Source organism: Lampetra planeri, chromosome 49 (genome assembly GCF_965212315.1).
Source record: "Lampetra planeri chromosome 49, kcLamPlan1.2.h2, whole genome shotgun sequence".
Classification (NCBI taxonomy): Eukaryota; Metazoa; Chordata; class Hyperoartia; order Petromyzontiformes; family Petromyzontidae; genus Lampetra; species Lampetra planeri.
This window is the reverse complement of record NC_136155.1, coordinates 9,260,466-9,370,952: the sequence shown is the minus strand read 5'-3', so window position 1 is coordinate 9,370,952 and position 110,487 is coordinate 9,260,466. Positions and strand designations below refer to the sequence as shown.

The following is a 110,487-nucleotide window of genomic DNA, read 5'->3' as shown; positions in this document are numbered from 1 at the left end:
GATCTACACTCACCAATGACAGTAGTACTGTATCTTGAGACTTGACTCCAGTAATGACGACGACGATGACAATGACGATGACAATGACCTGTGCAGTTCGATGAATGTGATGATGAATGATGATGATGATGGTGTTACTGCACAGGTATAATGAGGCCTTTAAATCAGTTGGAAAAATCCGCGATGCACTGAGGCCGCAAAACTTGAACCGCGAAGTGGCGAGGGATTACTGTATCATGTAGTATATAGTGAAGTGAGGCTGTAACAGTTCGAGACTTCGGTGTCCAAAGCAGATGTTGAGTGACGCTGCTACTGTTGCTGCTGTGTAGGGTTTTACCGTGAGCCTTCAGTGCAAGGCGAGAGTAATGAGGCGAGGTGCAGTGGTGGGGAACCTAGTGGTGATGGCGCGATGACAAAGTACTGAAAGAATGGACTTAAAAATACCTCTGCAACCTAACTCATTCGTAAGTTGAGGATTCCCGGAATTCATATATAAAACATATCTTGCTGCGAGTAACAATGAATGTCACCTTGTAGAAAGGCTCTCGCCATAGGAACATGGAATGTTCACCGTCTTGGCCCACCGACAACGCACGAGAAACATCCCACACTGCTTCGAACAGGAATGTACTTTGTTATTTTGAACTTGAATAAATAACCTCTTTACAGTACAGTAGTCGCACGCACGCAATATCCCCGTTGTATGGTTCAACCGCATGCACTGTGTTTTTGGTGTTGAGATTTCACAAGCGTGAACCGAATGGGTAATGAAAATATGTTTATTTTTTGTTTCCTCGAAGTCATCTCCAAAAATCCATAAATGGCAAAACATGTCACTTAAAAAGCATGCCGTACATAAAAATGGACACCCATTGCCGTATATATTTGAACACATCTGGAGATGGGGGAAAAAAATTCCTGCTCTTCACTTCTCTACGCCCACTAACTCCTGCATGACCCCTTCGCATTTCACACCCCGGGTTGAGCAGGAATATTGCCCAGTTTTGACAGGTTTCTATTTTAATGTTTCCTTTGCAAGTGCTCGGGTCTCGGCGGCGAAGCAATCCATGAATTATTAATCCCGCGCGTGCAGCTGGCAATGCCCTGCCCTTAAAAAGAGGTCGTGGGTGTTCTGACGAGTTACACCACCAACACTTATCGTCCCTTGCTAGGAGGTCCTGATTCTACGACTTGCTCACGATGGGAGATTGTTGTTGTCGAGGAATATTCTTTTTACAAATTGCAAAATACACTATTTAATTAATTTGATGGAGTTTTAAAAACTAAAGTTAATTTGAGTGGGAGGCCAAACAATTCACTTTGTGAAAATCAAATTATTTATTTGTCAGTTTGCTCGATGAAGCCTCTATGATCTTTATAACAATCCAATGAATCTATTTTTAAAAGTAGGCTTTTGCGACCAATATTATCCATAAGAGGTTTTTGGGTTCGTTTGCTTAAATAGACATTTTGTTAAACCTGCCAACACCCGACACAGAAATTAGTAATGTTTGTCACGTAAACAAAACGTGCCAATTCCACGTTTTGTTTTGCCGGTAATTGCAACAACAACCAGCCTCATCAGGCGACAGCCAGAATTCTGGAGAAATCCTCCAAAATTAGACGATTAAATCGTAGCCATGTTTGCTTTAAACGCAATAGAACGTAGTAGTAATAATAACACAGGAACAACATTCAAGTAATATTATTTACGGTTCCTTGATGAAGGTCTCTACATCCCACATTGGTCACGGGAAATAGTTTAACCATACTTCACCGTGCAGGTCAGGCGAGTTGAAGGGGAGGCCCAAGACAGATTCAGGCATCGCTTCCTCACAGATGTCAGCCATGACCAGGCCGCTGGTTTGTATCGTGCGGTGCACTCACCGCTGCCGCACCACCACTCCGGCCACATAGCACTTATAAGTCAATAAAGCTTTCATGTTAACAAATTATCTATGAACAAGACTTGTTAAATTATGTTGAGTAAGTAATATGTTACTACAAACTATGTCTAGGCAGATTAAGCAAACCGTGCGTACAATCGAAAACAAAATTTTTACGTGGTTACACAAATTTAACGCTTTCCCATTTCTTTTTGGCGTACTCCCAGCATCGAAAGGACGGCACCCATCTATGCGAGAGAAAATACTGCCGCATGTACAGCACACTTTGTTGATTTTGAAGGTCACCTCTGAAGGTGGTTTTGTGTGTGTGTGCGCGTGCGCTACGAACAATCGCTGAATGAATTTGAGACACGCGGCGTGAAAGTTTTGAAAAATCCAACGCTCAGCTCACGCAGCTGCCGCAACAAAGCTACGCGTGGTGGCGTCCAGATTGTGCAAGCCCGAGATGCTCGACCAGACGTCGTCGTTGTCACGGCAAGGATTCCAAGGTGCTTCGCGCCGTGCCCGGCGTAATCCGCTCCGCCACACGATGCGGCCGTGTGGCAGAGCGCCATTTGCACGATGGACACCGTCCACTCTGGTAACATTACCACGGGGACAATCCATTCGCAGGTGGGTGCGCACACACGCATGCACTGCATGCGGCGAACAGGGAAAACTCTCCGCATAGAGAAAAATGATTTTAGGGGGGTGACAATAACCGACGATGGAAATGCAAATCTCTCGAGGGGCTTGCGGTGATGGGGGCCAGGGGGTAGATTGTGGGCACGTGGGGGGGGGGGGGGGGTGCCATCCATCTCACGGTCGCCTCTCCCCTTCACGTCTCTGCTCCGTGCCTCTGCCCTGACCCCTGATGGCCTCCTACCCCAATCTCCCATCACACCCCCACCCCCTTTCATTATGTAATGAGCGACTTGCGCGATACGTCGTGGAGAGGGTACTCTTCTTTATTTCATAATCGGGCACAACACAAGCTAACGTTATCTTCTCCCTCTTCCGAGTTCACACTTTGGATATTAAAGTTGTTACAGACTACACACACGGTTGATCAGACGGCGGGGCTCCACCCGTCCACTACTGGCCTCGCCGCTGGCTGACGGCGTGCCGGTAAGGGCGGCGGAACTCCGCAGGAGATCCGCCACGTGGCCGAACAACGGAGAGATGACGGCGAGCAGCGACACAGTCCGGACCCAAGACTCCACACACTAACCCCGAGTCCTCCTCCGCCTCCACTTATATTGCCACAGGCGCGGCTAGGCTCCGCCTCCGGCCACGCCCTCTTGTGGAACTTTCTAGCCAGTTCTCGGAGTTTCTCGGCCAGCCCTGCCCTTCACCTTTGGCCCAGATACCTCTCCCTTGGGGATTGGATAATGTTTATAGTGGTGCCCGGTCGACTCGGCCTTAAATGAGTAACAAGTGCAGCACCGGGGAAACAAAGCCGGCTCCCTGCCACTTGCTGTTCCCCCGGGCTCTACGCCCGCCGTGTCTCACCCTACGCCCACCATGCCTCATTGTGCTGTCCCCATGCTGTGAGTAGACGCAGCATGTGGACGAGAAAATACTACGGACCGACGTGGAGCAGTGCCTTAGACAGATACCCTGTAGAAAGCTGGCATGATCGGTTGAAGTGCATATAACCACTCAAAACATGATGCCGCTTCTGGCTGAGACCAATGGTGCCCAGATCATGATGACGGCGTTTGTGGTGGCTTGCGGTACGCTTCTTAATTTGAGGTGTCACTGGTTCGGGGCAGGCTGACGTTGCCTGCGATTCTGAGCTCGCAGAGAGATCGCCTCTTATTGCTGAAACCGCAGCTTGTGGTGCAGCAACCCGTCCTCCAGACGCGGCGTCCCATCCTGCAGATCCGGCGTCCCGTCCTGCAGATCCGGCGTCCCGTCCTGCAGACGCAGCTTCGGTGTTCTCCCGACGCGGTGCCTCATTCTCCCCATGGAAGCCTGCCGTGCAGGAAGTGCGTAGCAGACAGCAAATGAGACACGTTTAGAGAGATGTCCACCTGTCATTCTGGCATGAGGATTGGCCTCTCTTTACGAGATGGTAATGTTACTAAATAGGAGAAAAACTCATGTGTACACATATACTCTGTGATGCATCCCGACATGCATTTGTCTTCAGAAGTATTTAACCCTTTCCATTTCTGATGTAGTATATGTACGTCATCCCTTCTTTTTTCTTCCAATTCCGTTTCGATGACGTACGTATATGTCGTCGGAATACAACCAGAAGAAAACCCAACAAAATAACTTTATAGGTACCGAGGCTCCCACAAGGCCATGCGGGAGGGCGTGTCGCACAGTTTGGCGCCAGCTATCGTAGAGTCTGGTCGTGTCGCTACGGTTATCTGTGATGAGTACAATGTCCTTAAAAACAACAGTGCTACTACGCCTCTCTAAATAAAATTTATGCTGAGCCGCTTGCGTGTTCTGAGATTCAGCAATAAACGGGAATACCCACCCTGCAACTTGCAAATGTCTGGGAACGGGAAAGGGTTAATTTGAAAAAATGGTAGCGCTCATGCCAGGTGCTTAAGGAGTAGTTACATCCGTAGGCTGCAATGAGACCACGGAGCTCGTGGCTCTGCCAAATGGCACACCTCAATCGGGAAGGCTGAGACACCGAGATGGGTCCTTCAAGCTGTTTTGGGTAATAACCCTCTGACCGATTTGGCTGCTTTCCTATAGGTTAATTCCTTAACAGTAACACAACTTTATGCCGAAGTTTGATTGATATTGGTTTATATTTTATGAGTGATGGTGTCCCTGCCACTAGTGACAGATATAATGCACAAATGCTTTCAACCTTAGTTGGAAAGCATTAAATAAATAAATTCAAAAGTAACTGTAATAGCAATTTAACTTTCTCTAATAAGAAATAATATATTTGTAAAAAATACCGTCATGTAAGAATATTCAGCAAAAAGTAAAGATTTTAATAAGTACAGGCTCCAGACCTTAATTTTTTTCTTTCTTTCTTTCTATACTCAATGCCCAATTTCTGTGTAGCGGCTTCAGATACGGTCACATTTATACACTCTAGGAATCTACATTGCACTGTATGGAATACATTTTATTAATCCTAGAAAACAATCAGCAAAACATTTAAGTACAGACCTCTATTGCAATGAGCCTTATGGTAAGCATGCCAGACTTTTACCTAAACGTCGTCACCATTTTTGTTTCTTAAATATGGAAATAACATTTTATTGGCCAGAATCAACAATATTTAAGTTCAATTACAATAATTGGCTACACCAAGCATGGCTGTGATCAATGCTGTGGTCAGTGAGCATTGTGAGGTCTTTTCATCATATCGCTACTTTTCAGCATCAGACTATTCTAAAGAATATTTGGGAGAGTGGATATGTAAACAGGTAGACAATCTTCGTGTGCTGGGTCTGTAAAACATCAACACATCGACAATGCTTTACATTTTCAAGGAAGCTTACCACATTCGCGGTACTCTTTGCCGATGCATTTCAAACTCTGCAGTGCCCCCGCCCTCCTCCTCCGCGCTGTGTTTCACCAAAGGTTAATCCACAAGAGGTCACGTCACCCCGGCTGCACAGGCTGCCGCACCACAGACACACCGGGGAAACCGTGATCGCAACATAGACTCTTTACCATACTGCATCATTGAACAACACCGTAAGTATCACAGAAACAATGATTTTTCAAAAACAAATTACACGAACAAATTAAAAATTATATCTGGCATTTGTCAAATTACGTCAGAGGGTCATTTTTTTGGCGCTAGCATCCCAATACAAGTTCGACATTTAAGCGTGCCTCGACAACGTTTTTACCCACCCCGATTGGACATCTGTGAAAAAGAGCTTTACACCTCATCGAATTCCTCCAGTAAAAATAAATATTCTGATTCTGATAGACTACCCAGTTAGTTGAGCACGAAACTTTTAAGTACAGTAGAACCCCTCTTAACGATAATTGGTTCCATGAAACCGGTCGTTAGGTGATTTGGTCGTTTAGCAAGTATAGGAAATGCAGTACACCAAGAAATCAAAAGAGATGTTTCCACTTCAAAGCACAGCAGACACTGATTGTAAACAATGGCCCCCAACGCTCATGAATGGACGTCACCGATTGGCTGAGGCCTGGTCAGACCACTTTGAAGCTCGCCGATTGGCCGAAATTGGTGGTCACGTGCTCGTTGTAAGCCCGTCGTTAACAGAGGAATGATCGATAAGCGTACACCTTGGGATCTATGGAGGCCTATCGTTAATCGATTAGTCATTAACAGGGGTGGTCGTTAAGAGGGGTTCTACTGTAAAAAAAAACTCAGTGTGTGTCAACTCAGTCGAATCACTCATTTGTTGCTGTCCTGATCAGACGGCCCTGGGAGAGGAACGGAAACGCCTGGGCTACGGCATGGGCCTCACCCAGTGCACACACACGCGTGTGCGTGAGGGATTATTATTAATTATTGTTTATTAAAGAGATACCTCATAGAAACTTGTCTTTAAATAAGCAATAACAAACTCATTTTAAGGTTCAACACATTTAAGATTTCGATTTAAAGATGGCATGTGACACAAGTCTCCAAGTGCAATGCCGGTGGCCGAGCATGGTTTATAATGTTTTGACCCCTACAACTGGTGACACTTCACTAAGACATAGATTTTCTAAGCCAATTCAATTTATATTAGTTTTTTGCATTTGGTGTTAATTTTATGCCATATTCTTGTCATTAACCCTCCAAGGCCTGACACAGATCATCACATTTAGAGATATGGGTATCCGTCGATTACGAACGTTCCGATTACGAAATTTCAGGCGAACGCTATTTCGATAAACAAAATCGAATTTCCACGTTAACAAAATTTAAAATGGCACACGCCATGAGATCATCAAAGGAGCCACCCATTTAATCCACCCGCGCCAGCGTCACGGTGTCCCTGCAGTGCAACAGTGATGCCTCCACATCGCCTCAACAGTCATTCTAACATGCAGCAAATCTTTTGACGAGTTCCCTGAAAAGGTTTGTTTTAAATTATTATTGAATTTCGATTTAAAGCTTTCGTGACTGCAGGGATTCATTTTCTTGGTTCTTTCGGTAAAGTCACGTAGAAGGGAAATAATAAAATAATAAAAATAAAACATAATAAAATAATTCTCACGACGTTTCGGCCACAACACAAGCAGCCGTCCTCAGGTGAAGAACAGGTCTGTCGAGAAGACAGAACAGGTCTGTCTTCTCGACAGACCTGTTCTTCACCTGAGGACGGCTGCTTGCGTTGTGGCCGAAACGTCGGGAGAATTATTTTATTATGTTTTATTTTTATTATATTATTGAATTGTTTTAATATTGTTCTTAATTATTTTTGGAGCGTGAAAAGTGGTATGTCTTTAGGTTAGGAGTTGAAATGCCTATCCAAAACACATCCCTATTTTTTTTATAAATAGCAAAAGCCATTCAAATATACAAAATTTCGTTTTACGCGTGTTTTTTTAATGCATCGCCTTCATAAATCAAGGGATACCTTTCGATTTAAAGCTTTCGTGACTGCAGGGATTCATCTTCTTGGTTCTTTCGGTAAAGTCACGTAGAAGAGAAATAATAAAATAATAAAACATAATAAAATACAATTCTCACGTTTCGGCCACAATTCTGTCTTTCCGACAGACCTGTTCTTCACCCGAGGACGGCTGCTTGCGTTGTGGCCGAAACGTCGTGAAAATTTTATGTTTTATTTTTCTCTTCTACGTGACTTTACCGAAAGAACCAAGAAGACAAGGGATACCTGTTACTACTTACACACGCCAATGATGATACAAATGTCAACCAGTAAAGCTCACAGGTGGCTTAAGACTTTTCACAACCGAATTTAAAATTTCAACTTCCGAACTGATTATCCAAAGAAGCTCAAAGCAGTTTGAGCAAAATGCTGTACATTGATGTTAAATTCAGTTGTGAAGTCTTAAGTCTATGGCGAGCTTTATTGGTCTCTTATACTAGTCATTCTGTACCGCCCTCCAGACAGTAACATCATACATCTTTTCCTCATGGAACTCTCCAACCTTCTCAACCTCTTCTTCTGTAAGTGGTCGCCGCTTTATAATAGCCGTAGAGTTTAATAATCCCGGCTCTTCGGGAAGCGGAGTTAGATCATCACCTAAGCTCCTCCTACGAATCTACTGTCAATGACGGACCAACACGTGTGTCAAGTACGGATATTGGCAGCACATAAGACCTAACAGTTGAGCCCAAATCTAAATGTCAACTCAATCTACTCGGAACGCCATTTCGCAGCCAACTGTGCACCATCTGTCTACCAGCCATCGAGGACAATCACCGACTACACTTGCAAGTTTGGCCGCTTAAATTTCACCACGCTCTAACAAGCTTCTAAACTCCACCTCCTCCTTGGCGTCACCATCATCCAACACAATCTGCACCAATCAACTGGACCTTAACCCCAGACATGCCCTTGACACTTTAGGGCCCGTAAAATGCTTTACCGGTCATTCTATTCTCATGATAACCAGTAGCGCTCAGCAGCAGCTTTTGCGTAAAAGTGCAGCAAATGCCGACTGGAAACAATCTACTTGTGCTACAGACTCAAAACTGACCACATTACAAAGTCTCATCTGTAAAGCCACCAACAAGCTCATCATACCCTCAGGTGCTTCATACAAACTCTGTAGCTAACCACCTGTGTAAACTCTGGTCCATACTTAATGCCATTCTCCATCACAGTGGTGGCCAACGTGCGATCACCAGGCCAACTCTTCGCTGTTAAATTCGATAGATTTTTAAAGAGACACACTTACCAACATTGCCTACACCACCCAGATAACATTTTCGCTGTTAAATCAACCCCCGGCCATTCTTTCTTTTGCCTCTCACTCAACACATTTCACCTTTCACACCCCGAGAGGTTCTCAACCTCATCCTAAATTTCCCCTGGATTTCTTCCCATCCAGCGCTTCAAGCGTTGCACCGATAAGGTTAAAATGGTTTCTCATCTTGAAAACGCCTTTTTCCAATTCGGTCTTTTCCCTCCATTTAAATTGGGCTGAGTAACTCAACTCATAAAGAAATGCGGCTCTGACCCCTGAAGACCCTGCCAACTACCGCCCTACTCACCAACGTAATAACCATCTTCAAACTTCTTGAGCGAATTGCCTTCGTCCGAATCAAAGATCACGTACATTCACCCCCCAACGTCTACCTCCCCTCCCCCCTTTCAGTCTGCCTACCGCCCAGTCCACTCAAATGAGACTGCACTCATCAAGAGTATTAACATTCTAGCTGTCAACTCTAGTTCCACCGTTGCTCTCTTTAGTCTCGACATACATCTGCCACCTTCAACACTTGAAACAAGATTTTGATCGATTGACTAAAATCTAATTTCGACATCAGCGGCACAGCCCTCAGTGGCTCTGCCATGTCTCTTCGAGAGAAGCTGCTACGTCACGGTGGGCAAGTCCTCAACCCGTCGTTGCATCCACTGTAGGGGTCTCTCAGGGATCTGTCCTGGGTCCCTTACTGTTTAGTCTACATCTCCCAAATCAGTTACCTCATCAACGGTCACGGTATATAAAATATCACGTCTACGCTAATGAAACTAAATTATACTCCACTCAGGGCCCACTCAATTCACCTATTAAATCCCCCCCAAAGCCATAGCCCTTAATCGAGGCACCAGGCAGCAGTTCATCATGGTGTCGCTCCCCCAATGTCGACATATCACCGGCTAAACCAAGTCTCTCAAACATGCTGCGTATCACCTTGGACTCCACACGCTCACTGAACAACGTCCTCAACACAGTAAAGAGTTATGCAATCACCATCTCAGGGGCTTCCGGGCACATCCGCCTCATGTCGTCTACAGCCACACCACCAAACACTGCCTCGTAGAAGTCGGCACTCATCTTGACAATTGCAACGCCACCCTTACTCGGACATCAGATTGACAAAAAAATCTCGACAAACTTTAGCGTCTACGAAACAACCTATCACTGGCTGTCCTTGGGATTGGGTGGTACCCAAGCAGCTTCCTTGGCTTTAATTAAAAAAATCTTGCGCTGGCTCCCCATCAACTCGAGGGTACAGTACAACATTTCTATGCTGTGCCGCCGAACTCCACATCAAGGTCTTCCGCCATAGCTCTCTCTACCCCTTCTCACTCCAGACCACAACAAAACACAGCGTACTATGGGGCACATCGAATACTCAACTCATCTCCCACTGCACATTCAGGCTTTCACCTGATCAGACTCCCACCTTTTCAGGATCACCCCATCCACAGGCTCTCACCTGTTTTGGCCCTCACCTGTTCAGGTCTTCACCCGTTCAGGTCCTCACCCGGTTCAGCCTCTCACCCGGTTCAGGCTGGCATACGAGAGATTTAGCTCTGGCTCCATGGCTCTGACTTCGATTGTACGACGCTTCAGATTCGTGAAATGTACGCGTGCTATAAATTGTGTTTATTATTATCAAGAGGCACACAGGCGCAGGATTAAAATTTGGGAAATGGAATTTTCATGAAAGCAGCGAACACCCATGCGCTTGAAGAACGAAGTATTCAATCAGTGGCTATTACGATGACATACGAATCAGAAGCACAGAGCAAACGCTTAAAGGTGCACAAAGAATGGAGAGATGCATTCTTGGGATTGCAGAGCGAGAAAGGAGAACACATGGAACAGGAATCAAACACAGACCCAAGAAATAATTTGCGACTCCAGATTAGTAAGTGGGCTTTGGCAGGACACAATGAGAAGGGATGATGGTCGATGGACAGGACTCGTCATGGAAATTCCCGAAAGGATGAACACTCCAGAGATGGAGTGATGAGATCGGTTCACATGCAAGCAGATGGACTGTGGACGTCATGGAAGTATTACAAACGGCAATGGGGTGTGGAGATCTTCACAAACAAAAAAATACTCGAAAGGAATCGCACTATACCCAGGAGTCTTCCATATACAGGGACTCTATTTATGAACTTTCAGAGGTACAAACAAACTTCCGTATGTCCAGTTGCCTGTTCAGACCGAGAGTCGTAAGTTAAACCGCCGCGCAATAGATGGCGATGGTTGCTCATTATCAAGCACCGGCTTGTTTTGAGTCTCAGGACCCAAAGACTGAAAGGTTTACTAAGGTGTCGGCAGCTGTTCACGATGCTATTGCCTATTACAAGTTGATTTATGAAGAGAAGAGAGCAACTGTGCAGACATCTCTTGGTAAGTTTTTCAAAAGTAGAGAGGAAACACGAGCACCAAAGGGTATTAGCATATACATCTGCAGAACATTAAGAACCAGAAGCATCATAATCTACAGGAGATTGTACAACTTTTAAAGCCATTCCCTGTCTTTCGTGTACATGCTGTACAACATGTTTGGAATTGACAGAAGTAAAGTTGGACCTACAAACAAATTGACTTACGAACAGACCTCTGGAACCTAACTCATTCGTAAGGAGTCCCTGTACACCAAATATAATAGCCCTAAAAACCTACACTTCAAAAGAGCAAGGCCCTGTCATGGTGAAGAGACTTGAGTGCCTTGAATACACAAGTATCTATATTTTATTGGGGCAACCACAGTAGTCAGGTACTCAGCGAGATCAATTGTGTTCCATTCACTAACCTTTTGATACCGGTCCCCTTTTACTCTTTCTGGAAAGCTGGAGTTCAAAAGAACTCACAAACACCTCATTGTGAAAGACTCAACGCAAAGGATCGCTGGTTTTGATCTTCCGCGAAGCTCATTGGTCTACCTCAAAACGCATCCGCATAAACCATCACAGATGTGGATATCTGATGCATAAATGGAATATTAAAAACTCATGTGCGACTGTGTTCATCCAGAACAGACCATAACGTATAATGATGCAATGCCCGATCCACAAATACGAAGGAGACATCCAGCGATGATACACTCAGCTGCTTCTGACGCGGTTGTCTGGCTTGGCAACCTGAATGTGAAATTGAAGTTGTTGCTCTGCATTAGCTATACGCAAGATGACTTTTCCGTACACATACTGTGTTGGCTTTCCAGTTGTCCCTCCAACAATAATTTTCTATATTTCCGCAAACATATACGTTGAACGTCGTTCATATTCCTATTCTGTTCAACTTTGCAGCTTTCACTGTTAAGCTTATTCATGCATTTCCTGCAATTAACTTCGATTGGTTACTATAGCAACAAAAAATAATTTGTTTGTTACCATGACTGTCGACAATGAGATGGTTAATATCTTCTCCCGTAAGATTTGTACAACTTTATTTCTCCACTGTCATTTAAGAAAAATATATTCTAAAGCACCACTGACTGGAGCCTTGGTATGAGCACATCTCCTAACATGGCTCCTCTTCTGCTGCTTTATTACATTACTCTCGTCATGCAATGTTGATGTAACGTTTCATCTTTTCTAGTGGTTTGATCATTTCTGTAAAATGTTTTTATCGAGGCCTGATTTTTGAGAGCTCGGATGACCATGTGTTTCCAAAGAATTGAATGTCTCTTCATAGTATTCAATAAACAGGCACGACACTGGGTGCATCAGTCAATTTACCACTGTAAAACAAATGTTTGAACTTAAAATGGAAAAAGATATGCCATTAGTTAGGTACCATTAAACAGGGCAGCACACTTCAAGATTTTTTCCCAATCGCGTCGCATCCGACAAGACATTTGGGAATGGGGGAGATTAAGTCGTGGAGTGTTTTTTGGAGTAAATCTCCATACACAGTGCAACAAAATATTCTGGGCAAGTTAAAGTGTCATCATGTGCCAAGCAGGGAGTCAATTACCCGAGGTCAAACCCCATCTTGTGAAACTGCAAGTGTTGCGGGCGAGTCTCAGGGAGGGCTCACCACTGAACACTGTTAAATTACAGAAAAGCTAAAAGAAACAATTTTATTTTATTTTACCAGATAAGGCCCACTGAGCTGTATAGGTCTTATTCTTTGGGGCTTTCAGTAAAGTATAGTTCTTTTTCAGAAGCGACCTGGCCACAAATGATAGTTTAACAAAGTCGCTTCTCGTATAGAAATGAATTGCAGCCAAATACTCGAAATACATGTTTATAAATGTGGAGGGAAAAACCGGAGGACCCGGAGAAATATCCACACAACCACGGGGAGAACATGCAAACTACAAACATAGAGGCATCAGGGTCGGAATCGAAACCACGCCCTCCTCCATACTAGGCAAGATAGTAAACATCTCGCCACAAACATATAATACGTTTTGTTGTAGTCTATAGAAAGGCATTTGAGTGGAAACTCATTCCGTTATTCAGCTCTCATAAACCAAAGCACGAATAACAAATTAATGAAAATTAAACGTATTTTCAAACAATGATTTTCACTCAGGGTGTTTCTGCTGCATTGGTGAATGTCATGCGATAATTTTTTAGTTTTACCTTTTAACAGCTGCTGCATGTTGAGGAGACAAGCGTGGTGGCGGGTGGCGACACCATGGGTACGTGGGGGGCACCACGGGTACGTGGCGGGTATGTGGGGGGCACCGCGGGTACGTAGGGCGGCACAGCAGGCAAGTGGCCGTGAAGCTCGGCACTCCAAGTTTCGAGAGCTTCACGGTCTGTACGTATGACGGTGAACTTCATTCACACCGTACGGAGCCAACCGTGCTAGTCAGAGGTGCGTCATTTCAGTCTCGGTATCTCATTGTATATTTCATATTCCTTTATAAGCAAAGATGTTACACGTTCAAGAATTGTGTCTAGCTCAGCATTTTATTTCTAATCTAATCTTATTTATTTAGAGTGCCTTCACTCAAGGCGCCTGAAGTAGCTTACTAAACGGTGACAGGATATAATTATTTAGATGACAGGGGCACGTGCTACAAGTATTTAGAGATGAGTGACGGCAATAAGAGGGTAGTTAGGGATCTACACACTTAAAATGTATAACTTACGTGGACACAGAAGTGCAAGAATTACATTTTAATATGGAGCAACAGCTGTTTCTCACTAGAAACTAGTTTTAAAATCTGAAATAAACGTTTTTATATAGATCTATCAAAACCATCTACAGTACAATCAGTAGTTAGACAATGTCAACATTACCATTCCTATCAATAGTAGTCATTTAAAAGTATTACATTACAAAAAGGAGTACACTGTATATCCCTTAAGAATGTAATTCCCATTCAAATAATTTTGTAGTGATTTTTACGTTTACATAATTGTGGTAAACTGTATTTACAGTTAACTATAAAATACCTAACCGAACAGCTCTTGTCGGTTTGGATTTAGATTATTTTATTAACGACTAGCGGGAAGCATTGTCCAGGGGAAAAATATATTTATACACAAATACTAAGCTATTGTGAAAGACCGGTATTCCGTTTGTCCATTTGTCCGTCAACAAAATTATAACAGGCTTGCAGAAGTCTTGAATCAAAAGGTAGAAGAAAATGGGGGGTAAATAGTGTATCTAAATAGTTTCCGAAAATTGAACACCCCCCCCTCAAAAAGTCCCCCCTCCTCGTAAACATATTTACCTACACTCCCAACATACAAGAGTAGTATCTAGTGACTATAGTAGTATCTATGGACTCTGCAGGTGTATCTACTGACTGCAGTGGTTTCTACTGACTGTAGTATTATCTACCGACTCTAAAGTAGTATCTACCGACTCTATAGTACTAAGTACTGACTCTATAGTAGTAACTACTAACTATACAGTGAGGGGAAAAAGTATTTGATCCCCTGCTGATTTTGTACGTTTGCCCACTGACAAAGAAATGATCAGTCTATAATTTACATGGTAGGTTTATTTTAACAGTGAGAGACAGAATAATAACAAAATCCAGAAAAACGCATGTCAAAAATGTTATGAATTGATTTGAATTTTAATGAGGGAAATAAGTATTTGACCCCCTCTCAATCAGAACGATTTCTGGCTCCCACACTCTTAAAGGGAGTGCTCATATTCTCAGCTTGTTACCTGTATAAAAGACATCTGTTCACAGAAGCAATCAATCAGATTCCAAACTCTGCACCATGGCCAAGACCAAAGAGCTCTCCAAGGATGTCAGGGACAAGATTGTAGACCTACACAAGGCTGGAATGGGTTACAAGACCATTGCCAAGCAGCTTGGTGAGAAGGTGACAACAGTTGGTGCGATTATTCGCAAATGGAAGAAACACAAAAGAACTGTCAATCTCCCTCGGCCTGGGGCTCCATGCAAGATCTCACCTCGTGGAGTTGCAATGATCATAAGGGTGAGGAATCAGCCCAGAACTACACGGGAGGATCTTGTCAATGATCTCAAGGCCAGCTGGGACCATAGTCACCAAGAAAACAGTTGGTAACACACTACGCCGTGAAGGACTGAAATCCTGCAGCGCCCGCAAGGTCCCCCTGCTCAAGAAAGCACATATACATGCCCGTCTGAAGTTTGCCAATGAACATCTGAATGATTCAGAGGACAACTGGGTGAAAGTGTTGTGGTCAGATGAGACCAAAATGGAGCTCTTTGGCATCAACTCAACTCGCCGTGTTTGGAGGAGGAGGAATGCTGCCTATGACCCCAAGAACACCATCCCCACCGTCAAACATAGAGGTGGAAACATTATGATATGGGGGTGTTTTTCTAAGGGGACAGGACAACTTCACCGCATCAAAGGGACGATGGACGGGGCCATGTACTGTCAAATCTTGGATGAGAACCTCCTTCCCTCAGCCAGGGCATTAAAAATGAGTCGTGGATGGGTATTCCAGCATGACAATGACCCAAAACACACGGCCTAAGCAACAAAAGAGTGGCTCAAGAAGAAGCACATGAAGGTCCTGGAGTGGCCTAGCCAGTCTCCAGACCTTAATCCCATAGAAAATCTGTGGAGGGAGCTGAAGATTCGAGTTGCCAAATGTCAGCCTCGAAATCTTAATGACTTGGAGAAGATCTGCAAAGAGGAGTGGGACAAAATCCCTCCTGAGATGTGTGCAAACTTGGTGGCCAACTACAAGAAACGTCTGACCTCTGTGATTGCCAACAAGGGTTTTGCCACCAAGTACTAAGTCATGTTTTGCAGAGGGGTCAAATACTTATTCCCTCATTAAAATGCAAATCAATTTATAACATTTTTGACATGCGTTTTTCTGGATTTTGTTGTTGTTATTCTGTCTCTCACTGTTCAAATAAACCTACCATTAAAATTATAGACTGATCATTTCTTTGTCAGTGGGCAAACGAACAAAATCAGGAGGGGATCAAATACTTTTTTCCCTCACTGTAGTTGTAACAACTAACTCTATAGTAGTATCTGCTGACTATAACAGTATCTGGTGATTCTATAGCAGCATATACTGACTCTATAGTCGTATCTATTGACTCTGCAGCAGTATATACTGACTGTAGTGGTATCCACTGACTGTAGTAATATCAACTGACTGTAATAGTAGCTCCCGACTCTATAGTAGTATCTGCCGGCTCTATAGTAGTAACTACTCACTATGTAGAAGTATCTACCGACTACAGTAGTAACTACTGACTCTATAGTATCGACTGACGATAGTAGTAACTACTAACTCTATAGTAGTACCTGCTGACTCTATAGCAGTATATGCTGACTTTATAGCAGTATCTACTGACTGTACAGTAGTATCTAGTTACTCTATAGTAGTATTTACTGACCGTAGTAGTAGCTACTGACTCTACAGTAGTATCTACTGACTATAGTAGTGTAGTGACATCGCGGGATCTCAGTGTGCAGTGCCGGCCCTTGAGAGGCACGGCTTGCGGTGTAACAACATCGCAGATACCACAAGGGTGTGGGTGTAGTACCGGCCCGAGAGGGGCCTGGTGATCGCTGATTGATAGCGCTAGAAGGCACCACGCTTGGCGTGCAGTGCCAACCCTACAGGACAGGGTGTGTGTTGGACGAAGGATGAAGTTACTAAAGGCCATTGCACTCTTGTTGACCCGGGAGGACACGTGACCAGTTAAGGCTACAAAGGGGCCCCAAGTGGGGGCTAGGGGTGATCATGTGGTTGGGATCCAGATCCTTCCCGAGTATTCTGGAAGGTGGTCGTGGCCAAGGGCGGAGCCAGCCATGCTGCAGAGAATATAATCCAGGTCCCGAGAGAGACCAGGGTTGTTGTTCATCCTGGAAGAAACCTTCGTCTACGTTCTCCGTTCAACGAGTCTCCAACACGTGGACCTGGACCCAAGCTGTTGGTCCCGGTCCGTAGTAGCAGTTACGTTGTAATTAGTGTAGTTAGCCTGGTGGTCACCACCATAGGTTGTTATTCTGTTAAGGGGAAAGTTACCCCGTGTGTTGGAGTTGAAAAAATGTGTTGCCTCCAAGTCTACGTCTGCGACTCAGTTGAACTCACTTCAACTGGTGTTGGAAGTGGCCAAACGTTATTTTGTCAGTAAGATAGGCCGACTTAGCTTATGTTTACGTGACGCAGACTACATACCAGGCCGTTGTTGGACGACGAAGGCATTATTCCTCAGACAGCTCCGGGGATGGCGACCCAGGAGAAAGGGAGTGAGATGCCATCGGCGGAGCATCGCGACGACCATCTCAGCGACAGCTCACCGCCGTCGGGGAAGGAACTCCGTACGTTCCACACCCGCCTCGCGGAACTCCATGAGGCCGTGGCTGCGATGGTCGCGGAGTTCGAACACAAAGAGCCAGCGGTGGAGGGGAGAGCACCGGAGCGGCGCGGGGTCGAGCATCCTGCCGCCGTTTCCTGCCAGCGGGAAAGCTCCGTGGCGCAGCCAGCGCCGAGTTCGCCTGTTGAGATTCCATCTCTCAAGCAACGTCTACCCTTTGTTAAAGAATTTTCAGCCGCCAGAGGCGACTGGGTGGCCTTCAAGCGCCAGTTCCAGACGAACTGCGACTTGGCGGGGTGGACGGAGGCGGAGGTGATGAGAGCGCTACCCGCCGCGCTTGACGACACCTTGGCGGCGTTTCTTACCATCCCGCCGTCGGAAAGGGCCACACTACAAGCTTTTGCTCAAATGGCGGCAATCTAGGAACCACCATCAAACGTTCGCCATAAGTTCACTGCGCGGAGGAGGGGGGAGGCCGAGACGGAGTTGACTCGCTGGTCCTAGAGAGATTGTTGACATTGGCGAAGGACCTCAACATCGTCCTACTGGCCATCGACGAAGACGATTTGTCTTCTCAAGGTTGCAAGATGCATCCAGGCGCATCTGCTCTTGCAACATTAGGGGTTGGCGGCGTGTACCGCGCCTCGTGAGGCGCGTGATACACCCGAAGATGTGGAGTCCGTCCAATCCTGCGCTTCAACCCATGGCGGAGACTGGCGGGGGGGGATGGCATGGTGTGATGGGATGAACTTCGACGGCGAAAGACCTCTCCTCTTCCTGGGAGCGGGCTTGTCGTGTGCATTAACTGCGGCCTGCCGGGACACATCTCGTCGGGCTGCCGTGTGTCGCGACGATGCCTTCCCGGACCACCGCCGTCAACCGCCCGACCGTCCTCCACTCCACTATACCCGAAGGCGAGTCGCAACACATCACATACTTGGCCCCTGAATCCACCTCACTCATCGCGTTCGGTCGGTTTTCATTCCCGTCGTGTCGGGGCATGAAGGTTGGGATTTTCCTTGGGCTGACTGGCCGCTCCGACCTGGTCAGTGGTCGGAGTTGGCCCATAGAGTGGTTTCCGCGACCGCAGGTTCATCCTCTGTTATCGGAATGATAGAGGGGGTTGAAATAAGAATGCTCGTCGATACTGGCACGTCCGCGACTATCACTTCCGAGTAGATTTTTTACATTCTGCCCCCTAAATGTCATACCCTATGTCCCGTTGGGGTTCCATGCTTTGCCGCAAACGGCAGCTCATTGGGCATCATTGGGAAAATAACAGCGGAGGTGTGTATTGGAGATATCAAATTGACGGGACCAGTTCTTGTATCGTTCCTTGTTGTTCCTTGATTGCTCGGGACTGATTTCTTGGGGAAGATGTCCCTGAAAATTTCGATTGATCAAGGTTGCCTTGAGTTACCATGGCCTTTTTTGCCTTCTCCCACTCGATTGTGCACGGCCAACGCTACTGTACAAGTGATTGCGAGTAAGACCGTAAAGATTCCCCCCGGCGTGCAAATGTTGGTTCCTTTACGATTGCGGAAGCTGCTAGACCAGGAGGCGACTGCGGGAGGAATGCTCCTAGGACCCTCAAACAAAGCCATTCATGGGTTGATGTTGGTGGGGGCCCAGACTCTGGTATCCAATGACCAGGAACCGTTCATTCAAGTCCTGAATGCAGGGTTGGACACGTCTGTCATTCAAGAGGGCACCGTGCTAACCCACGCGTCGCCCACGCTTAGTGAGGAAAACATCGTTGGCGGTGTGGGGGTCGCGTCGCATACGAAGCCGCAACAGGTTTCTGATGAAAAGTGGATGGATACGCTTTGATCCGAAAATTCGGAATTGTCCGAGTCCCAGAGGAGGGAGTTGAGGGCACTTTTGCGCGAATTCTCCGATGTGTTTAGCAAGGGCAAATTTTACATCGGCCACACTACACTTTTGAGTCACCACATCGATACGGGCGACGCCGCTCCCATCCGGCACAACCCCGACCGGCTGAGCCCTACGAAAAAATAACACGTACGGCTGGAGGTTGATGAAATGTTGGCCACCGATATTATCTCGCCGTCGATCAGCCCGTGGGGAGCCCCGATTGTTCTTGTTAAAAAGCAGGATGGTAGTTTGCGCTTCTGTGTTGACTTCCGTAAGCTTAGAAAAGATCTCTGGCTGACGTGTGCCCCCTTCCTCGGATGGACGATTCCCTGGATGCTCTAGCAGGAGCACATTATTTTTTGACTCTTGACCTCCTATCCGGATTTTGGCAGCTGCCCTTAGATGAATCCTCTAAGCCCAAGACAGCCTTTCGTACACCACAAGGCTTATTTGAATTTAATCAGCTTCCGATTGATGGTACTAGTTCTAGCGGGCCTCCAGTGGGACTCGTGCCTGATATATCTGGACGATGTTATCGTTTTTAGCCGTACGTTTAAAGAACATCTGGAATGGTTACGTGCTATCTTTCTTAAGATGCAGTAAATCAGGGATAGTGACGGACCCGAACAAAACCGAGTGTGTTCGTACTTGGCAGACCCCCACGTCGGTGGGGGTGGTGCAGAGTTTCAATGGATTTGCGTCCTATTACCGCCGGGTTCGCCACTATCGCCAAACCTCTCCACGCCCTGACGGCAAAGGGTTAGAAGTTCCATTGGGGGGAGGAGGCTGCATTTGTTGCGCTCTGGGATGGCTTGGTGAATGCCCCCTCCCCTCCGCTACCCTGACTTTTCCTTGCCGTTCGTCCTTGATACGGACACTAGCAACACTGGAATTGGCGCTGTTCTGTCTCAAGTCGTTAATGGCGTCGAGAGTGTTGTAGCATATGGCAGCAGAGTACTGTGTCACACGCCGGGAACTTTTGGCTATTGTTTTTTTTGTGCAACAGTATTGCCCCTCTCTTTATGGCAGACGCTTTGAGGTGCGCTCTGACCATGCAGCGCTACAGTACGCGCTGTGTATTGAGCAGCCGTCTGGCCAACTTTCACGTTGGTTGTAAGTCCTCCAGGACTACTCCTATACTGTTACCTATCACAAAGGTACCCGACACACGAACGCGGATGCCGTTGCGATTACCAATGAGCGACGGGTGCACGTGTTTCTCGGGCTCGGGGCGCTGTAAGATGTCTGCCGAGGACTCGCCCCCTCCCCTTGTGGCATCGGGCGAGGTTGACACCTCTGAGGAAGCCGATGGTCCTGTGGCATGTGACGCCATTATTGGCTTGGACCATGCAGAGTGGGGGCGCCTCCAGGTTGAGGACGCTTCCCTGTTTAAGTTACGACGTCGTGTCAAGGAGGCGGACGGGGGTCGACGGGGTGTAGCCTCTGTAATCCTCGGAGGCGGATTGCTCATGCATTGGGACAGAGGTTTGAGCCGTTACATTGTCATGCCCACTGCCCTACAGGATAAAACCATCTGGGCTGTGCATGACCGACTGTTGCACCTGGGTGTGCATAAGACGCTAGCCACACTTAAGCTCGACTTCTTCTGGCCCGGCATGGCGGAAGATGTCGTTAATGTATTGAAGGGGTGTGTGCAGTGCGTGCGGCGGAAACCCCCGTCTTAACCCTGTTGTCCACCATAAATGAGCTGGTCGCTCTTAATATCCTTGGTCCATTTCTTACCACCCCTCCCGGCAATAAGTATTTACTGGTGGGCGTCGAATATTATTTAGTAGTATCTACTGAATCTATAGTAGTATATATTGACTCTATATTAGTATCCAATGACAATAGTAACTACTGACTCTAAAGTATCTGCCGATTCTATAGCAGTATCTACTGCCTCTAGTCGTATCTGACTCTGCAGCAGTATCTATTGACTCTGCAGCAAATATATACTGACTATAGTAGTATCAACTGAGTGTAATAGTATCTACTGACTATAGTAGTATCAAACTAGATTCGAAGCTTTGGTGACTTCAGGAATAACTCTTTGTTTATTTCGGTAAACGTCACGTAGAAAGAAATGAAATTAAATAATAGAATACGATGTTTCGATTGCAACACAAGCAACCATCATCAGGTACAAATGAATGAGAAAACAAACATAGTAAACTTGGAAATATAATGCAATACAAGACATAGAGTCGGCCAACACAACAGTCAACAACCCACCTGGTTGATTACGTTCTTCCAAAGATTGCTAAATTTGAAGAGACAAAACATAGACACGGAGACACACAAGCAGAGAGAGAGACTCACACAGAGACAGAGACACACACATAGGCACACAGAAAGACATCTCTGTGTCGAGGTCTTAAATAGAGGGGGGGGTGAGGCAGAGGGGGAGTTGTGTGGAATTCCTGCACATAGCGGACAGACGAGCTGGACACTGGACTTATAAACAAACAAGCACGGAGCATTGTGTGGAATTCCAGCCCATAGGCCTCTTCCATTTTCTGCCAACGATGTCCTCACAAGACACCTCTTCCGCCTCGATGAGTGGGAGCTTGGTGTGCCTCAGCATCGCCAGCAAGTGGGAACTCGACGTGTTCCATTTACTGCTCAACATGACCAGCGAGTGGGAACGTGACTCAACATAAGAGAGTGGGTTTGCCTGCTGCCCAGCACCACCAGCGAATGGGAGCTCGGCGAGATTCGTCCACCCTGCTGCATTACCTGCGAGCTGGAGCACAGTGCGTGGTCAGCTACTCCACTAGACCTCATGTTCTTCTGACCGCTCCATTGTATGCGCCGCGTGCGTGATCGTGTCTGCACGCGTACGTGCTAAGCAAGTGTTTACGTAGGCATCTACGCACCCGCCATGTGCGTGGGAGCATGTGCTGACAGCATGTATCTTGGCCACCACTACCTGGACTTGATGCTCCGGGCAACACAGCCGCTGATCGGAGTACACCCGAATCCTGGCCCCCCCAACACCACCACCCTTTACGTAAAGCATGAACTAACATAATAGGGCTTCAACATGCACCATCTCTTCATTACCTGCACCGGGAATCCGCCCTCCTGAGGACGCTCTCTGACCACGGGCTTCTTCGCAGTCAACGTCAGAGACTGCATCAGCACGATGGTTGCAGAGGCGGTAGGTAGGGGCCGCTGTTCACAGGTTAACCTTCAACAAGCTTTTTCGACGCCGCGCCTCTTCGGATCTTCACATCCACCTTTACCCATCCGCCTCGGCCTACTCAACTCACGCTCCATTACCAACAAATCAGCCCTCATTCACGATACCATCTCGGACCACATTGACCTTTCGCGCCCCCGGAATACAAGGTTCTTCACAAACCTCGCGCAACTAACCAGCGTGGTGGCGGCTTAGTAGTCGTCTAAAATGCTGACTTGAGAATTAAAGAGCTCAATCTATCGATAGCTCCTGCCACCTTTGAGGTCCAGTCCGTGTCCCTCACTACTAATACCGAGTGCTTTTCCCTCATTTCCATCTATCGCCCTCCAGATGGCAGCATCACTACCTTCTTAAACGAGCTTTCCAAATTTATTTACCTCATTCCTAACCCATCTCTCACAGGCTCGTGCTTACTGGAGACTTTAACTGCCCCAGCAATACTCCAGCCTCCGTTGATAGCCACCTTGAGTCAACCTTGGCCTGCCATAACCTGGTCATCACCAACTCAGGCCCCACCAGAGCTTCCTCAACAAATGTTGAGAGTATGCTCGACCTAGTTCTGGAACCAGACCTGGATCGTCGCATCTCTCCACTGAGAGTTTTCAAACTGGTTACTCCGACCACCACCTCATCCTATTTTCTCTCCAAATTCCCAAGCCAATCACCATCAAAACCACCCGCCACTCCTGTAATTTTAAGGGTGTCAAGTTTTCCACTCTACAGCACCTCCTCGCAAATTCGCCTTCAATATTATCCCCATCATCCGATCCAACTGTCTGCGCTCTTCAGCTAGAAGCTGACCTGAGGGTGGCACTGGACAAGCTGGCACCATTCAAACCACGAACCACTAGGGAGCCTTCCCACGACACTCGCTGGCTCTCAAGAGACGCCATCCTTGCTAAGCGAATCAGGAGGCGCCTTGAAAGGATCGCGTCCCGCAGTGGTCTTCCTGCTAATCGAGTCTCCTACAAAGCTCCCTGCAGGAAAACCAACGAACTTATCCTCCTTGCCTCACGTTCATCCTACATTGAAGAACACATCAAAACAGCTACCGGAAAACAACGCATCCTTTGGAAAATCCTCAAGGATCTTCTACATCATGGTAGCAACATGGTCCCTCACCTTAGCGATCCCCTGGCCTCACTGAAACTTGCCACCTCTTTCAAAACTTACTTCACCAACAAGCTGATCACCATTGCAAACTCCTGCACGTCTTCCATTAGATCGCACCATTGTACCCCTCTTCCTTTTGTCTGAAATTGTACGCACTCACCCAGACACCTTTCTAACCACGTTCAAGCCGGTGTCTTCAAAAAACTTTTCTCTTTGATTCAATCACTTCACATGAAGTCATCTCCACTCGATGTCCTCCCAGGTTCCTTGTTCAAGCAATGTGCTCTGGAACTTGCCATCATGATCAGGAACATCGCAAATGCCTCATTCTTTACGGGGTGTTTTCTGTCCCACTTCAAATCTGGTCCAGTTTCCCCCCCTGTTAAAGAAACCAAGTCTCGACCCTGATGATCCATCTAACTATCGTCCCATCACTAATCTCTCGAATCTCTCTAAACTCCTCAAAAGACTTGCCCTCGCCCAGCTAAAACCCCACATCACCTCATCCCCAAACTACTGCTCCTTCCAGTCAGCTTACCGTCAAAACTACTCCACAGAAACAGCACTCACCAAAGTCCTCGACATATTTGGTCACAGCATCAGGTTCACCGATCACTTCAGCTACCTTGGTGTCATCCAAGATTCAATTTTATCCTTCGACCGCCAAACCAATCATATCAGTTCATGTAACTTTCACCTGAAGGCTCTCAGACACCTACATCCTCTCATCTCCACTGAAACTGCCAACATATTAGCATGTTGCATAGTTAAAATACAGCAGGCAGTGGTATCTACTGATTGCAGCAATATCTACTGACTATATAGTAGTATCTACCGACTCTACAGTGTATCTAATGACTGTAGTAGTATCTACTGAATCTATAGTAGTATATATTGACTCTATAGTAGTATCCACTGACCGTAGTAGTATCTACTGACTGTATAGTAGTATCTACTGACTATAGCAGTATCTGCTGTCTCTATAGCAGTATCTACTGACTCTATAGTTGTATCTACTGAATCTATAGTAGTATCTATTTACTCTACAGAAGTAGGTAATGCCGATAGTAGTATCTACTAACTCTATAGTAGTATCTGCTGAATCTATAGCAGGATCTGCTGATTCTATAGCAGTACCTACTGACTCTATAGTAGCATCTACCGACTCTGCAGTAGCATCTCCTGACTTTACAGTACTATCTACTGACTCTACAGTAGTATGTACCGACTCGATAGTCGTAACTACTGACTCTATAGTAGTATCTAGTGACTGTAGTATCTACCGACTCTATAGAAGTATCTACTAACTTTACAGTAGTATATACTGACTATAGTAGTATCTACTAACTCTATAGTAGTATCTACCGACTCGATAATCATAACTACTGACTCTATAGCAGTATCTAGTGACCCTACCGTAGTAACTACTGCCTGTTGTAGTATCTACCAACTCCATAATAGTATCTGTCGACTCTATAGCAGAATCTACTATCTCTACAGTAGTATATACTGACTATAGTAATATCTACTAACTCTATAGTAGTATATTTCGACTTATAGTCGTATCTAGTTACTTTACAGTTGTATCTACTGAGTGTAGTAGTATCTACTAACTCTATAGTAGTATCTACCAACTCTATAGCAGTATCTACGAACGCTACAGTAGTATATACTGACTATAGTAGTATCTGCTAACTCTATAGTAGTATGTAACCAGCACAGCTGGCAGCAGCGCGGTCACGTGGCTTCTGTATGCCTTTTAGTAATTAGTGTCCAAATTATTTTATACAACCCCATTAATGTATAATCTATATATATAAAATCGCAAATCTGTCTGTCTGTCTGTGTGTGTGTCTGTCTGTCTGTGTCGCCGGACCATACGCAGTTTCATTGGACGAAATGTGAGGGATTTGCGAGACACGATTGGTCTGTTTGGTTTTCCACGGCGGTTGCCCCTGGCAACGGGTAGCGACGCATTCGCTGCGGGGTGGACGCCATTTTTAATTCCCGTTAAAAATATGCGCACGCATTAACACGCGACTCTGAGGTAAATTCATCAAAGTTTCACGTCCTCTTCACTCCCCCCCCACCACAATGTGTGCAATTACTATTATAGGGTCGGTAGATTATAAAATTATAGCGATTAGACAGTATTATTGTATCGTGGGGGGGGGGGAGGGTAACGGCCCCGGTACCCAGCCTCAGCCGGGTGGGCAATCTAGGCGAGGCCGGAGGCTCTGCACGGTACTAGGCCTCGACACCCCACCACACTATAGGCCGTACATATTACTGCACAGCGGCCGAGGAGATCGTGCCTGGGGGGGGGGGGGGGGGGCAGGGGTAGCAGCCCATCTGTGTATATATGTAAGGTTATTAAGAAATATATTTTTCACCCGGGCAACGCCGGGTACTTCTGCTAGTATGCCATATAAAATATTTTTTTCCCTCTGGAACGGATTATTTCCTTTCCCTTTATTTCTTATGGGAAAAATTCGTTTGAGATGTCATTTTCGGTATAAGTCCTACCTTCTGGAACGAATTAACGACGTATACCGAGGTTCCACTGTAGTTGGCTAGCTCAGTCAGCCCCGTTAGTGTTAGACGGCTAGTGTTGTGTACAGGCTAGGCTGAGCTACTGTGGAGAGTGTGCGGACGAGACCGTGAACGTTGTTTATAAAGAAATTGCCTCCTGGAAATTCTGCTTCTGAATGGTTGAGACTACAAATGTAATGTTTTACGTCAGTTAATTTGGTTTGTGCACATGTAGAGATATAGTTTTATTTAATTCCCCCAAGGTTTTTAGTCGCAGTCTTCCCGATTTGAACCCTTTGGAGTTGACAGGCATCTCTACCAACCAGCACTGACCACCATAGCGAAGTATGGCCATATGACCCTCCCCCACCCCCCTAAAAAAATAAGTATTAAACCACGACCCTCAAAGTCCCCCAAGGCTTTATATTCACCGGCTATGGCATCAGCTGGGTAGTGTGGAGGAGCAGGGGGGGGGTGGTCTAGCATCGCCGGGTACGGACAGGGACAAGATGCACTCTCGATTAACCACAAGGCTACTACGTACAACACGGAAGACTCTGTCGAGTGATACGAACCTTGCCAAATTGGAGACAGCATTAGAAGAAATTGGGAGACAGATAGTATCGCCGAGGTGAGCAGAGGAGAGCACTCGGCACATTTAAATGGGACCTACAATGTCATGTTGAGAAAATACAAATTAAATCATGACCACGGTTCTGTAGCAGAAGAAAAATCTGCAGCAAGTTAATGCTTTGGCCAATGACTCTCAGTTCAGAGCAGAAAATAGTAGATTTGGGCTTGTAGCTGGAGAGCACACGTCCAATCACAACCCAGCCTCCCTGCCCTCACTCCACTCAAGAAGGGCGATTTCCCAAACTGGCATTAATGATGGCCAAGGAAAGGTCCAAATACTTTTTTCAAGAGGGTCCTGTTAGGTTTCTCAGCAGATGCCAACGATCGCTGTGCATTTCCCAATTGGGTAAATTGCGGTGTAATTCTTAAAATTTGGACCGTGATGCCAGCACACAATGGCCTACTCTTTTTCGATATCAAGTGATTTGTGCAGATGGTGCGCATTATTTAATTGTTAACACACCCAGCAGAGTATTAGCCAGGGCGGGCTTCTGGATTTAAAACCACAAATCTCTGTAAAAAACGGTGAATGCGCTACCGCTGGGCCGTGTCCCAGCCTTACACGTCTGCTCCGTTCAGAGGAAAACCTCTCTAAGCTGGACTTGAGTAAAAGCTATTTATTTTACCGAGCAAGGCCCAGAGCTATATAGCTTTTATTCCAAAAGTAACCTGGCCACGAATGACAGCTTAACAAAGTGACTTATCACGTGTAATTTTAAAGCAGCCAAATACTCTAAATGCATGTTTCTAAATGTGAAAGGAAAAAACGGAGGACCCAGAGAAAAATCCAAGCGACCACGGGGAGAACATGTAAACTCCAAATATACAGCAGGTGTCAGCATCGGGATCGAACCCATGTCCTCGTGTATACCCGGCGAGATAGTTGACATCTCGCCGCCGTGCGCAAGCCAGATAGGTTTATAGAAAAGTAATTAATAAAAATTTAAAACAGACCAAAACACACTGACCAGTATACAATTCCCCTGCCAATCAATCGGCAATGCAGGACACCAATGCGCATGTCAATCCACACGCATCGGTCCATCCACACGGTCACTTGGCGGTGACGCCATACTATGGACAATGTTCTTCAGAATAAAATCAATTAACTTTGTTTAAACTAATTGAAGGAGGCAGTTACCTTAATTTGCAACTCAGGTTGAACGATGGCAAAGGTTCACGACCAGAGCACGTGGCAGCCAGGCCACGACCGGCAGTGAAGCCGTGGGGATTTGGCTGCCGTGACTGCCTGAAGTGTTCAACATTCCTAATCTCTACTGCCATCAATAAATTGCTGTAAGTGCGTAATTTTCATTATTAGCGACCACATCATAAAATGAGCCTACCACAGCCATTGAATCTCAGCGACTCTAATTAAACTGCACTGTAGAAATTTAAAAAAAAATGTTTTAATTGTAAATGTTAAATTGTAAACATTTCATGAATTCCAGAGTACAGTGTTAATGAAATTTTCAATGTTATGTGTAATGCAGATTCAAGAAATGTGTTAAGATAATTTGCATGTTGTACTTGCACTATTATTTGCAGAATGCTGACATACCCCATAATCAGAAAGGCTCCTCGCCCGATTACGTCTGCCGAGGTTTTATTGCATGTAACACATTCCCCTTCTATCATGCGCACTTATTATGGATGCTGTATGTTAACTTATTTTGCACTGTTACATAGCAAAAAGTGCTAATCAAGAATTCTAAATAAATTAGTTCGTCAATCTAGATGATTTTGAAGTGCATAGCTCTATTGCCTTCCAAATATTGGAAGAGCGTTCCAGACGGCCGCTGAAGCACATCCAAAAAGCACGATGCTGTCTTTGTTCTATGGCTAGCCATGATGGGTGAATCACAAAAGTAATTTATTCATGCCGATGGCTTAAGGAGGCTTTCATCCAGCAGTGGATTGATCATAGCTGGCGATGATCGTGTCCAACAATGAAAAAAGGCCAGCCCTGTGCGTGCACGACACTTGGAACATACATGGCTCCACATGGAGCAACGGTGTGGTTCGAAGGTTCATGTGCACACCAATCGGAGTGTCCGATGCCAAAAAAATTGCAATCAATTTCATGGTTTTGAAATTGATTATCGATTAGAGGTTTATCGATAAATCGGTTCACAACTGTAGTTCGAATCCAGGCTAGGTCTCGCGTGCGGCTAGAGTTGATGGTTTCAGCCCAGTTCCAAGATGTAACGTGAAGGTGCAGCCCTGCCACGACTTGCTCAAGCCACTCCTTGTGGGGCCTGCAAGAGGGGATTCTGGGCTACTCTCTCATTATGGGCAGTCATCTTGTAAGAGGTGGGAGTATAAAGATAAGGGTACCCCCGTATAACCTCATCAGACTGTTGGGGCAAGTGCTGTTAGCAAGTAGCAACCTATGCAGACCAGCGCGGCACACGAGGGGGTGGATGGCCAGCAAAACACCCAGCCACCTTTTTCTCCCGAGGCTCAATTTTTACACATCGAACCAGGTACAGTACTCATTAGAGGCTGAATCGACCTAGGGGAGGCCCAGGACTGGTTGAGGTAATCATAACACGGGAATCGAATTCGGGTCGCCTGGTTTGTAGCAGAGCACTAATCGCTACACTATCACTCCCCATAACACCACCACACCACACATGACCTGCCAATAGAAAAATTGACTGCAGTGTGCCCATTTAAACTGCTGGGGGGAGCAAAGGCGGGGAGTTGCCCATTGGGAAATCGAACTAGTGATCTCCGCAAGTCCGCGCGTGCACAACTTTACACTGCAGCCAGATTGTCACCTAATAGCAATTTGTCACTTTAAGTACCAGGAAGCACATACAATTAACGATTAATTTGTTTCGTGTTTGTTATATGTCCTGTGAAAAATTACCTAACCTGTCATTTATAAAAGGAAATATAGCAAATAGTTATTAAGTTAAGATGTTTTTCCCCCAACAGCATTCCACCCGCACCTTCATACGATGCTGTTGAAACAGCGTGCATCACCCAAAAAAACCGACTTCTATCTTTGTGTTCCCAGCCCATAAATTCTCCAATTATACTCTGCCATCAATGTCATAAGAGATGAATATCATCGATTTCAAGGTTCTTGGGTTCCGGAAACCCTAGCGCAGTATAAACCACCGGTAACCAATATTTACTTACCACCTGGGAGAGCCCACGGAGACCACAAGTTTATATTTTTAAGGGAAACACCTTTACTAGGAAAGCGAGAGCAGCAAAAACAAAGCGGTACCACACACACACACAACACCTTCAACTCAACAAAATGCAGCAAGTGTAAGTTAGAAATGGTAAAATCAATCTTAAATCTGTTCTGTTAAACAGACGACGGAGCGGTATCGCCCTGTGAGCTCCGCACCATCGTGGCCAAACGACGTTTTCCAAATTCTTTCCGTAAACAGCACAACAATTTTGTGGAGCATCTGAAAGTAAACAATAATTAAACAAATCGGCGTGGAATTAACTTGCCGGAAATTACTTGGTATGGACTTTAATTACAAATGGAGACCCCAAAGCGATAGCAGGAGGCAGCCAGTCTTAGCAGACATCAAAGAGGACGTTTTCAGATAAGCAGAAGTCATGTTGAGTGTGCCGTCAAGTTACGTTAATTTCCATGTAAAAAGTTTGTGGACGTAACGTCAATCAAGTTGCGTCGAATTAACGACGTCACCACGATTTAGGATAACATGTGAAGGGCCCAATGAAAAAAACGGTTCCCGTAGAGAAAAAAACTCAATATTTAGAGCTGCAGTTTGATTAGTTGCATAAATCACGTCAACCAGAATCAATAATAGCAAAGGTAGCGGTGGCAGCAAAAACATGAATTAGCAAGTAGATAAGGAGAAACATTATTTCTGTAAACGAATGTTATCCCGATTTTGTATATACAGTATTTGTATCACAATGTTAAATGAAGAAAAATGCCCAAGCATGTGTGTAGCAGTAATCATGTGGTTTGATACTCTTTGGTTTTTTCGGTAAAAAACAGTTTTTTCTTGCTGTGGTTGTTCCACCTGACGCCGATTGCTTGTGTTGCGATCGAAACGTCGTGATCTATTATGTTTCTACCTACGTGACTTTACCAAACGAACCAAAGAGTATGGATTCAAGCAGTTACGAAAGCTTCAAATCAAAGAATGTGGTTTGATGTTTTTAGTGCAAGGGTGACAGCTCAGATCCCTACCACGGGAGGAGCTACCGAGATGTTAACTACCTCACCTGGTACGCAGGAGATAGTGGGTTCAATCCCAACCCTGACGCCTGCAGTATATTTGGAGTCTGCGTGTCTCTCCACATGGTCGCCCGGATTTTTCTCCAGGTCCTCCGGTTTTTCACTCCACATTTAGAATCAACATGCGCTCAAGAGTATTTGGCTGCTATAAATTTCCACAAGCCACTTCGTTGAGCTATCATTTGTGATGGCCAGCTCGTTTCTTACAAAGAGAGATATATATAGCTCAGTGGGTCTTACCTGGTAAAATAAACATTAGTTTATTAGTTTTATTTTAATTGGCCAATGTTAACCAGGCTGGCCAGTGTCATCTCAAGACGCTGGCCTCTCCATCCTGACACAAGCTACAAGGAAACCCATCTCCGCGAGACGGACTTAGCCAAGATTAACGAGGTCTGTGCAGTCCACTCGGATACCACGGCGGCTGTAAAAAGATGGTTAGTAATATCCTGTCTTGAAGGGGATGGTGGCTATTTAATGAACTGAAGCAAAATAAAATACAATGAAAACAAAATTCCCAGAACAATAATCGTCTAAACAAGATGAAGTAACTGCAATGCATGAACCCTTTTATTATCAAGGAGGCAAGGACAGCATGCCAAACAGCTTGCAAGTTATGGCATTATTATTGATGGGTGAGTGAAACAAGCTGGATAGCACCAATTGACGCCATCACCATGTGGGGTAATGTGAAAAAATGGACTGCTTCAAGCGTTAAGAGTTACGGCTTTTGATTTTCAATTTTAATTTAACCTTATGGCGGGACCCCGGGGTCCCATAAGCCCCCAGCTCTCGCATAAACTGCGTTGCGACGTAATTTTATGTCTGAAGGTGAGCGATACGGAAATCTATTCCTCTCGACGAGCTTTACACGATGCGCTAATCCAAGTTTTGTTTATTTCTGCGCATTCGTCCTCGCTTCGCTTGGACGACAACAGAATGATTCGCACCAGGTGGGTTGCGGCGTTTATGTGCACGGGACCCCGGGGTTCTGCCATGTGGTTCAATTAAGCCCGTTAAAAATATTAAACTATTGTTGATCCAATCAACAGACATTGGAAATTCGTTACTCTGATGAAATAAATAGGCGAGTCATCAGCAGTCAATGCTCGAGGAAAACTGAAAAGCAACTTAGCAAATGGAATAAAGAAGCAAGTAATTACCAGCTGCTGTGACATATGAATTGGAAAACTGGACCAAGAAAATAAATGGAAACACCAAAAGGTACGTAAATCATGGATAGACGTCCACTTGAAATTACACCGAGATGAGAAGGAACACATCGATTAGAGGACATAGGCAAGGTAGAGACATCATCACGACTACTAATAGGCTTAGGCAGGACACACTGTGAGAAGGAACACGGCTGAAGGTTGAGAAACGATTGAGAGGCGGCCAGAGGACAGAATGTGCCCAAGAGAGAGGCCAAAGTGGAGATGAGGATCTGTTCCTGTGCAAATATTAATTTCCGCACATCAGGCCCATGAGGGAAACTTGGACAGACTTTCATCCAGAAGCAGATAGATCATAGCTAAAATTATGGAAGAAAAAATATCTACATAAAACTGTAAAAGCCAACTTTCTATACCCATTTTATTTATAATTTGCTGGGTTTTTTATGGCAAATACAAAACAAAAGCTTAAACGTCCAACTCATTGCAGTTTATAAAAGCTAATGTAACCAAAACAATACATTTCTGAACATCTACAAAAAAAAGAGCCCATTATTAAACAACGAAAATCAGAAGCTCTAAGCACCTAGAGTCGTAGGAATTGTCCTGTATGTAACCATTAACACAGGGGGCTCTTTCAAGCAGACCTGGGCCTTGAAGACAGAAAATTGGTAATAAAACCCAGCAAGCGATTTTAGTAAGATCCGAAATCCCCTAAAAGCCAGTTTCTGAAACTTGTTTGGCCTGTGGACCACTCAGCACCCACACCCCCTGTTAACCAAATGGATTCACTTACCTAAGTACCACTTAAAAAAACCTTTTTTTGTTTTTTGTCTTTTAACACAGGTTTTTCTAGAGGGGGGGGCACATTTAGATCATAGGGTTAGGGCAGTTTAATCAGGGTAACATGAAATATCATAAGTAATATATGAATTCATGTTCAAAACTAAAGGTATATAATAAACGTTATCATTGTCCAGATTTGCCTGCATTTGCATCACAGCCTCACGGACCGCCTGGAGGACTGTCGCAGCCCAACATCGGTGGTACCAGAGACCACACTCTTGAAAAACGCCGCCTTAAGCGGGATATGAATCTAAGGACACACGGCATTGCTCTCGTGAGGAACGTAATCAACCAGGTAAAGTATTAAATGCTGTTAGCCGACTCTCTGTGTTGCATTGCATTACATTTCTAAGCTTACTATGTTTGTTTTCTCATTCATTCATACCTGATGACAGTTGCTTGTGTTGCAATCGAAACGTCGTATTCTATTATTTATTTTCTTTTCTTTCTCCGTGACTTTACCGGAAGAACCAAAGAGAGACGATTCACTCGCACACAGACAAAAAGATCCCTCGTATAGCCTGAACAGACTGTTGGGGCAACTGCTGTTCGCGAGTAGTACCTATGAAGGCTAGCAAGGCACGAGGGGGTGGGTGGCCAGTACCAAACCCGACCACCTTTGTCTCCCCAGTGGCAATGTTTTACACATCACATTAGGTAATCAATTGAGGCTGAGTCGACCAAGGAGAGGCCCGGTTCAGATAATGGTCACTGGTGTTGGCCATTTATGCGAATAAAAAAATTTATCCAAAGTAACACCATAGAGATGGAGCAATGAGACCTATTTATGTGCCTGCATAAGATCAATGGTGATGAAAATACTGGACCATGAGGGAAGATGTTGTGGGGAGCTCTTCATCCAGCAGTAGACAATGGCTGATGATGAACATTCCATCGTGTAATTGCACAACCATTCCCAATAAATCACCTGAATAAATGACGGAAACATCGATAACAGACAATCGATAAAAGACAATCTCGTTTCTACAAGATTAATAAATGATAAGTTTGTGACCAAACCTGGTGTGGAAGTTTGGAATGCAGCAAGCAGAGTAATTTGGAGGCTCCTCTCAGTGTCTTGCGATGCTTGCAGTAATTAAGATGCTATATAAATTCAGATCATTAGTATTGCATTGGCTTGTGGACTGGGCAACATTTTTCATTGCAGTGAGCAGGATACAGTGAGCTTCGTATATAAATGGACCAGTCGATAGTTTCATTACAATGTTTACAAATCCAATTAAAATCCAATCTATTTCTGTGAGGTCTGCAAGAGCTGCAACTTTGCTCCCATTTCTTACCTGCTGCGAGTCTTTAACTTCTCCATGTCAAAATGTCCACCTGAACCCTCTGGTCTGCTTTTACATCGCAGCTTCAATTTTACTCCGACAACAACTTGGTTTTCCACAGCCATGCCGTTTATATCGGCTTTCTGAATCCTTAGCATGGCAACTAAACCCCAAGAATCATTAAGAATCCATTATTCACGAGCCTTGGACAATAACAATGAACTCTAAAAGGCCACGATCCACTAGGGCAATAATTGCAATGCATTAATCGTTATTATGGCAACTTGCCAGGCAGTAGGTGAGTGAATCCATGACGAGAGAAGCTTTGCTTAATGGAAAAGCAACGTGGCTTTTTATTTGAACTATCGAGATCCCCACTCGTGCAATTTATTGAGAGATTGACGTCAGGCTGTCAAGTGAACTTAACGATCAAATTGTAGGTTGGTGTCCCAGTCACCCACTCGGAGAGCTGTGATCAGATTTGTTTGGACTTTGGGAAGCTAAATCTCAACCGGAAACGCTGCAGCAACCTTGCAAGTGACAAATGCCCTACATTTGTCCGTAAATATACTTATGGTGCATTAACCTGGTAATGATTGTTTGCATCAATTGGTGTGCTTGTATTGAGTGCCAGCTGCTCATGTCTATATACTCTTCTATTGAACTCATTTATCTGCAACTCTATTATGCGTGGCTTATAGCAGCTGTAGGGTCTGCAGAAACCCTCTATCTGCGGGTCATATTCTTCCTACATGCCACTTGTCTCATAAATATTTGCAGAATGGCATCCTTTTATTCACAATTTTTTCAGAGTTGCACGGCAAATACATCCTATTATCAGCAAAAAAGAACTCCGCTATTCTCATAGCAAACACTCCTTGTGTAGCATACACAGGTAATTATTAGTGAGCACCTATTAAAGCAGATAAGGTTAACAAGAAGATTTCATGACCAGAACTATGCCTGGTTGCCTTTGTCTCCCCAAGCGCTGGTGTTTACACTGCGTACATTGTGCTCATTTAAGGCATAGTCGACCTAGGGAGGCTCGCGAGCGTTTCAGAAAATCACCGCTGACGCTGGCCATGAGCAGTGCACGAACACCCGTGGTCAGATCTGACCTCACCCCTCAAAATCTCCCTGGTGGATTGTCCTCTCGGACGTGTTCAATTCCGTGGCTGACACTCCCCTTATGCTTGAGCTTTGTCAATCTTTCCGTCTAGCGACAATGTCCTGCCTAGGCCCATGCAGAGAACAAAAGGGCATTTCCGCATCCCCGTCTCTTCGTCGCTTTCTGTGTCACTGTTTCTCGCACACGCCATTATGCCGAGATGTTAACTACCTCGCTTGGTATGCCGGCCGTGGGTTTGATTCAGACCCAGATGTCTGTATATTTGGAGTTTGCATGTCTCTCCGTGATCGTGGGATGTTTTTCTGGGGTCCTCTGGGTTTTCCCTCCACATTTAGAATCAACATGCGATTGTAGTATTTGGCTGCTATAAACTTCCACGTGATAAGCTACTTCATTGAGTTATCATTTGTGACTAGGTTGCTTCTGAAAGAGCTCCATAGCACAGTGGGCCTTACCTGGTAAAAAAAGACAAATGTGTTTGAAGCACTTCCGCTTCAAAAACCGCAGCTATCCTTTGAAGACTTATCCACAATTTTTTCACGGATAATAGCCATCGTGCAGGAAATTCGTCTTAATATCCGCCGGTTATTTTTACCCCGCCGATAAAAGGTAACATACCAAATAACCCAGATCCACTATTTTGGCCCCCCATATCACAGCAGATAAGAGCTCTCCTGCATAAAGAATGCACGCGAATTGAAATAAAACAGCCACATCTGCTGCACTGCAACTTCACGTGAGTTGACATCACATTGCATGGTTCAGTGACTTTCTCGTGACAGCTATAACATATATCCAACAGCATCAGTCTTAGAATTGGGTGATATCCATGAGACCTTGTGTGAGTTCTCCAATTGGAACGAGGTATTTTTCACCAATTACCTTACTCTCCTGGTCTCTTTATAGTTCTCTGCTGGTGAAAAATAAACGTGAAATTGTCTTTGCCAAGCACACAATCCCAGTGCAGCCAGGAAGGTTTAAAATTTTCATAACCAACGTTCAATGGTGCTGGTTTATTCAGTTCTCAGTGCCTATTTGAAATATTTAAAATAAGATGACTGCTTTTGTGTACTTGGACAACGCTGCAGGTAAATCTCAGAGAACCTGTGAGCAACTAGGATTTCTTATTTTAAAGTAAAATATATTCTACGCCAAACTCTATCGTTGTCGGCTGAACCTAACAAAATTGTCAGGCAGAAAATTGTGAGTTGTTGGTTAACTCTTGATATGGCATTACTGGGGCATAGGAAGACATGCAGTTAATGTTGTTGTTGTTGGTTGGTGGAGTAATAGAAAGCACTTCTTCAAAAAAAGTTTGGTTAATGTCCCATTAATTCTCAAACTGTCAGGTACTTCCACCATCGTGCATATTCTGGGAAAAATGTTAATACTTGCCATTTATAGATTGGCACCCATCACTGCATTTTATAAACAAAGGTCCACATTTCAGTCACTCCAGGACTTTGGTATCAATTTCAATCCTGTAGACATGCTGAAATGTAGCATGTTGCACCTAAGCAGAATCCAGGTTAAAGTGTTAGTTGCATCGAGCAGCAATTCATTTGGAGCACATTTCAATGTTGAATTTTAAATGCAAAGATGAATTCTGATCGTCGGCTCAAAACATCTAACATTTGTTGCTTGAAAGTTAGTAACATTGCAGATTTTTTATGCTCACCAATCTTTGCACGTCTTTTTATCACAGTACTTTAAACGTGAATAGGCAATTAAAATACTCGAAACATAGGTGCCCAGGACACTGAACAGGGCCTACACAACTAGATATGTAAAAATCCATGTCATCAAAATGGGTGTACAAATGCAAGCAGACTTATGACTACCTAAATAGCACTTGTGATACCCCAGGCACTGTTGGAGTATACTTGAGACAATAATTTTGCCAGTGCCTGCCCTGAGTTAATTCGTGTAAAACTGTTGGGCAAATTGGCTATCAGATTGACATTCAATGCCCTTTCATATCCTTATAAAAAAGGCAAAAAAAATCAGTGATGGACGCTTATCATTAAGTGTTGAGACTACAGTGAGGGGAAAAAAAGTATTTGATCCCCTGCTGATTTTATACGTTTTCCCACTGACAAAGAAATGATCAGTGTATAATTTGTATGGTAGGTTTATTTGAACAGTGAGAGACAGAATAACAACAAAAAAATCCAGAAAAACGCATGTCAAAAATGTTATAAATTGATTTGCATTTTAATGAGGGAAATAAGTATTTGACCCTCTCAAACATAAAGATTTCTGGCTCCCAGTTGTATTTTATACAGGTAACGAGCTGAGATTAGGAGCACATTCTTATTAAAGGGAGTGCTCCTAATCTCAGCTTGTTACCTGTATAAAAGACACCTGTTCACAGAAGCAATCAATCAGATTCCAAACTCTCCACTATGGCCATGACCAAAGAGCTCTCCAAGGATGTCAGGGACAAGATTGTAGACCTACACACGGCTGGAATGGGCTACAAGACCATCGCCAAGCAGCTTGGTGAGAAGGTGACTACAGTTGGTGCGATTATTCGCAAATGGAACACAAAAGAACTGTCAATCTCCCTCGGCCTGGGGCTCCATGCAAGATCTCACCTCGTGGAGTTGCAATGATCATGAAAACGGTGAGGAATCAACCCAGAACTACACGGGAGGATCTTGTCAATTATCTCAAGGCAGCTGAAACCATAGTCACCAAGAAAACAGTTGGTAACACACTACGCCGTGAAGGACTGAAATCCTGCAGCGCCCGCAAGGTCCCCCTGCTCAAGAAAACACATATACATGCCCGTCTTAAGTTTGCCAATGAACATCTGAATGATGCAGAGGACAACTGGGTGAAAGTGTTGTGGTCAGATGAGACCAAAATGGAGCTCTTTGGCATCAACTCAACTCGCCGTGTTTGGAGGAGGAGGAATGCTACCTATGATCTCAAGAACACCATCCCCACCGTCAAACATGGAGGTGGAAACATTATGCTTTGGGGGTGTTTTTCTGCTAAGGGGACAGGACAACTTCACCGCATCAAAGGGACGGTGGACGGGGCCATGTACCGTCAAATTCTTGGGTGAGAACCTCCTTCCCTCAGCCAGGGCATTTAAAATGGGTCGTGGATGGGTATTCTAGCATGACAATGACCCAAAACACACGGCCAAGGCAACAAAGGAGTGGCTCAAGAAGAAGCACATTAACGTCCTGGAGTGGTCTAGCCAGTCTCCAGACCTTAATCCCATATAAAATCTGTGGAGGGAGCTGAAGGTTCGAGTTGCCAAACGTCAGCCTCGAAACCTTAATGACTTGGAGAAGATCTGTAAAGAGTGGGACAAAATCACTTCTGAGATGTGTGCAAACCTGGTGGCCAACTACAATAAACGTCTGACCTCTGTGATTGCCAACAAGGGTTTTGCCACCAAGTACTAAGTCATGTTTTGCAGAGGGGTCAAATACTTATTTCCCTCATTGAAATGCAAATCAATTTATAACATTTTTGACATGCGTTTTTCTGGAGTTCCTTGTTGTTATTCTGTCTCTCACTGTTCAAATAAACCTACCATTAAAATTATAGACTGATCATTTCTTTGTCAGTGGGCAAACGTACAAAATCAGCAGGGGATAAAATACTTTTTTCCCTCACTATAAGTAAGTGCCTGGTGCCAACTGGAGAGTAAGCGACCAGTCTATACACTTAGAAGGAGATATAATCTGGCTGCGAGGCCCTCACGCCATATTTGCGGTTAACGCTGGTCCACGTGGGTTTTCATTGTCATGTTAATTGCTCCATACAGCGTCTCTGTACAGCGTCTCAAAAACCCTCAGATGCATTACGTAATTAAACGGGGAACTGAAAGTGTAATATGGAAGCAAAATTGAGGCTACAAAACGGTTCATTAAAAAACTTACAAGTGGAGATATTCAGATCTACCGCAGTTTCACATGCAGTGAATAAGTTTGTATACACTTCACTTTATTCTTATCACAAGACCAAAAAAAGCACGAGGGCACTGCTCATAACCCTCACAGTACAACGTACTTGAAACGCACACAATCCACACCAAATGCAACCTCTTTTTCGACAATGCATACAAAGTTAAGCATTTGTGCAAATGAAAACACCCCCAAACGCGCGCGCGGTTGCACAAGAACAAATGCATGCAAACGATCGGCAAACACATGCACACGTGACACAAGTGAACACACATTTAATCCACAAACATGAACACACATGGATTTGTCACGACGCGAGTGAGTGCGTGAATCAAGTTGATTGGCGAGGCATGCCACATGGTGGGATACTGCGGTATATCCGTCACCCGTCCTCCCCAGGGTGTGGTGGTGCACAACCAGCGAACCTTTCAGTGCATACATTTAAATATCAGCACGTGCCCCTCTCCTGTACACTTCCACAATGGGACAGTAAATGCACAAGTGAAATGTATCCGAATGCTAAAACTAGAAACCTTCGAATTAAAAAAGGCGAAATCACGCAAAGACAAGGCGCATAAGAAAATGGTGGCCAGTAGTATTTACTGGCCACCATTAGCGGCCATACCAATTTCAATATCATTTAACATATAGCCATATATCCAAACTATTGAGGAAATTGCTCCGGAGCTTAGTTTTACACGAGTCTCCAAAACGGTCAACGACTGTGTAAAGTGGAAATTATTTTTGACCGAAATCTTCCTTGTAGTCTGCTAGCCAATGGGGGCTCATGATTGAGTCATCTTATCCATTTGGATAAGTATCATTCTCTAAGAGTAGGCGCACACGCCACGGGGGTTGAGGTACGTACTCAAATACTTAGCAAATAATTTAGTACATTTGGCGGTCGCACCCATCTTACAGGGCTGCGCTATGACGAAGGCATTAGGTTTCAGTCTGTAGCAGCTTCACGGTAGAGCGATGTAACTCTGTGTAATTTAAATAAGAGTAATTTCCAGGTAATTATCTTAATTTGTAAAATCGGGCCGTGTTCGCGCCACAAAATGGTATTCTATTTTCTAAGGATGTCACGGGATCTTTTATCATCCGCTGTGAAGCATATGTCAAGTAATTTATAGTTGACACACCAGGGCTGTCTTGGCGGATTAAAACCGCGAAACTCTGCAACAAGCGGCACACGCTACGCCAGCAGTTCTTAACCTGGGGTGCGAGATACCCTTTCTGGGGGTGCGAGACATGGCCAGATTGTTTTAGAAAGTACATCTAAATACAAATTGAGCACGGGCAGCTAAGTACAACTACTTTGTTTCATCGAAACTATGTATTTATTAAGCATAATAGATGTTTTTTGGGTTAGATCACATAAATATAAATTTCGTTAAACCCACCACCACCCGACAGAGGCAATTAGTAAACTTTGTCACGTAAACAGAACGTGCCAATTCGTGACTCACACCAGTGCGTTGGAGAGCAAATCTACATTTACAATCGGAGTACGACGTTTCCCCAGTAATTACAGCTCGCTTCAACAGGTGACAGCCAGATTTGCTCTTCAACACACCAGTGTGCTGTACTAGTAACGAATTGGCCATGTTCTGTTCACGTGACAAACCTTACTAATTGGCTGTGTCGGGTGGTATCTGGTTTAACGACACATTTTTATTTACGCGATATAACCAAAAAAACCTATATGAAGGATATTGGTCACAAAAGCTTACGTGGTCTTTATTAACATTATACATTTTCTTACGATTGAGAACCAAAGGGGTGAAAGGTTGCAGTAAAGGTTGAGAACCACTGCGCAACGTAGAGCCGCGTCACCGCCCCATAATCAATAACACCAATTTGCTGCACATAACTCAACTGGTTGCCATACTGGAGTAAGTCATTTATTCATGCATGCATGGACAGATGTCCCTGCACTAGTTTTAAACAAGACAGCCGAAGCAGACATGTCGCTCAAATGTAAGTGTGCCAATGTCAAATGAAAAATGTTCAGGTTGCTGGGATTCGCAACAAATTGCAGGGGCTATGCATGGGAATGCATGGGAACTTCTACATTTGTGAAATCAATGACAGAGTGGGTCAAGTGATTCAAAATCACAAGCAATGCCAAAACAAGCGTTGCCAATAACATTGCAGGCGCCGACCAGCCTGTCCAGTTAAGTACTCTGTATTGGCTAGGCACAAGGTGTGTGCATGACAATTACCCACGATGTTCAGACATCGGCAAGTTGCAATATGCAGATGTCAATGCTGTAGAACACATCTCCCGTGGTGGTGGCACCTGTCCGGGTTTGACCCAGATAGGGTTTGACCCAGACATGACTGCCACTCGAACAGATTGGCATCTATGAGAGCGTGGCAGTAACTATTTGTACCAAGAACTATTGGTACTGTGTTGACCGATATGAATGGATACTCTTTTTGTTAGACCTAGACTAATCTACCATTATAAAGCAAAAATTATACTAGTGGGACTTTCAAGTTGGGCCATGGTAGCATAAGAAGTTAAAAGTGCTGAAATGTGGAGCTAATGACAGCGCATACCAAATAATTTATCTGGTAAGTGGCTGGTGAGACCTCTCAAAGCTGGACACATTAAGGAGAGCCCCTCAACTTATATTGGATGTCTGCAATATTGCAAACATTAAAGGACTGAAAATGTACCTCTTAATTATATTTTTCACGTAGCTACCACCTAGCATTTAATTCACACTTTATTAAGCAAAAATATTTAACATTTTAAATGTAAATCTTGACTTAAAGCTTTCGTGACTACAGGAATTCATATTCTTTGGGTCTTTCGGTAAAGTCACATAGATAGGTTCAAAGAAAATAAAAAACGAAAACTACGACACAAGTGGTCGTCTTCAGAAAACCGCTTGTGTTGCGTTTGAAACGTCGTAGTTTTTTGTTATTTTTTTATCTATTTACGTGACTTTATCGAAAGACCCAAATAATATTTTTAATGTACGTTTCAATTCTTTCACAATGTACGTAGGTGACCATGCTAATCCGAGGTGCGGGGGAAGGACAACAAAACACAAAAAGCATATGAAAATGTAAAAATGCTTAAAACCATAACTGTAGAGTTAAGTTCATCACAACTGTAGTCACCACCACCACCATCTTGCAGAGGTAGATGGCTGAAATTCACAATGTGATGCTTGATGCATCTTTGTAAAATGAATATCCAAAATAAGAGACATCTAACTTAAGGATGACCGAGGCATCCAAGGGAATGGAGCCACAGACATCCATCTGATGTGTGGCTTTAGAATTGGTAGTGCGTAAATTAACGTGCCGCTGTATTCATTAAAACGGGGTGAGATAGCTAGTTACATGTTCCCATGTTGACAAGCGCACCTCCAAGTTACTACAAATTAGCATCTGACTTTATGGACTTCATGCCGCTCTGACCACGCGGAGGTTAAGTGAGCAAACAATGATCGAGTCGGGTTTCTTTACGTTTCCTAAACATGGCTTTATTCTGGGTTGACTTTCTGGCTTAGCCGAAATTCTGGCGAACCCCAGTCGGCTTTTGAGAGGTATCACTGCACTGTCAGTATGGTTCGGACTCAGAAATTTCTGACTATCGGTACGATATTCTTACATTTTCACAGGACAGTAAATGCACCTGCCAATTCTAAGACATGAACTATGTTACCAGGTGGAAATACAAGCTTTCCTTATACTAGCATTATTGCTATGAATTCTCATCTGTTATGTATAACTTCATATACAACACGCATTAAAGACACTCGAGTGCGCACAAGTAATCCACATTCGCCACGAGCACCACCGTATAGCAGAGCTGTAGAAGAAGGCTTCCACAGGGTGGGGACAGGGAGACGGGACGGGCGTGGTAAGAGATCACACCCTACTTTGGTACCAAGAAAACAGAGCAATGTTTAAGTTGACAAAGTTGTTTAATCGACATACGATCCCCGTTTCTTTTCCTTAACAATGGACAGCAAATCCTAAACAAATATAACATATTTCTATCTTTATCAAGCTACTATACATCAATTTCAAAGTGTGTTTGCTCTTTACTAAATTTTAAACTTCACGTGCCTCAGGGCACCATTGTAAACATAAGTCAGTGGTAATGACAAATGTGATTTTATTTGTGCATCATTGCTGATGCAGTCCCTTATTTTTGTGGGCAATTCCATTCGACCCATCAGTAAACCAGATTTCTCCGGGGTAATGTATCTTGGCCATGGTCTGTTTGTCCATAGGATTATGCAATGGAAAACAAAAGGTTAATTGAATGCACAATTGGCCAACTGCTAGATATTGCTCAGTGGCTTCAAGATACCCAAGTAGAACAGTTTTCACTCATCGCGGGATACGTCAGCACACATCTTTCTCACCACACGGTTGAAAATGGCAGCGAAGGTGGAAGTGAGATTACGATTCGCCAAGAATCTGTGCAACGCGCGTGACGTCACTCCACATGCCGCACCCCCGTCATTAATATTCATGAGTGGGTAGATTTTTACGCTCGCGCAGGTCGAGCGTAATTGTTTTCGCAAATTCGCTTTAAGTTTGACGTTTCTTTATTGAAAATGAATCTAATAAATAATTCTACGCAGCAACAACGTAGATTTAGTGTCTTTATTTCTTCAGAACTTGAGACAAAAGGAAAGTCTAATTTATGCCTCTACATTATAGTAAAAATAGACATTTCTCGGTGATTTTCCATATATTGTATCGAATTCCAATTTATTTCAACCCCAGCGACAGAAAGCAGAAGAGAATAAATTATCAGAGCAGTGAATTTGAACAAATTGAAGGTAAAATTTTGATTTAAATCTTCAGTGACTGCAGGGATTCATATTCTTGGTTCTTTCGGTAAAGTCACGTAGAAGGGAAACAATAGAAATATAAAACAAATTGAAGGTTACATTTTCTTGGTGTGGTTTTCACACCTGACGATTGCTTGTGTTGCAATCGAAACGTCATGAGCATTTATATTTTATTTTGTTTCCCTTCTACGTGACTTTACCAAAAGAACCAAACATTGAAGGTCAGTTATATAGTGATATGAAGTGAGGTGTTGAGTTTTGTGCAAGAATCACTGCCATTAATAGTGCTACAGTGAACTGCAGTGAAGTGTTTTATGCCTTTGTTTTGTGCCAGATTCACTGACATTAAGTGCTGCAGTGAAATGCAGTTAAGCGTTTTATGACATACTTCTGTGCAAGAGTCACTGCCATTAAATTTACACGAGACGCAATTATAATCTGCTAAATTTTTTCGTAAATATTACAGCTTCCATCCTAGGACGGGCAAACAAGCTAGTTATTTAATATCTTGACTTAAAGCTTTTGTAACGGCAGGAATACATATTCTATGGGGCTTTCGGTAAAGCCACGCAGACAAAAAAATAACTATATAGAAAAATAACCCTTTCTCTCACCTGGAGACGATTGCTTGTGTTGCGATCGAAACGTCGTGATATTTAATTTTTTGAATCGACATGGCTTTACCGAAAGACCCATAGAATATTTAATATATGGTATGGATTTCAATGCTTACCTGTGAAATCTTGGTTAAACTTGACTTGAGAAAATGCTGTTCTTATACTTTGGCACTTGGTTATGTAATGATCATTCAATTATAAATAATCGAATGTAGGCGTTTTGAAAAGTATATTTATTAATTCTAGATTTGAAGCTTTCGTGACTGCAAGGATTCACTCTCAGTTCTTTCGGTAAAGTCACGTAGGTAAAAAAATGAAATTAAAATTAATAAAAATAAAATAATAAAATCACGACGTTTCGGAGGCAACACAAGTCTCCGTCACTTGATGCAGCAAATCTGGTTGTGACGGTCCCACCTGATGACGGAGACTTGTGTTGCCTCCAAAACGTCGTGATTTAATTATTTTATTTTTATTCATTTTAATTTCATTTTTTTACCTACGTGACTTTACCAAACGAACTGAGAGTATATTTAAGTTTGTGATGTACTTTAAACTTTTCTTTCATTGCCAAATTAAACACATTTTCCATGTGGCAAGCTTATTTGTATACCTCACAGGTGATATGATAACCGTGAGTTGTGCGGGGTGTAGTATTAACAGGCTACAAGGTACAACACCTTGCTTGATAAATTGGTTCTTGAAGTTCTAATCTTCTATGGTTTGGATACAAAAGGCCATTCCATGTAGTTACACATTACGACAGAACCTTATTTACTCTTGGACACTTTCATTCACCAGGTGTTTAGTTTGTCCAAAGCACTGGACATGTGGGCTTTCCCCGTGAGTGGTGCAGAATCCGGACTGCCAGCAGATAACCCGCTCTGGGTCCACCAGTGTTGCTCGCGTGCTCCACAGCAGCAGAACCGTGTCTGCGCATTTAACCGGAAGACCTCTGGCAGGAATGCACAGAGGCCACCCTCCAACAGATATAAAACAAAAAGAGACAAACTCAGCCCCAGAAATTACATTCTCTCATGATCCCCACTTTGATCAATGACATTTCAAACTAACTTCCCATGCTGTTCTCTGGGTATGGCAGCTTGGGTCCACGATCCAGCACTTTTGTGGAAAATGGTCGGTAGATAACAGATTTGCAAAAACTCACAAAACACACCCAAGCTTTGTGGCCAGAGACGGCAAGACAAAAATAGTGTTGTGAGCCAATGTTTAAGGATCTTTAGAGTGTTATCCCTTCACATGCTCACGTACACACAGGTTTCCCCCTATTCTGATTTCCTTCAACGTGCAAAATAAATCTTAGTGAAGTTGGCCAATCATCGCTATACAAGACACTTCTTGATAACGTCTTGCGATTCAGAAAGTTTTTACTTGAGGCAGAAACCTACATAAAAGTATACATATTCAATGCAGCATGGGTCTGGGTTCATCTTCAGTGGAAACCCTGACCAAGTGCTGCAAATCCTACTACAGCTGGGGCCAGCCTCTCCTTCATACAATCAGTCCACTTTACACAAAAAGGACCACATTGCATTGATCCTGGCAGACTTAGACTCGATATTTGTGATTGGGCACTCCAGCCATTATACTGCAAAATGTGTGAATGCTGCTGGGGTGCTCGGGCGCCAAGAGCATAGAGTTGGTACCCCTGAGACACTGGGTCAATATTTTGTTGGTTTCACCTAGTCGTGATGAAACCAGAAGTCTCAAGTAAACCAAGTTGGTGTCAGTTTGGTCACAAATATCTGTAAAAAAATCCAAAAACATTCCATTTTTTTCACATCACTTGGGTTTAGGTGTGAGAATTAATAAAATCTATTAGAAATGTCATGCTTGTTGCAGGTCATACAAGAGACATGACCCTACAGTGCAGATAGAGGTCGGTTGAAGTAACTCGAGCTCTGAAATTGCTTCAGGTGGGCCATTCGACTGGACGTGGTGGTCATGCGCTGCTAATGCAGTTCCTCGTGATGGTAAGAAGACAGTTGAAATAAAAGGGGAAAGCAACATTCTTCTTAAAAACAATTACTCGAGTGTAAAGAGGGCTACTTAAGTTAAATAAAAACACAACACAAATTTGTGTCTTGCACTCCAATGAGTTGAATTGGTTAAGATCTAAACCAGCTGCAACCATTGTTTCTGCCAATTCTTGTGACGAGTGCGAACTTCAAGTCCATCCACTGAGAATCACCATCACGCCAATGTCAACCACAACCGAATCTCGTGGTTTTAATAACCTCTAGCCCAAGAGGAAACTAGTGTACACAGCTCAAGTGAATTTTGTTTAAACTGGTAAAGAACTCGACAAAGGGAGTAATTTGAAAAAGTGGCATGGGAAAGGCCAACCAGAATCTATTATCAATTAGTAAATGGAAACATGGAAATCAATGTCAAATAATTTTGGTGAAAAACCTCGTTTTTAAAAGCGCAGCACCAAAGAAACGCCACACGCAGCAGCAATTTAGAAACCGAATGCCGGTGTAGAGGGTGTAAAGTGTTATAACTATACAGTTACCACAATATGCTGTGTAACAATATCATAAAAACCCCAACGAGACAGACGCTTGTAGACCACAGGAAACTCAGAGGGGATCAAGAACCTTTTCGAGTGGGTCCTGTAAAGTTATATTTTTGCAGGAGGGGGGCAATGTTGCTACGAGTCATCCCAATTGAGTGATTTGCAGGCGATTTTTCAGCATAGATTGTGGGGTTTTTTTTTTATTTGTGGAAGGAAACCCATGCAGAATAGAACACAAACTCCAGACAGTAAAGGCGTCAAGTCGGGAATTGAACCTGGGGGCTTGTTGCTGTGAGGCACAGGTGATCCCACCGCGCCAAACTGCAATAACTAAGACAATAAATGTAATGCAAGGACGAGAACAAAATTATTAACTTCATTCTGTACGATGTGTATAGAGCACCTTCGTATCCACAGCAGGTCACAAGGCACTGACAGCGCTGCTTTGACTGGAGTTGAGGACGATTTAGCCACCTGAATCAAAACTTTACAGTGATTTTTGGGGCTTGTATGAATTGGTGGCTTGCTGCCAAATTCTTGCTCGGCCAGCAAGCCACGGCCAATGTCGAAAGACATCCCCAAACCCCGCTCATCACCACCTGTCCCGTGGCACACGTGGCAACAACAGGGAGACATTTTACTGAATTACTTGAATTAACTGATTAGTCTGGTAATTTAACTCATGAAAATACGGATATATATTTGGGTCTTTCGGTAAAGTCACGTAAATAGGTTTGAAACTATCTACGTGACTTCCTGCAGTAACTAAAGCTTTAAGTCAAGATTTCAGGACAGATATGTTAAGGTTGATTTCTCTTGCTTTAGCTACTTTTATTCTCCACAATGACACTAATGATTGCTTTGTATTACACATTGGAGTTTTGCATCATCGAACTAGGACCCATATTTAAGAGGGCCCATGCCTATAAACTGTAAACATCTGACAGTTCAAAAACATTGATTCAAGCAAGTCCGACTGATGATAAGACGCTGGATGTCAATACTGGTCAGGAATTTGCTTGCGTTGAACCAATTGCTGCCGATATGCGGTCCCAGAAGGCCGTGTCGCCGATAGGATACTTTTTATGTGGATGGTTATATGCAAGAGGCAAAATGGCACTATTTTATTTTGGCACTTGATAGATATTCCAGCTAAAGCTGACACTGAAATTTCACACACACAGCTAACAAATGTTTATTCAGTGGATCCCAAGAATCTGAATGGGATGACAATCTGCGTGGGAGAGTTATGTGAAATGTTACTTCACAAAGGGACAGAATGTAATTCTCGGGCAGGGTCCTGCCGTGTGCACCTACTATTGGGGTGTTCAGAGCTATGCAAGGTGCCTACTCAATCATTAAGGGCTCGGGATTCTCCGCATGGGAGCAGACCATACTCAGGGGAGAATGCGATCCTTACGGAAAACGTCATGTCCACAATCCATGAACAGCAACCTCCACCAACTGAATCTTTATTGCTTCTGTTCTCAAGTGGTATTCTTACGTGAATTTTTCCATTGAAGCCCAGGATTTGATGCCAACACTGTTTCTACAAGCAAGTGGAATATAACAAACAATAAATAAGCAGACAATGCCTTTTTCACTTATCGGTCCTTCAACATTAAATAAAAGTTTTTTTCCATAATTTCACCAGCACTGGTTCAACAGAAGCAAATTCCAGACCAGTTTCAACATTCAGTGTCTAATCAGCAATCAGACTTGCTTGATCTTTATTTAACTACAAAATGTGTATCGGCAAGGACCCTCTGTTAGATATGGGTCCTACAAAGATCCGAGACACACTGCTTATTGTTATTTTATGTTACACCAATGATTGTACAAAACGGTTGGCCATTTAACACGTAGCAGGCTTTTGCGAAAAATATTAGAGGTTTTTGGAATTAGATCGCGAAATTTAAATGTTAAACCTGCCACCACCCGAAACAGCCAATTAATAAGGTTTATGTAAACAAAACGTGCCAATTCGTTTCTAGTACTGCACACCGATGTGTTGGGAGTAATTATGAAATCACATTCACAAACTGTAAAAGTTGTGGAATTGGCACGTTTTGTGTAAGACACAAACCTTATCAATTGGCTTTTTCGGGTGGTTTGCGGGTTTAACAACACATTTATATTTGCGCGATCTATTATGGACAGTTGACCATGGCCAAAGTCATTGGTGAATGAATTCTATTCACCTCTCAACCATGCAGAGAGAAGCCTGTCGCAGCAGGGATGGGTAGGAGTCTAGTGGGCTGTAACACCGATCATCAAAAACCAGTTTATACCAGGCACACAACCTGTTTTGATATCACTGTCACCACCTATTGGACTCTTCCGGTATTAACTTGAGAAACCTTACCAGAGCTGGTAACCCAGAGGAAGGGGCAGGCCGATCCCTATACGGCCTACTGGCAGGACCGTTCTCCCTAAGGAGGGCATCCTGAGAAGAGATGGTATCCAACCTGTAATGTCTCAAACGTGCGCGAGGACTCCCCAGGTCACAGGGATGTTGGCAGCCCTAGCTCAAGAGGTAGAAATCGGCCTGGTGGAATGGGTTCTCAGCCGTCTGTGGGGAGCCTCATCAGCCACCTCATAGCAGCAGGTTATATTCGGTCTTATGGCCATTCTGAGATCCACATCGTGCCCGCCACAATGCTCAAACGAAAAGCTGTTGGGACTTACACAAGTCGGCCATCCTTTGCAGGTAAACCTAAAATTCCTCACCACATGAAGAGTGCAATGCTGTGGGATGTAAACGGCAACACTGGGAAGTCGGCAGGTGAAACTCTTATTGCAGGTGGAAAGTCCAGGAGGCAGACACCGATATCAGAAATTCTGGACAGGTTTGACAGCGACTCAAAATAAGTCAGGCTTGCTCCCTTTTGAATTGTGAAATGGTCAGTCAAGTGCCCTCTTAGTGTGTTGAACTTCTTTCGCACCATACACAGCCAAGCATACTAATCAGAGGTGCGGCGGAAGGACAATAAACTAAACACAATGCAGTTCTCAAGAAATGTTCTTGATCTAGATTTAATATTGTATAGCTCCAGTGGTTTCCTAATATCGGAAAAATGCGCATCTGAAAGCACACAACGCAGTGACCGTCTTTGTTCAGTGGCTCGCCAAAAGCCGCTGCAAGGATGACCGGAGTTCGTGTTACGGTTTATGCTCTTTACCGAGACCAGCAAGGTGTTGTGGATCGTTTGTGGCAAGCACTTAGCGTATTGAGTGTAACCTCTGTTAGATATGGATCCAAGAAAGATGTGTATTGTAGGCTGTTTTTTTCTTATATTGTGACACAAATTATTCTTTTGTGCAAACTAAAATTATATTCCTACCTTTCAAACATGCCCTTGTAACTCATGAAAACATGTTAAATGCTTATAAACATAATTCAGCCAGCAACTCCATCATTGATTTTAACATTTTGGTTCCCATAACCACTTTTAGGGTCCATGGCTAATTGTGGAGTCTTGGATTTGTAGATGGAAGCATTAGATATCTATACCTCCTTTTACTCCCTAGGAGTTAAAGCCAAATCACTGGTATCAAGCACATCCTTACAGTCAAATACTTATTGGATCCACCCGGCGATTTTCAATAGACTTTTACAGCTCCACTCAAGGTTACTGTAAAAGCAAAATGATAAAACAATGTACAAATACATTTTCACATTTTCTTTGCAGGCCATGAGACTGGGAAGTGATAATTTTTTTTTCGTAAAAAAATTACATTGGGCAACAGTCGTCCGATGGCCCAGTATCCACGCAGCCTACACGATCCACACCATCTTCCTATCACATTCGATCAAACTCACGTTAATGAGGTTTTCCGAACATCCCAATATTGAACCATTAACATAAACGGAGTGGATAAGTCGGAGTCGCCCCTAAGTCTTGGCAAAAATGTCCTATTACATGTGCTTCGGGTAAGGCTGCCGTTGATCAATTTACACAATGTATTTGATCACGTGAGCATGGTAGTTGGATGAGTGGGCACCATGCATAACGGGCGACATGGGTTGCTGCCAAGATATGTTGGGAGCAGCATGGGCATGAGAGGTCAGTGCAGCAACATCCACTGCACTGTACTTGCATGCTCCCCGATTTTCAAAACTCGCATTGACCAACATGGTGACAAAGGGCTGTATACAAATACAACCGTGGCTACAAAATACCTCCTTGATGGCAAAGCTACACACAGATGGAATAAACAAAGCATGATGCACATATGATTACGTTTTCCACCTGCTGGTGAGTGTGATGGTGATAACACTGATGGAATAATGGTAAAATTAAAACAATTATTATAGAATAATACTTTCTGGGCGTGTCGTTGTTTTGGAACATCTAATGCTCATCCCACTGTCCCAGGGTGTCGCATGAATTCACGTTGTGCTGAGACTGTCACTGTCCGACTGTGCCGAGATGATTGTAGCGATCATCATGTTCATGACAAAATTACGGTGTTGATGAAGATGGTGGTTTGGTGATGTGGATAAACTAACAAGTAAAGCCCACTGAACTATTAGCTCTTTTTCAGAGGCAACCTGGCCACACATGACAGCCCATCGAGGTGGCTTATATCACCATGTGGGAATTTCTAGTAGCAAAATAATCTAAATGCACATTTCTAAACATGGAGGACAAACTGGAGTTATTCGGGGGAATAAACCACACGACCACAGGAGGAATATATAACTCCAAATTTAGAGGCGTCAGGGTCGGAATCAAACCCATGACCTCCTGTGTGTAAGCAGAACTTCTTTTGCATCATATGTAGCCAACCGTGCTAATACCAGGGGAAAGAAGATAACAGCTCGCCACCACGAGGATAGGTGTGATCCCGCAGACCATCGTCTTGGTAGCAAGAGGTGGCAAATCCAGCCGCCCATTGCCAGTGCTTCGGCATACTTGAATCACTGAGAAATTCACTGCTGATAAAAACATGTTTTTGCTCATCGTCTTTGCCACTTTCCACTGATTGCTAGTTAAGGGCTATTATGGTTGCTGGTTAGTCCTAACTATCCAACAGTGGACAGTGGCAAAAACAAGAAAAACTATTTTTACCAATGTATAAAACCTTATTTGAACTTAGCAGCTCGGATGAGTAAAATGCATGGGTAAACATAGTAGGATCTGTGCCTAATCAGATAAGTTTCCAATGTATATTCTTCTTCTACTGTGCATTAAACAGGTTATAAGGCTGTTCTTGGTAACCGTTTGCGGAATGCCCATAAACACTCACTTTCACACACGTTAAAATGTGTCCAGTAACACCGGATCAAGAGAAAAATTTGAGTTGGCCCTTGATAAAATCAAAGCATTTGCTCACCAAGAATTTGTATGAGCGGCTCAGTTGAATTTATCAGTTCCAAACAATTTGTAACAACTTAATTTTAAATGCTGATCGGTGCTTTTTTTAAGCATCAGATACTCTTCAGGGTTTTATCTAAATTAAATTATACTTATTTTGATACTGAATTTTCCAGTTAAACGTTTTAATGTATACATCTGCAGCGCTCAACAGAAGAGTAATTTCAACAAATAAGAAATGAAATGCGAGCTATTAAATTTTACATAACACACAAATGTTTTAACTTTGAATGAAGATTCTCAAATGGCCATGCTGTCCCAAGTACACCATCTCATGCACATTATTTCACTCATTTTCATCTTTTATCCCCTTTTTCTTCTTCAGTATCTTCCAATTTTAGTAGATGCTTTCCCAATATGAATACAGAATTGAATCGAAGGACGTAACATTTAGGGAGCTTCTCCACTGGTCCTACATTCCAAGAGTTGTGGACCCATGACTGAAGTCTTACATCTACCCATCTAGTGACAAGCCCATACTGGCTCCATGCCCTTAACCCATGCATGCTATGGTTAGGCAGGAACACTTATAAAGCATTTAAACAGTTTAAGAAAATGTGAACCCCCATTAGTTAGGCACACTTTCTCAAAGCCTTTCTTGACATCAAGATACACGCGATGTAATCAAACACAACTTAGTTAAGATAGAAAAAAGAATGTTTAATGATAACCTGAAAAATTACTTAACGTACATTCTACACACATTTGCCAAAAAAACACCGTCTAGAGTATTTTATCAAACTACCAAAAAAATAAAAGGGAAAAGACGGACGAAATTAAAACCACTGATGATCAATATTAAGCAGGTCTTCCAACACTAAAACACCGCTCATTTTCAAAAGCAATAAAACGCAGATTTCCATATATGCGCGAAGACTACGTTATTCTCCGGTTGTTTGGCATAAAGTGGAGCTTGCAAATTATATGGACAGCAGATATAGGATGAGGGGTTGAGCAATGGAACACCAACACCAAAGTCCAAATAATGCACACTGTTATACAGCGGAACTCACAAAGTGGATTTTTTACTTGATACGATCAAAATGCAAATATTTTTTTCATCACGTTCCTACGTTGGGGCTTGACTTTTTCACATTGGTTTCTGTGGAGTGTGGTTTTTATGCTTCTGTCTGGACTTCAGTGGTGTGCACCATCCCTCTAGGCTCTAGTTCAGACTGCCACAAAGATAACTGTTATCTACTTACGATCGTGTAACATATTTAGTTTTTCAAAGTAAACACCAATGTACATTGATAAAAAAATTAAACCCCTCGTGTTTACTTGACTTATAAAAGTCATGGTGGTCTACCGTTAAAACAAACCCAACTTTTTTTAAAGTCCCATTTAAGGAGAGAAAAGGCATGGCCTATTTACCGGAAGATGAAACGGGCTTTGTTTTTAATTACTTCTACATTTTCAAACGCCAGCTCAGCTTCTGCAAGAGGTCACGTATTTCGGTCGAGTTAGACACTAAATGGCCAGGAGTGGGGCTTTTGAGAGTTGTTTGAAAGGCAGCTGTGGGGCACCAGGGCCCAGCTGTCTAGTAGCGGCGCCGCTTGTTAGGACCTTCATAGTCGCCTCCTCCGTACGAGGAGTAGGCGTTGGCCTCACCCGTGGCCATGAAGGCCCTGTTGCCGGCCGTGCCACGGTTCCCAATGCCAGCCCCCTGCTGCTGCTGTTGCTGCTGTTGCTGCTGTTGCTGCTGTTGCTGCTGCTGCCCATAACGATCAGCATACTGCTGGCCGGCATGCCAACAGGTTTGCATGGTTGTCGCGTTTAAGGGACAGCGAAAGAGGGAAAATATGATCAAATTCGAGATGTTGCGTTTGGTAGGAAATTATAGTTGCAAGCAATTAAAAAATGTAGTGGTGACATTAAAAAGTTTCCAGGACCCCAGGATAACCCACCCCCAAATTTTGATTGTCAGATATATACGCAATAGATAATTTAAAAAATCAATTTATCGTAGTCAATACGTTTGTAGGTAGGTTTACAACAATAGTTAAATGTTGAAAATATTAAACAAAAATTATAGTTAAGGTAGTCCGACAAAAGTTTCATAGTTGGCGTATAAATGTTCGTATTTCATCGTGAAATACACAATATCGTTCATAAATTGCAACGGAGCAATTTAGTTAAAATTAAATGTTCAGTGAGGGTCGGATGTCCGTACGAGTGTGTGCGTGATAAAGCACACACATTCAGCCGTTACACCGCCAGTCCAGTGGTACCGGGCAGGAGAGGGGAGAGAAACAGGCGTACACAATACACACCGTTAGACTGCAGCACCCAGAACCACCTGGCACTAGTGAACAAAAATAAAACAATGCTTCACATGTTAACAGGTGGGGATTAAAGCAATGTACTGTCCAAAATGAGGACTTTTGGGCAGCACTAAAGTAAAAAATATATATTAAACCCAAATTTATGTTGAATAAGGCTCAAGTGAAGTGGAAAATCAGTAGTCGTAATTGTTTATAGTTGTATGAACCGTACGGTTGGGGGCGTATCAATACCAGACAGCCAAAGTAACCCAAGAAAACCCAAGACGTGCACTACTGTTTATAATGAAGACCTGAGCTGTCCGCTCTTCCAAATTTACATACACCATGACACGTCTGCTACTAGAGAAATAAATATGTACGATACCGTGTTTTATTACTACTTCACGTAAGCATGCAGTATGTACGTTTGAAATTTATTTTCTCGGCGTGTTGTATACACGAACCGTTCGTGCCACAGCCGTTTCCAGCGCTCGTACAGGAATAAGCAATGTAAGGCAGTAGCTAAATAATTAACAGCAACCAAATGCAGACATGTTTTACATACTTAAAACTTCACAAGGAAAAAGTCCAAAAATCTGTTCATCGTACAACTTTGGACTCTCATATGAAGTTGTATTCCAATTTCAACCAGATACCCAAAGACGTTAAATGTCAATTCAATGTAAATATACTGTCAGTTTGTTCAAATGGTAAAACGCTGTGTCATTTTTAATATCAATTTAAAAGGTCTTCAGTAACAAAACCCAGAATATCATGGTACTTTGGGCACAAAGCATGATGTATACACCACAGCAAACAGCATGGGATAATCTAATTGAGCACAGCCAACCCTCACTAAACAGCCATCACAGTACAATCCATGGAATAGGCAACTCTTTTAGACTAGTCATTGTATATGCACTTGCGCATTGTACAGCTCACATACCATTTCCCTGCACATGGACAGTGGTGATTACCAATATACAATTAAATAATCAACCTTTTTTACGTAAAGAAACTGCATTAAAACAAGGCAGACAATTAATCAAGTCAGCCTCGGACTTTTTTCCCAGTTGTGGTGTTTCACAATAAGCATACTAAGCAATGAATGCTTTGACTGAAATGTAAGGATCCTAATTGTCATTTAACTCTTGGGAGTTTTTATTTAACCGAAAAAAAAACTCTTTTATAAAGCAGTTGTGACGTTTGAGCCATTATCATTTGGAATCATAATAAAATCCAGTTTCCCTATTGAGTCTCAAAAACTTCAGTGATGCCTATCCTGTACGTGCATCACATTAAATGCAAATACGACTACATAACACAACGTATTAATTACTAACATTCCAATCCCGAGTTTCTGAATCTGTAGGTGAGGTGACCACAGGCTGGTGCTGTCATTTAGCAGGGGGAGAGAGGTCACTGATTCGGATCAACTATCGTGACCTAACACTCCAAAACCCTGTGCTAATCAGCATTCCTAAAGTCATCAATTTATCATTTTCCAGCTAAGAATTTAGGCAAACACGTGAAAGAGCTCTAAATCCCCCAATGTAGGCGCACAAACTGAATAGCAATAAAACCAATGACATGAGCTGGTGCCATGTGAATAACAGGCACAGACCACAGATTCATATTTAACTCGTGGGAAGGAAAATATTTTATAATTCAGCCGCTTCGCTACATTGGTACATTCACGTGCAAGGAAAAATTCATTCAAAATGATTCAAGGCTTAAAATTACAATATTTTACAGACAGAAGGCCATGTGGCTTAATGACCAATGATTGAAGTTCAGATCTCAGAATTTTCGAAAAAAAACATTGGTGTGTCCCCGCATCAGGGCACTTAGGGTGGTGCGCCCCCCTACTGTAGCTGAAATGGTCAAAGGATTTCAGAAGCGGTAAAATATCGACCACCCTCAGAGGCAGCTCTACAACACTTGGTTACATTGCTCCAAGAGCGCGCTCAATGGATACCATCATGATGAGACCCGTAGCACAATCTGAGAAAATATATGCATGCCGTAATGATATTCGGACATTTTTAAATGTTTAACTTTATTAATTGAATATTGGCTGTGTCATGGATGTCACCATCTCGTGTCAACCCCAGTTTTACACACATATAGCAAGCTGCATGTGGTGACGAATCTCCCTCTTGGGTCCCCAGAATTAATTCTTAAAAGATGAATTAAATGTCAAGTTATCCATGTTTAAGTTCCGAAGTTGAGAATCCATTGCATCCATTTAAGGAAAAATATCACCTTCAGGTTGACTCCATATACTTAAATGTATATTGCACCGATGATTTGGATATGCATATATCACACGCTAATAAAGATAAATGTAATTGGCTCTCAGATACAAATGGGATCCCTCAATCCTCGAAAGGCTGTTTTGCCAAAATAATGCACATTTCCCTAATCAAGTATGGTGGTATGTATGGCTGTTCCAAAGAAAATCAATGTCAAATTAAGCCTCACTTTCTCCAGAAACAAAATTGAATATTCCACAAAAAAATGAAGTTAATTGTGTTTTGTACAAAGTTAAACGGTAGTGTACAGTTTAAATAATATTCAGTTATCTACTGTCGACCATCATCTACACTTTAGACTGGAGAAACCCTACATTTCCTGTCAATGTAATAGATTAATTAATTGCAAGGAACCAATCTGCCTGTTAATAACATGCCAGCTTCAGTTACCTAGTGCCAAGTAAAAATGAAAAAAAGGTGCACAAGAAATGCATTGTTTACTCTGCATTATTTTAACTACCGTGATGATTAAAAACTTATTAAGGATTTAGTCAGTCACAATAGAGTTGCGAAACATTTATGGTTTCAGATTGAGGCAGCAAATTGGGCACACCTTTTTGAGGTGTGTGACCACACACAAGACATTTTTACAAAGGCACGGTGAATGTTGTCCACATTGGTCGATGGTGGCGTTGTTCCCAAATAAATATACTGTCACAGCAAAGCCGAGGAATTGCATATAAAGCATAAAGTGTTTTTTGCAGGACAAGTTAATGAAACACACTGGGGGGCAAGGACCTATGATCCAATTTCATGGCTGTTGGCAGCTGTGTGTACTCTTCTTCAGCAGTATATATGTAAAAAATACGTGAAGTCAAAAATTGGCAAAGCTTAACATACCTAAACACTTTACGAAAAAGAAACAGCCTTAATATTATCCAAAAAATAATAATTCTGCAATAATCAAGAGCTTACATTAATTGAGATGGTGGTTTTATAGAATGTTTTTAATAGTCAAATTTGATCGTGTTGCAAAAAAAGCCCAAAGACTGCACATTTTAAAACTACCGTCAACCATCAGCATCATATTCAGCCAGAGGCTTGACCTCCTGCTCATCCAATCTAACTGAACCCACACTGATCTGGTTACGTTAACGCGTATACAGTCACATGGACGAAATACATGCCCGCAGGATCCTCCATTCTCCACCCAACAATAGGTTTGTACTGTGATGGCTGAATTCCAAACGCTCCCCGTTTCTTTCACCACTGCTTCATTTTCAAATGTGATAAAACACACGCCGAGTAGGATGCCACCGAGTATGATGCCGACGTGTACATTGAAGGACGTCGTCACACACGTCATTTTGCGGCACATTTCAGCTGTGGTGAATTAAAGTGAACTTAAAAAAAAGAATTTTAAGATTACGTGCTGGTCTTTAAATATCCACGGTGAATGTATATCTGGAACACTGCAGTATTATTTTAAGTGTCAATCTTCAGCATGTATTATTGCAGGATATGCAATGGCACCTGAACAGGTAATAGTGCATACACATTGCAGTGGATCTTCCGTAGTTTGTGCAGTGTGTGCAAAGTGCTGGTGTGGATGCAATGAATACATTACCGTTGCCATGCCGTTGTTGGCCGAGCCCATCATGGGGCTGCCCATCCCTCCGGTCGCTCCTGCCCCCGCCTGGCCCATACTTGCCCCAGCCTGCTGCTGGTAATTCATGCCGAGCATGGCGTTTTGGCCCTGGTTGCCCGTCACAGCCTGCCCATACCCATCTAGACGACACACCGAACACCACACGATGCACACTCCAAAACACCCCGTGCACACCCTTCCCCCGACGCTGCGCGGCGTTAAGGAGGACGGATCGGTTCACGTGGATTCTCACGCTCACGATATGGGCATCGAAATTGTGCGTGCGAGAATAGATTTAAACGTGATGCAAATTATAAGCGAATAGTATGCAAATGTTACATTTAAGCCAATGGAATTGCAAAAACAAAACAATCTGTCAACAATACAAATGAGATGGTAAAAATAAGGCTATAAATGAATATTAACAAATAAATTAATCTCGGTGGGAGTGATGCCTAGGCACGAGTGATTCCTGTGTTATTGGCCAAGCAGGGAGACCCATGCATTTCCTAGAAAACAAAATGAACTGAGAAAAACACCACAGGTTTTAAATGGACATTAAATGGTGGTTACTTTTACATTTCATTAATCTAGTCCATTGTCACTATTTTCCAATATCAATCAATATTCCAGTTCACGTGTTGTGCCACAATGAACCCAATTTTTTCATAATAAATAAATAGAATACTCATTAAAACGGATAGTTCACGGGCTTTATATAACTGAAATGGACTAGTGTAAATGTATTTAAGTACAGGCAGTCCCCAAGAAACGAACGTCCGACTTACGGACATCCTCACTTACGATCGAACCGCCATAAGACGTTATTATTTTTAACCACTGGACTTGTGAATGTTCGGACGTACTCACAAACCGCGGAACTATACATGTGTATTCTCTATATTGGACGAAATGCTGTGCGGTGCTTATCGCCACTTGTGGATCCGATCAAGCAGTGAAAATGTCACATTAACATGACAGTGGCTAATCGAACCATGAGATGACCCACTATTGATTTACCCGAGTGATAGCGATTTCATCCACCATGTACCGATTGGCCAATTAGACCCCGGAGTTCAACAAAAACACCTTCACAACGCAAGTAGAGCATAAAGAGGATGTATAAGGGCACTTGAGCGTTTCTCAAAGCTCCTCGATTAAAAAATTGTTCCCATCTTGCCAGTCTTGGTTTGACTCAGAATGATGGTCGTCATGGTGCAAGGTGAATCCCTCTGTGCGAAATATACAATCACAAAATGACATGAAGCTATTCTAAAACAATGCCCATTTCGCACGATTCATCTGCGGCCAAACTGCAACTATGGTTTATTTGGAAAGATTTAACTTCACTTTGAGCTTCATGTGGCAGACCTAGTGTTGCTGCTGCTGCTCTACCAAGTCTCATAGGGTATCATGACCCTTGATTGCTTGGTTCAATAAACCTCTCTCCGCCTTCTTTTGGCCCCTTGGTTATAGTTAGCCCATCACACAGCCCCATCAGCACTAGTCACTCTTTAGATTTTCTGAACCACAATGCTCGGGATAGTTATTGAGCACATTAGCCAGTGAATCAGAATCTTTATTTAATCATTATCAACGTTTTTGGGTTAGATCGCGTTATTTATAAATGTGTCTTAACCCTCCACCACCCGACACGGCCAATCAGCAAAAAAGTGTCATGTTGACAAAAGACAAATAGTTCACTGCTTTAGCCCACCGGTGTGTTGAAGCGTAAATGTTGTGGTTTCACGCTTCAACACACCGAGCGGTGAACTATTTGTCTTTTGTCAACGTGACACTTTTTTGCTGATTGGCCGTGTCTGGTGGTGGAGGGTTACGACACATTTATGAATAACGCGATCTAACCCAAAAACGTTAATTATAAATAATATTGGTCGCGAAAGCCTACGTGTTAAACTGATCTTTATTTAATACTGGAGGAATCCAATAAGCTATGAAGCTATGTCCAGTAGAGGTGGGTGAGCAAGTTAGTGAGTGGGCCCAGAGCATCTCAATGCAACCCTTTCAGAAAGCACAACGAAGAATCAGTATTTTGAGACTGGAAGAATCAGATGAGCTATGAAGCTGTTTTTTTAAAAGATGTCCAGGATAACATGAATACAAGCAACTGCTCATATCCATCAGCAAATTTGTGCCAGTAGTGGAAATTCCACACCAAATAAATTTTTGACTTTGCATTTGTGCTGTTTCTTAGATGTGGGTGCCAACTGAAAACCTTCCTTTTGTGAGCATTTAGTTGACATGAGAGCTGATGGCTACATGAAGTGGTAAAGTCAAAGCCACCACAGTTTAATGAATGACTGATTCGAATTATTTTACTTTTTAAACAAACATAACTATTACACTCTTTGTAGGGGCTCTTCTATATTGGCAATCATGAGCAAGTGGTGGGGCAATTCCCAGATATCGATCATGGAGGCAAATCTTTCAAAATAACTCAATGTCGACATACACCAGTAGTTCTTGTTTCATCAACCCAAGAGGGATGATGGGTTGAGTGGACGAAGCTCGTCAAATGTGAATTGGAATGTGAGAATGTTGAAAAGGCACCACGTGTTACATTCTATCATTTCTCATTTAAAACGTACAGGTACAATCCCTTGTTAATGCCACTGCTGGCAGGCCAACCACCAGAGCAGGGTTTCCCAAACTCCAGTCCATGCAACCCACCAAGATACGGCTTTCCACGTTTACCAATTTACTCCTCATTCAATTGCAAATTAACCAATTCCACGCTGCACATGCCTGATGATTGTTAAAATGTAATTAATGTGTACACACAGTGAGATCTCAATGGCTCAATTAACCGCAGACAGTGCAAGCTGCTTAACAATTATCGGGTTCGTGCAGCATGGAACGAGTGAATTTGCATTTGAATGAAGGTAAATTGGTAAACACGGAAATACTTAGCTCCGACATGGTGGGTCATAAGGACTGGAGTTTGGAAAACCCTGTGCTCGAGCTCTGGGGAGCATTTGGTCTATACTTCCACGCTGACAGGACTTCTTGGAAGAGCTGGATTTGCTCACACGTAATCCCACTATGCGTGAACAACCAACCGACCATGGTATATCCATTTTAGCCTTCTGGATAAAAAGATGGGAGGAGATTGAAAAACCTTGTCCCATTGTTTTCAAAACTCCGATGCCGGCAGACCAAATCAAGCCGGAAACCTCTGGATTGCAAGTCCAGTGTGCTAACAGTATTTCCCTTCATTTCTCAGTTCAAAATGTGAAGCTTTTTATTACCAAACATTTAATTGTGCGGCAAACCGAGAACCATATTTTTGTCATAATTTCTGATGTGGTTGCAGTTAATCCACAAACAATGTAAACAAAACTAGTTGACATCCAAACAGGAATCAAACGAGTACCTGTTCCAATTAATAAAATACTCTCCCACAATTTGAATAGAAACGCATATACTTGGATCCAATAAGCAACCTATGTCTCGTAATCAGTATTTGGTCATTGATAGTAAAAGACTGGCAACCAGTGAAATTGAGAATACTTTGATGGCGTACGAGTTAAGTTGCAAATGAGGGTTCATGCAAAGATACATTTTTGACCAGCAAACCAACCTTCATGACAGAGCAGGCAATGGGTTACAAAAGCAAGAAAACTTTCTCAAGTACACATCATGAACCAGTGAATAAATCTAGCACCCACAATAGCTCAGTGGCTGTATCCACAATTGAACTGTAAAGATAAAGCAATTGGACCTTCCAACAATGAAGACAATTCTCAATACTTGAAAAATTAATGTTGGTACTCACATAATCCATGCTCCCAAAAAATGTAACGTTTTGTTCATTGTTAGCTGAGGGTTATTTTTAGAGACATGTAATCCATAATGCCAAATCGTTTTTTTTACAGAGGTCATGTATTATATACTAAACCACTTGGGGTTGATGCCAGATATTGTCTGATCATTAGATTTCAGGTGCCAGGTTTGAACCTGTTTAGTACTTAAATGGGCAAGTGTCTGGACCACTGCTGTTTTATGTCCGGGCTACTAGATGGCCAGGAAATGGCAATACAGCACTTGATTGAACCCATATATGCATATGTTTGATTGTTGTCCCTATGTGTATAGGGGTTCCTCTGGTTACTCTACTTTCCTCCCAAAAGTCAAGCACGCATGAATGGAATTAGCCAAACATCCCAATTCAGAACCTTTCTAAGACTTCACTCAGTGGAGCTTTCTTGGGTTGAGTCATAGATGTGCTTGCGATAACTTTAATGTGTTTGAATGCAGTATCAAGTATGAGCCAATAAAGTTCGGCAGTGGGGCCAAAATTAAAACCATACAGCCACACCCCAAAGTAACAACCACCGACCACAGCATGCATGGCACGCCACTGAACAGGCCAAAATGCACACGAATGCTTTGTGTGTCTGAGCAGAAAATGAATCTGGACATTGCATACATTGTCAATGACTACTTTCACGATGCAGCTCATCATTGTGCACAATTAGGTTGTGCGAGACCAATGCCCCATACAATGACAAACCATCACAACATATCAACCACGTCAAGTTCTAAAAACCAACCTGGAGTTTTTTGTTTGCACACAAATTTTCTCTTTGCGAGCAGTTAATATTACTTTTCCCATTTAATTTAGAATGTAACTTATTTTGAAGTCTCAGCATGGATAAAGTGTAGTTCTACTGTAGTTCACACTTTGTATAGTAGCCCTTAATACATACAGCAAATACACTGAGCTTGTCAACCCTTTAGTGTACACCATTATGCACCGGTTTTGAAAATGTGGCTTACAAGCAATATCTGCACGATCCAGTCAAACTGAAATCTGAGCTGTTGCTTGCATCACCCCATGTCAGCAACACGCATCATGTGCATTTCAAGCTACCCTGTGTTAAGACACAAAACACGTGGAGGACTTGTGCTTGTGAGAAGATAGAACATTTCCAAAAATAAGGATATCCCCCTGAAATCTCACAAAATATGACCAGTTCATATTTGGTAATCAACAGAAATTCTATATTTTGATATAAATATTGTAAAAACTGGCACCCTTAAAGCCAGGTAGTCACTTTTATGTCACATCTTTTCAACATTATCAATGTACTAAAATGTGTACAGCTGCATACCTGTTGCTCACAACTGTTCCTTCACAAAAGCATATTTTTTTCAGAGCAGTGTAACAAATGCACACCCCCTCAAAACACCTCATTGTATATTAAGTCACACAATTAGAGGAATATGTAAAAAAACCCAAACCGTGCATATGGGATAACTTTATATTTTGCCTACTGCTAAGAGTTACTTAATCATTGAAAAACAATAAAGTCTCATTTGGTAGGGCACAACGAATGTTGGAGACTGATGGAGGCAAACCACAGGCAGGGCTTACCAACAATAGACTCTAAGCTTTCCCACATTCCTTTTGGAGCTGCCAAATAGCTATACTGTCGTAATGCACTGCATAATGGTCCAAATTAGGGGTGCCAAAGTGGCGAGAAATTAACTACCTCTCCTTGTATGCAGCAGGTTGTGGGTTCGATCCCGATCCTGACGCCTGTATATTTGTAGCTTGCATGTTCTCGCCATGGTCGCGTGGATTTTTCTCCGGGGAAATTCCAGTTTCTCCCTCCACATTTAGAATAAACATGCGTTTAAGAGTATCTGGCTGCTAGAAATTTCCACATAAGCCACTTCGTTGAGCTATCGTTTGTGGCCAGGTGCCTTCAGTTGGCTTTACCTGGTATAATTAAAATAATATATAGTTTACATGACAACTTCTGCAAATTACTCTAATAGCATTACACATAGCAATCATCGCCCCCTACTGACAGGCATGCCCACTTGCACAGCAACAGCTACCGCTGAGGTCCCCTTCAAACGTTCGATATGAGATGTGATGCAAGGCGCTTTGAGTTGCTGAAGCATTTGAGAGCAGCATACAACAAATGCAATATATTTTCATTAAATATGACCCTGTCATAGACAATATGCCTCTTCAAAAACACACTTCAGCGTGCCAATTAAAACATAAAACTATTGTGAATTTCCGATTATGGTGTTAAGTCATTTCAAATATTTATAACTGAAATTACATTTATGCTCGCTTGCATAGCTATTTGGGAACACGTGTAAGAGCTTCTTGGCACGTGTGTCACACTTAAACCATGGTACAGCCAGAGCAACAAGAAGAATGTTTACTTTTGGAACACTATACCATGTCCATTCCCAATTGTGCTATTCTCAATTTGATAGGTAATGACATCATTCAAATTACAGAATCTATTTTTGGAACATAAGTTCATGAGCAAAACTATATTTCAAACTCAATTTAGTCCCATTATCCAATATTCTCCCTGGTATTAAGCCAGCAGATTAATAACACGTTTAAGTTTTTTTAAACAAATACCTACAATTCAGCAATTGTAATAGAAAGCAAAATCATCAAGTGCAGATGACGATAGCCTACAGCCAAGTTTATGCATAAACACTCGTGAATCCAGGAATCTCGCAACCTGCTAAAGTCCTATGCAAGGTTAATTGAATTTCACTCCTGCAATGTGTTCTGTTCACATTTTTCCACAAAGCTTGGTTGGCGATGTCTGACAAAACTTTATTTCATTTGGCCGACTATAATAATTGTGCTCGGCTTTTTCCAATCACAAAATAGATTATCTGTTATATGCTGGCCTTAAAAGACTTTGAACAAATTCTTACAAGGTTATCCACTAGAATGCCTCATTAAAAGCATCTAATTTATTTAATGACCTGCATTTCCAACAAATTAGGACATGGATATGCGTGTCCAGTGGAGTAGTACAAGCGTGTATTTAAGAGCACAGCGTCCCGTGTCTGGACTCTCACTCACCTGTCATGGACATGTTGCTGCGGGCCCCCAAATCAGTCATACGCATCTCGCCTTCTCTCTGTAAATGAAAATCAATTCATAGGCTCATTCACCACCTCCAAAGGGTTGAAATGGAGTCTTCCTTTTGTAAAAATCGCATCTAAAAACAACTGTTAAAGGCATCTTATACTTTACATGAAGCATTATTCAGTTTTAGGTAGAGTATTGTTTTTCTAGGCTAGAAATGTAAAAATCCACCTCAGATAATGATGCAAAATGTCCAATTGTGGAAGTTAATGGGAGAAAAGATAGGTAAAAATAATAAATGCACTGCCATAACAAAATAACACTACAAAAGGACATGCATCACGCTATTATAAAAATGAACCAACATGGACATTATCCTTGGATATGAAACGCATGTCTACACATTGACAAAAACTCAAATTGAAAGTCTGAAATGACTTTCATCTAAACCAATAAAATCAGCCTAACACCCCTTGCGCTTTTGTCTGTTTGGCAATAGATGCTTGTATTCAACCCACATTTTTTGCGGCAACCTTCCACTCAAACAAGCAAACCCTACTCGGTGCACAGCACACTAGCCCGTGCCCAGTCTAGTGTTTTGCCAGTGATGTGTGCATGTGTATTTTCACTGCATGCAGAGCATATTTTTTGTCACTCTTTGATCTAATAGAAGTCACCTTGACTAAATTTGTATTCTTAAAATTGAGAACTTGATACCCAAACCCCATATTTCCCATACAAGTGGGCACCCCCACGCACTGTTCACAGTTCAAGTTTTCCATCACTGCCATTTTGTAGACAGCTCAAATATACCATAAAAAAACACAAACATTCACCGATGACAAAACATCTTTGAGATGCAAATAAAATAAGCAACACCGACATTTTTAAGTGCAAAAACCTGCCCCTAGTTTCAAAGACAGCTTGAGAGAAGACGATTATAAACAAAGCTTTTCCACGACAGGCAAAATCTGAAAAATATTAACTCAGACTTGTAGATTTGCTGCACAAGATCTGATGGGAAACCGTTTCATGTTTAATACAACTAAAAAAAAATATATAAAATGTGTACATCTGTATTCACAAATAGAGCTGTCTATCTTATTCAATAGTGTGTGTATGCATTAAAGGAAATTAAGGGCCTGTGTTTACAGTGCGTGAAAATGAAGGGGTGGCGCAGAATTTAGCAAAGCACGCTATGGGTAACTTGACTAATGAAGTTGGATTCTTGACCACAGTGAACAGTATCAGAACTGGTCATTTTCCACCACCCACCCCCTTTCCAATAAAACCAACTTGATGAAATATGAGCAAACAACACCTAAGACTGACATGGCATGGGGAGGTCTTAATCTAGCAGTGGATTGACAAAAGACTGAACATTATGAGACAGCAGTAATCATACATCTGCCAGTGTAAAAAAATGCACTTCATTATAAACACTTGGTAACTCTTTGTATTACAAATATTGAGGGGAAAGAGGATTGATTACACTGTGTAACAAATGTTTTTTTGTTCCTGGGTAGTAAGTGTTATTTCCTAATTGCTTATGCCTCAAAAGTACAGAAAATGGCTATTGTTCCCCACAAACTTTGCTTTTGTGACCAGGACAGTGATATTTTGAAGTTTACATTTTTCCATAACATTCCAGATAGATTCAGTGCTGAGTAAACTTGGAGTAACTAACTTCTAGAATGTTCTAGAACTTTCCAGTAATATAAATAGTAGTACACATACAGGGGCCTTAAGCCCACCAGTTCAGTTTAGTTCCAGCTGCCTAAGTGGATACATATCTGCATTGTTCTGAGATGGCATCAAGAGGCTACAAGAATCCCGGCAGATGAATTTTTCTATGTCTGCGGCCAATTTATCGAGACATGAGCGAAAAAGTACTCTGTGGAAGCATCTGCGGAGATGTGCGAGGCCTACAAGGCATATTTCGGCATGCCTGTCGGGGATCAAGACAAACCCTAGGCACCTAATTTCACCTGCAAGCAATGCAAAAAAACTGGAAGGTAAGATGGACAATTGTTGCTCGGAATTTTATGGTACAAATTTTGTTTAAAAAAAAATTTCATTGTAAAAGTTTTTTATTTTAAAATGGTTTACAATTTTCAATGTTATTGAAAACATACATGAAAAATGTTGCGAGAATCTCTTACACATTAGTCATGGGTGAAATAATGTATTTTTGTAGGATGGTACAGAGGGGAAAAGAGAGCCATGAAGTTCACTATCCAAAGAATTTGACAGGAACCCACTGACCACTCAAGCAAATGCGACTTCTGCATGGTGGACCATTCCAAACGTCGGACTGGCAAGAATGCACCTATCACGTATCTGGACCTTCCTTCATCGATCGCCCCGGTGCCACACTGCCATGAGCTCCCCGTACCCACTCCTCCGGATAGAGAGCAGTCGTCTTTAGAAGAGAGCAGAGAGCGAGGAAGAAGTTGTAGATCCAGATGACAATTTCAGAGGTGGAGCTGAGGAGAGAAATCTATACTACCCCAACCAAAAAGACCTCAACGATTTGTTTAGAGATCTTGGTCTCACCAAGTCCAATGCAGAGCTTTTGAGGTCTAGGATCAAGCAGTGGAACTTGTTGGATAAAAGTGTGCAAGTTGCAGATCAGAGGAAGCGTCACCAACCTTTTTGCAGCTTCTTTACCCATCAAGATGGGCTCTGCTTCTGCCACAATGTGACCAGTCTGTTCGAGGCAATCGGAATCGCCTGTAACCAGAATGAGTGGCACCTCTTCATTGACAGCTCATCCAGGAGCCTCAAAGCCGTGCTGCTCCATAATCTTAACAAGTAGCCGTCTCTTCCCCTGGCTCACTCGGTGCACCCCAAAGAGGATTACACCAGCATCAAGACCTTGCTGGACGTCTTGAAGTATGACGAGTACGGCTGGGAGGTCAGACTTCAAAATGGTGACATTCTTGATGGGTCTCCAAGGCAGTTTTACCGAGTTTCCTCTGCTATCTTTGCCTTTGGGACAGCAGGGACGCCAAGGCGCACTACCACAGGCGGGACTGGCCACAGCGGACCGAGTTCTCTGTGGGGAGGAACAACGTCAAATGGGAGCCACTGGTGGACCCCCGGAAGGTGCTGATGCCACCACTGCACATCAAATTGGGCCTTATAAAACAGTCGGTGCTGTAGATAAGGAGTCGGCAGCCTTCAAGTACCTTCAAGACTTCTTCCCTAAGCTAAGGCAAAGGTCAAAGCCGGTGTCTTCATTAGACCATAGATAAAGAAGATCATGGAGTGCAATGAATTCCCCAAAAAGCTCACTAGTAAGGAGAAAGCGGCTTGGAACAGCTTTGTCGCAGTGGTTCGTGGCTTCCTGGGCAATCACAAGGTCGAAAACTGTGGAGCTGGTTAAGACTATGGTGAAGAACTACAGCACAATGGGCTGCAGAATGTCGCTCAAAGTCCATATCCTTGATGCTCATCTTGATAAATTCAAGGAGTACATGGGAGCGTACTAGGAGAAGCAAGGCGAGCGCTTCCACCAGGATACAGTGATACCTCGGTTCACGAACTTAATTCGTGAACCGACTCTGGTCGCGAACCGAATTGGTCGTGAACCGAGGCACATTTTCCCATAGGGTTCAATGTAAATCCGGTTAATCCGTTCTGACCTTTATTTTGGTTTTTGAAGCACAAAAATATGAAACAAATTACAATACACATTAGTACTGTACAGTATAGTAATGTATAAAGAGATAACACTAACCTTGCTTGAGATGACTTCAGTAAGCACTCAAACGGGTGAACTGTACAATACAGTAAGTACAGTATTGTACAGTACAGTAGTACAGTACAGTACTGTACGTGCTAAAAAGCACACCAAAAAGCAAAAAGTCACTGAAAGTGTCTTCACAGTACTCATAGTACTTCTTTCTGTCTCTTCTTCTCTCCACGATCTACCTACAGGAAGTCACGACCATGTGACAGCCTGGAAATAGCATTAAAATGGCCGCGGCTCCTGTTCGTGAACCGAAGCAGAGTTCGTGAACCGGAGCATATTTTTAAGAACTTTTCTGTTCGTGAACCGAGTTGTTCGTGAACAGAAGCGTTCGTGAACCGAGGTATCACTGTATACTGGACTTTGAATGCCGCTACCAAGGACAGTATGAGAACATGATGGGAGACTATATTTGGGGGCTGATTCGTGAAAGTGATTTACAGTATAATCGTAAATCTTGAAAAACTACTCACTTCTAAATCTTTTGTCATCATTTTTGTATTACTTTAGTATAAATAAATGTTAATTTTGATTTATATGGTTTGTTTTTCTGACTATGTGAATGAAAAGACACAAATTCGCCTGTTTTCTCATTGAAAAGAGGTCAATATCAAAATATAATTGTCCTGGTCACAAAAGAAAGGGTTGTGGGGAATAATAGCCATTTTATATACTTTTTAGGCATAAGCAACTACGAAATAACACTTACTACCCAGGAACAAAAATTAGGTTAGTGTTATAGAAAGAAAATAATAATGCTAAAATATGAATTAACGCAAAACAATGTCATCACTCTTTTGGGTAATTATTCAATGCACTGTGTGCTTAGTTTGTTGTCCTTCCCCCACACCTCGGATTAGCACGGATGCCTATGTACGGTGTGAAAAAAGTTCCAAGTACATCTCTTCAAAACCATAACTGTATTCAGAAATCCAATTAGCAGTGCTCACCAAACATTAGTGCACCAAGTCCAAGTTGTATCCTTGCCAATCTCTGTTAAATCCAGAATTTGGGTGACACCAAACAGTGGCAATTCCCAGCTCATCGGTCTGAACCAGTTTTGGCAATGAATAACCAACATTGACTTTACACAAACATCTAAAGTCAAAGTGATTCAATACTCAAATGAGCATTGAGGTGGTGCTCAATTCCAATTTACAGTCCTCGGCCAGTGATATAAATTCTACATTTCTATGACGGGGGCAAGTATATCCATAAAACCACTGGCGACTTCATCATAAGGTGATACTATTAACCCCGGAAGGATGGGCAAAGTAAAACCCCAACCCAGATTTGAGCTCGCAACCAACCTTCCCCGACTGCAAACCAATCACTAGTGCTCAGCCACTTGGCTGGAATAACAGTCCTAATTGGTATTTGTTGCACAGGCAGTCTCTTTGCTAAGTGAGAAGCATGATTAGCAATGGCTTCAAGTTAACACCTATGACATAAACCAAATTGTTCTTAAATAATTTATATAGGAACAAGCTGTGCAGGACTTTCAAAGCCAAAACATCTGAAACCTGGTCACTAACCTAGACATCTCCCATGTGTACACACAGCTCTGGGATAAACTTTTGAGTATCTACCTGCTGTGCAATGGTCCAGCTTTGGGTGTCTAACTGCAGCACAAGAAACATGAAGCATGCCACGCGAAGTGCCGACATCACAAGTCACAACGTTATTAAGAGGGCAGGGAGGAGGCATGTGGCGTTTGACATCATAAAATTATGTCAAGTTGAACGATGTCACACAATGACATAATTTGCATTACGAGGTTTCATTGACATCAATAATATCGCCAAGTATAGCAACCCTTTGTTCAATTTGCCTGGTTTTCGGTTGGGGGTACAACTTTTTCCTAAAATGCTGCCTTCATTGGATAATTATAATAAGTAACCATTACAGAATGCTAGAGAGCAATTGCATTCACACTTTCAATCTTAGTGTCAATATTGAACAATTGCTTAAATCAAATGGTATGCTCATCTTCTACTTCATGCATGATGTGATGCGAAGTAGGTTATCAATCCAATCGCTGCAAAATAACTGAATATCCATTTTGTATTTATGTTGAACTTCTTTCGCACCATACGTAGTCAACCGTGCTAATCAGTCACGACAAGTTAAGCACTTGAGCATTATCAATCCTAACACAATGGACCTTACAAATCACCGATCTTCAAAATACTCATCAGCTTCCGTCAATATTAAGATGACAGAATTAGTTACAATTCGTCAGCTTTACAGCCTACTCCTGAAACAATCACCACAATAGCTCCTGCCAGTTACTGTGCAGCACTTGACTAATTTCAATCACTCTGCTGGGAGGGGAATTCTTTCACCTCCTTAACCCCTCCCACAAGAGCAAGCAAAACAAGTGCTTAAAACTTCCAATGGTCTGTGATGTCCCGGACCACAGTAAAGAAGTTTCCGTACCCAATGTGAACAAAAAGTAGAACTTGCAAAACATCATCAACGCAGTGGTGAGGTGTACCACCAAATTGTTTGCAGCAGTTAGGTATTTGCAAACGCATGCATGTTGTATGCGTGTACACCCATAAACGCATGTGCGCATGCATTAAACTCCACGATGCACAAAATGTGCACAAGAACCTTATTTTCTTCATGACTCGCATATACCACGATGATTCAGGCTGACCTTTGCAGAAAATAGCATGGCCGAACGAGATTGATGATAACCATTACAGATAATGACATTTATACTATATTACGTATATTTCAAGTTTTTTTTTCTCTTCTTAATAAGCTTCTTAATGAACTTCATGCGTTTAACATGTCAGTGCACCTGAAGCTGTTACTGGTAGGAATTTAATCAACTGTCACTTGGTTAGGTGACATTCACAATTTACCTGCAATAATCATGGGTCACTGGCCATTTTCTGTCACAGTAAACCGCAAAAATTGTGGCTAGCCTTAGGTAAAGTTATTCACAATGTAATAACTTTCTCACAGATACCCGAAGCATTATGGTATTGTTACATACTTGCATCACTCTTCATCAATGCCCCTTAGATATGGTACTATTTATTTACCATGAGGGCTATGACCTGAGGAATATTTTAGGTAACATGCCATCGCTGAGATGTGTAAGAGATATGCAGCTCAAACATTAAGGATGCGCACAACCTCGTGCACCCACATAATACATTAATAATAGACCTGTTTAAATTAAATGTCCCACAAAGTAAAGTTGGGAACAAAAGTAATACAGCATTGAAGTTCCAAAGAGTGTTTGCATATTTGAGGTGATGTTTAGTATCCCATGAGAATGCAGTGTGATGGCGTCCAACACAGCAATCTTAGGTTCTTAATAGCCACAGCCTGATGATGTGGAGCCCAACATTACGTGCCTGGGAACTATGTAGCTGGTGCTGGAGCATTCCATAACCTTCAGTGAAAATGGACTTATCATCCTGTGAGAAAACAATCATCCAAGTTAGATTTTAGGCATGTCTCTCAACAATGTTCCATGTGCTGTAAACAGCGACACATTTTCTACAAGTGTTCTCACCAGAATGGGTCTGAAAAAGGAATTCTTCTCAGCTCTACATTTTCATGTGCAAAACGATTTGCTAGGAATGCATTTGTGGTATTCACTGTGAGTACAGATTTGCGTTAATTAATTTCACGATATGCACATGTGTATGCTCGTGACGACCAATACTTGGATAAGAAATATATGCCAGAGAAGCTGTACACATTCTTAACCGAGGATATTTTGGTTACTCATGTACAGGCTTTGGTAAATATGCAACTCAAGCCGATGTCAACAATATGCTGCCAATCGACACTTAATTTCCATATTGTAAATTAGGTATAGATACCATTATATACACAAACTACATCTATGGATTATTCTATATAACGTGTATTAATATTGATATTTACACCCGTTTAAAATTGTAAAGGCAATCAGTCATATAAAAATTACACCTTTTCAAGGATTCAAATTCCTATTTAAATAATTATATATTACACAATATTACTGCATGATTTAGTTAATTCATTTACAGGGTATCAAAGTTTGGAGTTGTTTCTTACGTGACTATAAAAAAAGCCACCTTGCAGTGTTTATGTTCCAAATATTGGCAACAATAAATTAATTCTACTAAATTTCAATGAACTAAACACATTAGCTCGAACAATATAGATAATCAAACCAACTTTTGACTGAGTGCACTCTTTCTGAAGTGAACAGGCTGAATGCAACAGTAGACATTGCCAATTACGCAAGGAGCACCTTCTGGTCTCTACATGATCAGCACTGGAATGGGGTAAATTCCAGCGCTGGCATTCACAGGCTGACACATACAAACAGAAATCAGAAAATTATGAAAAGTTTACAAACTCCACAGGCAGAATATTAAATTGTCAAAAAAACCCTTGTAGCAAATCAGTAATTCTTCAATTTAAATTTAGTTCATGAACATTGTTATATTATGAAAGCAAATCATTTTCATTAAAAGTGATTAAAGGGAAAAACAACCATTTGATGCACGTGTGCAAAGCAAATCTGTACCAAACTAAAGAATGCTGGTCCCTTAAGACCCTATTCCTGGTGAGAAGTGATATTTATGTGATTATAAACAGAACATGCATTGCAACATCAATTGTCATTGGCACTGGAAGAATTAAACGAATGCCAATACGGAGTCACCGAGAGCCCAGCCTTGGCTCTTGCATGGGTCGGCAAGCGACCTGGGTACTCACGGCGCCCTCCATGTAGTTCATGCGGTAGCTATCCTGCTGGCGACGGAGCATTTCCTCCTGTTCGCGCTGGCGCCGGATCATCTCCTCCTCGCGCCGCCTGCGTTCCTCCTCGTGTCTGCGAGTGCACACGGCATATTCACAGCTGAAATTCCACCCTCTCAAACATCTACATTAACAACATACCAATGTGCCCAGTGGAACATTTTCTTTCATTTTGACAATTACAAATGGGCAGTAAAAGTTAAACGAAAAAGTTTAAGCGTACACACAAAAAATTGAGAGATCCAAGCGGGAATTACATTGAGACAAAGCAGATTGCATGGAACAAACACCTTCACACCCTACATACAATAGAGTGAGTAGTATATCGTGACTATAGTCATACCTGACTCTACAGTAGTATATGGCTCTACAGTAGCATCTACCGACTCTATAGTAGTAACTACTAACGCTACAGTAGTATCTACTGACTGCAGCAGTATTTACTGACCATAGTGGTATCTACTGACTGCAGTAGTATCAACCAACTCTACAGTAGCAAATAGACTCTACTGAATCTATAGTAGTATCTATTTACTCGAAAGTAGTATCTACTGACTCGTGGCATCTACCTACTCTACAGTAGTATCTACCTACTCTATAGCAGTTAATTACTAATTTAATAGAGTACCATGGTGAGGCCTAGTTCCGTGCAGAGCCCCCGACCTTGCCTAGATTGCCCAGCCGGCTGAGGTGGCACCTTGGCAGGCTGAGGCTGGGCTGCAACCCCCCCACAATCCCCCTGCCCACTCTACAGTAGTATCTACGGACTATGGTAGTAGCATCTACCAACTCTATAGTAGTAACTGCAGATTGGGGTGGGGGGGGACATCACACTGTGAAGAATTGACCTTAGCATTGTGTATTGTTTTGCATTTTTAACACGAATGATCATTTTTCCACGCCCCCACCGATCGCGTGTGGGTTGCTAAGGCAACCACGGGTCAGCGTTCTCGCGCATGCGCAGATGTGTACTTTAGCGAGCGCCCAGCATTGTAAAATAATAATTAATAGTAATACATTGTTAATTTAACTACTTCAAAGTTGACGGATGTGAAATACGAATAGCACTGGCTCACCCCCGGGCTTATCGCGTAGTATCTGGGTACTTTTTTGAAACGTAAACCCCACAGTTTGTGAGTTAAAAGTGTCACAAGGTGCGTTCACACACAGATAGACAGACAAAAAGACGTATGTAGGTAAGACTAGCAGGAAGTACCCGGCGTTGCCCGGGCAAAAAATAGATTTCAAAACGTTTCTTAAAAACCTTATACATACACAGATACTAAGGTATTATGAAAGCCCGGTGGGCCGTTTGTCCATTTCTCCACCAACAAAATTATAAGAGGCTTGCACAAGTCAAAAAAGTTATGGAAAGTGGGGGGTAAATAGTTAATCCAAAAGGTTTCCGAAAATTGTCGACCCCCCACCTCAAAAAATATCTTTACCCCCGCGTAGGTATATATACCTACACACCCTACATACAACAGAGTAAGTTGTATCCATTGATTCTGTAGTTGTATCTACTGACTGTACAGTAGTATCAACTGAGCCAGTAGTAGCTACTGACTGTATAGTAGTATTTACTGACTGTAGCAGTATTTACTGATCGTAGTGGTATATACTGACTGTTTGAGTATCTACTAACTCTATATAGCAGTATCTACCAACTTGATAGCAGTATCTACTATCACTACAGCAGTGCATACTGACTGTGGTGGTTACTGCTATGATTACAGCAGTGCATACCGACTGTGGTGGTACCTGCTATCACTACAGCAGTGCATGCTGACTGTGGTGGTACCTGCTATGATTACAGCAGTAAATAATGTGGTTGTACCTGCTTTCACTACAGCAATGCATACTCACTGTGGTGGTACCTGCTATGTTTACAGTAGTGCATACCGAATGTGGAGGTACCTGCTATCACTACAGCAGTGCATACTAACTGTGGTGGTACCTGCTATGATTACAGCAGTGCATACCGACTGTGGTGGTACCTGCTATGATTACAGCAGTGCATACTGTGGTGGTACCTGCTTTCACTACAGCAGTGCATACCGTGGTGGTACCTATGATTACATTAGTGCATACTGGGGTGGTACCTACTTTCAGAACAGTAGAGCCTACTGTGTCGTGGTACCTGCTTTGACTACAGCAGTGCATACCGACTGTGGTACCTGCTGTTTACAGCAGTGCATACTGACTGTGGTGGTACCTGCTTTCGCTACAGCAGTGCATACTAACTATGGTGGTACCTGCTATGATTACAGCAGTGCATACCGACTGTGGTGGTACCTGCTATGATTACAGCAGTGCATACCGACCGTGGTGGTACCTGCTATCACAGCAGTGCATACTGAGTGTGGTGGTACGTGCTTAAACTACAGCATTGCATACCAACTTTGGTGGTACCTGCTATCACTACAGCAGTGCATACCGACTATGGTGGAATCCTGATACGACTACAGCATTGCATACTGTGGTGGTACCTATTATTACAGCAGTGCATACTGTGGTGATACCTGCTTTCACTAAAGCAATGCATACCGACTGTGGTAGTACCTGCTATCACAGCAGTGCATACCGAATGTGGTGGTACCTGCTATCACTACAATAGTACATGCTGACTATCTTATATATAAAAAAGGGAAATTTGTGAATGTGTGTCTGTTCGAAATGTTTAGCATACTTGCCGACATGCAACCAACTTATATTAAACGGGAATAGGCCGATTCTAAAGAAATCTACAACCTGCGATTCCTTTGCACGATTTAAAGAATCGAATCGTGGCGCACCTGGGTTTTATTTTATTTTTAATCAATGAGTTTTCTTTTCCTTTAAAGTTTTCAGGCATTTTAAAACATTTTCCCCCCGGGGCAACGCCAGGTATTTCCCGTTAGTAGCAGTATATATCGACTCTATAGCACAAAGTACTCGCCTAACAAGAGTGCCGTGCAGAGCCCCCGGCCTCGCCTAGATTGCCCAGCCGGCTGAGGCAGGACCGCTACCCCCCCCCGCTACAATAATCCTGTATAAGCGCTATAAAATTAGTATCTAACGACCCTATAATAGTATGGGGTGGGGGAGAGAAGAGGACGTGACACTGATGAATTTACCTCAGCGTTGCGTGTACATTTTTTTGCATTTTGAACGCGAATGAGAAATCCCCCCCCCCTCCACCGATGGCGTGCGTTGCCAGGGGCAACTCCTGTCAGCGATTCACGCATGCGCAATAGCGTGCTTTGTTCCGCGCTGGGCGGCAAAAGTAAATAATGAAATTAAGAGAAATCGCACTAAAACGTGAATTTAACTACTTGAAAGTTTACGGATTGGACAACGGAATAGCCTATTCCCACCGCGGGGCTAGGGGCGTGCCGCCCGGCAAATTTTTTTCTACGTAAACCCGACCGTCTGAGAGCAAAATTCCCCGAGCGTGTGTGCGCAGACGGACAGAGGGGACAGACCGACAAAGAATGCCTTTTATAGGTAAGATAAACATTTAAGACATTTAATTTCATCCTAATATGCAACGTCATTCTATTTTTCCATCTCAACAAAATTTGAATTGTATTTTAAGTCAAGCACAGTAAAACATCTCAAAGGCAGATTTGAATAAGCTAAAATTGGGGGTCATCCGGAAAGATTCCCAAAAAGTGAAATGAAGGAGCCAATTGGAAAACTGTTTGCATGATAATAACTAAAATGCAGACTTGCAATTTTTAAATAATAATAATAACTTGATACAATAATGTCTTAAGAATCTGTTACCTTGGACGTCACATGCTCCATTAATGTTCTTTTTCACATTTATTTTACGAACACAACTAAGACTTAAAGCTCATGAGAAAATTCATTCAGACTTCCACATTTAGTGAACCTCACCCTTTATTCTCTGCTGCAGTGAGAAAGTGATTAAACTGTATATAAATTAATTTATATCCAGTGAACCCAAGAAACTTGGCCCATAAGAAATACCACTAGACAATGGTGGTTCCCTTCAAGCATCTAGGTATAAAATGTTAAGTCCTTAATTTGTAAAATATGGACTATATTTGCAAAACAGATGATACAGAGGATTTGATTTTGTGTGATATCACGGAAAAAGCTACTTTTTGCTGTAAAAGGCATTTTACTTAATTTTTTTGCACTAGAACCCATAAGCTATTGCTGTTTTGTTTAAATCGGTGTTTATGTTGCGCAAAAACTTTTTTTTAAGGGCTCGCTTGGAAAAGATGGATTGTCTCAATGGGCTCCTACCTGATCTTAAAAAATGTAATGTTTCACAGGAGCCCAGCAAGCACACGCTGATCAGTGCGTCAATGCAATACAAATACAATGCAAGGGAGAATTATTAAATGTACGAATACCTTCTAACGTTTCTTTTGCAAGAGACATGGGTAAGAAGTAACGTGTTAAATTAAACGATTATGTTGACTGAAACAGGTTTGTAAACTGACCTCATCTCAATTTCCTTGCGCTTCTGGAGCTCCTGGTTTCTCAGTTCCTCCAAGCGCCTCAACTCCTCCTGACGCCGCAACAACTCTGAAAGAAATCACGGATTTCAGGACATCACCCTTGTTAAATACCTCCGACAGCTTTCCATAAAGGCAACCCAACACTTTAAGAATTTAAATGATAGGCACATAGCTTGTGCGTCCTTATTCTTTAGTTGATCAGGACCAAATTTTTGTTACCCAAATCAAGAATTGTGTTCAAGTCAGTCGTGATTGAGTGACTTATCTGCACATTGGGAAGATAAAATGTCTATTACATTCAGCTTGTCGTTTAAACGAGCATGATGAATGTAGCGTACAAACTGAACAAACGTTGGACATACAACTTACAGTAAAGAAATGTAAACTGGATGTCCGGTAATTTATATATCTGTTAGAACTGTAAAACGACATGAACGTGAGGTGCAAAGGTCACCTTGGCGCATGAGCATGGCCTGGTGCTCGTGAGAAGCTGCCTCCATCTCAGCATCCAGTTTCTCACGAGCCTCCCTCATGTTCTTTTCCACCTGGTCCCTCTGTTGACGCTCCATCTCATCGAGAGACTTCCACCGTGTTGAAAACTCGCACTCAAATGAGCCAGGCTGCGCAAAGCGAGGTGGCTGCTCCCGTTCCCTGCAACAACCGCACATCAGAGCAATCCTATGAAGACAAAAGCTTCCAAATGTTGCACTTAATGTGTAACAAGCAAATAAAAACATTGTAGAGAAAACATTAACAAATACTATTATTCACTCGAATGTATTCCTGATCACCCATTGTCTACACATTCCCTGTGATAAGAGTGGTTACAGCAAATATAATTTTACATGAAAGGTTATCAATAACCCCAATTCCTAAAAATGTGTTCCAAGTAAATAAAACCCACACTAATATTGCAGAGCACGCGGCAAAGGCGGAGTGAAAGCCACAAGTGTCCGCAAGTAGATTTGAAACACTAAAAGTTAGGCATCGTGAGACAACTCATAAAATATCAAACATCAAATAAGTGGCGGTGATAGTGGCAATGCTCACTTCTGGTAGAGTGGGTGCTTCTGAATGGACTTTTCCGGCAACCCGTCCTCCTCGTCATACTGCTCCAGTGGTTCCACGATCACGGGCCGGGGCGAGCTGTCAAACCGTACGCAGACCTCCATTACTACGTCGATCCCACAACGGGTCCTCAAGCAAATTACATGGCACAGAGTTAGTATCCGTCGGTGTCTTGAAGTGCATTTCCTAATTTATATTAAGAATTTCAGATTTTTTCTGAAAACAGCCAATGGAAATGAACTACAGAAAATTACAGAACTCAGTACAGTAATGGCTGCATATGGAAAAATAAGTCATGTACAAGTTCACTAAACTGAAGTTATCTTCAGAGGGACACAAATGAAAACACAACAGCGTACATATATAATACTGAGAATCAAAATGATAAACGGAACATTAAAACATGAGCAGGCTGGAGTGCTTTATGAATAAACTATTACTAATGAAAAGCAACCTAAATGAGTGTGAATAATAAACATTAACTGCTGTGACATCAGAAACAGGGATAAAGAATTTGGAACAAAATCCTAAAAGTGCACAAAGAAGCATGGGGGGCATGTTTGGAATAAAACGTACAGTAAAGCCAAGGAAGGATTAGAGAACATGCTCAAGTCACTGACATTAAATTGACTTAAGAAACTTAAGTGGACTTTAGAAGGACGTTAGGTGAATTTACGACGGCCGTTGATCGTAAAAATGGCAACAAAAGAGAACACTCCTGAGTGGATATCTACCGTGGAAACAGGGGCGCAAAAACCAACTCACGATTAAGAGCTAGATGGATGATGGCTTGTCGCATCATGCACCCATGACATATTGAACTCAGAGAGTCCTTCATTTAGCAAAGTATAGTTCACAGCTTATGATGATTAAGAAACCACCAAGCTACGAAATAAAGTATTGCCATTCTTCATAAACCTCAAAAACTGAGAAATTAAAGTCAAAGGTGGGCATACATGCAGCTTTGTGGCAGCTGGCCACATGCTGCTGATAAGAGTAGAAACTGGCCCATGGGTTGAGATGCCTTGACAAATGCAATGGTCCAAAAGGAACATAGCCGGCTAACAGACCAAAGTGTAAATTTTCGGTGACCAAACTAACCCTTACCCTTTATTACCCAGACCAAGCCCAATCATAACTTTGCACACACCAACCCGGCTTAACACAAAAACATGTAGTCAACAGACCATGTAGTCAATCGTATAGCTATGAACGAGTCACATAGCAGCCATAGCAAAATCCAATGGGAAATAATGGAATGCATTTATCCCTGAAACTTTTGGATTCAACTACAATTTGACCGCACACATTGAATTCGAAGTCCAAGGCACTCACGCAGTCAGCAGGAAGGCGCCGTCCGTGCAACGGTCCAGTGCTTTTCGTGCCGCAGGCTTGGTAGCGAACTCGACGATACCACGGCCGGTGGAGCGGCCGCGCTCGTCCGCCACCACGACGGCGCGCTCCACCATGCCGAACAGGCTGAAGGCCTCCTCCAGCAGCTCATTGGAAACCATAGGCGAGAGGTTCCGTACCGACAGGGCGGCCCCGTGCGTGGCGAAACGCACACGCAAAGGCCGGTTACGCATCATGATGCCGTCCAGCTCTGCCTTGGCCAACTCGGCAATGGTGCGCGTCTCCTGTGGGCGGGAGTCACAAGTTTCAAGTTTATTTTGTTTAAAAATATTTACTAAAAACTATTCTTGAAAATTGTTATTACAGGTTAATGTAGCCAAGCATAAATGCACAATCCAGATACACCCATTTCTCCTATTTATTTTACCAGGTAAGGCCCATTGAGCTGTACAGCTCGTTCAGAAACGACCTGGCTACACATGATGGCTCAACAAAGTGGCTTATCATGAGGACATTTATTGCAGCCAAATACTTTTAACACATTTATAAATTTGGAGAGAAAAACCCGGAGTAAGATCAACGCAACCAGAAGGAAAACATGCAAACTCCAAATATACAGACCGCATCCGGGTCTGGATTGAACCCACAACCTCCTGTATTACCAGGTGAGGTAGTTAACATTTCTCCAACAAACCCAAAGATACCTGAATATTCTCCATTGCATGAGTGACCTGGGTCACCAAAATTACAAAAACAGAAACATAAAAGCCGGTACCTGTACAACAATGCAGTGAACAGAAATCAGCAAACCTAAATCAAGAATAAACTACATACATTTTCTATCATGAAAATTGGCTCGGATTTTACGTTTAAAAACTGATTAGCACGATTGGCTACGCACGTTGCGAAGGAAGTTCAACATACATACCAGGGTGATCACTGTACTCGTATGTAAAGGGATGTCAAATATTGTACAATTGCTCGTGAAGTCATCGTGCAGATTGACAGCTTGAGAAATTGTGATTTGGAAACGGTTCTGTAAAGGCCTTATAGACGAACCGTGGCAATCTAACTTGACTCAGCGACCATGTTCAATTAACTTGACTGTTATATTGCGGAATTGCAAAAGGTGATCCGAAACATGAAACAAGCGATCTTTTGTCCAACTTGATAAGAATCCAAGATTTATTAAAATCAATCAAATGTATCACTGTACAAATAAGCCAAAAGTGCAATTTAAGTTCCTCTGTCGAGAATTAGGTTATCGAAAATACAATTTGCAAACCAACTACCACAGAAAACCCACACATACAGTGGGATAACAAAGTACCGAGGGCGTTACCGTTGTGTAATCGTGATCATATTGCAATGAAGAGGTCCAGTTTAAATCCCCTTCCCAAGTGTGGCAATTGTAACAAATGTGCGAATCTTATATACAAATCTAACCTATATAATTCATTTTTTGTCTGTCTGTCTGTCCGTCCGTCTGCGTACGCTCCCTTGCGGGGGATGTAGCTCTCGGACCGTGGGGTTCGCCGAGATTAAATTTTGCAGGTGGGCCACGCCCCCGGCCCCGCGGTAAACTTAGGCATTTCCGATTTTTCGTCTCTAAACTTTAAATCGGACCGATTATCGATTTAGTGCGATTTCTCTTTATTTATTTAACGCTTTATTTATTTATTTACTATTGCCGACCGGCGCGGACCACGGCGGTTGCCCCTGGCAATGGGTAGACGCCTTCGCTGCGGGGTGGACGCCATTTTTAATTCCCGTAAAAAATATGCGCACGCATTAACACGCGACTCGGAGGTAAATTCATCAAAGTTTCACGTCCTCTTCACTCCCCCCCCCACCCCAATGTGTGCAGTTACTATTATAGGGTCGGTAGATAATAAAATTATAGCGATTAGACAGTATTATTGTAGCGCGGGGGGGGGGGGGTAACGGCCCCAGTACCCAGCCTCAGCCGGGTGGGCAATCTAGGCGAGGCCGGAGGCTCTGCACGGTACTAGGCCTCGACACGCAACTCTGTCAGGCGACGACTTTGTGGTACAAACTCGATATACCCAGCGTTGCCCGGGGGAAAAATACATTTAAAATCTTCTGAAAACTTTAAAACATAACATCCCAATGAAAATACAACTGTGTAATTAAAACTCTAAACCCGACCGCGCCAAGAATCGATTCTATGAATCGCGAAAAGGAATCGAAGGTTGTAGATTCATTTAGAATCGCCTTATTTCCGTTTAATATAAGTTGGTTACAGAGTTGATATAAACTGCTACAAATGGGAAATATCCGGCGTTGACCGGGGCTAAAATATAATTAAAAACTCCTGAAAACTTTAAAACATAACATAACAATGAAAATAAAACTCTGTAATTAAAAATGGAAACCTCCTATGCGCCAGGAATCGATTTTTTGAATCGCGCAAAGGAATCATCGAAGGTTGTAGATTCCTTTAGGATCACCCTTTGAGGGAGTGGTGAGGGAGAGTGGTGAGGGAGAGTGGTGAGGGAGAGTGGTGAGGGAGAGTGGTGAGGGAGAGTGGTGAGGGTGAATGGTGAGGGTGAATGGTGAGGGTGAATGGTGAGGGTGAGTGGTGAGGGTGAATGGTGAGGGTGAGTGGTGAGGGTGAGTGGTGATTAGTGAGAGGTGAGCGTGAGTGGTGAGGGTGAGGTTGAGTGGTGAGCGGTGAGGGTGAGCAGTGAGGGTGAGTGGTGATTGGTGAGGGTGCGATTGGTGAGGATGAGTAGTGAGGGTGAGTGGTTGTTGTGAGGGTGAGTGGTGAGGGTGAGTGATGAGGGTGAGTGGTAAGAGTGAGTGGTGAGGGTGAGTGACGGTTGTGAGAGGTGATTAGTGAGTGGTGAGGGTGAGTGGTGAGGGTTAGTGGTGAGGGTTAGTGGTGAGGGTTAGTGGTGAGTGTTGAGCGCGAGTGGTGAGGCTGAATGGTGAGGGTGAATGGTGAGAGTGAGTGGTGAGTGGTGAGGGAGAGTGGTGAGGGTTAGTGGTGAGGGTTAGTGGTGAGTGGTGAGGGTGAGTGGTGATTGGTGAGGGTGAGTGGTGAGGGTGAGTGGTGAGGGAAATTGGTGAGGGAGGTTGGTGAGTGGTGTGAGGGTGAATGGTGAATAGTGAGTGGTGAGTGGTGAGGATGAGTGGTAAGGGTGAGTTGTGAGGGTGAATGATGAGTACAGTCAATATGCACTGCTGTTATCATACCAGGTACCACCACCACAATATGTACTCCTCTCATCATAGCAGATACCACCACAGCAGTATGCACTGCTGTAATCATAGCAGGTACCAACACAGCAGTATGCACTGCTGTAGTGATAGCAGGTACGACCTCAGTCGGTATACACTGCTGTAGTGATAGTAGATACTGCTATCGAGTTGGTAGATACCGCTATAGTAAATACTAAAACAGTCAGTATATACCACTACAGTCAGTCAATACTGCTACAGTCAGTATATACTACTATACAGTCAGTACATACTGCTACGGTGAGTAGCTACTAGAGTCAGTAGATACTATTATAGAGTGAGTAGATACTGCTATAGATTTTGTAGTTACTACTATAGTCAGTGGATACAACTATAGAGTCAGCAGATACTATACAGTTAGTCGTTACGAGTATATAGTCGGTAGATACTACTGTAGGCCCAGTAAATACTACTATGGTCAGTAGTTATTACAGTCACTAAATACTACTACACAGTCAGTAGCTACTACTGGCTCAGTAGATACTACGGTACAGTCAGTAGATACTACTACAGAGTCAATAGATACCACTTCCTCTGTTGTATGTAAGGTGTTGTTAGTATATATACCTACGAGGGGTAAAGCTATTTTTTGAGGGGGGGGGGAGACCACAATTTTCGGAAACATTTTGACATCAACTATTTACCCCACACTTTCTACAACTTTTGGACTTGTGAAAGCCTCTTATATATTTATTGGTGGAGAAATGTACAAACAGCCCACCGGGCTTTGACAATACCTTAGTATCTGTGTATATATATGTAAGGTTTTTAAGAAATATATTTTTCACCCGGGCAAAGCCGGGTACTTCCGCTAGTTATATATAAAAGTCTCCGTGCGCTCGCGCTTGCGGGGAATTTGGCTCTCGGACGGTGGGGTTTAAGACCAAAATAATTTGCCAGCTGCTACGCCCTAAGCCCCGTGGTGGGAATAGGCTATTCTGTTTTCACGTCCGTAAATTGTAAAGTCGTTTAATTAACGAATTAGTGCCATTCTTATTTTAATTATTAACTTATTGCGCGACATCGACCGTACCAACTCACGACAATTGCGTGGGGGGGGCGGACCCTACCAAGTGCTGCGCGTTGCCTCCAGCTCACGGCAGACATTTTAATTTACGCATTTAACATGGAATAGATATGCACATCACGCTGCCGATTTCTCTTCACTGTGTGATGTCCTCTTCCCCCCCACCACCCCAATGCGTGCAGTTACTGCTATAAAGTCCTTAGATATGAATTTAATTTTATTAAAACGCTTACATAGTATTATTCTGCCTCGGACGGGGAGATGGTGAGGGGGGTGGGAGTAGCGGCCCAGCCCACAGCCTGACAATGTGTCACCTCCTCTGGCTTGGCAATCTAGGCGAGGCCGCGGGCTCTGCATGGGACGAGGCGTCACCACGCCAATGTAAAGTACAATTTTATTGCATCTTTCGCTAAAATTGAAGGTTTATTCTTTACTATTATTAAACAAATAAGTTAACAAATATTACAATGATAATGTTTGTGTGCATGTGAGTCGATGGGTTTCTATGTGTATGGCTCCATGTCTGTGTGTAAGTCCATGTGTGTGTCTATCTTTTTCAAACGGACAACGCTCCATGTGTGCGTACGTACAAGTGTTTGTGTGTGTCAGTCCATTTGTGCGCGTATCAGTCGCTGTGTATTTTAGTCCACATGTGTGTGTAAGTCCACACCTGTGTGTTTCACTCGATGTGTGTGTGTCTAAGTGAATGCGTGTGTATGAGTCGATGTGCCGTACATGGCTCCATCTGAGTGTGTAAGTCAATGTGCGTTTGTGTCTACGTGTGTCAGTCGATTTGTGTGTTAATCTATGTGTGTGTATCTAAAGTAGATGTCTGTGTCACAGTCCATATGTTAATGTGTGTGTAGGGCAATGTGTGTGTCAGTCTATGTACGTGTGTGTAACTCCATGTGTGTGTATCTAAAGTGCATGTCTATGCGTGTGTGAGTCCATGTGTGTGTGTGTGAGTCCATGTGTTTGTGTGTGTGAGTCGATGTGTCTGTGTGTGTCAGTCCATGGGCGTCTGTGTTAGTCGCTTTGTGTGCATGGCTCCATGTCAGTCAGTGTAAGTCCATTTGTTTGCGTGTCTGTAGGTCCATGTGTGCATGTGAGTGAATGTGCTTTATTGACCTGCTCAAGGCCTATGATACCATCTGTAGGTGTGGCCTCTGGGTTATTCTTCGTGCTTTCCCAGTCCCTGACCAGCTGCTCATGATCATCAAAGATCTTCATGATGGTGAACGGACCCGGGTAAAACTACCTGCCCAGGAGTCTGAGCCATTCCCTGTACACCTTGGGGTGTGACAGGGATGTCCTCTGGCTCCCTCATTATTTAACATATCTTTTGACCACGTAGTTCGTGAAGCCTTCAATGGCTATACCTGAGGAATTACCATTTGGTACAGAAACAATGGGAGGCTGATCGATGCCCGGGTGCGGTCAAGGGATGGCTATCTATTGCTCAACCGTGTTAGGTATGCCGATTCTCTGGTTATTGCTGCTCACTCAGAAGAAGAGTTGGAGGCACTGCTGCTGAACTTGGAGCTTGGCACTAAGAGGTGGGACCTTACCATCAGCCCCACCAAAAGTAAGCACCTGCCTGGGTATTTTGTACCATCGGACAATTCACCCCCACAACTCACAATTGCTGATGCGGCAGTTGTGGAGAGATTGGAGAGATTCCCATACCTGGCCAGTGTGCTCATAACCGACTCCGGTTTAACAGCAGAGGTTTCACTCCAAATCAGTCGAGCGCCATATATCTTTTCATCGGCTGCGTTACGCTGTGTGGAAGCTACCTGGTCTGTCGCTCCGCACGAAGCTCCAGGTCTTCTCGGCCACGGTCATTCCCTCCCTTCTCTACGCTTGCAAAACATGCACCCCCTAATGGAACATTTCCATCGGTTAGAAACATTTAGGCTGGCCTGCTAACGATCCATCCTGGGTTTCACCATATGTGTGTGTGTGCGTGCGCTAAGTCGTTGTGTTTCTGTGTGTAAGTCCATGTGTGTGTGTCTGTCTTTTTCGCCCGAGCAACGCCGGGTACTTACCGCTAGTGACTTATATTTGCCCCCTACACCTCTCTGTACACTCAGCAGTATAAATGTGTACGCAAGTCGACCGTCGGGTGTGATGTGGTAAAGTGTGGGTAAGCCAACATATCCCCAGACGTCCAGGCAGCGTGGAAGAGTAGACTAAATGCTGAATACAGCTGTGCTTCTCAACATGAAATTTAACAGCAATTTTCAAACTTGCTCAATCTTCATATTGTGTGCCCAACTACGCATGCGCGACCGAGGGAGTTGAGAACCGGAGGTGGGGACTGATGGCTGTCTACTGGATTTTTTTTTCCAGATGAAAGTCAATTTGGGGTAAATATATGGTTGCTAAATTGTCCTTCCAAAAAAGTATTACGCAAGGCATTTTTCCCATCCCGTAAATTGTAAATGCATTTACAAAACGTTAAGTTTTAAGCAGATATAAGATACACGTAATAGATTCCATAAAATTGTGCTTAAAATAACGTGAGTGGATATCATCGTGTACCACATACAGTACATCAGGGTTAAACCCAGGGTTTCTCAAGTGTAGGGAGTTGGTCTGTCTGCGCGCACATTTTTTTACAAAAATGTGGTTTTGCAAATTTCAGCTGAGAAATAAAATAAATCGAAGCGACTCCAACACCTCACGGTGGTTCTTGAGCGTGTGGACTTCGGGAGCCACACTTACTACGTGACCAGAAAGCACATGGCCTATTAGACTAAGATCCCACCCCCCATATAGTTTTAACAGACTCTTGGGGAAAGCGTTGTTAGTGAGAACCTATGAAGGCCGGTACAGTACACGAGAGGGTGAGTGACCAGCACTATGCCCGGCCGCCTTTGTCTCCCCAGTAATAATGATATATCGCACCAGGTACTCGTTTGAGGCTAAAGACCCATTCAAATATTCGTCAGTTAATGGTTGGGGGCCGTCTATAAATGGCGTCACGCGATTTTGGTCAATTTTTGACCACCCCCTCATCACACGACGTCACAAAAAGTCAGACCCCCCCCCCCTCAAATATGACGTCATAAAGCTCTGCCCCCCCCCAAAAGAAAACATGCTTTAAATCGCTTTAAACTATTGTCATTGTAGTGCGTATTTAATGTGGCGCTGCACTCTTTATGTTGTAGGAGAAACATTTATTAAACAGTCTATTTAATCAAGTAGAACGTGTTGTCTATATTTATTTAAAGTTGCGCATTTTGATGTGACGTCACATTTCTCAAACCCCCCCTCCCCGTCACACATCGTTCACAAATGTCTGACTCCACCCCCCCCCCCCTAGGTGCGTGACGTCATTTATGGACGGCTCCTTGCGAGTGGGAACCGAACTCGGGTCGCATGGTCTGCAGCGCTCTGCGCTAAACACATGACTACCGCTCCCCACACGCCTATATTTTTATCTTTAAAAATATGTTAATGTTTTATATTAATTATCTCATAATATATTGTGTTTCCAGAGCCACAACCAAAGCAAATATTGGTTTATGACGGAACAATATATCGAAAAATCTATTTTTGGGCCCACTGAATCAGCGGGTTTTGCAAATGGATTCGTCTCATGACGTCGCCAATAGCACAATTGTAGTACATTGGGAGGAATATGTTTCAAATTAGCTTAAAAAGCAACATTTAAACGTGTCCATATTTTCTACAACCGAGTTTTAAGGAGGTATGTGCCGTTTTTTGAAAAGCTATGCAACAAAATTACACCATTGCACCGCATGCCACAGGCGTCAAATCACAACATTTCTATTGATTTAGCCGAGAGTAAGGGCAACTTAAACCTCTTTAAACATTTACAAAAGTTTCTCCTAGTCGCCGCAGGGGTGGGCAAACAGGGATGGAGGCGGGCAGGAGTTATCGAGTGCCCCACCCCCGGTCTATTTGTTTGCTCCGTGGCGTTGCCATTTTACATACAGAGACGAAAACCGCCCCCCTATAACCTTAACAGACTGTAGGGGCAAGCGCTGTTAGCAAGCACCTATGAAGGCCGACACGGCACACGAGGGGGTGGGTGGCCTACATAACGCCCGGCCGCCTTTGTCTCCCTAGTGGCGATATTTTCACACCGCACCAGGTATTCATTTGAGGCGGAGTCGACCTAGGGGAGGCCCAGGACCGGTTCAGATAATCGTCACTGGTATTGGTCGTGAGCGGGAATTGAACCCGGGTCGCTAGGTTCGTAGCGCAACGCGCTAACCGCAACAATACCGCTCAACAGAGGTAGCGTCATTTTTTCCTTGAGTATGTCCCCTCATTTTGATACGTGCCTTGATTGTACATATATGTAAGACGATCTTCGTTTAATTTATACTGTAAAGAATTGTGATGCCCTCTATAGGGGGGAGAGTTTTTCCAATTTGTTTTTCCTTAATGTAAATGTACGTGGCCAGCCCATCAATGCACACGATGACAATGCGCCTCCAGTGGTTTCAGGCGGCAACCCCTCCCCCCTTGATTGGTCGAATTCGAATTTCCTCGCTGCATGCTCGACCCGTTCATTGGTCTGTGTGGACGCAGCAGAGCGTCATTCCTTGACCTCGCTAAACTTCTACCCCATTATGTGCCACAAGCAACATTTGACAATTTTACTAAAGAGGATTTATTTTTACGACCAATGGGTTTATGTTACTCAAATAGTTACTAATATGTAACTGTACAAAAGCCATTTTAAATAGTTTACCAGCGAACATTTTTTTTAAATTTAATCGCATAAGGAACCATCGGTGTAAAGTCTTCAACTCTTATCCACTCAAACTCACTGGCATATGTGAAATTAACGGTCATTGACAAAAACGTCGTATATTCTACACTTTTCCTTTTGGGGCCGTGTTATTGACGAATGTGTCCAGTATTATTGTACGTTTGCACCACTGCCAACGCACATCAATAGAACCAAAAAAATCGGAGATTGTTGAGGGGTGCCCGTTTGTCATCAGTGTGCTTTAGGGCAAGCGATGCGCGTCTCGTAAGGGGAGTGGGTGTTTGACGAGATGTGTCTGATGCGTGTTATGTTGAGACAAGCACTAAGTGTTGCTAGTATGTTAAACGGCACACAATGAAACTCTTTGGAGGGTATCCCCACACCCCCCTGCTGGTTATGGGGGGTTATTTTCCTAATATCAAACCACGCTAGTCACTCAGGGTTGGAGCATATACGGGGAAGATACTGAACTTACAAAGACAAACAAATCAAAACCCAGCTCACTCTCAATATCATATCCCTCAATCACAGCTCTCTCAATAGCATATCTCAATCGCATCTCCAATCTCAATCGAATCTCCCTCTGAATCGCATCTCCCATTACAATAACATCCCCCTTTCAATAGAATCTCCCATCTCAATCGAATCTCCCTCTCAATCACATCTCCCTCTTAATCACATCTCCCTCTCAATCAAATTTCCCATCTCAATCGAATCTCCCTACTTAATCGAATCTCCCCACTCAATCGCATCTCCCTCTCAATCCCATCTCCTTTTCAATCGATTTTCCCATCTCAATCGCATCTCCCTCAAATGAATCTCCCTCTCACTCGAGATTCCCATGTTAATCCCGTCTCCCCAATCGCATCCCCCTCTTGATCGAATTTCCCATCTCAATCCCATCTCCTTTTCAATCGAATTTCCCATCTCAATCCCATATCCTTTTCAATCTAATTTCCCATCTCAATCGCATCTCCCATCGATGCCATCTACCTTTCTAACCCCATCAGGTCGGCGATTCTGCCCATCGTCGTCTGTCATGGCGCCTCCGCAGCGCCCACAGCACACAAAGGGGAGCGAGGGGAGCTCCCCCTCCTCCATAGGGGGCAGATAGCGGCCACCCAGGAGGGAGATGGCAGAGCCAGGGAGATGCAAAAGAGAAAAGAGGCAAGAACAGGGCGAGCTGCTGCTGCGGCAGAGCGAGGCGCTCACCAGGCGGATGAAGCCGAAGCCTTTGTCGGAGTTGAGAAATATTTCGGACGGCTCGCCGTACTTGGCGAACATCTTGCGGAACCCCTCCTCGCTCAGGTCGCTGGGGACATTGCCCACGAAGAGGCGGCATCGCTGTGTGTAGGTCTTCTCGCCCGGCTTCCTGAACGTCTTGAGGTCGAGCGCCAGCTGCCTCTGCTGCTCCTCCTTGGTCGCCGCCTCCTCTGCGGCCTTCGCCTGTTGCTTCTGCTGAAGCTGCTGCTGCAAACTCTGTTGTCCTTGCTGCTGCTGCTGAATCTGCGGCTTCTGCTGCTGCTGTATCTGCGGCTTCTGTTGCTGCTGAATCTGCGGCTTCTGCTGCTGTTGTATCTGCGGCTTCTGTTGCTGCTGAATCTGCGGCTTCTGCTGCTGTTGTATCTGCTGCGGCTTCTGCTGCTGCTGTTGTATCTGCTGCGGCTTCTGCTGCTGTATCTGCGGGGTCAAAGGCGGCTTCTGCTGCTGTTGGGGCAACTGAGGCTGCGGCTTCTGCTGTTGCTGCTGGGTCAGGGGCTTCTGCTGCTGCTGCGGGGAAGCGACTGGCGGCTTCTGCTGCTGCTGCGGTGAAGCGACCAGAGGCTTCTGCTGCTGCTGCGGTGAAGCGACCAGAGGCTTCTGCTGCTGCTGCGGTGAAGCGACCGGCGGCTTCTGCTGCTGCGGTGCAGCCACCGGCGGCTTCTGCTGCTGTGCAGCCACCGGCGGCTTCTGCTGCTGCGGTAAAGCCACCGGCGGCTTCTGCTGTTGCGGTGCAGCTACCGGTGGCTTCTGCTGCTGTACAGCTACCGGTGGCTTCTGCTGCTGGGGCGGCTTGTTGTTGCTGTTGTTGATGACGATGTTGGGCCCAGGCTTCTCCACCCTCGGCGCCGTCTTGATGCCCAGAGGAGCCGCCATGACGGGAGTCGGCGGTTTCTGCGGCGGGACCTGAACCGGCTTCTGCGGCGGGACCTGAACCGGCTTCTGCTGCTGCTGTACTTGCTGCTGCTGTTGCAGTAGTTGTTGATGTATCTGCTGCTGTTGTTGATGCTGCTGGAATGGCGGCCTATTGTCGCGATTTCCGTAGAAACTCTGGCGCACGTTGAGATTAGCGCCTCCGCGCCTGTTGTTATTGTTGTTATTATAAGGGGTACCGCCGCCCCTGAACCTGTTGGGGTACATGACGATAACTGTGGTGCTCAAGATGATGGCTGAACTGCGTTCGAGGTGAGGGAGCGGTACTGGAGCGAGGATGGACGCGGATTGCTGCAGAACGACCCAGGAACGAGAAGATGGCGATCTCCGCCTCGCCGCAAAATGGCCACGGAGCCCCCGTTTGACGCCTCTCGTCCAATCGGCGCTCGCGCCGGCGAAGGCGTGACGCTCACGAGCGGTGATTGGCCCGTGGGGGCTGATTGACGTCGCGTGCCTCGCCTATTGGTCCATCGCGACATTCCGAGGTCCTGAATGAGGTTGTTGGGATGACTGGAGCTGAGGAGGGTATCTGATGAGCTGTAAAGCTCTTGTGCACAGACGTAAGGGATGTGTCACAACGTTTACAACAACAAACGATACAAACATGCCGCACCCATATGACCCCTCAAGGTCCCTAAGATGTGGGGATGCAGATCTTGGGTGACCGAGATTTTTCTCGTGTAGCCCCCAGACTACGGAACGCTCTTCCACGATATATCAGGGATCTCAGTCCGTGGACATTTAAAAAAATCGCCTTAAAATCTGTATGTTTCCGCTTACTACACTTTTAGTTAATTTCGTAAATTTTTAAAATGTTATAATATTTGTATGGTGAGTGTCTGCTGTTGCTGTGTCCTGTACAGCGCTTATTAGATGAAAATCACTATATACATGGAATTATTATTAAAGGTAAGCAAATCACTAAAACAGATATTGACTACTATATTTACCCAAAAATGTCAGTGTGTAACGCGCGTGACGTCACTCCCCCATCATTAATAATCATGAACAGGTTATGTTGACTTAAAGCTTTCGTGACTGCAGTAATTCATATTCTTTGGGTCTTTCGGTAAAGCCACGTAGATATATCAAATAAAAACAATATCACGACGTTTCGATCGCAACACACGCAATCGTCAACAGGTGAGAAATATCGCGGGAGAGCTGCTGAGAAATAGATATTGTGTTGCGATCGAAACGTCGTGATATTGTTTTCATTTTTTGTTATTTTTTATTTTATCTATCTACGTGGCTTTACCGAAAGACCCAAAGAATAGGTGATGTCCTCCACATGGACCCGTCCCTCATTAATAATCATGGATGCAATGAATATCACATCGCAGTCTGCTTTTCGCTTGCAAGCCTCAGATTTACAGAAATACACCCGTCCTTGGATGGGCAAAAATACTATATTTCCCGAGTTGGGCCCATTGAGCTCGATTGCAGAAACTTAATGCATTACACAATTACAAATTAAGAAATAGAAATTACGTTTTAAAATCACACTTTCGTGATTTTAATAAGTCATTTTTAATGTGGACAGAGATGGCGGAGCGGAGATGTGAAGAGACACGGGTGGTTGAATGCATTTGATGCAAATTATGTGCGAATTCTGGGAACTATAAAGAGACAATCAGACGTGCGTCGCAGATTTTTAGGATTGTCCTACACTGTAAACAATTATTCCGTAAATATACAGTAACTTTTCTGGCAGAAAGTTGCCAGTGAATTTTACCGTAATTATACGGAAGATTAAATCCCATTTTTTTACAGAAATATGAACAAAAATTTACAGTAATTACTGTATTTTCACACAATACCATCCGTGTTTTTTTACAGTAATTTATCCGTATTCAGTAAAAAAAAACTATATTACCCAGGACTGTAAAAAATGTTTTCTGGCAAAAAGTTGCCAGTAAAATTTTCTGTCATTTTACCGATTTTTTTTTGCGAATTGTGGTATCTTACTGTAAACTTCTATATTTTTAAAGACACTCCATATTAAAAAAATGTCTATTATAAACAACAAATAAAACCCAAATTAGATTTAGTTTAAATGGAATATGTTTCACCCTATACACGGGCAGTTTGTCTACTGCTCCCCACCATTACCTCTTCCTGGAAAGAAACTAAACAAAGAAAAAACAGCTTTTGTGGTGTGAAAGACTTTATTGTCTTTTCTTTTTAATATGTAAATCTACATACATTGGCTTATGAAAATAGTCAGTACATGCATTTGAACATGTTTTAAAATATGGAATTGCGAATGTATTTTACCCTATTTTACAAAAGATCTTTAAAAATATACAATAAAAAAAAGCTTCTGCATTAGCCTTTAACAGATACACTTTGTATAGTAAGGAAGTGTACAATCATCTGGAACAAACATGAGAAGAAAAAAAAGCAAGTAACTTCCAAGAGTTTTTACAGCTTCCAAGCTGCAGTACCAGCGCCAGTATCAAACACTTCAGCAAGTACTGGAAAAAACTGGTTTAATTCTTGATATTTATTCTTGATATAGTCATTTCAAAAGTTTGAATAGTTTACGTGTATCTGTTTTTGCTTTCAGCAACTTGCTTTTAACACTTTTCTAATAAAAAGAAAGGAGTCTCAACTCAAAAGGAATGAGGTAGTGTTTCCTTTGCATTAGTGGTTAAAAGTGTATGTATACATTGTGTCTGTAATACAGTATGTGTATGTTTGTTTGTGTAATATGGCTGCCATACCATGTCAGATCTTCAGTTCCTGGTCGGAGATGCATTGGGCTCTATGGTATAGAGTCTTGATGAGGGAATTCTTCTGGGATGGTGGTGGGAATCCGGTTTTAGGTAAGCATCCGTATGGGTGGCTTTCCTGTAGACAGAGTGGCTCATTGAACCATCAGGTCTCCTTTTAATTAGGACATCCAAAAAGGGTAGCTTGCCATTTTTTTTCTACTTCCATGGTGAATCTGATGGCTGGGTGTATGGAATTGATGTGGTCGAGGAATTGGTCTAGAGCAGGCCGGCCGACCTTATGGAAAAGGTACGTAGATGACACTTTTGTCACTTTTGTCATCTGGCCACTAATCACATATCTGTAATGTTTAATACAATGTATAAGGTAATATATTGTATCATAATTTTATAGTGAATATATAGCAGTGTGGTATACAGTTGGGTGGGTAGAATAATACATAGTGTAATATTACAATGTATAGTCTATAAGCATATTAGTTGCTGCGGCGCCTTATTATTAACATTCCTTCCCTTTATTAATTCTAACCTTACTCCCTCCCTTTGATACTGCTAATCCTGCATAATGCATGGGCATAATGACTTTAAACCCCTCGCCAAACCTACGCACCTCACAAGTAGTACTAATCGCATATCTGCATTTCCCATAAATATGCTAAATTCATCTTGATATGCAAATTATTTTGTCAGGACGCTCTTCGCCCCTCCACCCCAGCATAAATAGTCACTCCAAGTCTGGAGCGTGCCATTCAGACTCTGCCTTCTCGACAGACCTGTTCTCCACCTGAAGACGGCTGCTTGCGTTGTGGCCGAAACGTCGTGAGAATAATTGTATTATGTTTTATTTTCATTATTTTATTATTTTCCTTCTACGTGACTTTACTGAAAGAACCAAGAAGATGAATCCCTGCAGTCACGAAAGCTTTAAATCGAAATTTAGACATACAGTAATTAAAAAACTAGTTATAATTTTTATAAAACGTTTAAAAAAGGAAGTGTTCTGCATGATAGTATTTTTTCTTCGTCTTATAACTTAAAATATTCATACAAAATGGCAAAATAGGTGCATCGACCTCACAGCACATACTAATTATCAGAATCGCAGAATCCAGTTCTGTTTTTAACAGCCAATGCAGAAATCACCCACCAAAATAATGAATTAGGTTACACTAGCATACCACAAGCCCCACAAAATCCATACATTATTTCAAAGTATGTGGAGTACATTAAAATCTTACCTTTGAATGAATTCCAGTGCAAGGGTTGCAGTATGTGGATGATGAATATTTAATACGTAATAAGTAGCAAAGAAAAAGCTCAAGGCAGTCAGTGGAGAATGAAGGTGGTCATTCACGATGATCTGATCTACAGCAACCATGAAGTGGCCTGCAGTCAGCACCGTTTCGCCTGAAAAATACAATTACAAAGCAAAAGTCATAAAATGACAGTAATTTAACTGAACAGATTTCCTGAAGTAGAAAAGATGTTCCTCTTGATTTTTTAAATTGTGAAAATGTTAATGTTCAGTTGTAGTTAAATACATAGTTAAATACAATTTGCATTGGAGCAAAACACTTTGGAGGGCTGTCACAGACATTAACACTAGTTATATTTGCTTACCTAAATCATTAGTAGTCTAAGATTAGTGCTAATCAGGATCTGTGATAGAAGAGGTAAATGCTCTCCTATAAATTGACTTTCCAAGGGCAACAATGCATGGGGTGGATGGAAGGTCTCCCTTCACTATGGAACTGGCGGTTTCAGTTTCCTTTATGAAAAAAGAAAAAATATATATGACATTATTGTAACTGATTCAAATGAATATTGTACAGGTGGAGAGGAGAAAAATGGGAACGTGACGTCAGGTGTGCCGTTCAGTGCGATGACGTCACGTCTCCTAGGGTACTTAAGGGAGACCCCGTGACGAAAGCGGGGTCACTGTGGGAACGGGTAGAGTACGAAGGGTGAAGAGGGAATCAGGGGTAGAGAGGGATCGAGTAGTGAGTCTGGGGAGAAGCCGGTGGTAGTCGATAGAGGTGCTTCTCTCTCCGGCAGAGCCCCCGATCCGACACGAGAGAGAGAGACTGGAGCTAGCCGGTCAGGGACCAGAACTCAGTGTAGGATCCCTAGCCCCTGGGAATTGTGTACCCTTGTGTGTTATTGTTAACCTTTAATAAACCCTGGCGAAAGCCCATAACTTACCTCCGTCTCCGAGTGCGTCCGTGGGAACTTCTCTACACAGGTCTATCATATTCTGGCTAATCAGGCCATAAATCATAATTAAATCAGTGGTATTTCCCTTTAGTTGTTAGTCAATTTGCCTTTACTGTCTGTTTTCAATATAGTAGAGTCCAAGACTGGGCACTAAAGCCATTTACATAATTTAAACAAATAACTTCTACAATTTAGAACATATTTTATAACTTGACACATTATTCAATTATATTCTTAGGTTTTTTCGGTAAAGTCACGTAGGTAAAACATTAAAATTAATGAAAGTAAAATAAAACAAAATAAAATAAAAATCACGACGTTTCGGAGGCAACACAAGTCTCCGTCATCAGGTGGGACCGTCACAGCCGAATTAGCTGCATCAAGTGAAGCAATGATTCAAGATGTAATCCCTTATAAGCAAGTTGAAGGGAGGTGGAGAGGGGGGGGGGTTTGGAGAGCTTATCAGACTGTGGTAGCCAATGAATGGAAACGTATCGGGAGGGAGGAGGAGCGGTGATCAAAGACTGCACGTAGTGCTCAACACAATGAATGGACACGTGTCGGGAGGGAGGAGGAGCGGTGATCAAAGACTGCACGTAGTGTTCAACACAATGAATGGAGACGTGTCGGGACGGAGGGTGAGCGGTGATCACTTGATGCAGCTAATTCGGCTGTGACGGTCCCACCTGATGACGGAGACTTGTGTTGCCTCCGAAACGTCGTGATTTTTATTTTATTTTGTTTTATTTTACTTTCATTAATTTTAATGTTTTACCTACGTGACTTTACCGAAAAAACCTAAGAATATGAATCATTGCAGTCACGAAAGCTTCAAATCTTGAAATATTATTCAATTAGTTAATAAATAAAATAATAAAATTCACCTCTTTAAGAACGACCAGTTCTGTAAGGTTGTTACCTAAGTAGGTAGCCAAAAAAAGGTGCAGCAGGCCCAGTGATTGTTGTCATTCAGTGTTGCTGTTGTCATCATTTTCAGTGCTCAGATGATCTGGAGGGGCTGCTTTTGCTTGTCAGATGAATTTTGTGATCGTTGGTCCTTTTTGGGAAAGCTCCTCTGCCAATTTAGTTTGAATTGGAATCCCAATCAGAGTTTCAAAATGATCAAAGAGGTTGGATGCCTCAAATAAATAAGGCCATGTTTCTTTTAAAGCAGAAACACATTTCGCTTGTGTATTAATTGATAAACGTTGACTGTAGTAAGTCTCACGTATTAGCTGCTTCACACTGGTATCAGAGAGATGCTTTTCACAAAATGCAGTCTGCAACTCTGTTTGGTTCTCTAGCTGACTCTGCTCTGTTTCATTCGCAGTTAAAACTCCAGGTTGCCACTGGACACAGCCATAACTGTCACAAAACTTATTTTTTTACATCCACTGCCACTTTCCTTTTGAGTTGGGACTCCTTTCTGATAATTGTCTTTTGCAAATTTCAACTCTGTTTTCCAATTGCAGCATTAAAGAGTCATTGCCAGATCCGACTGTATTGTCTCCACTCACATCACGAAATGAAGCTGGATACCTAAGTACAATTTCCTTTGCTACTTCCCTCAGATATTTTCTGCCAGGCCTGTTTTGCACAGCTAGCAGTTCATTCACAACTATTTTCACCATTTATTTTTTAAGCATTGGAGTTGGCCTTTCTTGATCAGTTAAAGCTTGGATCAGAGCAGGTGGCATTTTGTCTCTGTCCCCAACACAGGTTCCTGATGTTGCCATCTCAGGCGATCTGCATAATCCAAGGGAGATTCAACAGCAGCTAATGGTCCTGAAGTTAAAACAAACAAAAAAGAAAGTCAAAATAAACGTAAATTTTAGAAATAATAAGGAGTTCTGCCTCATAATGTTTATAAAGCACCCACATACACCAACTATTATATATGTAGGACCTGAGATACGCGTTTGGTTGCGGAGCGAGCGTGCAACGGACAGTGGGGGGCAACTGAGGACATACAGTTGTTGTTGCGCCAATTAAGAAGTGAGGTCATTAAGAGACGCCACAGGTGTTAAGAGTAACTGAGGACGCAGGCCGGTGACTGGTCGAGAGGGTAAGTGTCTACAAAAACAACATCACGTGACATCACGTGAGGCTGGGGGCCATGGGGGGCGAAGGGAGGGGCGGGGGATGACATCGCTAATTGGGACTAATTGGTTCGGGGATAAAGGCAGAGCATAGCGAAGAGACAGGGCTTTTTGGTGAGTGTTAGAGTCGGAGCTGGAGACGGTGCCTCGGACTGAGATGGAGCAACAGAGTGTATAGTATAAGGTAGCAGTGGATAAGAGTGTATAGTATAAGGTAGCAGTGGATAAGAGTGTATAGTAGAAGGTAGCAGTGGATAAGAGTGTATAGTATAAGGTAGCAGTGGACAAGAATGTATAGTTTAAAGTAGCGGTGGACAAAGAATACAGTATACGGTAGCAGTGGATATAGAGAGTACGGACAGGGTAGCAAGGACAGAGCGAGTACAGCGTAGCGAGCAGCAGAGTAACGGACCTTGGTGGAGAGAGAGCGAGCGAAGCGGAGCAAGCGAACGGAGGGACATTGAGTGGGGTTGATGAGGAATTGTACATCAAAGAGTATGGGGGAACATTGAATGATGCTGTCGGAGATGTGAACTATATGCGAAATAAAAGGAACGAGAAAGACAAAAAAGTTGTCGTGTCAGTAAGAGTCCTACATATATTCCAGAAGGCTTTTCCGTTTCAGACCGCCTTGCCTATACACATTTCTGCGGGAAATGGGAAACACTGCATACCTATACAACACACATCACATTAAACAAATGTTTATACCCAAGAAGTTAATAGTATCAATATAAGAAATCACCATTTTATTCGAAACACAGCAATCAATTTAAATAAATTGGAATAAATAGTATAGGCTACTTTTATACATTGCAATACTTAAAAAAACATACCTGCTATGAATGCATGCAGTAGCTTTGGACCTTGAATTGGTCTCAGAATTCCCTCCAGGTCTTCTATTTTCGACAGGGTTAAATCGTCTTTACACTCTACCCCAATCTCATGCAGCCTTTGTAGTCGGCTTTCAGTTGTGTCTTCAGAGAGGGATGGCAGTGCCAGCTTCAGCAGCTCTTTCACTCTTTCCATCGTTTACAGGTTTGTGCTTCAATGGTAAAAGCAGTTTTCCCTTCTGTGATCAAATGTAAGAGGCATGTAGTTATGAATCATAGAAGAGCTTTTACAAATTACTTTACTCTGGCGAATGTGTTCTACTTCATACACACCAATACCAGGTACAATGTTAGCCATCTTTTCTTGGAGAACAAAAAGCACCTCACTTTCATTTTTTACTATGATGCATGCTATCTGCCCCAGCCTTAAGTATTCCACATTATAATCAAGTACAACAAGCAAACCATTTGCATATGAAGTGCCTTGCACTAACCATGTGTGTGATCGTTGAGACTGGAACAAGATGTTCTGTCTGTAAACTTAAGTAAAACTGAGCTAAATTGTCTGTGTATGTCTCTTCCTCTCCTACCTCAGCTAGGTTATCAGTTTCTGCGGGATGTTCTATATGTAGATATGGCTGTTGTTCATGTAGATGAGGCTGTTCTACAGCATCACTCAGGTAAGCTGAATAAATATTTGTTACGCCCCAGCCCCTGTGATATCTATATATATGCTTGATTAGACGGCGCGCTGGGAGCGGTCTCCGCGCCGCCACGTGGCGGATGGCTCGCGGAGACCCGCGACGTGGCCCAGCTTCCAGCTCTCACCAACTGACCCCGAGCCCCTTCCGTCTCTCCCTTATATCCCCTTCACCCAGACTCCGCCCTTCACCACACCCCTTAAGAACTTTCCAGATAATACCACCCCCTAGCGCCTGCGGGCTCCGCCCTTGAACCCTGCCCCCGATGGTTCATGTCGCCTGGTTGGCTTAGGAGCTGCGGTGGCGAAGCCCCAGCCTACGCTCGCATTACATCACCCCCCCCCCCCCCCGGTGTAAAAGACTAGCCGTCCCAGCTAATTCAGGACAAGACCATAATGCGAGACACATAGTAACACAGTAACGGACAATTGGAACAAGAGCAACGCATAACAACAAGGAACGGCAACAATCAACGGAAGGGAAGAGACTTGGATCTGGTACGCGACGCCAGATCATCCCTTGCATGAACAGAGGGCTTCGCTGACTGCAATCCAGGCGGAGTTGGAAGAGCGGCGGGATCGACATCGGTGAAGGCCTGGCCGGTGCAGGATCACCTGTGTCCGGTTGGCTCAGGGCCGCCGAGTCTGTGGGAAGCAAAACAGGCCCCTTCGGAGGTTGAACAGGCAAGGGCAGCGGCTCGCCGGACACATCAAACACCGGAAAGGCAACCTTTGGGGATGACGGATCAATGCGAGGGGCAAAAAAAGGTTTCAACCGCGAAGTGTGGACATACCAACGGCGTGACCCTGCCCGGATGCGTGCGCACTGGGGACTAGATACCTCGATCAATTCCACAGGACCTTGCCAAGGTCTGTGCAGCTTGGGAGAGGTCCCCACCGGCACCTGTGGGCAATGGAGCCAGGCCCGGTCCCCTACACTCCATGGCATCGCGCGTTAGGAGCGCAGAGCGCACCGCTCGTTACAGGTCTGGGTTTTAGACGTGGCAATCCGTGCTGCATTTCGCGCCTCTGTGACGCGGCGAACCGTGTCACCAACGTATTCGGGGAGAGTCTGCGTGGGCTCCTTAGCGCACGCACCCAACTGCACATCCACAGGCGGCACGTTCTCATGCCCATACATGAGGAAAAAGGGTGAGTACCCCGTGGACGCATGCGGTGCCATCCGGTAGGCGGAGAGCACTCCAGGGATGTGCAAATCCCAATCGGCCTGTTTCTCGCTAACCGTATGGCAGAGCATAACCGCTCAACCATCCCATCCGTTTGCGAGTGGTAGGGTGAAGTACATACTTTCCTGGTGCTCAATGAATCACACACATTACGCAACAACTTAGACGAGAAGTTGCGGCCTTGATTCTTAAGCAGCCGTTCGGGCACGCCCTTGTCCATCATGTACCCGTACAGAATAACCCCTGAGGCGTACGGAACACCGTCTTTTCCCTTGACGAATCGTCGAGAGGAAGTTGCCAAAACCTTGAGGAGAGATCGAGGGTGGAAAAGAATTGTGCTCCTGACAAGGCATCAAGGGAGTCATCCATTCGTGGCAGAGGGTACGCGTCTGCCACCGAGACCTTGTTAAGCTTCCGGAAATCAACGCAGAAGCAGAGGCTACCATCCTTTTTCTTTACGAGGACAACGGGAGCGCCCCACGGGCTATTCGACAGAGAGATAATGTCAGCGGCCAGCATGTCATCCACCGCGCCGCGTACATGGGACTTAGCCGGTGCGGATTCATCCTTATAGGGCTCGCCCCCCCAGTATCAATGTGATGGGACAACAGTGAAGTGCGCCCCAAGTCGAAATCATTCTTGCTGAAAACGTCGAAGTAATCGGACAACAGCGCCCGAAGCGGGCTTCGTTGATGCGTGGTTAAGGACAAATTTTCCTGACACAACTCGGCGATCCAACAATCGTCGGATGTCCCCCAAGGCCCAATCGCCGCTGCCAACCCTTGCTGTCGATCCCCATCGCGGACCATAAACGCGGTAGTGGCATGAGCCAGGACCGTGCCGGCCGCAACTAAAACGCCTTCCGACCCCCCGTTCAAAACTTGCAAAAACAGGGGTTGACCCGGCCGGACAATCGTCTGGGCCGCAACCAGCGCAAGACCCTTGGTAGCAGTGTTAGACGGGGGCAGCAGCACGCCCACTGCCGCGTCCATCCCTCAGAATTGTTTACGGTAATGCAACGGGACGAGCATTTGGGAGCCCGGAGGAATTTTCACCGAGATATCGGCAAGCACCTGCACCGGAACGTCCGGCGCAGGATGATTCAACGGGGACGGCAAGAAAAACATCTTACACTGTGCAGGCAACTCAATGCAGCGCTGATCAACGAGGCACTGCCAATGATTGGAAATCAAAACCGTTCCCGATGCCGCAACATTCCCGATGGAAACATGCGCTTCGACCTGACCCACAATGCCCATGCTACCCCCGTTGGCAGCATTACACGCATCGAAAGCTGGCCGCACGCGCGAAGCGGGAATGGAAAGGGGGTGGAATATAACATCGGAGATGATAGTGGCCGACACGCCCGTGTCCACCAATATCCACATGTCCAACCCTTGAATAGAGCCCGGCACCATAGAGGACCCCGTCGCGGCCGCTACCACACGACGTGCCAGCTTCCTTCATTGAGTAACCATACAAGGCGAACCGCCGGTGGCCCCATGTGAGCCCCGGACATACGAATCATGCGCGGTCGATGATGCATGATGTGACAAAGCTTACCGGGTGTCTGATGCATACCGACTTGCCTGGCTCGGGTCACAGCACGACGACGGTGGCGGCCGCCGAGGTGGGGATCCGGGAAGAGGCAGCTGGCGGGGATGACTCCGACAGTCCCGTGTGAAGTGGCCCAGCCGGCCACACCAAAAGCACGTCATGCCAGCCCGCCGGTCGGCCCCATCGATGTCCCAGAGCGGCGCCGACGGAGAACCCGAACGCACCTCGGTCTTCTTCCAGTGGCCCGCAGCGGCCGTCGGGTCGCCGGTCCCCGCGTCGTCTGGAGTGCGGACGGCCCGTGACAGCACCCATCCCGTAGGGTGACCGTCCACAGCAGGGTCGCCCGTCCAGGTGGCTATCTGCGCCCAGCGGCGCAAGTTGAACTGAGGCATTTGGCGGCCAACCGGGAAGTAAGCGGCTCATGGCCACACACCGGCATCAGAATGCCGAGTTCCTTGGATAGCTCCAACATCTTGCCCAGGTTGAGGGGGTCAAGCATGTCGGGCTTAGCGTCAGGGTAGGCAGCCATCGCCAGCGCCACTAGGGCGCCACGGTAGGCGATGGGAGATTCATCCGCACCCCGCTGACGCTGCACAAACTTGCGGTTAGTATCGGATGGTGGCTCGTAAACTTCAGCCATTTTGGCAAACGCCTCCCACAGTGTTGCCTTCTTCTCAGCAGGAATGGAGTGGAACACCGCGAGCGATACGTCATCGAGGAGCATAGGTAAGGCCTCCAACGCCTCCTCCTCCGTCCATCGGACGGAGCGAAAAGCGGACTCGAAGCGCCAAGTGAAAGCACTCCAGTCCCCTCCCGCGCTGAATTATTTTATGTTCGGAAGACGATGGCTGTGCCCCGCACCACTGTCCCCACTGGGCCCAGCCGCCCGCGTTCCACGTGGCGCCGCCAAAATGGCGGCCTCCTGCGGCGCACTCGCGGGTCCGCCCAAGATGGCGTCGTCTTGCCACGTGGCCGCAATGGCGGACAGCCTTCCCGAGGCTGCAATGGCGGCCGACGCTTGCCCGAGGGGACCTTCCGAGACCCCCCCGAGAGGGCCCTGCCCGTCTCCACTCAGCAGCGTTCCATGCGGACGTCCTGGCGCCGCGGACGGCGCGACCAGCGTCACCAGATTGAGCAGGACGGCACGCAGCGAGTCGATCTGCTCCGCAACCTGCCGCCAGCCATCGCCAGTGCCCGGGGATGAAGACGGCCCGGCACCGACGACCATCTCCGGCGCTTTAGCAGAGCCGACCGTAGCCGCCGCGTCCGGGCGCCCCACTCCCGGGACTGCCAGGTCCTGGGTGAGTGAGTTGTCGTCGAAAGACGGCGTAAGTGGAATTTTTTTCTTGAGATGCTTGGACATGTCGTCCACGTCAAGAATCACTTCTGACCCCAATTGTAATAAAACAGGTCGACGACAAGCGACTATGTCTCCGTCTGTGTTTATTTCTTCGTTATCTGGAAAGCTCGCGTTCCACTCTCTCGGACGTTCCGCGGCGCATCGTGTGAGCTGGCGTCCTGCTTCCGCGCCGCCCTCTCGCTCCTGCTTCTCCGCTCCCGCGCACCGCTGGCAGACGGCGCGCTGGGAGCCGTCTCCGCGTCGCCACGTGGCTGATGACTTGCGGAGACCCGCGACGTGGCCCAGCTTCCACCTCTCACCAACTGACCCCGAGTCCCTTCCGGCTCTCGCTTATATCACCTTCCCGCGTCACCCAGACTCCGCCCTTCACCACACCCCTTAAGAACTTTCCAGATAATACCACCCCCTAGCGCCAGCGGGCTCCGCCCTTGAACCCTGCCCCCAATGGGGCTGGGGCGGCGAAGCCCCAGCCTACGCTCGCATTACAATAGTATACACTGCTGCATCTCCACAGCAGTGGTTCTCAACCCTGGTCCTGGCAGCCACAGTCTAGCATGTTTTCTAGGTCTCCCAAAATGACCAACACTTTCTGAACCGAGAAGAGAAATTCAAATGGTCCAATTAACAGTAATTAGTTAAATTAGGTAGTTAAGCCCTCCAGGAACAACACTTTGCAACCCGTTAAAATCACACTTTATTAAACTGTAGGCTACTTACTAGCGTTTTCTTAAGGTCCTGGCCTTTGTCCAATTCAGTCCTGTCGATGATAATTTAAGTATATGTGTTTTACAGTATATGCCTTTACATTTCATCACAGAGAAAGTCTTACCAGCAAAAACCGAGGAATAGAAATATGGCTGCGTGTTGAAAATGAAGTTGCTCTCAATCTCTTTCCTGCCTTTTCCTAGAGCTATCCCACAATGCACTAATTCCGTAATATAACGGATATTCCGTTTAAATTTTCAATACAGTAATTTTTCCATGAGCAAATACAGTATTTTCTCATGTAAAATTACGGATATTTTTTGCAGTGTATGATAATAACAACAGGTAAGATAAAGAGCAGATCTACGGACAATATCAGAATCTTTATTTTGACTGCAGGAGGAATCCGATGAGCAATGAACCGTTTTTTTCACAGATGTCCAGGTCAGAAATTTACAACCATACAAAAATCGACAGATAGGAGTGCAGAGTATAGGAAACGTAAGCAATTCACTATAAATTAATAAATACGTGTTCATAAATACAGGATATAATTCACTATGAATTAAATACAGGATATAAGTACAAATTGTAAAAGTATATAAATTCCTGCCAATTTTTCAACAATAAATGCAAGCTTGGGTAAGGGAGAAAAACAACAAGTCCCAGACCACAGCAAGACAACACACTGTCCCGCAATAAAATTGCACATTAAAATAGCCAAGTGAAATTGTCTTCTCACACCCAAGGACATTTGCCCAGCTGTGGCAGAGAGGAGGTGACAGTGATGCGTCCAGCTCCACTCACGGTGACTCTGAAACGTGTACCACAATAGGTGACGTTTCGGGCAATGGCCTTTCTTCATCACGCTTGTGCTATGAAGCTAGCACATAATGTGATATGAAGCATGGTTGATGCATGTGGTGAATATGTTGAATTCTTTGTTGTTAGTGCGCTACTGCCAATGCAACAGCATAATCAAATACCGTAGTTTGATTGAGAGATAACGTATGGGAGGAGAGGGAGGCAGAGCATCGCGAGCATGCCAGCAAATATCTTTCTCTTTTCTCTTTCTTTTCTTTTTTTGTCTTATTATCTTCTTTTCTTTCTCTATTTCTTATATATAAAAGTCTCTGCGCGCGCTTGCGAGGGATTTGGCTCTCTGACGGTGGGGTAAACATAAAAATAAATTGCCAGCCAGCACGCCCTAAGCCCCGCGGCGGGAATAGGCTATTCCTTTTTCACGTCCGTCACCTTTAAATTAGTGAAATTAGCGATTTAGTGGGATTCTGATTTATTTATTTATTGCGCGCCATCGACCGTACCAACTCACGCCAATTGCGTGGGTGGGGCGGACCCTGCCAAGTGATGCGCGTTCGGTCGAGCTCATGGGGGACTTTTTCTTTTACGCGTTTAACTTGCAATAAATATACACATAACGTATGGGGCTATTTCTTCACAATGTCATGTCCTCTTCGCCCCCCTCCCCAACACGATGCGTGCAGTTACTGCTATAAATTCCGTAGTTATTAATAGTATTAAAGCGCTTAGATAGTATTATTGTAGCATTATTGTTTACTATTATTCAACAAATACGTTGCCAGATATTACAATCTTAATTTGGAGCTTTCGTGACTGCAGGAATTACTCTTTGGTTCTTTCGGTAAAGTCACGTATAAAGAGAAAATAATAAATTAAATACTAGCATACGACGTTTCGATTGCAACACAAGCAATCATCATCAGGTATAAATGAAATAGAACACACAAATCTAGTATACTTAGAAATGTAATGTAATACAAAAGAGAGTCGGATAACATAACCGTCAACACCCTACCTGGTTGATTAAGTTCTTCCTGAGAATGCTAAATTTGAGAGAGAGATAAAACACAGAACCAGAGACATATAGACAGACATATAAGCAGAGACAGATATCACAGAGATACATAGAGAGAGACACATACATAGGCACACATTGAAACCACGCCTCTGTGTCGAGGCCTTAAATAAAGAGAGGGGGGCGGGGGCGGAGAGAGAGGGAGGGGTTAGAGAAATTAGCATGTCAATGAGTGGCACGGTGCAAAAGCTTGAAAAAAGAGGAGACAGGGAGACACACTGAATTAAATAACCTAGCAAAATTTCGAAATGTAATGTAATGCAACACAATAGAGTCGGTCAACACACAATTAACGCATAGCCTGGTTGATTACGTTTTTGTCGAAACGTCGTATGCTAGTATTTAATTTATTATTTTCTATTTATACGTGACTTTACCGAAAGAACCAAATAGATATTACAATAATAATTTTGTGTGTACAAAATAATTTTTCATTATTACGTTGCTAAATATTCCCTTTTTTACGTGTGCTTTTATGACGCTGTGACGGTCTACTGCCAGTCTGATGTGGCCTGCTGCCTGCTGATTAATTAACGTCAGTGCACTGCCACTATCTACTGTTCATTTGCCTTTTGCCCATTATGAGTGTATGGCAGTCTATAATCTCCTGCCTGCTTCTTTACCTCACTCAGTGTACAGCCAGCCTTTCATGTCGACTGTATCCTGCCTTTTCAGCTGCTGCTCGTATTGCAAGCTTTTTATATCCACTGTAGCAATGCTTATGTCATTCAGTCGGCGTACTGCCAGTCTATAATCTAGACTGTAGCCTGCTTCTTTACTTACCTGTGCGTACTGCTGCTCTTCAATTTACACTCATTTCAGCTTATTTCTTGTATGCATTTATATTGTTTCGATTGCTCACGTCACGCTATTTACTCATACGTAGTACTGCGATACTGATAGCTGTGCCATCATCGGGGATTGCTGTGCACGTCGATGTGTGTGTGTGTGAGTCGATGCGTGCGTTTTTGAGTCAATATATGTGTGCGTGTAGGTCCATGTGTGTGTTTAAGTCTATGTGTGTCTGTCTTTTTCGAACGGACAACGCCCGATGTGTGTGTGTACGTCGAAGTGTTTGTGTGCCAGTCCAAGTGTGCGTGTCAGTCAATTTGTGTGCGTATCAGTCGCTGTGTGTGTTAGTCCATGTGTGTGTGTTCGTCGACGTGTGTGCATGGCTCCATCTCAGTGTGTAAGTCAATGTGCGTTTGTGTGTCTATGTGTGTCAGTCGATGTGTGTGTGTACGTCCATGTGTATGTGTGTGTCAGTCCATATGTGTGTTTGTTAGTCCACATGTGTGTGTAAGTCCATACATATGTGCGTGTCACTCCATGTGTGTGTGTAAGTCAATGCGTGTGTGTGAGTCGATATGTGTGTTCATCCATGTGTGTGTTTCTAAAGTAGATGTCTGTGTGTCAGAGTCCATATATGTGCGTCAGTCTATGTATGTGTGAGTCTATGTGTGTAAGTCGATGCGTGTGTGTCTTAGTCGATATGTGTGTGTGTGTAAGTGCATCTGTGTTTTTACGTCAATGTGTGCGTGAGTCCACGTATGTCTCTGTGTGAGTCTATGTGTGTGTGTGGGAGTCGCTGTATGTGTCTACGTCGATATATGTGTGTAACTCCATGTGTGTGTATCTAAAGTGGATGTCTATGCGTGTGAGTCCATGTGTTTGTGTTAGTCGCTTTGTGTGCATCGCTCCATGTGAGTCAGTGTAAGTCCATTTATTTGCGTGTCTGAATGTGTGTGCTTTATTGACCTGGTCAAAGCCTATGATACCATCAGTAGGCCTGGCCTCTGGGTTGTTCTTCATGCTTTCGGAGCCCCTCACCCTTTGCTCACGATCCTTAAGGACCTTCATTATGGTGAGCGGCCCCGCGTCAAACTATATGGCCGTCAGTCAGAGCCATTCCCTCTACACCTTGGGGTGTGACAGGGATGTCCTCTGGCTCCCATATTATTTTACATCTATTTTTAACACGTAGTTTGTGAAGCCTTCAATAGCTGTACGAGAGGAATTTTCATCCGGTACAGATGTAGAGGTGTTACGGAAGGACGAACAAACACACCCGGGGTGGTTATGCCCGCACGCGGAAGGATGCTTACATCCACGTCCGCATCGTTTAGCCTGGGGGCTGAAACGGCGCTGTGATCCCCCACGGTCCCACCCCTCGAGGGGGGAGTTGCTATATAAGGCGGTGAGCCGGTGGGCTCGGGGTTCAGTGTTTAGCTTAAACCAGTGAAGAAGGAAGACCGGCTAGATAGGCCCTTGGGACTCCCCTGGATCGCCGTCCTTCTAAGGACCGACCAGGGCAAGCCAGTGGCGTGGCCCAGAGAGCCCAGAGCCGATGTTCTTATAAGAGCCGGTCTGGGGACTCAGGGTGCCGTAATCCCAGCTTGGCCAGAGCTGGATCAGCTAGCCTCCCCTAGCTCTGTAGTGGAGGACCTGGGAGTAGACTAGCCGGGATAGAGATCGTGGGATCTCCCTGTTAGACGGGTGAAGGGGCCAATACCCCTTCGAGTGTTGTATACCTTGGCCTGTATAGAGTGGATAAATAAGTGTGCCTCCGACGACGTCGTACAAGTCTCGTTAAACCCACTACACATATACAATGGGAGGCTGATAGATGCCCGGGTGAGGTCAAGGGATGGCTCCCTATTGCTCAACCATGTTATGTATG

General features: G+C 43.8%; 1 protein-coding gene and 1 long non-coding RNA gene across 5 annotated transcripts; both read right to left on the bottom strand.

The window, feature by feature from the left end:
* Window positions 1–763: 763 nt before the first annotated feature.
* On the bottom strand, window positions 764–92,885 carry LOC144733997 (paraspeckle component 1-like). Of its 4 annotated transcripts, XR_013588463.1 has the most exons (10): window positions 91,540–92,885; window positions 81,269–81,570; window positions 79,916–80,011; window positions 79,320–79,516; window positions 78,848–78,932; window positions 74,349–74,463; window positions 65,855–65,912; window positions 58,960–59,120; window positions 5,372–5,492; window positions 764–3,863 (listed from the first exon to the last, which is right to left on the bottom strand). XR_013588463.1 is itself a non-coding variant. In XM_078616027.1 (9 exons), the coding sequence occupies exons 1-9, from the start codon at window positions 92,725–92,727 to the stop codon at window positions 54,354–54,356; spliced, it is 2,397 nt and encodes a 798-aa protein (XP_078472153.1). In that variant the 5' UTR covers window positions 92,728–92,885; the 3' UTR covers window positions 53,453–54,353. The 4 variants fall into 4 exon arrangements, 2 of the variants coding, with proteins under 2 accessions (XP_078472153.1, XP_078472154.1); XR_013588464.1 differs by lacking the exon at window positions 58,960–59,120; XM_078616027.1 differs by lacking the exons at window positions 764–3,863; window positions 5,372–5,492 and adding an exon at window positions 53,453–54,548.
* A 1,765-nt stretch (window positions 92,886–94,650) lies between these two features.
* Window positions 94,651–101,434, bottom strand: LOC144733998 (uncharacterized). The gene is made up of 4 exons (XR_013588465.1): window positions 100,405–101,434; window positions 98,354–99,254; window positions 96,494–96,662; window positions 94,651–95,596 (listed from the first exon to the last, which is right to left on the bottom strand). It is a non-coding gene; the product is annotated as an uncharacterized LOC144733998 (long non-coding RNA).
* Window positions 101,435–110,487: the final 9,053 nt, after the last annotated feature.

Coding starts and splice junctions, on each gene's coding strand:
- LOC144733997 (XM_078616027.1), bottom strand. CDS start 92,727: ATGTACCCCAACAGGTTCAGGGGCGGCGGTACCCCTTATAATAACAAC. Junction 81,571..91,539: donor GCTTCGGCTTCATCCGCCTG/GTGAGCGCCTCG, acceptor TCCCGCCCACAG/GAGACGCGCACCATTGCCGA. Junction 65,913..74,348: donor TGAACTACATGGAGGGCGCC/GTGAGTACCCAG, acceptor TTTCATTTACAG/AGAGAAGGCGAGATGCGTAT.